A 144,179-nucleotide genomic window follows, 5' to 3' on the forward strand; every position below is an offset into this window, starting at 1 on the left:
GATATGTGTATTAAAGGATCCCCACTATCACCAATATGGCACTAGTGGACTACATCACTTGTCCCTTTCCTTACACACTACCCTACAGTTCTCAAATATCAGTTTGACTCTGCTTTCTCTTTCCTGCTTGAGACTTGACTTTAAAGACTATTTCAAAAGACACAACTGTTTTTCAAGATTGAGATCCTTACTGGGCAAAGTGTCCCATGATCCCTTTAGTTCTATCATCTCTGGGGCATCTAGTCTGCCTTGAAATCTCTGTCTTCAGACTGTCAAATCTTTCAAATCTTCCCCCAGCACTCACAGGCATGATTCTCTTACTGGTTTTCAGAAATTTTTCCTCAAAACCTCCGGGTTTAGGATTTAGTAAAAGAAGTATACTCATGAGATGGCTCAGTGGTTAAGACCACTGTCTGCTCTTCCAGAGGTCCTGAGTTCAATTCCCAGCAACCACATGGTGGCTCACAACCATCTATAATGAGATCGGGTGCCCTCCTCTGGCGTGTGGGCATACATGGAGGCAGAATGTTGTATGCATAATAAATAAATAAATATTTTTTTTTAAAAAAAAGAAGTATACTCATGTCTTTCTGATTGGATGATAAGTTTCTGTAGACTTTTTGGAAAAGCAAAGCTATTTCAAATTAATTGTTAGAGTCTTGAAAAAGTCTTTTATCTTGGCTCTAATGACTTCAGCTTTGTAGTTTTTCTTAAAGAATTATAAATACTTAAGAGTTTAGATAAAGATACATGATTGTACACTATCCATAGTCAAAAGTTCTAAAGAACTAAAACTTATCATAGAGCATGCCAGGTGTCTTCTGTTTGCCTGGCAGCCTCTTGCCCCAACTGCTCTCTGCCCAGAACCCAGTCTTCTTCATGCTCTGTCTATAGCTCTACCACCACTGGCCTTGGATCAGCTGCACAGTGAGCTATTTTAATCAGAAGTTGAGGACGTGGAAAGGAATAAAGTATAGATCATAATTATCCTTCCTCTTCCATGTAGGTGACCTCAGGTTGACTATTACCCTTAAACTACAGTCTTGAGGCAGTATGTCCAAATCTCTCCATACTCAGTCCTCCTGGGGTCTAGTAAGGTATTCTTCTTTTGTCCTGTGAGGCTTAAGGTTGGTACTTCTCCTCTCAACACTTCTACCTATTCCATGGGATATGTGTGCTCATGAACGTCATATTCCTTGAATGTGAAATTTCCTTTATTAGCAAATTCTCTCCAAATTACCCAGTTAATAGACATTTTGTTAAAGAATCTGGTGGAATTAAAGAATACATTTAAATATACAGAGCAACAACATGTTATTTTCTATAGACTTCCATGTAGCATGGAAAGATATTCATAATTATACCCAAAATGGTGAATACAGTCTGAAAGCCACTTTCTACATGTCTTGGTTTGGGCTATGATTGCTATAATTAAACACTATAAACAACAGCAAATTGGGAAGGAAAGGATTTATTTAGTTTACACTTCCATATCCATACTCCATCACTGAAGGAAGTAAGGACAGAAACTCAAGACAAGCAAGAACCTGGAAATGGAAGTTGATGCAAAGGTCAGGTAGGGGTGCTGTTTACAGACTTGATTGTTTAATATTAGCCAGCACCATAAGTAAAGCAAAGGTTTGTAGCATAAAAAATAAAAACAAGACAGATATTGGGGTTCAACCTGAAAATCAGAGAAACAAAGCAGCCAAGTCACTAGAGAGCTCTTACCTCCATGAAATCTTCAACCTGGAAGAGAGCCAGTTCCTGTCTCATCTTGCTTTATACTCCTATCTAGTGTTGGGATTAAAGGCGCGTGCACCACCACCATGCCACCTTTAGTGTGGCTGCTGGGATTAAAGGTGTGTGCCACCACTGCCTGGCCTGTATGGCTGACTAGTGTGGCTGCTTTGTGTTCTTATCTTCAAGCAAGCTTGTATTTGTATTTATTAAAATACAAATGAAATATCACTACAAAGGTTATGAATATGCAATAATTCTCCTAAGCTTTCTATATCATCACATATTATTTAAAATCAAAACAACTTAATAAATTAAATGTGGAAGACATACCAATAGGAGTTCAGACTTCGTAGAAATCATATTATAAATAAAGCCAGGCATGGCTGGGGATGTAGTACAGTGGCAAAATATCTCTCTCTCTCTCTCTCTCTCTCTCTCTCTCTCTCTCACACACACACACACACACACACACACACACACAACACACAATTTTTGACCAGCAAGTGAAACAAAAAAGAGAAAGGGGAAAAACATGTGTGGCTAAGCATGATGCTTACAAAAAGGCAAGTGAAAGCAGCAGCAGAAACCCAGGATCCACGTCTGAGGAGGGCTGGTGCATGAAATGGGAACAGAGCAGGGGAATTTCATAGAAAAGGGCATTGGGAATATGATTTGGGGCTAGAATGTCCAAGGTTTCAATGCTGATGCTAAATGTCCCTTTCATGGCCTGGGAAAGAGACAGGAATCTGATGTCAAATGAATTGTAGAAGAGCATAAGTGGTTCAGATTTGTGTTTCAGAAGGAAGACTTTTAAGCACTGTGGAGAAGAGATGGCTGAAAATTCCAGAGAAGACTGACAAAGTCTTGCCTAAAGGGACTTCCTAAGTACATGCTACTAAACTGTATAGGAAAATAGTGCAAAGAGATCACTTCTCTATGATTTACATTAATTATGGATTAATAATATTTGGAGGTGCCGGGCGGTGGTGGCGCACGCCTTTAATCCCAGCACTCAGGAGGCAGAGGCGGGCAGATCTCTGAGTTCGAGACCAGCCTGGTCTACAAAAGCTAGATCCAGGACAGGCTCTAGAAACTACAGGGAAACCCTGTCTCGAAAAACCAAAAAAAAAATAATAATAATAATAATAATATTTGGAGGTATTTAAAGGAATGACCAATCAAGAGAAACTGACGAAGAAAACAAGACATCCTTCTGATAGCCCATGATCTTCCTTCTGAAAGAGAATGAAAATCCAAGCAAGACTTACCATAGATGATTCAGTTGTGATCATCTTCTGCAAAGAGCTAAGTACAAGGATTGGTCCTGAGAGCCACTGGTAGTTTGACAGACTGCAAACTCCGGCCCTCTCTACTGATATTCATTACCATGTCTTCCCTGGCACCAATCTCTGAAACAATACATTCCTCATTTAGTGTGAATCCCTTGTCACTGTAAAGGGCGCCATGGGAAGCTTGTGTTTTTAAATGATTCCTGCTCCCGTGGAACACCCTTAGGCTTTCCACCAAATGCCTACATCACATTCTATTATAATTCATTTATAAATGAATTTATAAAAGCAAATATCCTGCAATTTAAGGTACACTACATTCACAAAGATTTTTTTCCCTCAAAGGAGACCAAACTTAAGATTTTTGTCTAATGCTCAAGAATAAATTACACACCACTTATGAAGTTAGAGCTTGGGAAGTTAGAGCTGTGCTTGGTGTAAGGGGCTCAATACTAGGTTAAACAAGCTTTCAATTTTCTAGCAACTCAGACATTTGGAAAACAGAAAAAGGACAGACTTAACTATAGAGAAGGAGTCATGGTACTTAGGAGTCCTTACATTGGAAGTGGTAAGTTTGGCATAGGCTGCAAAGAAGGCTGTCTCCCAGGAAACAGCAGGAAGCTCATGGTGAATTCAGGGAATGACAAACAGTACAGACTAAAAAGCAAGGGAGCAGTGGTGTTTGGGATGGCTTATCACCCAAATCCCAAGAAGCAGGCTAATGAATCTGACTGCAAAAGTCCCATCGATTTTTTTTTTTTTACTGGAATTATTGGATTGTGATTTGACTAATTTAAGTAAAGGGAAAAGTTGACTATGATTACATTTTTAAAAAGGGTCCTTTTAAAACCAGTTGGTGGCACCTGGAAGATCTTCACTATAGGACAACAACTGACTAGAGACTAAGAGATAAGGTTATCCAGCATCCACCTATACAATGGAAAAACGAAACAGATGTATCTGAAAACCTGTTCATCTCTTCTGCTGCTGTAGCAAGAAGAGGGTTCTAGTAACCCAAACACTTGTTTTCATCTTGTGTTGTAATTGTGCATTGTTTCATGCTGAAAATCACGCATCTATAAATGAATACCTTATATTTTTGAATCTTTAGAAGTTTCACTCCATATATATGGGGTTAGTGGTTCAAATATTTTGGAGATTTTATTAGATGTCACTGACTGTAAAAAGATATAATTTAAAATTCTACCATTAGCTTTTTTAAATTTCCATCCTCAAATTTTAAGTCATTGGACATTTATTTGTTGCATAAAAATCTCATCTCACATTTAGATTTAATATCATCTATCCTATTTACCAATTTAGCAACTGAGTCATCTTTTTCCCAGATCTGACTGAAATATATCTGAGAAAAAGATTCACTTTCACTAATGTTCCCTTTTTCCATAGGGCCTATCACTTTACAGATAATAAATGTTCAATAGATACTTATATGTTTACTAAACGAATGCTGAAATTGAATATCCTGTGCCTAATTCACCAAGAATTTCCTCAGTATGTTAAAAGGTCACATTCCTCAAGGTGAAACATGAAGTAATATTGAAATTACAGAAGGGGGCTGGTGTTGGCCAAATGCCAAGCCTAAACATTCCATGTGAATTCAATTAGAATACTTGAAATTTTATGATGCCTTCTCTCTCCAGAGGCCATGTGATCATGAGAAAATACTATAGGAGAAAGATGTGGTTCAGGGCTCCTTGACTTACTGAAGCTCAGAAAGGCCTGTAGCTGCGAAATGATGCTGACTCTATCCAAATTCCACAGTGGCTCAGGAAGTGAATTACATCAATGTGAAACACTGTCTTTATAGGAGCTGCAGTACCTCGGTTGGAAGACCCAGCCATGGCATCTAAAATACTACACATTTGAAACAACAGCATGTAGTACTTATCAAACATTCATTTAGTTTCCTAAGTGCATACAAATTTAAACACCTTATATTTGAATTAAAGGGTAACATTATGAACGAATGTGCCTTCAAGAACATATAAGTGAATCTGTCCATCCTGTAGTTGTATATCATACTGGACAGTTGAGGATTTCAGAATGACTTTTTCTGACAAAAAAAGGCATGAAACTAGATTGTTATTAAAGATGTTTGGGTTACAGGTTTCTATATAAAGAAAAGTTTACTGTGCCTGTGACTCTGAGTGAAGAAGTAAATGGACACTAGAAAAGTCAAGCATTCAGCTAATCAATGACATTTGACACTGCTTTTTGTTTTTTTTTTTCACAAAATATAAGTCTGGTAATAATTTTTACATATTTACATGCTATAAAATTAAAAATAATTATAATTACTAACATCTTAAAACCCTCTGGGTTTGATACGTGATAAAATTTTGTTCATGACTGCTCTTAATTTTAACCATTGTCTTACAGGGTAGCTTCATGTGTGGTATGTGAATGAATACATGTGCATGTGATTCTGTGTTTATGAACTATATTTTACAACAGCTTTAGGTTCACACATAGAAAGAACGTCCATATACCCCTGCTCCCACATGTATACTGCCTTGCCAACTACCACCCTCACACCGCAGTGCCATTTTTCCACATGTTGCCTGCAGTCCACAGTTCATACTGGGATTTACTCTTGCTGCTCTCCATCCTGTGGGTTGTGACTAGTGGGCTATGGCATTTATCTACCACTGCACAAGTGATGTAGAGGAAACTTCCACTGAAAGGAAAACTCTTTGCTGTTGCTGTTCATCCTTCTATACCAAACGGCCTCTGCCAACCGCTGGGTGTCATACTGTCGTGACGACCATGCAGATGGAATCACACAACAGAGAGCTTTTGCAGACTGATTTCTTTCACATATCAGATGCACTTAAGTTTCTTTATGTCTTTTGTGGTTTAATAATATACTTTGTTTTAGTGTTGATAAATATTCCATTGTCGGGATATATTATACTTTACTTATCTATTAAGTGATTAGAAGACAACTTTTTAGAAGTGTATTGAATTTATTGTTTGAAAACTCCATGAAAGCAAAGAGCCGACTGCTCTAACCCTCTGATCTTGCGTTTCCCTCTAGTCCTCTTCCCTACAAGTCATGTTTTGTTTGCTTCCATCTGTTTTTCTCTTCTTTTTGTCTTTTCTTTTCTTTGTTTGAGACCCCCTTACTTTAACCAGCCTCATCTGTGTGACCATTGGTTTGGAATTATCCACTGGAGTACTGTGGGATCTTCCAAAGGTTCACAACTAAAGACAATAACTATCCCCCAAGTATCCAGCAGTAGCCAATCACCCACAAGGAGGGGTAGTACCCATGAGTTTCTCCCCAATATATGATTGATTGCTGATAGCTCAAGCTTGTGTAGGCATACTGCAAGCAGCCACATATGCTATGAGCTCATTACTACACTGATTGCATTATATCTAGAAGATAGCATTTCACAGCCTTTGAAGGAAATCCTGAATATTTCCAAGTTTGGGAAATTATGATTAAAGGAGATGAAAATATCCATGTGCTGGTTCTTTGTAGACAAAGCTTTCACCTTATTTGGATAAATAGTAATGAATATAATTACTGGTTCATTTGGTTTATAAAAAAATGCCAGATTGTCCTTAAGAAGTAATCATGGAACTTTGGGTTCTCAACAGCAATGAACGGTAGCAGCTCCTGCTGCTTCCCATCCCCACCAGAATTTGGTGCTGTGTTAGGGATTTTAGCCACCTAGTAGAAATGTAACAATGTATCGTTTTCATTTGCAATTCTGGTAGTTATTTTAATGTCATCATTGCAAAAATGAATAAAATGAGGAATAGGGAAAATATATGACTTGCCCATGACTTAACAGCTGCTAAGAACAGGTTCAAATTAGACTTTTTATAGTCCAAAGTTCTTGTGATTATTTCTTCATGTGGTTCTTTTATAGATAGACAAGAATAAAATTAAAATTTTCATATTTAGGACATCAAAGGTTAGTCTCAATTAGACTCATCACTGAAGTTATTTTTGTTCCCTCTTGAGACAAGGAAATACCAGAGAGCAATGGAGAAATGAGGGAGATAGCTATTGTCATTCATGAATCTACTAGAGTTTATTTTCAGGGGTGGGGAGAGTAGGGAAAATGCACTCAGTGTTATACTCAGTGTTGCTCAAACTGCTGTGATGTGTGTTCCTTCTACTGTTTACGAATTGCCTGAGAGACCCTTCTTTCTGGTTCAGGAAGAACATATAAAGACTGAAAGTTTTCAGAAACTTATATAGCAAATTAATGTTATAGTGACTTCCATTATTCTAATAATTTATCTTATTTTATTAACATTAACCTATGCTAGATAGAAAATTATTTTTGAAAACTATTCCAAAAATACTGTAGAACACAAGGTCTCAAATGATTCCAATTACAGAATAGGGAACTGGAGTATTTATACCTTGCTCATAATCTGCTCAGTTGCAGTTAAGACAATATCCATTCAATGGCAATTCAAGTGATTCTGTTAGCCAGATCAGACAAGAGCCAACCTGATAGCACCTGCTATAGGCTGAGTAAATACAGAATTTCCCAAAATTTTGAAATTAATTCACATTTCTAGAATCCCCATAAAGATTAATTGGAGGTTAAATAAGCATCAGTTTTCTGCATGCAAAAATGAATAAGAGAAAGCTGGAATTACACTATGTACAGATAAAATATTTCAAAACAACTTATATTTTAAACAGAGGAAGAAATGGTAAGAAATTCTTCTTTTCTTCTCCACTCCCAGTGTTCCAGGGCAATGACATATGATACAAATTCCGAATCTTCAGCAAGTGGCTTACAGATGATGGTGTGATTACATATTGAGAGTTTACACACTGTGAGGTGCGGTGGTCTGATGAGTTACACACTGTGAGGTGCGGTGGTCTGGAGGAGTTAACACACTGTGAGGTGCGGTGGTCTGATGAGTTACACGCTGTGAGGTGCAGTGGTCTGATGAGTTACACACTGTGAGGTGCGGTGGTCTGGAAGAGTTACAGTGAGGTGCAGCGGTCTGGAGGAGTTACACACTGTGAGGTGCGGTGGTCTGGAGGAGTTACACACTGTGAGGTGCGGTGGTCTGATGAGGTACGCACTCTGAGGTGCGGTGGTCTGAATGAAAATGCCCCATATGCTCATAGGGAGTGGTACTATTAGGAGCTGTGGCCTTGTTGAGGGAAGTGTGTCACTGGGGGTGGGTTTTGAGGTTTCAGATGCTCATGCCAGGCTCAGTGCCTCACCCTTTCTTCCTGCTGCCATGAAATCCAGATGTCAAACTCTCAGCTGCCTCTTCAGGACCATGTCTACCTGCATGCCATCATGCTCCCCACCATAATGACAATGAACTAAGCCTATTTAAATGTTTTCCTTTATAAAAGTTTCCCTAGTCAAGGTGGCTTTTCATAGCAATAGAAACCCTAGGACACTAGGCCAATGTCTCTTTTGTTCTGTGGCCTTACTAACCCCTGGTCTCCCAGGCTAATGCTAATTCTGTGAGCTCCCAACTTTCTCAATTAAAAAATAATAATGTATAACATTTGCAATATTATTATATTATTTAAAGCCAAAAGTCATCACTGATATATGGTGGTCTAATAAAATTATAACTCTAATTCATGCATGCCCAAGAATTCTCTTAAAGAAATGATGGTGTTCTCTTTGCCTGTTTGGGTCTCAGCTTCTACATTTGTACAAGAACAGCTGAGCAGTACGCACTGTATGATGGTTCTGGAATAAAGAGATTTTCAAAATCGAAAGCATGGTTTTGGGAATTTCTTTAGAAAGAGTTTATCTTTTAACTCAAAGTTTTTCAAGCTTGATCATAGAATCCTGTTTCAAAAAATATTACCAGATCATAGCATCAGTCAGCCATCATCTGCCTTTGTAGGAGACACTGGTTCCATTCTATGCATTCATTTTGTTTATTATACCTTACAGACTTTGTTTCTAAATATTGGTGAAAACGTTGAGAACTCTCTAGTAAGCCATTATCAAGGCTCTTCAGTTGTCATGAGCATATAAAAATATTCTAAGAGCTTACTTGGACAGTTGCTGGAGTGTATACAAGACCCACTAATTCAAAGTCTCCTGGAGCAAAGAAAGAGTAAGAGTTTGTCAATACTCGGTGATGATTATGTGCCAGTCAGTCTTCAGTCCACCAAATAGTCTAGAGAGTAGTATTTCCAGTGATTTATGTGCTTCATGAGAAGAAGCAGCTAGACTTTGTCATCACGACAAGGTCCAATTTTCAGATCACTTTTCATCTCTTATGAGCTGTAGATGAAGGAAGCTTAGAGACAATTTGTGACCATGCACTGAAAAACTACCAAGTAGCTCTAACTCAGCTTCCAAAGACATAATATTGAAGTGTTAATATGGCTGTAGGTTAATCATTTGGGTAAAATCAGTTTTGAGTTTGCATCCTCAATAAAAGCCTCTCAGATGTGCCTGTCACTCCTACTACCCACATAGGTTATTCTTTCTCACCATAAACTGCATTGTCTAGAAACTAGGGTAGAAGCTTATGCCATCTAATTTTATGACTTATTAACTAATGATTCAAAGGTTGGAATGAATAGTTAGAATGTTATTTTAGACTATCTGAATTTCATTTGCTCTCATTACCACAAGTGATGAAAAAATAGCTGTCAGAAATTTCAAAGTGAGACTGAGGGACATGATAGAAAACAGGAATTAGTAATCGTTTTCAACATTTTTCTCTGTTAAAATTCTTCAGGTAACAAAATGGAGATAATACTCTATTTCTTTATAGTATCATGTCCATTTTTTACAAGAGATTATAAATTGTATGGCCAGTGTGACATTTATTGAATACAAGTAAACTTTGCTCCTAAGTCATTTGTTAACTTTATTAGAAGAAAACCAAAGATGAGCTGCAGAATTTCAGGAATAGCTAATTATACATTCATAGCCAAAAATGTTCAGATAATGTCCTCACAAATAACCTGCAGGCTCACAGTCGAATGTCTAGCATATTATCTTAGTCTACTTTGGCAACCAGACTTGTAGCCTCTTCCCAGCTGGAGAGTGGAGGCAAGCAATGCTGTGCTCATATTCAGTAACTCTGTAAAACTTTCTTTGTGGAGTTTTGGGTGTATAACTGTGGTGCCTGTGTAATGTATACACTTGTGTGGTGGTCATGAGTTGACAGCTTCACACAACCTAGATTCAACTGAAAAGGGAGTCATAATGAGGAATTGTCTACATTGGGTGTGCCTATGGCTCTGCCTATGAGTAATTTTCTTAATAGTTCATTGATGTGGGAAAACTCACCCTGGATGTGGGCAGCACCAGATCATGTGCTAAACCTGGGCTGAATGAAAATAGGGTGCACTGTCCTGGATTGCTTCAAGGGTCTGCCATCTTTACTCTTCTTGAAATAAAGGACTGCCACCTGGAATTGAGAGCTTCACAGACCCTTTCTTAAGTGGATTTGTGAGAATATTTTTATCACAGCTACAGAAGAGAGTTGAGATAACTTGTTAGTGTGGGTGCATGCACATGTACCTTGGCATGCATATGCATATGTGTGTGCGTGCCTGTGGAACGTGGATGGAGGTTGACACTGGATGCTTTTCTTAATTTCTCACCATCTTTAAAAAGAAAAAAAGAAAGAAAGAAAGGAAGGAAGGAAGGAAGGAAGGAAGAAAAAAGAAAGAAGGAAAAACCCAAATTCTCTCACTGATCCTGAAGTTTATTGATTCAGCTAAAATGGATGGCCAATGAACTCTGGGGATCTGACTGCACTCCCCTCCCGAGGCTGCAGGGGGAAGGGCTCCATGCCAAGCTTTTTATGTGAGTTTTGGGGATCCAAACTCAGGACCTCATATTGTGTGACATGGATTTTACCTATTGTACATTCTATCCCAAACCCTGGCATTTATGTCCATGGATTTCATGGCCAAAAATGGTTTTCTTTTGAATGACTTTCAAACTTTCCCAAAAGATGTTTCATTGTTTTCATTTTTCCACACAGTTGGTTTGAGTTCACATGTAAAGTATATCAACACCTAGCAAGATGAAGCTATATACCTCAGCAATTTCACAGCATTAAATTCCCTATTATTGTACAAGCTTCTGGCACATTTAATACTGTAACTGCTGTTACTGATTCAGTTTCATCAGTTAGATGTAAAAGCATGTGACTGAAACTTTAATCTATCAGTAACATTACAATGCTGATTGAACACATACGATTGGGACTAATTCATTTTCTTTGTTGGAAGATTGCACTGTCTCACGAGTTGCTGCTTTGAGTAGGTCTGTCACATAATCTCAATAAAATAAACACACTCCCTAGCTTAGTATATAACCATATCTTGACCATGCTAGGTTTGTGTTCTGCCACTTTGTACATAGACACTTCATACACCTTTCAAGTCGTCTAAGAAGAAATTTGAAAACTCAAATGAGAGTTTGAAAATAAAATGAGGCTACAGTGTGTTTTATTTGCTAAGAGAACAATAGCGGTTTAGATTTGTGTTGACAGACATCAGTCATTGAGGTTTGGACTTCCTTTAGTTTCTCAAATTGACCCCTTAACAGATCTAGGACACTTTTTAGCTAGGCTCCTGGCTTTATTGCCAGCCCAACGTGCAGTCCACACCTGAAGAAATGGGAGTTTTCGATGCTGTGGTTTATTAACCAGGTACTTTCCATTCACCGTTAACAATTAGAAAACAGAAAGAAGACATTTTCAAGAAGTGAGGAGCCTCCTACTTGTTTTCTTTACTCCAAATAGGAAGACGGAAACAATTGAATAAGGAGGGAAACTCCCCTATAGTTCACCTTAACCTGGCTGGACCGCTCTGAAGCTTTGTATGCCACTAAAAAGGTCAAAGTTCAAGACGATAAAATTACTTCTGCCCCAGGGGAAACTGAGAGCAACCATCGCCCAGTATCAAACAGGAAAAGGTGCTCTTTCCCAACTAGATATTTGGGTTCCTCCTTCTGCTTAAGGAGGCATGATCGCTGACAGGACTTCCTTGACTGAGCAATGCTCTAGCCTCACACAAAAGCCTGAATAGCAAGCCTGCACAAAGAGCCTCCCATCCATCACCTATTTTAGCTTCTCATTTATTCCTTTGCTGCCATCTGCAACTTCCTGGTTCCCTTTACTGGGAAGGTGATGTTTAAGGTCAAATGATCCACCGTGAAACTTAACCAAAAGGCCAAACAGCTAAATGACCCTGGGAAAAAGTTAAGCAGTCCCTTTCACAGCCGAGGGTCCACAAAAAGGAACTGTGAAACATCTCTGCCACTAGAGTAGGTCTTGTCTAATTCTCCAAGGGGTGGGAAGACCCCTGACAGATTTGGGATCAGACACAAGGCGAGCTCTTAAGGCTGAGGAGAACGTGGGCAGTGCACACTACAAGAGCAGAGTACTGGATGCGGGGAGGGGCCCCTGAACTCCACTTTGTATGCAGCAGCTGCAGGCCAGTGAGTACTACTGAACAAGGAAGTATGCAGAGTGAGGATGAAATGTTGGGGTTCACAGCTGCCATTTGGACTGAGCAAAGTCCCTCACTGCACCGTTATGCCAGCGTTGGGGTTCAGAATTCAGGGCAATGAAGGAAAAGAGGACTCAGCGTGCGATTCCTGTTGCTCCGCTACGCACCAGGAATTCCTTAGAATGATGGGAATGGCAGTTATCAGATTCGAGGGGGAGAAAAAGAGCTGGAGTGAGCAAAACAAAGAGCGAGTGTGGGCCGCAGTGACTTCATGCCTCACCAATGTCCCGCCCACGCTACGGAGCTGGAGCTGCTGCTGCTGCTGCCCCGGGCCGCTGCGGCGCTTGCTGGCTACCAAAGCTAGGAACACTGTAGCGTGGGGCGGTTTCCTAGCAACTCTCAGCTCTGAGAACACCCAGTCACCCGAATTCTTGGATCCCCCCTCATGGGGGACCCAGAGAACTAGAGCACCCCATCCCTGCTCATAGCCTGCCTCGCCTCCCTCTCATTCTCTCCGGGTACAGCCCAGAGAGCATCAGCTGCTCTGGGCGGCCAGACGCCTGAGCCGCTTCAGCCCAAAAGGACAAGGGCACACAACTAACTCCCTCCGAGCAAGGCGAAGTGGAACCTTTCCTCCCAGCCGGGTAGGCAGTGGCTCGTTGCCTGCGGGCACAGACCAGGGCTTCTAGGGCACTCGCGGAGCCATTCCCCCAGCTGCTGGCACCCGAGCCTCCTCTCCCGCCAATCGGGATGCTGACGCCCTTAGCTTGCTAAGCCTAAGTGGAGTTGGCCTCCCTGCCCACCTGTGGAAGAAGCTCGCACCAACAGATGCGCCAGCAACTCCCCCCACCCACTTGGCCTTCTAGCCGTCCCCTCCCACTAAAGCAGCATCACCCTGTGAATTACATTAGGGTGGTTTTCCCCCCAGCCTCGGGCTTTGTTTGGGTTTGATTGTGTTTGGCTCTTTGCTAAGCTGATTTAAGCAGCTGAGCCCCATCCGCTGGAGAGAAACAAAAGGTCTTTTCTTTGTCCGGAGCCGACTGTGGGCCCTTACTCGCTTCGCCGCCGCGGGTCGTCGGCTGTCCGAGGAGGCGCTTTGGTTGAGACCCGCGGGGCCCGCTGTGCGGAGATGGGAGGGCCGCAGGGGCCCTGAGGTGCAGAGAGCTGTTCAGGCCCGCGGACCTGTACCTTCTACTCAGATCCCCTGGGTGGGTCAGACCGGCCTGCGGAAAAGGTCCTAGGGATTCTGGGCCCGCGGGCCCTAAGGTGCGCCCCCAAGTCGCGAGCGCGCGTCAGGAAGCGGCCAGGCAGCCGGCGCGGGGCGGGCTGCTTTGCATTATGTGTGGCTCGGCCCTTGCTTTTCTGACTGCTGCACTGCTCTGCCTGCACAACTGCCAGCGAGGTCCTGTCTTGGTTCTACGGTCAGCCTGGCTGTTTTCACTTGTTATCGGACTGGACCAAAGTGGTAAGTTATTTTGCTTTGTTTTCCTCCCTCTTCCAACGTTTTGGGCTGGCATTGAGAGCTTCTGGCCTGGACATCCCTGACAGGTAAGTGGCGAATGTTGGTCCTCCTCAGTCCTGAGTCTTAAGGAGGACAGGTGTGTGGCAAAGTCCCCCATAGACAAGCCAGGTGTCAAACATTGCTATCCTGGAGTGACAGCAATAGTCCACGGTACTGGAAAAGTAGTTCTTGAGTTAAAATTTGGGAAAGAGAGGGTTGTACTTACAGAAGCCAATTAGGGAGTTCCAATATTTCCTGAGAATATCACTGTACAGACTGTGTTCCCCTTCTTTTCACTAGGGGCAGGAGGCAACATTCACTAATGACATTTGAATCCAGGCTGTGGCTAAGATGATTAATAATAGGATGGAGTCTTCCATGTATTGGTCTATGAAAGAACAACAACATACAAGTTTTTCTTCCACCATAACAATTCAGCCTGGATGAATGAAATGCCCTTGAGAAGTGTCCATTTGTGCTTTAGGCCACTGGAATGGGTGGAGTGGGAGAAGAACACTGTTCTTGATAGACTTTTGTGGCTGATTTATCCCTCACTAAGTTCAGTCTCACTTTACTGTAAAACAAATAAAGGTAACCAACTGCCTTTCCCAAGTCACAAAGGATAGTTTTCATCAAATACCACATGAGAAGAAGTTTGGGACTTCAGCTTGACTGCCATGTATTCTTAGTGAGCCATGAAACAAAATGAGCAATAATAACAATTACCAGTCTACAGGTCAAACAGTAACATAGAAGTCAAATATTTATTTTTACAAATGGAGTCACCATTGACATACTTTAAATTTTCTTTTCACTTTTCTTGTCACTAATTCTTTAAATTTTACTAAAAACTACTACTACTGAAAAGAGTTTTAATTAATAGCCACAATTCTGTTGTAAAACTAAATTTTATATCTGCACTTTGAATTAATGTGCTGGCATTCTGCCGGAAGTTAATTAAAGGTAAAGCTTATATGTAAAAGTTTATAATAGAAAAATTCAGATAACTTCTTTGAATGTTGCATATATAGTTGAGCAACACTTATTTTAGGTGAGATTTGTCTAGTTATCTGAAACAGGGTTAATTAGAGTCAATTTTTATCTTGTGGTTATTTTGAGACTTATTGATTTCAAAATAAGTGAAACTTAATGCAAAGGAAAGTATCACACTCACTATCAAGTGTCTTTTGAATGGAACATGTGCTTGCCACAGCACATTTTCCACTGATCATAATACCATCAGATGTCAGTAAGTAGTAAAGTGTTCTCTGACTAGAGTTGGTAAACATTCATACTAGCAAAATGACCGAAACTTGTGCCAACAGAATATATTTTGTTCCAAAGAAAGTCTCACCTTTAACATTAGCTAATAATAGAGGTTTTAAAAGTTCATTGTGCTTGTAAAGATAAATCAGATTCCTGTATAATAGCAAGATATTTCCATCCAGTGGCTATTATTGATCTGAAGCAAGTATTATGAATGGGCTGCCTTGCACCTGCTGACCTGAAAAGTGAACACTTATCTGAAATCAAAACAGGGCATCCGTTTTCCAGTCTCTGTCAATATACAAAGGCTTCTGACATATACTGACTTGCATAGTAGTTAAAAACATGAAAAAATTTAAATTACAGTCAGTGCCTTTCAGCAAATTAGAGATCAGTATAAACATCTGTACTTTGTGATACATCTACAAGTCTTAAATTACAGGTCTCTACTGTACAAATTAAATGCTTAAAGCAGAATAGAAATTTAAGTATACGTTACAAAAGAAATCTTTTCCCCATGTCCAGTAGTTTACACCAAGAAAATGTTGAGGGCAATAAAGTCATACCTGGCAGACTGAAAACTACATAAGAAACACATCCATCACTTTGGCTTTAATTTTTAAAAGTACAATTTATACAAATGCATTAGACTTTTAGTATCGTGAGTAGAGGGAACTGAGGGTGGCTGAATACAGTAGGTGGGGCATGTTATGAATGAGATCCAAAAATTTCTTACTTAGGAAATATTGCTCCAGTTTCTTTTAAGTTATCTCACAGAAACTAATGAGAATTGAAGACAGAGTTATCAACACCAACACTAAAAAACTGGTTACTAATGGTTTTCTGCTAGATACAAAAATTAGCAAATATTTGAATAGTTATCATAGCAACACTTTATTTCTACATTTGATGATTTTAAAAGATTAAAAATAATCTGTTACTCAATTACATAGAAATAGATAAATGGCACATTTCAAAAGTTATAATTTCTTTATCAAGCGATTACTATTATTGTAATGAGATTTGATCTTCTGTTTCTTGAGCTATCAAGTGCTTGTTCTTTTCCATTACAATCAACCAACAGAATGAACATGGCTTTGTGACAGCAGTGTGACTTTCCCTCAAACAATTAATCATATCAAATATTCTAGGAATTTCCCCATCCCAGGTTTGTGTGTGTGTGTGTGTGTGTGTGTGTATGCACTCATATATGCACAGATGCATAGCCATGTTTTTGCATGTGTGTGGGGTGCACATATGTGTGGGTATGAATGCATGTGGGTGAGCATGCATGTGGAAGCCAGTTATTGCTGTTGGAACCATCCTAAGTAGCTATCTCACCTTAGATATTGAAGCAGAACCTCTCAACCAAACCAAGAATTCACTGATAAGGCTAGTCTTGCTAGCCAGATTGTTTCTGGGAATTTTGTCTCGTCTTCTGAGATTGGAATTACAAGCAGGTCAACATGCCAACTGGACATTTGTATGTGGACTTCTCAGGACCTAAAAGCTTGCAATGCAAGCATGATAACTATTGATTCATCTCATTAGTCCCTAAAATTCTTTAGCTAATTCGGAACAAAAAACTATTTATGGGAACTAGGGCTTCATTTGGAAAAAGTCCAGTCTTCTATTTCACTTCCATAAAATGTGTTCATATTTATTCTATCTTTAGGCAACAGATACTTTTGGGTCTATTTAAAAGTCATCTATGATTATCTTATGTGTGAAAACAAGTAGCTGATATGATTTCAAAAATATCCCTTCTGTTGAAAGAGTTGCCATGCTTGTTTTCTCCAAAGCCTCCTCTCACCCTATTGAGCCTTTGTGGGAAGGCTGTATTCATCATGTTCTGCTAAGCTAAGATCTGGGAGCTGCCCAGGGTTGTTGGAGGTTGTTTGTTTGTTCCTGGTTACTCAGACCTGAAATAATCACACAGAAACTATATAATTTGCAATACTGTTTGGCCATAGCCTATCCATATTTTTAGCTAGCTCTTATATCATAAACTAACCCATCTCCATTATCTGTATATCACCACAAAGTTGTAGTCTACCAGCAAAATTTCAGCAAGCTAGTATTCAGCAGACTTTTGCATGAAGCAGGAAATTTGAAGATCTGTTCTGTCTTATAATGGCAAAGTCCATCAGATGCTTTCTTCTGTGTTCTGCAGAATGTCTGGCAGACTCTTTCAAGAAGCAGGAACCCTGAAGGATCATCTAACCTTTAGGCAAGTTCAGCAGTCATTTTTCTGTGAGTTCTGCATGTCCAGATCATACAGCATAACATCAAGAAGTCCAGGCAGAAGTAGTTTCTTGCCCAATTGGCTAGCACAATCCCTAAGGAGACTCTTTGATGCCCATCTTCCTTTTGAAGTAGATTGGTGCTGCCAAGAACAGACGTATCTTTGTCATGAAAAGTCCTAAATTCTTAAAACATTTTAAATGTCATATTCTGAAGGCCTTTGAAAGGTTTGAACAATAACTATCCATCTGAAATATATCTCTGTACATCTAGAAAACATAACTAACATACTAGAAGCTTGACTATTATAGATGACTATTTATTAACCTATATTTCTTAATTATACATTATGTTTTTTTTACAGAAGCTATTAATTACAACACTGCTTGGCCAATGACTCTAGTGTATTCCTAGCAAGTTCTTACACTTTAACCCATTTCTATTATTTTATATTTTACCATGAGGCTTCTGGTTTACCAGCAAGGTTCTGGTGCATCTGTCTCCTGTGGCAGCCACGTGGCATGTCCCTGACTCCACCTACTCTCCCTATATATATCTTTTCCAGTCTGGCTATATTCTGTTAAGCCTTTGTTCAAAAGCAGATTTATTCATTAACCAATAAAAGAAACATTTACAGAAGGACTTCCCACACCAGTCCAGTTGTCAAATCTGATATCTAACCCTGCTAGGCCTATCATCAATTAAGAAGGTGACACTGTCCATCCACAAGTTGGCTTTTTAGACCTATGATCTCCTGGCTTAACCTCATTCCTCCATCTCTAATTTTGATTCTTGCTTATTCTAAGAACTTCAAAATCAGTAGTGGCTCCAGAATTCTGTCCTCATTTTGCTTAACAATATAAGGATCCCAAGTGAATTGATTCATCTTTGGTATTTTATATTGTGTTTCTATGATGACACCATCCAGATGTCTATTTCCAGTCTTGGACCTCTTACTGGATCTCTGGAGGAGACAGCAACAACATCTAATTTGTCTAAAGACAAATTGATTCTTACATATTCAAACAAGAATACCTAATTTTCTCCCCTAAACTTGCTCCTTTCATGTTCTCTTAATTCAGTCAGTGGTGAGCCAGATTCTTGGGAGTTCAGACTAACACTTAGTAGCATCCTTGATTGTCTATTTTTGTAATGGACTTTGCCATTACAAGACAGAACAGATCTTTGCCCGGTCCATTACAAACTCTATTGCATCTCTATGGTTCATACAACCTTTCCTTGCCTCACACGTTGGGAGTCTAGCACATCTTTTCCTCTTCACATGCATCACACCTCTATTACATAGATACATGTCAGTCAGCTCTTGTCACTCCTCACATGCAACTCTACATAGTTTTCATCTGTCTTGAATTAAAGGCCAGGTTTTAGTTTTAGACTCTGTAAGAGCTGACCATCCATCTGTTCTTCTCAGATTTGATTCTAGAAACACTGATCCTTATTGTTTGTGGAGGCACACGGCATGGTTCTAGTACCTTGCTCTATGCCCTGTCACTGGAATGCTCCTGCCTGAGCAGGATTACTACCTTTTCACTCCCTTTATTCTCTGTGTCTAGAAAACAGCATCCTATCAGAAAGAGTACCTCTGCGATTTCTATGGACCCTGTGTAATCTTGCATCCTGCATCTTTTACTTCTGTAGTCCTTAATACCCTGTGTTATTTATGCATTAGTTTGTTTGTTGTCCTTATCTCTGTCCAATCCCACAACTAGATTACTGCTCATGATGGGAAGCATTTTGTTTTTTTTTTAAACATTACACACACACACACACACACACACACACACACACACACACATATATATATATATATATATATATATATATATATATATCTTCACACACTGCAAATGAGTCAAAGTAGTAAAGCAGAAATATGCTTCTTTTAGACTGAGTCTTCACTGAGTTCTTGTTTATTTCAAGGCAAGATTTCTCTTCATGTAAGAAGTAGACGTACTTCAATGTCAAGTTCTGATATATGTAATAGAGCACAGTGACTTTCTTCCAGAGAAAAAGGTTATTCAACATTTGTAAAAATGGGAAAACAAGCTGTTTTTGATATACAGTTTCTGTTTAGGGAAGGGGTGCTCCGATTAAACAGAATCACTCCCATAGCCTGATTTGTTGTTTTAGAGAACTATAAAATCCATAGGCTATGTTCAGTAATAGAGTCATATGGAGAATCTTAAAAGTAAGGAAAACTGGCCAAGGAGCAGAATTTTTTAAGAATACATTGCCAGCTGATCATTTTTAGATGTATTCTAATTTTTTTTAGACATTATTTATGTGTGACTATATATGTTTCCAAGCTAATTATATCTTCATTGTAAACTGAAAAGTAAATTAGTTGGCATTGAAATAAGCCAAGAACAGTCAACAGATACAGTTCATGAAAGGAAGGAAAGCTTTCAAATAAGATTAGGAGAGGCAATCAAGATAAGTATGATAGTTTCCACTCCAATTGGACATTTTATGAGAATTCAGCATATTATGATGTAAAACACTGTATTAACTTTCCAATTTTTACATATTGCTATTTTAAATAAGACTTTCTTGCAGAAAATAACATGTGAGATAATTTGGTCTCTGTTCTTTGTATTTACAGATTTTTAGATTTCTGGTTGAACCTGGTATAGCTAGGTATAAACAGTCTGGTGCTACATTTCTCACTTTACTCACAGACAAGCTCCCTTGTGTCCTTTTATGGACTACTAAAGTGGAAGGTTTTGTTTTGATCTAAGCATTTTAAACTTTAACAAATAAGTTTTATAGACGTCACCTAGTTTTCGTACAACTCAGTAAACTATTGGCCTTTGGTGAGTCTTTGTCTGTGCTCTCCAAGAAGAGATGCCCACATACCATCTTCTGTGATTGTGCCTTTTCTATGGCATCTGCGGTCACTGCACAGCTTCTCTGTTCCTGTCGTGATAGCTCTACAATGACTGGTATAAAAACTCTTACCTTGCCAAACTGACCTGAGGATATCATCTTTTTGTGAATCCACTGAAATAACCAAACAACTTCTCCCCAATGTTCCTGTATTTGCCCAATCCTTCTTGTTCTCAAAAATCTAGCTTTTGTTGTTGTGCAAGTTGATGCCTGTCAAATGTTGTCAGCAGACAGCTATGAGGTTCCGAGAAGGATCTTCAGTTTTATAATGCATTCTCTGAATTACATACTAACTGTATCATAAAATAAACCACTGGAAAAAACATTTTATCATATTTTATTTGAATGTATGAAGTTAAATATTAAGTAAAGAACTTAAAGGCTACCCAATTAAAATATTTACAAATGATATCTTAAAGTTTGTCACAGGCAATGGTGGCACACACCTTTAATCCCAACACTCGGGAGGCAGAGACAGACAGATCTCTGTGAGTTCAATGCCTGTAGTTCTTGGGCTACAGACAAAGTTCCAGGACAGTCAGGGCTATGCAAAGAAACCCTGTCTCAAACCAAACAAAAAATATATGCTTGCATTTGAGCTCCCATTCTCTGCCATATGTTTTTCTAAGTGATTCAATGCATTCACTTTATCTCAAAACACACTGTGTAAGAAAAGTATGTTTATAATCCCTACTTTTGAAAGGAGAATTGACACAGGAGGGGATGAACAACATATACAACACAACACGCAGCCAGTATGAGGAGAACCAGGATTGAATTCTGGCTTCACAATTTCTTCAGAAAATTTCTGGGTGTTATACAGTCATGTCTGTCCCACGTGCCCCACCTGGTGGGTAAGGCAGGACACTGTTGTGTGTGGAGAATCATCACAGCAAGAGGACTTCCATCTTCGTATCTTCAAAATATGCATCCTAGGGAAGCTCCCAGTAATTTCCAGGTTACCCCAAGTACACCTCACTGTGGAAAGGTTTCTTGTGTGTGAGAGATGAAGGAAGAGAAAACAGGTGACTTAGTTGGGAACACCCTGCAGTAAAGTCAGCTTCCTTGTGGTCCTTTCACTTTCCAGGGTGCCGCTATGTGTAAGAGCTGCTACTGGGAGAAGGAAGAGAATTAGCATCTCAGGTCCAACAAAAATATTTACAGAAAAAAATCTATGACGTAGTCAGATTATTGACTCAGACCTAATCATGCTTCACACTGCTTACAGACAGTGTGTTAGAGCTTCTGAAGTCACATGTCATGTGGTATATGCACGGACGGTGTGTTAGAGCTGCTGAAGTCACATGTCATGTGGTACATGCATGGACGGTGTGTTAGCACTGCTGAAGTCACATATCATGTCATGTATACACGGATGGTGTGTTAGCGCTGCTGATGTCACATGTCATGAATAGTCAGATCATTTTTTTTACTCTATGCATATTCTCTAACTTGGACATTCCATTGAAAATAATGATTTTCATCAATTCTTCAGATCTGGCAAGATGGGTCCCTTAGAGCCTGGCATTTCAGTGTATGTGGGCTCAAGGCACATGTGCTTACTCTCTTCAGATAGCTTCAAAGATGAGAGAACCAGGGTCCTGTTCTGTGAACACAGAGTAGAACAACAGCCTGCTTCATTAGACTTGCCTTACAACTGAGGAAGAAAAGTCCAAGTATGTATATGTATCCGAGAGAGAGAGAGACAGAGAGAGAGAGAGAGAGAGAGAGAGAGAGAGAGAGAGAGAGAGAGAGAGAGAGAGAGAGAGAGGTTTGTAGAGTACACTGCTGTCACACACATACATAACCTGTTCTTACTCTGTAACATTAAGTTTTTTTTATATTTTTTCTAAATATTCGCTTAATATATTCTGCAGTTTAACTTCTTGAGAAAAATGTGAAAGGGAAGATATGTTAGGATTTTCAAGTTGAAAACTATCATAGGATGTTTTTTGGAAAATAACATTTTGAATGAATGAGAGGACAACAAGGCAAAAGATAAGAGGTTAATATCAGATAAGATAAAAATAAAATGAAGATTGATATTGAAAAAATGATTAAATGACAATGTGGATTCCACATTTCTCAACATGGAGAATTTTATCCATAATGACCTTTGAAATGTGGCCCAACCTTCCTCGGTAGGTAGAGCCAGCCTGGAAGGGTCTTCACTACAAGGGTTCCTGAGTGGTCTCGTTCTTTATGACCTTGGTAGACATTTTCTACTCAAAAACTACCATGGCTTTTCATTGCCTTTGGGCTCCTCAGCTGGGTGGCATACAGATCTCCTCCAGAAAACCAAAAGTCCAATGCCCTCTGCCTTGTTTATGTCCCACCTCCAGCCCTACCCATGACCTCCTTGACAAGATACATTGTGCCTGCTGATTCTGTAGCCAGGGCACAGCACACAGTAGGTTCACTAATTCATTTGGAATAAATCACATTGAACAATGTAAGAATACTGAGCAGTTCTGAAGTAAGGCTGCCATACAACTGATTCCCACTCAGTTCCAATCCTGACATGAACCTACAGAATAAGAGTCTCTTCTTTAAGTGGGGCTGCTTGTTCTGCATTCCCAGTCCACCACAGAGAGCAGTCTCTGGGCCTTTGGGACAGATCTCTACCAATATCAAAAGCGAAGACTCTGTATTCTTGACCCTTTACTTAAGTTTGCTCTTCCTCTCTTTGAATGGTGGGTAAGATGAGTACAAAAAGTAGTAAATACACAAGGAGTCTCATCTAGGCGACTAGTCTGCTGGCTTTTATTAATCACTACACTGAGCTTTAGAGTTAAAAGTAAGAATAGCCGGGTGATAGTAATGCAGGCCTTTAATCCCAGCACTTGAGAGGCAGAGGCAGGCAGATCTCTGTGAGTTTGAGGCCAGTCTGGTCTACAAGAGCTAGTTCCAGGACAGGCTCTAAAGCTACAGAGAAACTCTGACTTAAAAAGAAAGGTAAGAGTAGTTAAGATTTGTGAAGGATTTCTACAGGTCAGGAGGCCTCCTATGCATGTGATGTGAAAATGTACTATCTCCTTAAGGTTTCAGCTCTCTGAGCTGGGGGAAGTTACTGGATAACGTCTGAAAGCTCTTTTAGCTGATAAGTAATGGAAACAGAATTTAGAGCTGATTTTGACTCAGCACTCTGAATTGCCATTATAGACTGCCATCTAGAGGGTAGCAGAGTTCCTCCCTGACCTTCTGAGACCTAATTCTATCCTCTTCTGGTTACTTCCCAAGCAGGCATGGAGAGTGTCCTTCTGTCTGTTAGTCACTTCTAGATTATTCCTAAAATTCTTGACCTAATACCCACAAGCTGCTTTCCGGGCCTTCTTTCTGTCCATAACTTCTGTGCCAAGCTCAAGACAAACATAACCACATGTGACCACTGCCAGAGGAACCACAAAGAACTTAGATACACAGGCTGCAGTTACCATGCAGATAAATGGCTGCCTCTTTGTATTGAAGAATGATTCTAGGGCTGGGAGGGAAAAAGATGGATCCTGGACTGGAGGTTTAAGAACTGCATACACTGCCAAGTTTCCAACCAGAAGGCAAAATTCCATCTTAACTTTGCATCACTTTGATAAAACACCTTGGAGCAAGGAGGAAAGATGCAATCTTCCTTGGGGCTCCAGAGGTTTGAATTGGGAGTTGGCTGTCTTCAACTCTTTAGATAACTGAGGCACGCTATCATAGCAATGAAAAAATGCCGTAGGGGAGTGTACTCACCTCGTGGTTGCCATGTCCGCAGGGTGAGAGGGGAAGAGAGGACATGAGAGGGGGGGGGGGATGAGAAGGAATGCTCTTGAACAGGGCAAGAACAAGATCTACTTTTCTGCAAGGGCATGTGACCTACTTTCTTCAAATACTTCAATGGATTAGCCCATTAATAAGATTAAAATCCTCATGAGCCAATCATTACTCATTAACTCACCTCTGAATTGTTGCATTAAGGACCAAGCCTTTAACACGTGAGTCTTAAAAGAACATTTTAAATCCAAACCACAATGAACTTCTTTGATTTAATTATTTCTTATTCTAGTTTGCAACTATTAAATACTTGGCCATGTTATGCCCACTGCTATTTGTACTCTGGCCTCGGCCTTGAAAAGTCACAGCAGACTTGGCTAATGGTTTAAATATTATTGGAGAGTGGGGCAGATGAGAATAGCACCAGAGTAAAGTGCAAAAGGACTCCTTCCCATCAAAGGGATTTTATATTTTCCTATGTTCAGTAAACTTCAAGATGTGAACTGAGTTCTACTCTCTTGCAAATACTATGTCTGAGCTATGAATATTCTTAAATGAGTTTTACATTTTCTTTCCTATTATTAATTTAAAACATCAAAAAGATCTTTTCACTCACATGAATAAGCTAAATTATCCAGCTGCATATAGTTAATATCAATAAGGAAATGAATATGTAGTAAATGCTATACTACTTTTTTTTTAAACATGGAATAGAGGAACTATTTTCCACTTCAAAAATCAGCATTGATTGTCACCTTATTGTGAAGCTCACAGACAGGACATCAGCAGAATTTACAGCCAAACAAAACTAGTGAAAGTAAACATGGCATCCAGTGGGATTTTATACATTCGTTAAAGTGATACACCTTTCAGTAACAGCAAGAATAGTTCTTGCTAGGAAACTATGATAAAGACAGACATTTCAAATTATCTCACTCAGTTATTTTTAAAGGCCCCCAATTAACTTAAGAACTAAAATGAAAATCATTAAAAGAAAAATACAAAATAAATTATAATGGTCTTATCATGTTTATTTTTCATTTTTATTGAATTTAAAGAAGATTTGCACTTATTTATTGTGGGTCTATATGCATATGTGGGCACTCACCTATTCCTGGGTGTTAGTGTGCAGGTCAGAGGACCACTTGAGCAAGTCCACTCTCCCCTTCCACTATGTGGGCCCCAAGTATTAACTCAGGTTATCAGACTTCCCTCCATATATGCATATGTATATATATGTATATATATATATATATATATATATATATATATATATTCTCAAGATAACCTTAAACAACGTTTTATTTTGGTTTTTTTTTTGTTTTGTTTTGTTTTTTTTTTTTTTTGGTTTTTCGAGACAGGGTTTCTCTGTGGCTTTGGAGCCTGTCCTGGAACTAGCTCTTGTAGACCAGGCTGGTCTCGAACTCACAGAGATCCGCCTGCCTCTGCCTCCCGAGTGCTGGGATTAAAGGTGTGTGCCACCGCCGCCCGGCCACAACGTTTTATTTTGAATGGTACATTTTGATGTATTTAAATTTCTCATTTTAGAACAGAATATAAGCTTTTAAGAAGTAGCCTTTCATTCTGATCTTAGCAATGAGCTACCCATCGTTATTGTAAGTAGTTTAGAAATGTTGCCTCTTTTTACATGGTGTTTCATTATTATTTTGTTTTGCTTGGGAAATATTCCTGAATTTGTCAGAGTCTGCTGTCATTGATGCAGTATGATTGGCCTAGGGTGTGAACAAATACATCCCATGCCCAATTATGAACTATGAGGCAGAAGTAGCTGGGGAGCTTAAACAAAAGGTCCTATAAGCCTGGGAGTGTGAGGAGAAAGGATAATAGTAAAGACGGAAGGATAGGACATTAGGCACAGTTCAACATGTATAGAAGATGGACACTGGAATATTTTCATGTTTTGAATAATTTTGGACACTTTAGATTTACAGTGGTATTTCAACATATACTGATGCAAAAGGAAGCCAACCAATCGGTGTTTATGTGCCTAGTTCCAAGGTCCTTACCTTGGAATTAAATGGCAAATATCTTTTCATTTTGCCTGAATCACTCTTCAGTAACTCTGGCAGGTATTGAGTACTAGGGGAAGGGGAGCTTCTTGCAGAATGACCTTTATCCTATGGGTGGGGGTAGGGTGGAGTGGGGTTGAATATTTAGAGATTTTAAAGGAAAGTAATTAAAACAAAAACTCTAGTTTCTCTGAAAGAAGGTTTACAGAATGTACCTTGCGGAGTGCCAAGCTGGGTGGGGGGGAGCTTTCTCAAGTGCGTGCTAGAGAGAAGCTAGGAAGCTAGGTTGGCTTTGCCTAGTCATTTAAGGTATTCATTGTTTTTGGAGGACAAAGAATAGAAGAAAGTAGTAGGATGGGCAGGGATTGCTGTAGAACTGGCTGTTCTAGTTAGAAACAAAGAAATCATTGTAGCAAACTTTATTGTTGGCAGAGAAAAGATGGAGCAAATCTCTCTTAGTACAAGGCATGGAATTTCTTTGCTATCTTTTTGTACATTTAGTTTGAATTTTTGTAATGAATTTAAAACAAGATTATAATTTGAAAAAGGAAACCCTGTAGAAATGATGACCACTCAAGAAGAACTTCATCTGGAAGGTTAACACTAAAAACAACAAAGTAGCCCAACAAACACTCAAGATAGACTTCAGCTCCAGGAGTCCTGAGTTTGGTTTTTTAAAGTTACTTCACAGGCATGTTAGTGCTTATCTTTAACCCCAGCACTCAGAAAGCAGAGGGAGGAGTTAGGTCTATATAGCAAGCTCAAGGTTGGCCAAGCCTAAACAGTGAGTCCTTGTCTCATAAAATGCTAGTATGCCAACCAAACAAACAACGAAAAGGTTCCTTTCAATGGACATTTCAATCCCAGCCAGCCCTAATGACAGTCCAGATGTAAGGTCTAGTATATATGGTCACAAAACCAGACATCTGAGTTGGTAATAGAAATATAAGGATTAAATATTGGAATGTTCAATATATGATGTTTTTGAAGAACTAAGACCACACAGGACTTAGTGCCATCTGATGAAACTGCCAAGTTGTTGGAGAAGATGAAGGTTGTATATGCTTTGCTGAAATCAGGGTAGGGTATCTGGAGGATAAATTCTAGCATTGCCTGGCTAAGTTCCCAAATGGCAATATACCAGTTCAAGACTGATTTAGTCCTTTTGGAGGACAGCACAACACCAATACCAGAGTCCACTGCTCTTTGAGACCAAATTATCTGTGACAGACTTGGTGAGACAAAGGTAATGTATGAATATCATGAAAAAAAAAAGCGCATACCAGGGCTTTGGAGGGAAATTCTGCATCCCAGAGATGAGTTTGGCTTTGAAGAATAAATAGATAAGTGTTGCTTCTGATGGAGCAGATGGGTTGTCTGGCCAGAGCTATCTCTGAACGTCACATTCTTCCTCACAGATAGACAGCTTAACTATTGTCTAGAGGCCACAAATTGTTTGCCTTTCACACTACAAAATTATAATTCTTTTAGGCTTAATTTTTTAAACACAGTTCCCCGGCACAGAACACAGGTATCCTCAATCCTTTGTGGTTACTAGGTATTTCTGTGCTATGGTAAGGAACATTTAGCAACAATTTACAGAAGATTATATGAAGCTGCTATAATCTTGGAGAACCTATAGACTATCAGTCTGTGTGAGAATCTTTATTAAAGATTGTTATTGGCAAACAGGGAATGGAATGTCCTGAAAAATCACAAGAAATACAGAAGTATTTCATTTTTTAGACGCCTTCCTCTAGCCAAATTTCATTCTTATACATGGCTGTCCTAGTAAGAGTCTGGGTCACAATAATTTCACCTTTGATAGTGCATACTCACTTTCATAGAGCTTTGACAATGCTGATAAGTCATCCAGAATGGTGCAAATAAGTTGGTCATAGAATTCCAGGTTCCTGGATGCTGCAAATGACTTTTACAGGTGATGAAGCATCAGCACTGGGAGACTGGCAAGAAATCCAAAACTGAGGAGAGTTTATCAGTCATATGCAAACTCATGTCATAAGAAGCCTTTATCCATTTCCTCTCTGAATTGTTTTCATACCAAAGTAAAATGTCATAAAGTTCAAGATGTCTCTGATTGCCCATGATGAAAAGATTAAATGGCTTTAGGCATTGTCAATATAAGTGTGGGAATATAGAATCTTTTTTATTGATTTTTATTTATCTCTACATTTTTCTCTGCTTCCCTCCCTGCCTGTCTCCTCCCCTTCAACCTTCCCCAAGGTTCCCATGCTCCCAATTTACTCTGGAAATCTTATCTTTTTCTACTACCCCTGTAGATTAGATCTATGTATGTCTCTCTTAGGGTCCTCATTGTTGTCTAGGTTCTCTGGGATTGTGATTTGTGGGCTGGTTTTCTTTGCTTTATGTTTAAAAAAACACTTATGAGTGAGTACATTTAATAATTGTCTTTCTGGGTCCGAGTTATTTCACTCAAAATGATGTTTTCCATTTGCCTGCAAAATTCAATATGTCATCATTTTTTTTCTGCTGTGTGGTATTCCATTGTGTTAATGTACTACATTTTCCTTATCCATTCTTTGGTCGAGGGGCATTTAGGTTGTTTCCAGGTTCTGGTTTTGACAAACAATGCTGCTATGAACATAGTTGAGCACATGTCCTTGTGGCAAAATTGAGCATCCTCTGGATATATACCCAAAAGTGGTATTACTGGGTCTTGAGGAAGGTCGATTCCTAATTTTCTGAGAAATCTCCACACTGACATCCAAAGGGGCTGTACCAGCTTGCATTCCCACCAGCAATGCAGAAGTGTTCCCTTTACCTCACAACCTCTCCAGCATAAGTTGTCATCAGTGTTTTTGATCTTGGCTATTCTTACAGGTGTGTAAGATGGAATCTCAGAGTTGTTTTGATTTGCATTTCTCTGATGACTAAGAATGTTGACCATTTCCTTAAGTGTCTTTCAGCCATTTTAGATTCATCCTTTGAGAGTTCTCTGTTTATATCTGTACTCCATTTTTATTGGATTATTTGTTCTTTGGATGACCAATTTATTGAGTTCTTTGTATATTTTGGAGATCAGACCTCTGTCTGATGTGGAGTTAGTGAAGATCTTTTCCAATTCTGTAGGCTGTTGTTTTGTCTTGTCTGTGTCCTTTGATTTACAGAAGCTTTTCAGTGTCAGGAAGTCGCATTTTTAATTGTTTCTCTCAGTGTCTGTGCTGCTGGGGTTATTTTTAGAAAGTGGTCTCCTGTGCCAATGTGTTCAAGTGTACTTTCCACTTTCTCTTCTACAAGGTTCAGTGTGACTGGCTTTATGTTGAGGTGTTTGATCCATTTGGACTTGAGTTTTGTGCATGGTGATAGATATGGGTCTATTTTCATTCTTCTACATGTTGATATCCAGTTATGCCAGCACCATTTGTTAAATATGCTTTCTTTTTTCCATTTGATATTTTTTGCTTCTTTGTCAAAAATCAGGTGTTTGAAGGTGTGTGTATTAATACAGGGGAATATAGAATCTTATAAACTCCAAATTTCCATTTTGTGTGTAATTTATTTGGTAATATAGCAGAGTCTTCCAGACCAAAAAAGTAAAAAAAGAAAACAGTTTTATCTGCATGGACCTATGAGTCTGAATAAATGGGGAGATAATCTATCACCTTGTCATAGTGAGCAAGTAACTGCTATATTGCCCACTCAAACATGAGTTTGTTGTAGTGTTATAGTAAGTTTGGAACCTTTAGCAGAAGCATTTCATCTGAACACTAAAAGAGGCCAGTTGGTGTTCAAAAACAGAAACACCTGAGGTTTGAGAGGAAGTTGAATAGGAACTATGGGACTCAGCAATCAGAGATTAAATGTGAGGTTTTGGATATGGGGAATCATCTCACATCTCTGAACAGGCTGCTTCTGTTGTGTTATCAATCCTGGCCCAGCCCTAGAAATAGGGTGTGATTTTTCACAGGCAGCTTATAGTTGGAAACCAGACAGTATAGATGTGCAATCAGGCAGTAAAAGAACATAGGAACTTCCTCAAGGAAGTGTGCTTTGTCCCTCTCTGTCTCCATTTGAAGTGACAGGGTCCTGTTATCTGATGCCACTGCACCCTGCCTGGTGCTTTTTGTGATATGCTTGTAAACATTCTGTTTTATGTCAGGTTTGGCTGTGATGCTGTAACTTTACACAGTGAGTACTATAGCTTTAAAATACTCCTCCACCCCGTAGCAGGTATTACTAATAAATTCATAGATGAAGAAATGCATCAACGCCATTACTACTCCAAAATCCTCAACTGGACTCTTCTCCCTCTATACCCCAATGATATGATGGTCTTCTTTGAGCTAAATCCCTAATCACTTCATTCCAAGGAACCAGCTTTGACTAATACTAGCAGAGTTCTCATGAGGTGAAAGAGGAGTAAATTGATTCCATGTGCTACATGTAGAAGGTGTTTTAACCAAATTCCATGGTTGTTCATATCTTGACTCCTTTTTAAACTATTTAAGATGTATGTATATGCTTTCCCTGTTGGCAAGGGTCTTATTTAAATATTCTTTGTTAAGAGGAGAAAGCCTTACAGTTATCATTTTGTCTGATTCACAAACTCACAGTTAGAGCTGAGTCATAAAACATCACTTACCCAGGAAGTGTATGGGCCCTTGGTCTGGCTGCTGAAGACTTAGCCTTCAGACACAGTGACTGCATTTGAATATTGAAGTGAGGACATAAGGCAATGGTATGGAGTTACAGAAGACTCCCATCCCTCTTGATACCTTGCAGTTGAAGACAGGATACAGGGCAAATGTGTTCTGATAAAAGACAGAGCCTCAGTGTCTTTATAAATATTAAGGCTTGGTTTTAGTTTTCCTCCCCTTAACTGAGTGTAAGAATGAGCAGCTCTGGTTAATGGAAGAAATCAAGGATTTTCATTTCTCAGTACACATGTGTGCAGCATGTATATCCAAGATTATCATGAAATGAGTCATCAGAGAGCACTATGCATCCAGATTGTGTATGCTGTACCCCAAGAGCATAGTTGCTTTCACTGCTTGAACTGTGAAACATGTGTGTAAAATGGGAAACATGAGGATTAACTAAGCAAATGAGTAGGCTTAGTTAGGGATATGAAAGAGCTCAAGTTCAGGGATGGCTCCTGGAGGGAAATATTAGTGTATGTGTGCTGGGAAGTAGTACAGAACATAACAGACAAGACAGGCTAAACTCCTCCAAGATGGGTATGCTGAGTTCCTGGGAGGATTGAGAAAGGGGAAGCAGATGGGGGAAAGCTACATGAATGATACAGAAATAAACACAAGTCAAAGAAGTGAGACGGGGAGAGAGAAGACACGCAGGGCATTTTGATCAATGAAGAAAAGATGCCCATTTATCCACTCAGTCCACAAATACGTACTGTTTAGAGAGTGTCTGGTCTTTCTCTAAACCCTGAGGAGATGGCAGAGAACAGAGTGAATAAAATTACCAGTCCCATCAGAGATCACATTCATATGGCAAGAGAACAATATCAGACAAAAGAAAGGAATGGAGGGATGGAACCCATGGGTAAAGTGTTTCAGTGCAAGGTTCAGCACCTGAATTCCATCCTCCCGCACCAATATAAAAGCCAAGCATGGTGGCATATACCTGTAGCCCAGTGGTGGAAGGACAAAGACAGGCAGATCCTGAGGATCTGTCAACCAGTTGCTGAAATGGTGAGGTCTAGGTTGTGAAAGGTTATTTCGTACCAAGGTGGAGACAGACAGAGGAGGACACCAGGCATCGATCTCTTGCCTGCACACCTGCACACAGGAATAATGTATAGAAAAACACATACAAAGCTCTCTCTCTCTCTCTCTCTCTCTCTCTCTCTCTCTCTCTCTCTTTCTCTCTCTCTCTCTCTCTCACACACACACACACACACACACATGCACACACTTTTTTTCCTCATGAGTTTATAACTTTGTTAGCAGAAAACAGAATAAACAATAAATGACTGTGTTCTACAAAGCTCCAATGATACACCTACCTTGGGTGGTGAGGAAATGAAGGAGGAAAGGACAGGCACACAGACACAGAAAAGCTGGGATCCAATGAGCTTGTCTATCTGGTGGAAACGCCATCACAGTAGACGCACCATAGGCTATTTATATACAGTTGAAGGAGAAGCAGGGTTATTGCATACAGCTGAACAAGAAGCGACGTTATTACATTCAGTTTTTTTTTTATTTTTTTTTAAGAAGGAGGCCAGGTAATTAATACAGCTGGACAAGGAGGCAGGTTTGGCTAATCTTGGTAGGTGAACTCTGTGTAGGGGAATAGACTTCTGGTCATAAACATTCAAGAGGGCAAGGCTATGGTGCTTTTCTGCACATCTTGTCAGCATTCACACTCAAACCTAAGAAAGGCTTTGCCATCTCTCTGAGCCTCACCAGGGAATCTGTACCACCACCATAGGGCTTAGACATTTGTCCTCAACATGGCTTGCCCACATCATACATTCACTCAGAACTTCACTCATTCTGTGTAATAAACATATATAAATATAATTTTAGTAATTATCTAGCATAAAAGATTGTATATGCAATTGTGAAAAAATAGAGAGGGAAGGCAGCTGGAAATTTCCATCTTGAGAGCACTAGCAGGGCCCATGGTATTGAAGAAAGGAGACATTTGAAAAAGAATTGAAAGGCGATGAAAACATTAACTGATTTGCTGAAGGACAGGGAAAAGAGGGCATAACAAGCAGTGTGAGAGATAGGTAATATCTCAGTAATCAGATTCAAGAATAGGTCGCTCATTGTCACCATCCAGAACTTAGAAAGACTAAGGATTAAAAGGAGGGAGGCTGTGCTCAGAGAAGATATGTGGCATCAAGATGTCATGTCTACTAATGATACTGATACTATGACCATAGGAGAGAGTGGCAAAATTAGGGCAGTGATTGAAATAATTGGTGAAAATAACAGGCAGCTTGAATATGCAGGCTTTGCAGAAATGGCCTGTACATATTAAACGGAAGGATTGTCTGACAGCCTGGTCCATTGGTTGTAATCCAGCAGTCACATCTTTCTAGAGATGAGATGGGAATTCAACCTGGAGTCAGTAAATGGCATTAAATACCTGACCATTCCTACTGAAAGACCTCTGGTTATTAGGGTCAAAGAGAGTGAGACATTTAGGGAGAACTCCGGAAATGATAATGAGGAAGGCATGCTGTCCATCTCCAGGTTATCCATGAGGGCTAGGAGGGGAAAATCATCGCCTCTCATAAGTCAGTAGTGGAAGCACAGCCCTTGGAGAAGCACTCAGTGAGCACTGGAAGAGACCGAGATACAAGCACCTCTTCTGTAATACACCATGGATTGAATGGGAGCCAGCAGGGATGTGATGGCTGGGAGGATGAAGATGAAGGGAGGACAGATCCCACAGAGCCTTAGGGTGATCAGAGTGAGGGGTGGGTGGGGGGAAACTTGACAGTTTGAGCATCATCTTATAGTGATTCGTTTAACCAAGGAAAAGTGAGATTAGTCTTAAGGAACTCAAGGTAAATCACTCTGTACTTGATTCTGTGGGTACTGTGTGTAAAGGGGATGGGGGTTCAGGGCTCTCTTGCATTTGATTGTTGTAGAAGAAAAGGAAGAGGACCAAGGAAGTCTGTAGTCTGTTCTCACTTGAGTATGAGAGGTTTACTCTACCTCCTCTCCTCCCTGGTGGTAGATGGGTTTTTTTTTTTTTTTTTGCGAGCCTAGAATACTCTTGCGTACATTCTGAGCCTAGAGTGTTTTGTCAGCAGGAAGTGACTGAGCTGATTGTTTGACAGGCTTTGCTAGTGGAAGTATCAAAGCAAGCTTTTCCAATTGGACTAAGAGCAACTCCTTCCTGGAGGACTTTGGTTCTTGGTAAGTGTGTTTACTAGTGTAATATATAAATTCCAGACCCAGACATAATATGTAAATATCTGAATAAAAACACAAGTAGCAGATAATGTGCAGAAAAAATAGCCCTGCATAGTGTAAGAATTACAATACAATTGTGGAAACAATCATTAGTCAAGCGGTTAACTATGCCTGAAGGAAAGAGAGAGGGTACTTTGGTGACAGAGACACGAGATAAATGACATGGGTCTAAACTTGAAGCTGAAGGACTGGCTGAATTGTACAGATGGAAGGGCACAGGCTGGCACTACATTGGTGGGAGAAATACTGACCTAGAGCTAAGGAGAGAAGTGAGAGAAGAGGCTATAGAGTTAGCAATAGATTTTGGGTGCTTCCAAAAAATAAATATTTAAATCAAATCTTAGACGTGTCAGTGTTAAAAGGCAGGACCTTGGGAAAATGACTAACTAGGCGATAAAGGCATTGCAGTCCCCAAGAAAGAAGCCGTATGTAGCTATCAGAAAGGGACCACACAGCCTGTTAGTACTTCATTGCCCCACCGTTCTCCAAAACAGTTTGCAGTCAATTTTGCTGCTAACAAGTTACTAAGTCTAAGGTATTTCACTCTAGCAATTTAAATATACTAATAACACTTCACTACTTCTCAGGAGGAAGGAATTTATAAAGGATTAGGGGGGTTGTTGATTTTGACTTTTGAAATGTTTTGTTCATGGGAAAGTAATATGATCACACTGTATCAAGAAGTAAAGCTGGAAGAAATGGTCTGTTGACTTTTTATATGTACGTACATGTCTGTTGAGGCTAGAGATCAGCACTGAGAATTATCCTCAATTAGTCACCACTTTAATTTTTGAGGCAGGTTCTCTCACTGACCCTGGAGCTTACTGATCTGACTCAGCTTGCTGTCCAGAAAGCCTTAGGGATCCTCTTGTTTCTGCCTCCTTACAGCGGGGTCACAGATGCTCTGAAGCATGCCTGATGTTTTACAAGGGTGCTGAAAATCCAAAGAACTCAGGTAGTCATTTTTGCATGACAAATGTTTTACTGACTGAGCCAGCCCAGAAGCTGTAAAATGGCTCTTAGAACTGTGACACTATTAATCCCTCCTAAGGATGCCAAGTACCTTGGATACTTATATTTTGCTGCTGAAATGGAAAATGCCAGAGCCATTTGCAACACAGATTGTTTGTATCTCACATAGTGACATTTATGCTTACCATCTGCCCTATGGCCCTACTCCTAGGCCCTTATAGGAACACAACTCTGTCCGTAGAGATGTTGATGAATGTGAAGAGCACTTTTATAGTCACCTCAGACAAAGATCCCTCAAATACAATTACCCAGAAGTGCATAAACAAACCTTAGAGTGTCCAGAAAGTAGGATTCTGGAACTCAGAAATCGAAAAAGGAGCAGCATATAGGGGCAAGCATGTATACACGCCATGCCTGGCTTTTCATGTGGGTTCTGCGAATCTGCAGGGTTTTCTGTGGCAAATCAAAAAGTCAGCTGAACATCTCCCCAGTCCTTGTTTAATAACTTTTTGTGCCAAGCACTGACTGAAGGAGACTATAAGAAAGTTATGACAGAGTAAATGGCAAAGAGCCTAAGCCAGGATAGATCAGAGGGAATGGGGAGACAGAGGCTAAATGCTAAGAACTCTGAAGTAAGAGCAGAGTCCTGGGGACTGGTAGGCTCTTGGGAACTGGGTTTAAAGATTTAAATTGAAATAAATCGGAAAATAAGGTTATTAATGGAAACCCATTTGGCTGAGAAGAGGAACACTTGTGGATTTTGAGGATGTGTCAGGGATCTAAATAGATGTCTGGCAGGTTGTTGGAAATCCAAAACAAAAACTTAGGAAAGAAATTGAAAATTAAGGGAAAACATTTGTGTTTATGTTTGAGGAGGGGAATCTGAAAGTTTTATTAGCTCATGGAGGCTCCAGGTGTGGAACCTACTGAGAAATATGAAAATAGCCAGACATAAGAAGAGAAGTTGTCAGAAGGGGAAAGGCAGTAGAGTAATGCTCATTGTTGAAGGCACAGAACAATCAATCATCACTGAATATCAGTTGTTAAATGTAATCAGGAAATAGCCACTTGCCTTTGAATGAACCATTCACTGAGCAGACAGAGGAGGTGATCTTGTATGGGAAAGCTTGTCCTACAGGTAGAGAATACAAGGAATACAAGAAGGAAGACAAGGTGGGGGCAGGAAAGGCAAGCCACACCCATGTTCTCTGCCATATAAAGGTAGGTGCAGGGAAGGCAAGCCACACCCATGTTCTCTTCCATATAAAGGTGGGGGCAGGGAAGGCGAGCCACACCCATGGTCTCTGCCATATAAAGGATACAATACAGTCATGTCTTGGTGGGAAGACTTAGAAAAAAAAGTGTAAGTTTAAGAAGAAAGAATCACAAATGGCAAGTTTAAAAAGAAGCTCTAATGGAAATTAACCAGTCATGAACAAAAGCCAGGTGCAGGAGCCAGGTACAAGAGCAAGAACTGTGGAGGGGCTGCCTAACAACTCATGACTATCACCAGCAGCTCTGGAGCAATGCCAGACACTAAGAATCAAGCTGTTGCTTGATTCCTCACATGCTGGTGTTGGCCTGTTCTGTCCACTTTCAACTCCATGCTTTAACATCCTTGGCTTAGCGGGCAGCTTTCTGTTCTATCTTCTGGCTTATCTTGAATGTTTCCTTTATTCAACTTCTCTTTGGTTTTAAAATATCCCCATCAAATGGACCTAAGAAACCAGTGGGTATAGTTATCATAATATCTAACAAAATAGACTTCAAGCTAAAATCAGTCCAAAGAGACAAAGAAGGCCATTTCATATTAGTCACAGGAAAAATCCATCAAAAATCTAAGAACCATTCCATGTTTACTGGGCAGTGCTCTTAGAACCTAAGAGGGTTCCTACCCTATCACAGTCAGCTTCTTCAGGGAGTCCTAATGGCTCTGTCTATGGTGGCAGGGCAAGGCCTGTAAGTACTTGAGCAAAGTGATGAACATACTGTCAAATTTAGAATGTGTTTCTGTAATGAGGACAGTGGGACTTGGCACAATCTAGTACTTGTATGATGATGGCACTGGGGCCTAGTGCAGTCTTGTATGTATGTAATAATGAACACGGGGCCTGGTGCTGTCTGCTATGTCAGAACTGATCAATTAGGAAGGACTGATAAGAAGTGTTGGGAGATGGTGCTGGGACATAATCCTGCAAGAATAATATTAAAACCCTGTTGGGAAACTTTTCCAGGGAATAATGAACTTTGGGAAAACTGAATTATAATGAAGGGAAAGTAACATGTAAGAAATACAGAGCAAAAATTTCAAAGAATTTCAAGGCAAAGAATTACAACAGCTCATTACTTAACATTAATATTAACTTCTCTGAATATACCAACTCCATTGTAATATGCATGTATTTCAAATTGTGGCCAATGAAATTGGATAAATACTGATTTTTTAAAAGTTTAAGACAATTTAGTTATTATAGAAGAGTATATGTCTACATGTCTATTGTACAAGATACACTTCATCTGATTGTAACAGGATTTTCTGTTGTATGGCCATGTAAATAAAATGAACTTTAGAAAAGACAAAAACACATCTGGAACTATCATTAGTGTTGAGTATAGAAAAGAATTTAATATATAGAATAAAATATATGATATATTATTAACATGGAGTTCAAACTGCATTAGTATACTGTGAGTAGTAACAATATTAACTAATAAAGAACCTCTAGACTGATATCAATGTCCTGCCTATTTCTTAACAAGTTGAGATGCTAATGTAGTGATCTGAATGAGAATGGTTCCTATAGGCTCACATGTTTAAATTCTTTTTTTTTTTTTTTGGTTTTTCGAGACAGGGTTTCTCTGCAGCTTTTTTAGAGCCTGTCCTGGAACTAGCTCTTGTAGACCAGGCTGGCCTCGAACTCACAGAGATCCGCCTGCCTCTGCCTCCCGAGTGCTGGGATTAAAGGCGTGCGCCACCACCGCCTGGCTACATGTTTAAATTCTTGATTTCAGTTAGTGGAACTGTTTAGGAAGGATTAGGAGGTATAACCTTAATGGAATGTATCTTAGGGTTTCTATTGCTGTGAAGGGAGAAGAAAACATTTAACTGGGAATGGATCAGTTTCAGAGGCTTAGTCCACCATCTTCATGGTGGTCTCAGGCAGACATGATACTGGAGAAGGAGGTGAGATTGCTGACTCTTGATCCACAGGAAAAAGGAGATGAACTGTGTCACTGGGCATAGCTTGAGCATAGGAGATCTCACAACCCACCTCCACAGTGAAACACTTACTGCAACAAGTCCACAGCTCCTAATAGTACCAATCCCTATGGGTCAAGCATTCAAACACAGGAGTCTATGGGGATTATACCTATTCAAACTCCACAGAGAGGCTGTGGCCTTTTGGAATAGGTGTGTCACTCAGTCTTCCAAAGCTCTCATCAGGCTGACCACAGATTAACCCTTTAAAACTGTAAACAAGTTCCAAGATAAATGCTATAAAATTATCCTTGGTCATGGTATATTTCACCAATCTCAACTGATATGAAGGGCATTCGAATAATTTACCTCTTAATTTGAACTGAAGAAGGTATACAAATTAACCAAATGCCATATAGGCTTTAAAAAACCTAAGTTGGTCACCAAGGGAGCTGAATCCAAAACTGTTTATAAAGTGCCATTAGTTTACTTTTTAAAAGCTATATCATGTAATTTCATGTTTTTCTGTAAACTGTTAGGAGAAAAAATACTTTTTACTCTGCTCTGGTTGTTCTCTTCACAAATAATATTCTAATTTACAATGTTAACTGTAAATTTTATTAATAGAACATTTAGCATGTGAGAGCGTGGGTTCTGACAGGTCTGTGGAGGCAGTGCTGTGTCAACATGCAGTCCTCCCACTATCTGCAAGGGCTGCTGCTCCCTTCCAACAATATTAAAACAGGAAGCTCAGTGTGAATGCTCACCCAACATTATGTGCAGGTGTTGTAGTTGAAACAAGAGGATTTTGTTGGCTTTCAAATAAATCTTGCTTGTTAGAAACTGTGTCTTAAACAGCCCCATAGGCTAAGAGACCTGTATAGCTAGATGCACGGTCTTTACTGCTCTTGTCCTATTAACTCATAGCCTGTGACGTGGGAAGTAGCAAACCTCATCTGCCAGCAAGCAGAACCACATCGGAGTTCAGTAACAGCTAAAGTCAGAGGAGGGATGGTGACACAAGACCAACCCTGGTCTCTTTCCTGGTCCAGATTTGGCTACAAGGGCAGAACTGGAAGTTAGCAAGTGAAAGGCCACTGTGAACAGCACTTTATGCTTCTGCCTAATTAGTAAGCTGCTCAGAGAATCTTCTGGCAAGAGGCTGGGGAAACAGTTGAAAAGAAAATCCTGCCCTCCCCTACACTGAGCACTGGCCGGCAGACCTGATTCCTGCCTCTGCAGGAGGCTCAGGCCAAATCTTTCAAGATAAACCTCAAAGTTACCTTGGGCATAGAAAGAAAATGAATCTTGCAAAGGGGTGAAACATTTAGGGGGTTCTTTGACACTGTGAACACTAAACACTGCTGTGTTAGAGAGGGATAATGAGCCAACCTTAGGGCAGGAGACAGCAGAAGCAGGGATAGATTGCTTGTGCTTAAGTCATGGCTGTGGGTACACAGGGTTACTGGGTCACCACTTAAGGACTACATTAGTAACTTTAATACCCAGGAGCTTTCAGTGCTACATTGGGCAAATTGTCTTTCTGTTGTTCTCAACTACATGTGGGACAGTCTTCACCAGGAAGTGCTCTGTAGTCACCACTGCCCACAATGCCTGTCCCCAGGCATACTAGCTAGATGACTTTGGATGGACACTTAATTTCTCTAGACTTGAGTTTACCATCCAAAACAGAGGGACAATAGTGCTGCCCTCAAAGGATTTTTATGCTAGCAGTGAGACTCAATACAGGGCCCACCATGGGGTAATTGCGGGATGAGTCATTACTGTTTCATTTCCCATAATTGTATCTGATGATGAATATAGATTTGAGCTTTCGAGTGGCAGTATCCAGAACTGTGAAATGCAGTATGAAGAAAGCCAATTTCTAACTGGGCTTCATCCACATAGGCTTTTAATCATGTGCTCATTTATTTTACTTAAAACTAAATTCCTAGACTGAGAAAGGGAGGCATGACTGCATAAGCATGAAGACCGGAGCTCAGATCCTCAGAAGTCACAAAACGTCACGAATGGGAATGTGTGTCCATTATCTCACTGTGCTGGTGGCAAGAGACAAGAAAATGCCCAGAAGTTCACTAGCATTTAGCTTTAGTGAGTATTGGCTGTGGTGAACAAGAGATTTTTAAAAAACCATGCAGGTAGGAGTCATCATACACAGAGACAGACAAACACACAAAGTTTTCAGAAAAGAAACTGAATTCCTTACCATTTAGGTGTTGCCCTGTGGTTTTAGTCATGTACACACCTGCAATATGACTCCAGGTCAAGATTCCATGCAGACAAGGCATTCCTCTTACCAGAGGGCATTTTTCTTTTGCCTCTTTGACTAAGTCATTTTTCTGGCATGAAAAACAGTATGTTTGGCATTTTGGTTTTGTTTGTTTTGTTTTATTTTTAAGTAGGAGAATGGAAATTCGTACGTACCGAGAATTGGAAAGGAAAATAGGAAGAGCCTCTGGACTCATTTGATGCAGTATGTTAAGTTCAAAACTTGTATGGTGAAAAGTTGGTGCATATCTGGCTTTTCTAGAAAGGGGGTGTGCCTCATTAACAGGATAGCTGGAATGTATGGAAAGGTTCCAGTGAAAACAAGACGCAAAGCACATGCCTTTCCAAGTCAGACAAATACAGCCTTAACGAGAATTTACCTCAGAGGGGCCTCTGGAACCTTCCTTGAGTCCTGAGCTGTTGATGGTTTGGGAAGTTCGGGGGCTTTGGTGGAAAGGAGATGAGTGGCTTTGACCCCACCTTTCCAGAGTTCATCTCACTTTCCTACCAGGTGAGTGTCTGAAGACACACTAACTTGTCAGAGGAACAACCAAATTGGATCCTGTCTGGAGCTACTCTTGCTGTTTGTTGAGTGACAACTTGGCCTACTCAGGAAATTTCATGGCCTAGGGATAAACAGGAACAGCAATCATCAAGCAAACAAATATTTGTTTTGTGTGCTCATCTGCTTCACACATCAAAAAATATATATCAAGGAGTACATGGAATGTGACCTAAACATAATCTACTTTTAATCTGATTTCTGCATTTACCCGGCCTTCAATCCCCACTCCAGGACAGCCCATGAGGAGAGGGGGATGTTGTAATCTTCTGGCCTGGTCTGTTACCTGGATACCCTATTTCTTTAAGAGACAAGCTCTTCCCACTCCCAATCTCCCCCCTCCTCACTTCCACCAAGGCAAGTCTATCTTCTACCTCCTCTCCAGACATCTCTCCCTCCCTCTCCCCCCTCTCTTTCTGCCTTTCTTCAGGAGAGGTAGCTTCTGCCTCTCTCTCTTCTCTCTGCCTTTCCCCCTTCTTTCCCCTTCTCCCCTTCCCTCTTTTCTTTTCCCTCCATAAGCCAGTAAATAAACTCTATACACAAACTCTCATTCTGCATGGTGTATCTGTCTCCTTCCCCTCCCCTAGGCCTCAGGCTACCTGCCAGAGGACCCACTGAAGCCTTCAGTGACCCCTCCACCACTGCTCCTAGGACCAGTCCCCCACTACCTCTTTATAAGTGATTTAGGAGGGGTCCTTTATCATCGACAGCTGGGGGAATAGACATTCACACATCTTTCAACTACTATCTAATTGTTTTGTTATTGTTACTTCTGAGTACTCACCACTGAAACAGCATTTAAAACCAGTGGTTCTCAATCTTCCTAATGCTACAACCTTTAATACAGTTCCTCATGTTGTGGTGACCCCCAACCATAAAATTATTTTTACTGCTACTTCATACCTATAATTTTGTTACTGAGTCATGTGTCAGTTACTAAGATCACCAGAAATATGTGTTTTCCAAAAGTTGTGACCCATGGGTTGAAAACTGCTAATTAAGACTGATCTTGACCTTCAGCCTCCCTAGGAAGTTCCAGATTATAGCAATGACATAACTGTAATTGTAATTAATTATACCAGTGCCATGTTCAATGTAAAAAGTGACTGAAGATGAAGCATAAATTACAGTCACCCAATGGGTGTACCAGTTAGAGCCTTTCAAGCTGATTATTATGTATAAAAATAAATTAAAATGAAAATTTCTGCTATGTGATCATCCCCTCTGAACAGGCCTTTGGTGACCATCAGTTTTAACACAAATGAAGGTTACTTGTAGCTACATACTGGCTCTTCTTGTAAACTGGCATTCAGACTTATGTCATCCTAGCCCAATGCAACTGCCTCACTCTGCACTGCCTCATGATCAGTGGTGAGAATGCGCAATGTCACTGCAACATTCAGGAACCTGCCCAGAGGTGAAATGGCCTTCGCCACTTTGCTTGTCTAATATCATCACATGAAATATTTTCTAAATAATGAGGAGGTTGAGTCTTGTCACTGAAGCATAAGGTAACATACACCCCAAAGTTCTGTTCGAACACTCCTAAAAAATTTCTGAGGGATTAGTCCAACGTAGGAAGGAACAGTGATCAAAGACCACAAATGGATTTAATGATTTTGCATCTGATGAGAGGAAGTAAAAAGTGCAATTTTAGTTGGATCATCTCATCATAGAGTCAGAGTTCTTTGGAAACAAATTTAATTTTCAAAATAAATTATACTTTAAATGGCTTTCAAAATAAAAGTTGTATTTTCAAAATAAATAATGTCACTAGGATATGTTTGTTTTCATGAATTTGGAGATTTGTGCTTTATCCAGATGTGGATCTAGAAGCAAACACAGTTATGCTGCCTTTTAAAATAAATACATTTGGGAAATGAGAGCTATTTTAAAATGTAAATATTCAAGAGCTATTGTAAACCCTAGGAATTGAATTTCCAAATTAAGCTTAACATAGAATTATGTTTCCTCATTATGCATTTACTGAGTGTGACCCAGGTACTGGACTCCTATATTAGGGATATAAAGAAAATACATTATAGGCATGCAAGAGAGCTCAGAGGGTCAGAGCACTTGCCACAGCCTGAGTCGGGTCACTGGAAAGCACAGAAAGGTAGGAGAGAACCAACTCTATAGAGTTGTCCTCACACCTCAATGCTCACCATGACGTGTGCAGTGACATACACACAGAACACACATAAATACAAAATACTAATATAATAAATTAATTAATCTTTAAAAAGAAACAAAATATGTTTAACAGGTTTAGTCATCTTCTCCAAGGGAAAGCAAACAAAATATGGGGGAAAATCTTCAATGTGGTGAGAAAGGTTTCACAGTTCTTTTTAAACCATATCCTTAAACTGGAGACAGACAAGGGGCATGTCAACTGGGGTGTGGCTTCAGGGTTGAGGCGTCTAGCAGTGACCTTGACAATAAGCACCAGGCAAAAGTTAATTGCAGGGCCTTATGTTCCTCAGGATGGAATGACTGGAGACCCTTGTTTAACTAAATGCCTGACCTTGGGGAAAGGACTTGTGGGAAGCATTTACACTAAGGTTTCTTAGTCTTACTACAGGACCTGTTCCCAGAACCCTGAAAGGGAAAGTCATGACTTCATACTCTTTTCTCAGAATACCATACCATTCTGATAGTTTTATATTGATTAACTGAACCCTTGCCTTTAATGGCCTCAGTCTCTGCATCAGAATCGTAGGCATTTCATCCTTGTGTCTGTTATGTACAGATCCACGAAGTCTCCCAAAAAACAATGAGGAGACCGAGTCTTGTATGTAAAAGCAAAGAGCCTTTATTCTATATAAGTTTGCAAACTTGGTCTCTGCGCATGTCCAACATATTGGAATAATCAGAGCCCAGAGCTCAGTTAGAGTTCGGTTTCTATAGTAGTAAATATGGGGGTGAGGGATTTTTAAGGTTCAGGACCCCTGATTGGCTAATATTTGTCTAGGGGTGTCCTGGTGAATGTGTGCTATCTACAACGGTTGGAACGTTAGACTTTTCCTTTGAATGAATAGTTTGTTCTTGGGTGGTACTAGGGTAATCTCAGTTTGTGGTTTTTCCTGCAATCAGGTATTGCTTCAGAGTAAACTACTGAGACTTAGGATGGCAGAGTCCTACACTGGCAGGTGATAATACTTGGAAGTAAAGGACTTCCTTTGGGTGGTCTGTTTCTATTTAGCTTATCATGGCTGGCTCCTACAGAGTCAGTAAATTGTTACCATTCCTGTTCTTGGTGTAATTAGGAGGAATTACACAGTGAATTTCCTGGTTCCCATGGTGTCGGAGATTTTTTCCTTCAAAGAATTAATTATTTTGTTGAGGGAGACAACTGTTATACACATTTTTATCCTCTACTAAAAGCCCACCCCCCACAAGATTTCCCCGAGGGAAAGGCATTAACACTGAGGCTCATTAGAAATGAAATGAAAAGGTGCTGGAGAAGTGTGGTCTGCAATGTTGAAATGCTAGAAAGTTGTCAGAAAGCAATGGTCACCATGTGGTCCATGCCCCATCCCTGCCTCTTGACCTACAGGCCCTCTTCCACTGCATACTCAACAAAATAAACAAATACATGAATGGAAAACAAACAAAAAACTTGTACTTGAGGTTTTTTTTCTCTCTCCTTTACTAATTTTTTTTTTTTTCGAGACAGGGTTTCTCTGTAGCTTTGGAGCCTGTCCTGGAACTAGCTCTTGTAGACCAGGCTGGTCTCGAACTCACAGAGATCCGCCTGCCTCTGCCTCCCGAGTGCTGGGATTAAAGGCGTGCGCCACCGCCGCCCGGCTACTAATTTTTTTTAAACTTTCAGACAAAAATTTGTTAGTTAAACTAGCTGTGTTAGGATAGTAGTGACAGGGTTCCTAAAAGCAGTGAATTAGGTTTATCTATTCTCATCCTCAGATGCAGCTCTGAGTGTCACATACAGACAGACTCAGACACAAACGCACGGGCCCTTTCACTCTTAATCTAAGACAAGTTGCCTCCTCTGGACTGAAGATGTTGGTGGACACTTGAGACACCATATCAGTGTGGCAGAAAGAAAGAAGCAGAATGGGCAAGGGACAGAAAACTCCTTCTTGAGAATCTTTCACAAAAGAACCTTTAAGCAACTTTGGGATAATTCTCTGTCATCAGAACAATTCATTCAATCACCATCATTGCAAGAGAGGCTGGGAAATTCCAGTTCCTCTCAAAGTTCTTTAAAAATCCTGGGGATGGTAATTAAATAGGAAGAAGTAGGCTGCTAGCCTCAGTACTCAAACGGTTTATCACAAATTGGGGTAGAACACTGGGGACGTTGGTGGCACTCCACCTAGATTTCTTTCATCGGGCTTCTGTTTGAGTTCTGTTGTTTAAGGTTCAATAGCTGCTCTCTTCTCAGAAGAATAGCTCTCCTTCTGAGGAGCCATGTTTCAGTGTCATGGTCAAGCCATTGCAACTCAACTGTACGCAACACTGACCTGCCTACAACCTCTGCCTCTCTAATCTGAGTTTAAAGTTAGGTCTTGCTTCAATGTGGGACAGGATTGTGGTACTACTATGCCTTCCCTGACCATCTTTCTCAAAAAAAAAAAATCATTTGCTAGGAATCTCCATATTTCTTTTCTTCAACTACTACTAAGAATTAAACATTCTCATACCACTTTCTCTTCTTCTAAAACCCCTCCAAACCTCAAGAAGCAAGCCAAGAAGGCAAACATGAATACAATTTGCACTCTTAGTAAATGTATTTTGGTATGTGATTTTCTACAAACACACACACACACACAGAGATACACACAGACACAGACCACAGACGCAGATGAATTCTTTAGACAACACTCTAAAGGGTTTCCCTAAAAACATGCTTATCTTTGTTGCTTTGAGTTGAATGCTTATTTACTACAAGTTTGAAAGAAATTACACAGTGTGGTAGAGGATAACAAGAGGAATTTGCTAGCTGGTAACTATTTACTATATCTGTTAGAGACCAGTAGCTTTTGATTATAATGACTGAACTATAAGTACTGTTTTTTGTTTCTATTTGTATCTGAGATAGTAGTACATATTGCATCTCTGAATTAAAAAAGCTTCAGTAATCAGGTTCAGTGTCATCAGGGTAATTGTAATAAGACAGGATGAGATGAATATCAAGAAGACTCTGAAGTGCCCTGGAAAATTATATCTGGTTTGACTGTTATCAAAATACAATGTCTACTTTTATTTAAAGAAGTAGTTTTATGCAATTATTCAAGCATAGTTTGATTTGTATAATAAATAAAAGAAGGAAAGGGATAGTGCCTAGAAAAAAAATCCACTTTCTTACAAATTTTTCTATCTAGAAGTAATAGGAGAATCAAGTATTCCTAACTATCAGGGTCTACATATAATGCCTGTCAATCTTATTTTATAAGCCAGCTAATAACAATAGATATCATGTAAATCACATCAAAATATTATTGCACAGTTCTCACAGCAAGAAAAGAACATCAAAAGTCTTGTTTTGAGTCTTCACTTAGCCTGATCATTTGATTTGGGTAAAGCTTTAAGTCTAAACATCAAAGCATTTTTGTCTTCTTTGGTTGGGAAGGGTATTGTGGTATGCTTATTATATTTTGTTTGGGGTTCTTGTCATCTGTTTGAGTTTCCTAACTTCTACTGACTAATTAGTCTCAAAATAATTAGTAAGTGATAGCATCTAAACAGAGGACTGAGCTGAGCATCATGAACGTGTAATTTACTGGTCTGTCCTCTGTAACTGATAGATCTTATTATTCTATCTATGGATGGGCACAGACATCATCTCACATGTACCACAGTAAAAAAGTGAATGGAATGACTATGTTCTCAGAGAGCTTCTGTAATTTGGTCCCCAGCTGGGCCTGGCTTTTGCTCACAGTACTGCATTGGTACATGTTAAATATTTTTAACTTCCTTGTTCTTCATAATCATTTCAAACAACTAAGCTGAGTGCATTGACTTTTTATTTACTTATATTTCTATATTAGCTACAGCTTGAATTTTTGTCTTTTAACTCAAGAGACTTTCGTGTTAAGGACAGACAGCAAGGTACATTTACTACAGATTTAAAAACACACCCATCATCCTTTTCGGTAACCTAGAGCTAAACACATAAATGCACCTATATATAAAAGTGTATGTGTACACATGTCACTATGGATATTTCTATATGATTAGTAATGTCAATTATTATAACATTATTACAGGTGTCCTACTATGTGCATACTATGTGTGCATGCTTTTCCATACAGTATCATTGTAGAAACTTAGGTACTCATTAGAGGGAAGAAATGAAGTCCCAGTGATTTTAGGCACATGTTAGTAAGTAGAAGCTGCATGGAAATATTTTTTATTTTTCTTTTTGTTTTTTTTTTGTTGTTGTTGTTTTTTTTCCGAGACAGGGTATCTCTGCAGCTTTGGAGCCTGCCCTGGAACTAGCTCTTGTAGTCCAGGCTGGCCTTGAACTCACAAAGATCTGCCTGCCTTTGCTTCCTGAATGCTAGGATTAAAGGCGTGTGCCACCACTGCCCGGCTGCTGCATGGGAATTTGGTGTTTTCTTCCTGTAATCTTTTAACAATGCGGTCCCAACACATCGGCCCTTTCAGTCTCATAACACAATGTGAAAACTCATAGGTCAGGGAATAAAATTATTTAGAAAGATATAAGCCATTAAATCCTTTGATTTTTGTCACAGAAAAATGATACAGAGTACAAGACAACTAAAAAGGCACAAAAGTTGAATTTGGAATTGTGTGGTTCACAACACTGTCACCATACTTTCTGTGGTTTAAGAGTTAAGAGTACTTGTTTTTGTTTTTTTTGGTTTTTTTTTTTTTTTTTTTTTTTTTGAGACAGGGTTTCTCTGTAGCTTTGGAGCCTGTCCTAGAACTAGCTCTTGTAGACCAGGCTGGCCTCAAACTCACAGAGATCTGCCTGCCTTTGCCTCCTGAGGGCTGGGATTAAAGGTTTACACCACCACTGCCCAGGTAAAAGTACTTGTTATGATCAACATAAATTATCTTTCCTAGGAATGTGAGCCTAGAATATAAAGAGTAGTGTGTGTAAGGCAACAGCAGTAGACAAAAGACTGAGCAGGTAGACAGTGAAATCGCTGATGGTGAAAGAACTACTTAAGCCCACACTCTAATGAGGTGTCAGGGCAGGGCCCTGGGCTGCTAGGAAACCACCTCATTCTTGCATTAGGAATAAGAAAGCCAATGAGCCAAGCAGATTGAGAGGCTGATGACAGTTGCCAGAATCTACAAACAGAACTTGTGCATTGATGTGTGAGCCTTGTAAGGGTTTCTCCTCTCACAAAAAAAGTGTGTGTGTGTCTGTATGAGTGTGTGTGCATGTCAGATAGAAAGAGAATTTATTATGCTAAAAGTTCTTACACTAATTGTCCATTCAGTGACAACAATCGCCATAATTAACATGTTGTTAAAACGTTAGGCATTTTTCTAACTTGTATAATTTTCAACAAAGAACACTCTCTTAAAATTCAATCTGTCAAAGCATTTCTGTGAAGTGTAACCATGACACTATCCAGAAATAAAGTTTGACACTGTTCCCATGGAGTTGAGTTCCTCACCATCTCTCAGGTCTGGAACCATCATTCCTATCTCTTCTAAATCTACTTCTGGGCTCTTTCATTGTCTGTAGTTATGGAGAGTCTGAGCAATGTCAGCCCTGGAATCTGTGACGCATTGACAAAGTCCCCATCCATCTTTACTACATCTTTAGGTTTTTGAAGTTGGAGAATAGAGGTTGCCCCTAGAAATTTTTGTTTTAATAAGAGAATGCTAAGAAAACTTTTGCAGCTCTTCATGGCCACTCATTTGGATAGTCTAGTACATGGGCTGGAAGATGGCTGCTACTTTAAGACCAGTCTGGGCTATACAGTTCCAGGCAAGACAAAAAAGGAAAGAAAAAAATTGCTTTTAAATTTGCTGTGCTTCCTATATACTGTGGAAGTAGGAGCCTAACATAAGCTTTAACTTGGGAAAACTTAGGTTAGAATTGGACAAACGTAAGAGATAAAAATCAGAGCCCTAGGCTCTGCATCTGTCCTCCCAAGACTCTGCAATCTTGACTGGCAATACAAAGTTCTACCTGTTGAATCAGAGGTCTCTTCAAGTCTAATCTGAAATAGATGTCACTCCATGTTCCAGTAAGGTTAAAGCCAGCTCTGGTAAAGGTCAAGTCATGTCTGTACCATACTTATTTCTTATTGATATAATAGTATATCTGATATTAAATAATTTATAAGAAATTTGTTTCTCATAGCTCTGGAGACTGGCAAATCTACCATAAAGGGCAGACATTTTATGCCCAGTGATAGTCCTCTACCTTCACATGACAGAGATGGAAAAGGCAAAAGGAGGCAACAAAGAAAAACCTCTTTTATAAGGGCTATTTTCCCGCTCACAGGGGAGGAACCTCAGTCATGGTCATGTCTTCAAGGCCCAACCTCAAGTACTGCATTGGAGATGAATACATAAACTCAGACCACAGGAGTTTGCCAGGATGCCTGATTTCTAGACCAGTTTGGTTTCCTTTCTGGAAATAAAACTGAAAAGGTCACTCTGCCTTCTGAATATTTTAAGAATAAGGAAGTTATTTTTTCTTTTTACATTTTGCAGACTAAGCCAGATGGATGACTTGGAACAGGGAGTCTCCATATTTAGATGGCCAAGCTGGCTGGCTGGTAGTGAAGGGAGCCCAAAACATAAGTTGTTTTTAGTTTTTGAAATTCTAGACTAAATCTGGGAAGAACAATAAAGAATTCTCGGAATATCACACACACACACACACACACACACACACACACACACACACACACTAAAAGTTGCTCTAAAGCCAAAGCTGAAGGGTAGGAGGAACCACAGAGAGTAAATAATAGACCATGAAGACAGTGTTAGGGAAATGTGATTGAGGGAGGGGTACACACTAGCCTGGGACTCTGCTATAGTTAGTGCCTCTCTACTGCAGTTACCACCCTCGCTCTGCCCACTCCAACACCTGTACTATGACACACTCAAGTCAGAATTGTTTCACCCTGGATTCCAGAACATTTAGGAAACTTGAAAGAGAAAAGAAAAATTGCAGTGAGAGTTTGATGGACCATGTTCTTGTAAACTCTTATGTTCATGAGTGATTATGTCTATTGGTACACACATTTTAATGCTAAATGCACTTTTAAGGAGAGAACTACAGATTAAAATAAGTGAACTAAAATAACAAAGGGAAAACTGGAGAACAGTCTCTATGGAGCAATGATTAAAGAGCCCCATGCTTGCTGCTTCCCAATGCTCTAAAGTAGAGAGATGCTTACCATATTGTAACAATTGGTGAACTCTCCTGTGTTTGTTACATAATCTGCATATTCTCTCCAACCTGGAATATAAGTGACTTGTAGACTTCATGTCCACTTCGTTCACTGTGTGCCTATGAGGAAGGCAGGAGATACAGTATCTCCAGGGCCTGGAGGCCAACTCAGAATAAAGGATAAAATATAGGAAGACTGATCCACAAAAGACAAGAAAAAGAATGATACAGTCTCATTCTTTATTATATTAGAGTTGATGTGCCTATGTTTATATATGAACATTGTTATCCTTAAGAACTGAGTACATGGAGGAAGGAAGGCACAGCTATGTATTCAAATAGGGCCCAGCACAGGAATCAGTGGTCTTAACGTAATCCAGTTTGAAAAACCACATTGAATCAGCTAAAGGGACTCACTCACTCACTTTTACCACTCTGTGTCTACTGATCATGCCACAGTGTCCAGAACTGTATTACACGAAATAATCAATATCAGCGTAATCAGACCTTCTGCTGGAACAAATTTAAGGGCACAGCAAGATTATTTCTCAGAAATTTCCCTCACTGTGACTCAGCATGGCTTCACATGGTGATATGCTAATTTTTACAGGAAGACTATCAGAAGGAAAAGCACCTGCTTGGTTCAGAGATTATGATCTATGACTTCAGTAGCCTAAAACTTTAAAGGGCTCCTGGCAGTGCAGCATAACCTACAATAAAGCTAATGCCCCAGATATGACCAAGATCACATTTCTACCCTCTTTTCTCCTGACCTCAGAAAATTAAATGCTAGCTATCCAGGTGCCTGTTAATGGCAGTGAACATGTTAAAGATTCCTATAGAAACCATAAATTATCTGATGCCATCTGTTTTGAACAAACGATGACCTTATTTCACTTTTCCAACTGCATTTCAACTTGTATACAGTTTCACCTTGAAAGGAAGCCTAATGGTTGCTCTTAACTTGAATTTCAGAACACAATAGATGTGGCTCTTCAAACGTGGTCTCCTGTGCCAGGTGCCTCCAGCTGGGTCCAGAATGCGGATGGTGTGCTCAAGAGGTATGCCTTTCAGTTGGTTTTTGTTTGTTTGTTGTTCCTGCTACCTTTGAGTTTTTCTCATGCTTACCTTTCTCGCTAGCCTGGCTTCATCCCCCCCCCCCCAATATTCTGTACTTTAAAGATGCATCAAGAAGAAAGATAACCCTGAACAGCAGAAAAGTTTTATTCGTTTTTCTGTGGAAAAGCAGCGTAACTGGTTGAATATAAAATCAAGCATAACATTTTTATTAGAAAAAGTGTGGTAATTTTGACATGAAATGAAAACCATTTTATGTTTTCCATCTGTTCATAGAAAAAGTTGGCAAATACCTATATAACTTTTTATAGTACAGTAGACTTTGATCTAGGATTCTTGCTGCAACTCACAGCACAAATATACATACCAAAGTTTGATTGCTTTCTTAATACTTGCTTATAATCAAAAAACAGGATGATTGCTTGGTCCTTTTTAGTTGTTTTTATATGAAATAGTAGAAGTTAAGTGATTTCCTAACATTGTACGGCAATTTTTGTTTTTTTATGGAAAATGTGACACCTTTATTCTTACACTGGAACTGTTCCTAAAGTATTGTGTGTATTTAATGTTTTGTTAAAAGTTAATGTTTTTCATTCTGTGTGGAGAAACAAATTCAAACAAAATGTATAGTAAAAATAATAATGACTTCTTGTTTGACTCTAAAGTAGTTTTTTGAAGTTTTAAAATTAATAATCTTAACTCAGGGGTACCTACATATAATGTTTTCCGAAGGTGTCATCTGCTAAATTGGAATCTCTTTGTGAAATTGCCTGGGTATTTACTTAGGCAACTCCTGGGAATTGCAACCAACAAGCCTTCAGAGACTTCTGTCTGACATGGACATGAATCTCTAGTTTTACTTCCTCTAATTTAGCTCAATAATTAAACTCCCATCATACTGTTACCCCATCTTCTTACTCCCCCTTGTCATGCATGAAGCAGGAAGACAAAAACAGTTGAAAAGTAGCAAGGCTGATGGGTATCGCTCTCTGCTACAACAAATCAGGACACAAGCACAGACAGGATTCAAGTACAGGAGCCATAATCTGAAATTACACTTCTGCTGACAGTCTCATGTTCTCCTGGGTGTTCTGAGCCAACATGGGAAAAATCAGATGTCACTGCTTAACAAGGAAGTATTTTGTCACAACTCAAGTCAGACAATGACACAAAAAAGATTTCAGACTTCCTAGTTCAAGCTCTATCATCTAAAGACTAGACAGACTTCTTACCATTCTCTCAACGATCCTTTCCTCACTCATCTCTACAGTCTTGAATGTGGAGCTGAGTGTAGGGTTCTCTCTCAGGAATGTTTTGTGGCCTGGTGTTCCTGATCAATTCTAGGCCCTGCTGTTTGTGCCAAGCCAACTTCAGCTGCTGAGAGCTTCAGTTGGAGCTGTGGGTGAAGCTTTCAGAAATATGCTTCAAAGCCTAGTTGTCAGTCAAGTGTGACATTGGGTCCCAGAGATCACACTTCCTCACAGCTGTGATTGGCACAAAAGTGGAGAAAAATGGCAACTCTGAAAACCCATCTGTCTGGTCACAGCAGCAGGGGTTTCGGGGTGTGCCACGGGATGAGAATTCAGAAGGAAGAAAGTCACTGCAGAGGAGGTGCTGAAGGGACAGAGGAAACCTGTGTCAACTGCTGAACTTGCAAACAGGGACCGTGGGGAAATACTGAAAATTTGCAAGGTTATTCTTGTCTACAAACTGCAGTGTAAGGTAGTATGTATAGATTAGAAAGATCAGGTTCTGCAGAAACACCATGTTGCATTTAAACCTAGTTCCAACAGTTTCTAACTATAAACTGTGTAACGTATGTGCACTGTGGAAACAGCTAAGTAAACTATGCTGCTTCATCCCTTTAAATCACTTCTGGACCTCTACAATGGCAATGCTGATTGTGTCCACTCCACATTTTAACCAATGTATAATGAAGTAAGATATTATGTGATCTTTTACTCTTTTGGCTTTTGGTGGGGGTGGGGGGCTCGCCATCCTGTTCCCAGGTAAACCACAGATGGAGGCTTATTCTTAGTTATAAACGCCTTAGCTTGACTCGTAGCTAGCCAGCCAGATTTTCTTAAATCAACCCATCCACCTTTTGCCTCTGGGCTTTTATCTTTCCTAACTTCAGTATACCTTTAGAAACTTCTGTATACCTTTCTTCATGGCTTGCTGTGTAGCTGGTAGCTGGCCCCTGACATCCCCACTTTTTTTGTTCTCTTGCTCCTCTTTCTGCTTGTTTCTCCTTCTGTTTATCCTCTCTCCCTGCCAGCCCCACCTATCCTTGCTCCTGTCTTGCTATTGGCCATTCATCTTTTCATTAGGATGATCAGGTGTTTTAGACAGGCAGGCACAGTAGCACAGCTTCACAGAGTTAAACTAAGGCAGCATAAACAAAAGTAACATACCTGAAAGTAATATTCCCCAACACAGCATAGGAAATTGCTTGAGATATAGAAGTGGTGACTAGGGATGCTTTCCTTGTATTTATGAAGGTGGGACTGCCTAGGGAGATGGCTCAATGGGGAAAGCACATGATTTCAGTTAGGACCCTCATGACCCATATTAAAGCTAGGTGTGGTGGCATGCATATGAAACCCATACTAGGAGGTGAAGACAGGCATATTCCTAGGACTTGATGGCAAGATAGTCTAGTTGAAATGGCAGATACCAGATTCAGTAAAAAGGAGCATATCTCAAAAACTAAAGTGGAGAGGTAATGGGAAAAGACATCGAAACCTCATCTTGCCCACATGTACTTGTGTGGGCAAGCAAAGCTGCATACACATGCATATTCCACATGCACAAACAAAAATAATAATAAAATGAGGTAAAAAAAACCAGTCTCTGAGGGTACAGTCTTTGCCATTGTCCGCTAAGAGAATGAACAGGCAGTCCCTGTAGGCTGGTCCCATATCATCAAGAGGTAAGATCGCCCATCTGTAGACACAGATACCCTGATTTCTCAGTCATAAACAATGGGCGGAAAGAGAAAGAAAAAAGGTATTTCCTTATCATGATAAGGGAAGAAAAATACCTTAACAAACCTGGCTTGTATAATTTTCAAAGCTGGTCAAAATACTGCCTTCTGCAAGGCTCTGGGAACACTCCAGAAGAAAAAGATGTAAGAGCTGGAAGGGAAGCCTGAGGAATGCTGCCTACTGGGAATGGCAAAGCCATTGCGCTCTGAAACTCAACAGCACAGGCCACCTGCACTGGCAACAACTGATGATGGATGGGGTCCTTCCCTCCCTACCAAAATATTAGCAACTGAAAGATCACGGAAGTGGAGTCATTGTCTTTAGTTGTGAACTGAACGGTGAGCCCCCTAGGCTTTAGCAGATAATTCAAACTCCAGTTCACAAAGACAGCCCTGAGTAAACAGTAGATGACAATATAAAATAAAACAAAACAGAGTTGAATGTGGGACAAAGCTTCATAAGGAAGAGGAGGCATTACTGGTTGAGAGAAAGAAATGGGCAATAATAGTAATCAGAAAGTATTATGTGCATGTATGAAACTGTCAAAATATTAATAAAAATCCTGTATCAAAAGTCACTATGAATGTAGACACTATATACTCAATATGCTTGCGTTTTTAAATGGCATTTTAATCTGTCATTCCACAATCTGTTTTCCCTTCCTTCCATGATTAATAAAACTATTAGAAAAATAATTGAGATAGAAAGGACTTTATTAATATCACCTAGTTAACACTCATGTTTCTAATTAACATCCTTAAGAGCCACATTGTTTTAACAATTGTCTTCTGCCTTGGCTGACACAACATAGTGTCACAGTGTGGACCTGACATAAGAGTACAGTTGTCAGAGGATAGAGTGTGAAGTGCGCTTGCTGTCTGGAGGGAGATGATAAGACCCTTCCATCTATAAACAGATTGCTAGTTCTGAAGGACCAAAGGACTCAGACATTAGTAGGGGAATCTACTTTGTTTCTATTTCCAGAATATTCTGCTCATGCACAGAAGAGGCAGCTGGTAAAAGGCAGTGACGTCAGCCTGAGACTCTCATTCTTTTTTTTTTTTTTTTTTTTTTTTTTTGGTTTTTTGAGACAGGGTTTCTCTGTGGCTTTGGAGCCTATCTTGGAACTAGCTCTTGTAGACCAGGCTGGCCTCGAACTCACAGAGATCCGTCTGCCTCTGCCTCCCGAGTGCTGGGATTAAAGGCGTGCACCACCAGAGACTCTCATTCTTAACATATCTTAGCTACAAAAGTGTGGAGTCTGATTTCCCCAGTATTTTTCTTGAAGAAAAAGTAAAACATGGGGGTTAGAAGAAATCAAATGACATAATCTGCCAAGAAATTAAAAGGGTGTGGATTCAAATTGCTTTTCATTCAAATGGAAAGTAAGCCACAATGGGCAAGAGCCTTTCTTCTCTTTTCAAGCCTAATTTGCCAATTGGCAATGCTTTTCTGACTTAGTGCTTATAGTGAGCTAAAACAGCCTTTCTGATTCAGACATTGCAAAATAATTGAGAAGATTTTGCTATTTTAGCAAAACTATTTGACATTTAAAGATCACACAGCATATAGCTTGATGTATACTTATAGGAAAGTAGCTGCCCTTTCTTTTTCCATTCTGTAAAGCAGAGTTCAGAAACTCTAGTAGGCTGAGACGGTAGATTAGAGCTGTCTATACTCTTATTTCCATCGCATAATCTGAAATCTTGTGGATTTTATATCCAAAAAACACATATGGCCCTTCACATGTAATGTGAGCTGGGAAGGCAATAAGTACCAAGCCTCTCCCTGTCCCCTGGATGGTAGAAACAGAGTTCTCCACTAACATAGCACATAGTTCTCCACTAACACATGCTATGGCAGTTACTGGCTACCATTTTCTGAAGATCTCCAAGCAGTTTATTAACTACATCTGGCTGATAGCTGTAGGTGTTACCAGCTGATATGATAAATTTAGATATCAGTAAAGGCTCTGACTTTTAAACTTCTGTTTAAAATCCAGGTGAATGTCAAATGCTAGGCAATTTTAAATGTCTGTTTCCAAGATGTCACTTAGCAAATACCCGGAAAGTTCAATTAGAAAGAAAGGCACATTGCCTTTTTTCCTTTTCATTGTGTTAGGATCACCGGTCAGAGCCATACATTAATTAGGGATAAACACTGTGAAGACCAGACAGGAAAGCACTGTCACCTGCAGCCACACAGTCTCTGCAGCACATTCTCCTTGCCTTGTTCTATTGCCATCTTCTAAAAATGGGACATTGTGATATACAAACCACATAAAAACAGACAAAATGTCACATTTGTCCTATGACTTTAATTTTCCAAGTTTTGCTCTAAATTGACAAAGAACAAAATTGATTTTGAATGTTTTATATTGCCCGCTTTGACTCTACCTAATCATTTCCTGATGCTGGCGATCTCGTTCTTCATAATTAATGACCTCACGCTCAGCATGCCATTTAAACTTTATAATTTGCTTTCTCATACCTAAGATTTACTCTTGTCCCTAAGATTTACTCCCATAACATTTATATTTTCCTGCTTCACGTCTAAATTCCCCCATGGTCTGTTGATTTCAGTAGTGAAGACTCTAGCCTTGATCTGTATTCTGAACACTTTGAAAACTGTAATCCTGCACTCAGCAGTCTTTCACCAAATGATTAATTAAGTAGACATCAGAGTCTCTGAATCATATGAATTAAAGGCAAAATGACTGAATGCTGAACCAAAATAGCCCTGCCAGGAAGATTGCTGAGCAAATATTTAACTCACATGCAACTATTTCAAATAATCTACACCAATACTGTCCATATTAAAGTGTTTCCAGACTTTTAATGTAATACCTGATCATTTGAAATATAGAAGTATCATTTTTTTTTGCTCTCAGCCATAACAAATTAACTTTTAATCATATTCCATTAATCCTAAGCATCTGGGATGACTTTTAAACAACTAGCTACCTTTTTCTGCTGAATGGGAAGGGTTTAGTTTCAGACACCAAGTCAGAAGAGTCTGAACTAGAGTCTTCTAACACTGTGTCACCACAAGCATCTTCCTTGGTTTCTCCAGTTCTTCAAAGGCTGATTTGTATATGGGAAGTTGTAGAGGCCGTTGGTCTGAGAGCTAGAATTCCGGCTCCTTCCTATTTAAGCTGTCAGCACTGTCAGGCATGTGATTTTGAGGAATTATCTCATCTCCTGAGCACAACAGCACAACACACGGGAGACATGCCAGCTGTTGTCCTTGAAACATGAGGCATGACATGTGGAAACAATAAATTGTCTCCTTTGATGAATTCTTTCTTAGGTCTGCCTTTCCAAAATCAAATGTTTAGAAAGAATGAAAGTGGTGTACTATTACAGTGTTCAGTCAACAACAATTAAAGTGCTTGATTAACTTCTCCACATTATTAAATTGTTTTCTTATTTTTTTAAATGAAATGTAGAGGTGAACCTTTTATTCCTGACAAATTTGCCCATACCTTTATTAGGAGAATGCCGGTAATTTATGCAGTGACCTAATATGTTCCACAGAGGAAATGTCTCCTCGTAATATTTGTAATATACAGGTTTCTTAAGTTGTTACTGTGATGATTTGCTAAAAACATTAGTGATTTCCCTTTCTTTAAACAGGACTTTGTTTCAGGTGGATCAAGAAGTGAACGGTGTGATACTGTTTCCAATTTGATAAGCAAAGGCTGTCCAGTTGATTCGGTAGAATCCCTGGCTGTGCCTGTGGCTACACCAAGTGAGAAGGAAATCAATACCCAAGTGACACCAGGAGAAGTCTCAATCCAGCTGCACCCAGGTTTGGTGGTTTTCAAAGGAACCTGTGATGACTGTTAATTTGCAGTGACAGCTCATAGTGACTTGCTCACAGTTAATATGTTGCAGCAGAAAACATTGTAGTTGAAATCTCAGTGAGTTCAGATGAAGGGACGACGGTTCTAGTTCCTGTCATGTTTGTAGCTAAGCTGTGTGGCCTGGGCCACACTATAAGCCTTACTACATCCTGTTATCACTCTGCTCTGATTGTGCAGGCCAGTCACACTGGGATGTAATTGTGTTCTGGTTTTTTGTTTGTTTGTTTGTTTGTTTTGTTTTTGTTGTTACATTTAGCTATGAAGCTGGTAGAGGGTAAAGAGGCACACATACCACAGTGCACATAGAGGTCAGAGAGCATCTTGCAGGAATCCATTCTCTCTATCTGTTATGTCTGTTCCAATGATTGCATGACCATTGTCAAGCCTAGTAGCAACTGTTCATACCTGCTAAGCCCAGAAAGGAAACAAACTTTTTGTTTTCTTTCTCCACTCAGAGTGTTGGAATAGAGTAAATTCTCCATAAGTACTTACATGATGCATTGATTCTTTAGCTAGTAGGAAATACAAATTTGTTAAATACTTTGAACTTTTGCCATGAACTTTTAAACACAGAACTACCATTTATTATTACCATAATTACCTTTAACAGTTTTGTACTAGCATCTGAGATTAGTGTGTTCTTTTCCTCAAGCATTTCTCTGATATCTCCCCTTCTATAGCAGTGTGTTCCACAGGAATCTGACACATGTTGTAGCACTGGAAAACATCCATTCCCCCAGGTACATAGAATTCCAATATGTGAACTATATACAAGATGTCGAAGTACACAGATATGTACCACAGAGCTAAAAGACTGGTTTAAAAAAATAAGAAATTGCTTTCAACTCTTCATTAGTTCACTGTGGTAGCATGTCAGTTTTTGCTTTTAATAATAATAATAACAAATTCCTGTTACACTTCTCATCTCACTCTAAATGCTGAACTATTTTTTCCAGACTAATTAGCTATTAGCAAAGCAAAGTCTTTCTTTCCTTGGATATGTTTTTAGCTCCTAGGTTCTTCACCATATAAAATAATGATACATTACAGCTCAATATGGAAGTATATAAGCACAAGCAGGAAAAAGATGCATAGCCAGTAAAAAAAAAATTAATTCCGTTGGTAAAGATTTTGGTTCTTGCCATATACTATTGAAAAAAAAAGGCAATATTGACTCAATCCAGTGTATTCACTAAAATCTGCCCTTAACATTCCAATAATTACATGTCTCACCTCTAAAGTTATAATTGTCTGATCACTTCTAATGACTTTTCTCTCTACCTGGTTTTACAACAGGTTCAGGGCCTCTAGTTTTCTAATCTCTCCTAGTCCAGCTGTGGGAGTTAGAAGAATTACTCTGAGGGGACCCTGCCATTTAGGGGAAAGGGGTGAGGGGCATGGACCTGGGGGAGAAAATAGTACCTGTTCTCCCATCTTAATCGGTGGTGGACATGGATTAGCACATGGTTGAGGTAATGAGTGATCAGTGAAATCCCACAGTAGTGAGCATAAGTGGGTTAGTAATGGCGTGAGCAGGTGATCAGAGGGGAGGTTTTAGGTGGAAGGCCAGGGGTTAGAACCGGCCGTCCATACATGAGTTCAAAGGGTGAAATAAACAGCGGGCTCTTTGGTAGGGCCCTGAGTCTAAGAAGGGCCAAAGGTAAGAGCTTTACCCAGTCGAGATGAAGTTCCTGTGACAACTTAAGAAGGGTGTCCTTTAAAGAGCGTTTGGCGGGCTCTACCTTACCTGAAGACTGAGGATGGTACGGGATATGAAAATGCCAAGGAATGTCGAGAGCCTTGGACAGGTTTTGAGAAATCTGGGAGGTGAATTCAGGACCGTTGTCTGATTGGAGAGAGTTTGGAATCCCAAACCGGGGAATGATTTCTCGGAGAAGAATATCGGAGACTGTCTGGGCTCTCTTGTTAGTAGTGGGGAAGGCTTCAACCCACCCGGACATTGTATCCACCAAAACCAGAAGATATTTAACTCTTTTGACTGTAGGCATATGAGTAAAGTCCAGCTGCCAGTCAGTTCCTGGAAGAGAGCCCCTAGCCTGATGGGTAGGAAAAGGGAAGCTACGGTATTTAGTCTTAGGATCTGACTTTTGACAGATCTGACAGGAGGTAGTAATGGCCTTTAGAAACCTTATATCCTCAGGAGTAGGTTGGAGATGAGCCTTAACAAAATGGAGTAGGGCTTTATTATTAGGGTGAAAGAGCTGGTGTAGGTAGGACAGGATCTGCTGGGTGTCGGGTGTCTGTGGGAGTGTGGGCTGTACTGTAAGGACTCCCTAGGGATACGGAAGTAGATCTTGGCTCTGGAGTGTTGCTGTCTTAGCTGCCCTGTCAGCCTGATTGTTTCCCTTGGAAACAGTAGAACTGTGGACTGATGAGACCGGCAGTGAATAATTCCTATAGCTTTAGGGAGATGAGAGGCTTTTAATAAGTCTATGATATGATCTGAATTAGTTATGGATCCACCTTTTGTTGTAAGAAGCCCACGCTCCTTCCAGATAGCTGCATGGGATAAGAGGGACGAGTTAAATCCAGAAGATGAAGAGCTGGGCCTTGAATGAGAGCCCGTTGGGGTCTCTGGAAGGGTTTTATGATTGAATGTAGTAAGGGCTCATTCAGGGAGCCCAGAGCTGCTTCGTACAGGGGACGAGCTAAAAGGGAAAAGGAAGGGATCCAGGACCGCAGGAAACTGGCCACTCCCAGGAATGATAAGACCTCCTCTTTGGTCGAAGGAACTGTAAGAGATTGAATTAGTTTTTTTTCTGTCTAGAGTAATAGCCTTTTGGGTTGGGGTTATGGTTAAACCCAGATATGTTACCTCAGTAGTGGACAGCTGGGCCTTAGAGGATGAGACTCTATAGCCCCTTTTGGACAGGAAGTTTAATAGGGCGGCAGTGTCCGTCTTGCTGATCTCCAAAGACGGGCTGCATAGGAGAATATCATCTACATATTGAATTATTTTTGATTTATGGAGGGACAGTGAAAGCAGATCAGAGGCTAAAGCCTGGCCAAAGAGGTGTGGGCTGTCCCGGAATCCCTGGGGAAGGATGGTCCAGGTGAGCTGGGTGGAGAAATTAGTGTCTGGGTCAGTCCAGGTGAAGGCAAAGATGTTTTGAGATTGAGGGCTAAGGGGAATGGAGAAAAAGGCATCCTTAAGGTCTAGAACTGAAAAGTGGGAGGTTCCTGGAGGAATATTGGATAAAAGTGTAAAGGGATTAGCAACTACTGGGTGATGAGGAACAACAGCTGAGTTAATAAGCCGGAGATCCTGGACCAAGCAATAAGTCCCGTTAGGGTTTTTAACAGCCAATATAGGGGTGTTGAAAGGGGAGGAGGTGGTACGGAGCAGTCTTTTCCTCAAAAGGTCAGAGATAATAGGTTTAAGTCCTCTACGGCTCCGGGAAGAGAGAGGGTACTGAGCTTGAGTAATGTATCTTGTGGGCTCCTGTAATTGAATGACCACAGCGGAATGGTGTTTAGCAACAGCAGGATTTTGAGTGTCCCATACCAGAGGATCCACCAGGGAGGCTGGAAGAGGAAGAGAGGCGTTAGTGTCAGAAGGCTAGGGAGCCAGGAGCAGCAGCAACTGTGTCATCAACGAATCTGGAACAAAGCGGGTGGAGGGAGCGAAAGATCCATGGTGGGAATAGCTGGTTTTGAATTAGCAGCAGGTGGCATAGCTAGAAACATGTGGGCAGACGAACAACGAGAAAGGGCTGAAGGATCTGTCTTGAGAGCTAGGTAAAAGAAAGCACAGACGTATATTAGCTCCTTACATTTGCCTGTACGGTAGCAGTGGTTGGCTAACTCCCGTAAAATATTAGGGTCGCAGGTGCCGTTAGGCGGCCATTTGCAATTTCCCTCTAAGGAATACATGGGCCATTTCTTTGACCATAGACGTATTAGCTTTGTTTGGCGAACGCTTGGCATTAAAGCCTTTAGCGTGGGGCTTGAGTGTTTCTAAAAGCTGCCCCAGTGGGGATGAGGGAGGAATTGGTTTGGACGGCTTGGTTCCCATAGCTAGACCGTGAACACGCCCACAAAAAAACTGTGGCACTTCAAACCTTACAAGGACCGTACCTGTTAGGCGAAATGCATGAAGATGGAACGAACATTCACACATGTGACCCAGCATCCCAGCGCCATGTGCGGAATGTTATGCTTGGCTGGCTGAACCCTCAAGCCTACTACAAGGACTGTTCCTCAGACAGGAGGGGTGCAGCAAGACCAAGCTTCCGTCCTGGATGAGAGATCACACCTTAGTGATCACATGGAGAGTCAGAAGCAGGGAAGGAAGAAAAGAGAGAAAAAAAGCCGGGGACCCTGGGCCCTCGGTCACGGGCGAAGTAAGAGGCTTTTGCCGTCTCAGGTACGGGCAAATCCAGGAACGCAAGCTGGATTGAATGCTGGCGAAGGGGACCAGAGAAGTCCCCCCCCACCCTAGAAACAACCAACAGGCCGCAGAGCGCTCAGCGATGACTAGTGGGTAGGCCAGGGTCCTTTGGCCAGCTGGAAGGGGATAAACTCATGATTGAAGCCGATGTTGCTCGCAGAGCTGCGTACAGGCAGATGTTGAGATGTTGAGCACGTGGCCTTAGTCTGTAGGGTCTCCGGTCCTCAGGTCTTAGATCTCTAGGTTCTCAGCCGGTCCTGGCCCAGTCTGGGGGAACCAGGCTGGCGCCTAGCCCGGAGCCCCAGTCCCGAAATCTGGGGGACGCAGTCGTCAGGTTCAGCACCAATGTTGTTCTTTCTGGCTGGTGTGTACCACAGAGTCAGAGGAAGGAGGCCTGGGATGCTCGACCACGTGCGTGGGAGGGTTGTTTATTAAGGGAAGGGAGTGTTCCACAGTGCGGGAGGGGTGGGCGGAGGGAGGAAGGAAAAAGGGAGAGAAAGAGAAACAGAAGAGAGAAAAGAGAGCACGTGACGGGGTTTTTTAACTTTTAAAGGGGCGCGGTGTTCCTGGGAAATGTAGTTTTCCGGTCCGGCAGGGTGAAACTGATCCTTCTGGGAGGTGTGGTCCTCATCCCATGAGAATCACAACCTCATAGTCAAAGCCTTAACAAAAACTATAGCAATTCAAATTAGAGCACATCTACAAAGAACCACTGTGTCCAGACAAACAAAAGAATATGATGTTCCCACACAAGATGTTACTGTGACAATTACAGGTCTCCATCACCACTGTTAAATTAAAGATATTCAGCAAAGGTGAGATAATTTCAATTATGTTCAAATGCAGTGTTTCTAAACAAAGCTGCTAACTTTATTTGCTAGGTGACTCAGTTTTCTGTTGTCATGACAGAACATCTCAGAGAAGGAAATGTTTGTTTTGGTCCATAATATCAGTTTAGACTCAGAATTCCTGGGCCCCAGAGATGGCCCATAATGGCAAGAAGATGAGTCCTGTTTAGTTCATGATGGTCAGGGGCAAAGAGAGAGAGACGAGGGGTCCCAATATCTTTCCAAAGGCACACCTCCAATGACTAACTTCATCCAACTAGGCTCTTCTTTCTTAAATGTTCTTAAATGTTCTACCAACAGCCTTGGAGCCTGGATCAGACATTTAACATATGGGACCCTTGCAAACATACAAGTTTCAAATTGTAGCTTAGTGTTAAAGAAAGAAGTTTAAATATTTAATGTGCAGACATTCCCACATGCTTCATAAAGAACTTGAGATTCAGTTAGATTTACATGAGTCAAGTTTCCTGTCTTATTCGTTTTAATGTCTTTAGGGTTTTAATCAAATTTTTTATTGCATTTGTGTGTGTGTGTGTGTGTGCGTGTGCACACATGTGTGTTTACAGTCATCCATGATGCAGCTCATGATGGGAGAACAAGGGACAATTTGTAGGAATCAGTTCTTTCTTTCCATCATGTGAATAACAGGGATATAACTTAGGTCATCAGTAGGAGGCACCTTTATAGGTTGAGCCATTAGCCCAGTCTTCAGTGTTTTCAGTTTAGTCCATGAGCTATCTGCTCTTGCCCTTTCCCCAACTAGTACTAGGATGCTTGAACATCTTTTGTAAGCTTACTATTACTAACCATCCTTAACTCTAGGATTTGGGTGTGATTTGCTTTTCCATGTAAATAAGGCAATGACCCTATTTTTATAATGAAATACTAATGTACAGCAGGTCATCCTATTTTATATCTTATTTATCACTAATAACTGTGACTATATCCTTTATATTCCCTGCTCTTTAGGAAATATTTGCAGTGTAAGTAACTATAAATTGTACCTTTCCGTTTATGTGTTCATGCAATTCACATATGCCATAATTACAGTTTTCCCCTTTTGTAAAAGCTATATTAATGATTTAGGTCTTCTGAAATTATAAGCAGCCACCAGAGGCTTCAGAGAAGAAAAGCAGTCCTTACCCTAAGGTTATTTAGAATCCAGTGAAAATATCGATGATAATTACTAACATATATGTATTTACTATGTGCCAAATATGGAACCAAATATTCTGTGTAAAGATATCTCATAGTAACTTTTAGAAATTGAAAGAAGATATAGATACCATGTCTGAGACCTCATAATTATTTGGTGAACATTAAAATGATGGTATGATTTAGTTGTTAGGGAAACAAGACACAGAAGCTCAGTCTGGTCCAAGGAGGAGTAGCTTAGTGAAGAGTGTCTTAAAGCAATAATTACATGAAGAAAGGGAGGTTAGTTTACTGCAAGCAAAAGGAACATATACAGAGCATGGAAGTGTGTGCTTGTAGAGTACTTCTGGAGGCTTACAAACAGTTTTATCTTGTTAGACATTAAGATGCAGATGGAATCAAGATGATGAGATGCTTCAATCTGCCACTTGATTAGCTACTTGAGTACATTAAGCAGGCAGTGACATATACAACTATGAGTTTTAAAAAGAGAGCATCTCGCTGGGCGGTGGTGGCGCACGCCTTTAATTCCAGCACTCGGGAGGCAGAGGCAGGCGGATCTCTGTGAGTTCGAGGCCAGCCTGGTCTACAAGAGCTAGTTCCAGGACAGGCTCTAAAAAAAAAAAAAAAAAAAAAAAAGCTGCAGAGAAACCCTGTCACCCTGTCTCGAAAAACCAAAAAAAAAAAAAAAAAAGACAGCATCTCCTTTGGGTATATACCCAAAAGTGGTATTACTGGGTCTTGAGGAAGGTTGTTTCCTAATTTTTTGAGAAATTGCCACACTGACATCAAAAGGGGTTGTACCAGCTTGCATTCTTACCAGCAATGCAGAAGTATTCCCTTCTCCCCACAACCTCTCCAGCATAAGTTGTCATCATTGTTTTTGATCTTGGCCATTCTAGGAAGCTCAATCATACCACAAGGACATGTGTTCAACTATGTTCAAGCAGCTTTGTTTGTCATAGCCAGAACCTGGAAACAACATAAATGCACCTTGATCAAAGATTGAATAATGAAAATGTCGTACATTTACACAATGGAATACTACAAAGCAGAAAAAAAATAATGACATCTTGAATTTTGCAGGAAAATGGATGGAGCTAGAAAACATTATTTTGAGTGAGGTAACCCAGACACAGAAAGATAATTATCATATGTACTCACTCATAGGTGGTTTTTAAACATAAATCAAAGAAAACCAGCCCACAAATCACAATTCCAGAGAACCTAGACAACAATGAGAACCCTAAGAGAGACATATATAGATTTAATCTAAATGGGAAGTAGAAAAAGACAAGATTTCCTGAGTAAATTGGGAGCATGGGAACCTTGTGGGAAGGTTGAAGTGGGGAGGGGAGAGGCAGGGAGGGAAGAAGAGAAAAATGTAGAGCTCAATAAAAATCAATAAAAAAATCAATAAGATAAAAATCAATAAATAAATCAATAAAATAAAAATCAATAAATAAATCAATAAAAAAGAAATAAAAAAGACAGGGTTCATGGTATAGTGACTATGGAAAAGCAGCACAGCAAAGGACAGTGACCTGAGAAAGCAAAATGCAGGCAAAAGCCAAGAGAGAGAGGGTAGAGTCAGGAAGAGTTGAGCTTGAGGCCAACATGAGCTACATAGTGAGCTGTCTGTTAAAAGGAAAAGCTGGTAGAAAATGAGATAAGACAGGAGGGGAGGGGAGAGATTCATAAAGGAAAGAAAATACCAAGGAGGAAATGTTATGGTCAACCCCAGATTGCAATCAGTTATAAACATTTTCCACAATAATCTTGACTATCAACTATATTTAGTGGTTTGACTGTTTAATGTGGGAGATGGGGTCTAAAGTTAGCTAGAAAATGTGATTTAAATCATACATACACACACACACACACACACACACACAAAAAGGGGGGCCATCTGACAATATTTTAAGGATACTTACATAAACACCCACCCCAGGATATTCTTCATATTCACCTGCCCTCCACAAAAAGAAGCTGATGAAGACAAACAAGAGTATGTGCCATGGCCACAGGGACTTGAACAAAACTGAGCATAGTCAGAAACTAACTTCTCATTGCCTAAGATTTCTTTTTTGTGAGACTGGTAAAGAAAGAAATAATCAGTCATTGTCCTTTATCCTCAACACTCAAAGCAGAGTGGCTTTAGTGGCTATGATCAACTACAAAGCCCACTCCCAGTGACATATCTTCTCCAGCAAGGCCATACTGTTCAATCCTTCCCAAGCAGTTCTACTGACTAGACATATTCAAACATATGCACTATGGGGGTTATTCTCATTCAAACCACTCTACCCCTGAGAAGATAATATTATTTAGATACAATTACCTTGCAAATCATTTTGTCACTAATTAGAAATGTGTTGCCATACACAAGAGTTCCACACTAGCCCAGAATGGAGAATATCAGAAGTTTATTTATTAGGTGGTAGACTCATAGAAAGAATAGTGATCCACAGTCTTTTTGCATGTACAGGGAACTGGAACTGAATCCAGCAGCAAAGGGGTTCTGTGCATACCTTTTGTCTGCATTTGTAGTACATGATACCACACCCAAAGTGGGCCAGTATATTACAGGCTATTAACTGAAGGAGTTCCCATAGCACCACACCCTTTTGTCTAAATAAGAGAGTTCTAAGCCTAATACAAAACTATATACAGTAAGAACAAATATCAAGTTTAAAATTTAGAATTACAACCATCATGAACAACATCAAGGAAGAAGCATACGCTAAATGTTTCAATAGTTATCCTATCCTAAGGAGTCTAAATCTAATATTAAAAATGGCTTGGCTAAGTCATGAGAGGAAAGTAACTATGACCATCTAGTCTTCAACCCTATCAGAGACCTGAGAAAAGAAATAATATTACTTGAGTAAAAAGGAAGTGCAATGAAGCAACTTTCAAAAGGTGCAAGAAATGACTGAGACAACTGGCTACCTTGGCAATCACTCAAAGTCTCATTTACAACTTTGGGACAACCATCTTTGGCTAAGGCCTAGAGTAACTGACAGATCATTTTTCAAAAGCAGGAAAAATTTCAAAACCATCTTCTCCTGTCTTGCTAAAGTTTGGAAGTTTTTTTAAACCTATATCCTGCTCCATTCTGAACATCATGTATTTTTGTTAGTGGTCAAGGCAGGGGCAGTTCTTTGCCTAAAGAACTATTTTGCCAAGAAGAAAACAAGCTTCAAGTGGAGTGTCTTTGGTACCCAACATTCTCTTGGGAATAGATCAGTGCTGCCAGGAGCAATTGTGTCTCACTTAAACATAACCCTAAGTTATTTAAATGTTATATTCTACAGTTCTTTGAAGCGTCTGAAGATTACCTATCTATGCAAAATACAGTTGCTATGCATCTAAAGAACATTATTAGTCTAACTATAAGCATCACAAACATGGATGACTATTGACCTGTAATTCTTAATACCTATATAGCTTAAAGAATAAGGTTTCATATTAAAAGATTAAACAATCTTTAAACAAATGTGCAGCAAATGAGGACAATGACCTCAAAATACAAACAATGTATAAATATCTTGATCAGAGGTAGAAATGTATAGTGTAATATGATAAATATATCCTAAAGTTATATCAATATACAAAATATCTTAAGCAGAGGTAGAAACATGCTTGCATATAATATGAGAAAATAACTTTGAAAAAGTGCACAAATATTGTACACAGAAATAGGAGCATATTCACTATAACAAATATAACTTGAATTTTGTATATATATATATATATATATATTCAAATATATATATCAATATACAAGAATCTGTACCAATGTAAACTGTCTATAAATAATAACTCACAAGTATTCTCACTATTACTCACTATTATTATTAGTGTGAACATGTTCACACTAATCTACATATTATCCCATCCAATCCCCTTTCTTTTCAAAAGAGATTCCTGTGTCTACTTAATTTCCACCCCAACCCTATACAATTTATAACCGATGCCTAATATATGTCTTTAACTCTGAGGACAAACTTTGTTGGGAGAGGGGACGTTGTCTTCTAAAATTACTTCTAGCTGTCATGGGGGAAATGTTATTTATATGGGATCCTGTAAAAACTAAAATGATAATTAAGTTCCAAGACTCATGTCTGGTATAATTGCAAATAGTGTCTGAATAATTGGTAGGGTTTTCCTGAAGTTCTTATTTGAAGTTCTGGCCAGAATGTTGTAAGAATGTGAACCATCTCAGCTAACTAAGTTGGAATTATCTTGAGCAGTTTGTAACACAAAACTTATCTTAAAGTGGTGCTGTCAGCATCATGATGGCATATCAACCAGGTGGAATTGTGGCAGAACCCCATCTTCTTCCTGGAAACTTCAAAGATTATTGCAGAAAAATGTATTGTTCATTGGGGGAAAACTTAAATATTCATATATTAATATTCATATAGACATATTCAATGAAAGGTACCTTAGAGACAAAAATACATATGGGGAGAAGTAAAATTATTTGAAAGCAGAGTTTTGATAATAGTTGTCCCTAAATTTTATCTTGCTTCTGTTCCATACCAAGTGGCTCCGAATATGAGACAGAAACTCTAAATTTTTCTTTTAACAACATGCTTGGATTTATAGAAGGACAGAGCCATTGTCCAACTCCAAAGCCAGCTTTGATTTTGAAGTGAGCCACAATTATCATCATACTGAGAAGTAGGGAAATATGTATGTTTAGGTAGTGAAATTTTACCCTGCAGAGAATATTCTCTTTGCTTGGTGATTCTTTCTGGATATTTATCTTTTTTTTATTTAAGCTTCTAGATGTCTGAGGTCTCTCAACTTTTTGAAGATGGGTATCTTCCTGCAATGACAAGAACAGAATCCTGCCCCAACATTTATGATATTTCTTTTTTTTTTTTTTTTTTTTTTTTTTGGTTTTTCGAGACAGGGTTTCTCTGTAGCTTTGGAGCCTGTCCTGGAACTAGCTCTTGTAGACCAGGCTGGTCTCGAACTCACAGAGATCCGCCTGCCTCTGCCTCCCGAGTGCTGGGATTAAAGGCGTGAGCCACCGCCGCCCGGCCATTTATGATATTTCTACACCACTTGTAGGATTGTCATCTCTGTGGGTGAACTGTCATTTTTCTTTATAAGAGGTTTTTGTTGTTGTTGTTGTTGTTTTGTTTTTTCAAACTTAATCTTTGTTTTTGGTATCCATAGCTTTTCTTCTCCTGTGGAAACAAAAAAGAAATCTCTTTCCCAACATAGCACATCTCCTGCTTTTCATTCTTAGGTCAAGACATCTGGCTATCAATAATAGCCAGACGGGTAATTAAGCTGTGGAAGGGTAGATCAGGTGTATGGGGTGGGAGAAGGACTCAGTACTTCTGGGCAAGGCCTGGCAATGGCGTGAACTTTGGCCACTGGGTTCCAAACTGTTGCTGTACAAAAGAGTTCCACACTAGCCCAGAATAGAGTGTAACAAAGGTTTATTTATTAGGGGGGTAAACTCACAGAAAGAGTAGTCATCTGTAGGCCTCTGTGTGTGGGGAAACTGGAACTGAATCTAGCAGCCAAGCCCCACCCCCATCCCCATGCTCATGATTTTTGTCTGCATTTATAGTACATGCGACCACACCCAAAGTGGACAAGTATCTTAAAGGCTATTATCTAAAGGACTTCCCACAGTAGAAATGCATGAAGTTATTATTTTTCATTTAATTATTGTTATGTTAGTGGATATTTTGCCTGCATATATGTTTGTGTACCATTGTGCACAGTACCCTCAGTGACCAGAAGAGGGCTTTGGATACCCTGGGACTGGAGTTACAGATGGTTGTGAGCAACACATAGTTCTGGAAATCAAATCCGAGTCCTCTGGAAAAGCAGCTGATGCTCTTTACCATGTTAATGGTCTTAGCCATGTTTTTGACTCAGGAGGCTCTTTTTGTAGGTGGAAAAATCAAGCGTGGTAAGTTCTTGCTTTCTTTCCTTAGCCGCTACTGTTCGTAAAACCACTGGCTAGAACCAGCAAATCCTTGATGAACCTGGTGTTGCTACTTCATACTGGAGTTCCATGGTGCACCGGCTCAGTTCTCCTGTTACTCTCATAGCTCCTTTGATAGCAATCTTGGGAAGCAAGACAAGCTGAGTACACCAAGCTAGGCTGTGGCCACTCTATAATTAAATAGGACATTTTGAAATCTTATTATTTGGATATCCTAAAGTTTCCAGGTCATCTTGTTAAAGAACCACTTATAATTTCACAAAGGACATAGGCTGGGCCGAGTGTGAATAATGGACTTAAGAGTGACTTTGGCAACATTTAATTATAGAATGGTTTGATCAGCTAATATGTACCATTTATGTAGAGTATATGAATGTAGTATATCTATCTCATCATAGCTCATCTCACATAGTTCCTCTAACATCAAGAGATTGCTGCTTGTGTTAACAACCAGATCGTAAGCCATGTACCTCTATACATTTCTCTCTGAGCCAGCTTAAGCAAGCCTTTTTAAATGTCATCTTGTTATTGGTCTGTGTTGACTATACTCTAATATAAACAAAGTGGAGGTTCTAGAGAGGAACACAGTGTTTACAAAGCCACGAGACAGTGTCTCTACTGCCTTTACCCATGGAATATTACAAAACCCATATCTAATTCATTTCTCCCACATATATAATTATCTAATACAAAGACAACCTGAGAGTACATTGCTGATAATATCTCAAGCTCACAGGCAAGGAAGGCATGAAAAATCAAGCTTGATTCTATCTTAACAAGCCGTGAGATTTGGGATCAGCCTGTCTAGGGCTATCTACCCTGAACTGGCAAAACCTCACTGGAAATTCAGGGATCTTGAAATGTAAAAATAACTATTACTGTTCTCTTGTGCAATGACTAAAATGGCCAAGTATAGAAATATTTATTTATTTATTTATTTATTTATTTATTTATTTATTTTTGGTTTTTTCAAGACAGGGTTTCCCTGTAGCTTCTAGAGCCTGTCCTGGAACTAGCTCTTGTAGACCAGGCTGGCCTCGAACTCAGAGATCCGCCTGCCTCTGCCTCCCGAGTGCTGGGATTAAAGGCGTGCGCCACCACCGCCCGGCCAGAAATATTTATTTTTAAACAACAACTTGTGCTATTGAGGTCTTAGCCCATGCTGAGGGCTCACCCATGTACCTGTGCTAAGGCCAGCATCTAGGTAAGCCAAGATTCTGTCATAGTAGACTCCAGGGCTTTCTCACCACTGCTCTTCTGCTGAGGCAGTGAAAGAGTTTGCTGGCTAGGCTCTTAACAAGTGTTGTCAGCACAGGTCCCCTGTGTGGCTGACATTTTCTGGAGTGCCTTCAGTAGTTTAGGCCCCTAAAGATGCCTTTGCAGATGCTGCAAAAACTGTGTCTTTCACTGAGGTCAGCACCCCATACTTTTGCTGAGTTCCTTTCACAATCTGCTAAATAACTGCTCCATCTAGCATCATCTGTAAAAACACAGTCATTCAATGTCAGCCGGAGTCACCATAAACTGCAATGATTCACCAAGAGAAAAATATCTTGTAACTAATGCATAGGGCCTTTAGCAATATGCCCAAGTCAGTTGTCAGAAAAAAAACCCAACTACACAATTTATATACTTCTTAACTGTTGACCCATGTGTCAAGCCCTTCTGTATGAAGCACACTCTCCAGTTGTGCTCTTTTCTCTCTCTATAAGCCCTGTGTACTATTTTCTCCCACATTTAATTCTCCACTTAAATTAGTATTGATACTTGTCAGTACAGACCCAAAAGCTGAAGAGTAAATGCTCCCTGGAGGCAGCCCAGCTCCTAAAGAGGAGCAGAGAATGGGTTAGGCTGGGAATCACTTACCCCACTTTTCCTTCCAAACTTCTGGGATGCAGAACACAGAGCATTTCACTCACAGGGCTCCCTACTCAGGCAGGAAATCGGAAATGAATGAACACCTTTCCTTTTCTATATTTGTTCTTATCTGCCAGTAAAGCATTTTGATAGGATGGATAGTTCAGCTTGAATAACATTGGAATTGTAAAAGAATTTAAAGGAAAATAAGGAGTAATTCACTGATTAGGTAAATATTTTATTAAGTGTATCATTCTACTGACTATGTGGATATACAAATTGTAATTTATTTTATAAAATATTTCGCAGTTGAAACGTTCCCCATGGATGAACAGTTAATGATTTGGAATGATTTGAGTTATTTTGAATGGAGAAATTCACAAATTTTAAGTGGGTGACTTTTCCCAGGATATCTTAAATGCACTCCTAAAATCTGAAGGGTCTAGGTGAATGACCCAAGTTCTGTATCAAATCATAATGTGGCCAAGAACTAAATAACCTGAACTATAAACAGTAAAGGTGCCTTTGGGATACTCTTTGTTATGGGGGTGACTGTCTCTTCCAATACTGTTACTTTGCTAAAGGCCAAAACCCGGCCTCTGTGATTTAATATATTTATACATTTACTGAACCCCACCATGTGTTGAACTAATAATCTACACACCTTCAACACAGCATGGTTCTCTGTTCTATCCCACTGTTGCCCCCACTAACCAAAAGGGAGGAGTTCATTAGCTGATTCACAATGTGTACTCATCATCTCAAAGAGCTTCATGTACTATCAACTACCAAAGGATTCACATTCCATAGATAAAGTCACCATACCTCAAAAGAGCGAATTAACATCTACATTTAATAAAATGTTATTTTTAAAAGACATCTTTCACATTTGCCTCAGACCATTCCCTGAACACAGCCACTTGAACCTTTTTTCAGATAGAATGATACTTATTGTTTTGTAGTGTGCTTTTCTGTCTCTGAAGTGATGGACAATTCATGTTATATAAGTGATTCCTCCTACATTTGTATTGAGTTGGCCTATTTTTTGTTTGTATATTGTCTCTAGAATTAACAGAAATGTATTGTTATAGCTTAGCTCTGAAATGTCCCTCATGGGTCCTGTGTTTGAACACTTGGCCCCCAACTTCTGACATTGTTTTGGAAGGATATGGCTGGGGGAGTTGTGTACAATTATAGGCCTTTGAGAGCTGGATACAACCTTGATTCCTGCTGTAGCACTCTGCTTCCTGATCTGTTGAAGGGAGAGAAGGCCTGCATTTGTTACAAAGAGCGGGACCCTTTGTTGGACCCAAACCACCCGGCTAGCTTACACATGAAATAATCACACAGAAACTGTATTCATTAAATTACTGCCTGGCCTATTATCTCTAGCCTCTTATTTGCTATCTCTCACCTCTTGATTTAACCCATTTCTACCAATCTTTGTAACACCACGAGGTTTTGGCTTACTGGGAAAGATTCTAACCAGCGTCAGTCTCAGGCAGGGGCTTCATGGTGTCTGCCTTTCTGTCCTTCCCAGCATTCAGTTCTGTCTACTCTGCCTACCTAATTTCTGACCTAGCAAAAGGCCAAGGCAGTTTCTTTATTCAACCAGTGAAAGCATCACATAGAAGAATCTCTTACACCACTGATCTACAAAGATGAGAAAATGTGAGTCATCAAGCTACTGCCACCCCAACTACCATGGTGTATCCTCTGATCTGTGAGCCCAGACAACTCTATTTTGCTTAAGTTGAGTCTATCTAGTACTGGATCGTAGAGGTAAGATAAGTAACTTGAGGATGTGTAAACTTAGGATAACTGTGCTGCAAACTAAAGTATCATTGCAAGTCACAAAGATGGCTCAGTGGCTACAGGGGTTTGTCACACCTGACCATCCTAGACTTCAATCTCTGGGGTCCACAGGGGAAAAGCACAGAACTGATTCTGATTTCTGCAAGACATCATCTGACCTCAACACATATGTTGTCGTAAGTGTGCTCATACACACACACAAACACACACTTCTATACACACACACACACACACATGCATACATTCACATGCCAAATGCAATTGAAAATGTCACTTACTTATTGACATCTAAGATGTAGAAATGAAGAATATATGATGTTTTTCTTTTTTGAATTAGGAGCTGAAGCTAATTTTATGCTAAAAATTCGTCCTCTGAAGAAATATCCCGTGGATCTTTATTATCTGGTTGATGTGTCAGCATCAATGCACAATAATATAGAAAAATTGAATTCCATTGGAAATGATTTATCTAGAAAAATGGCTTTTTTCTCCCGTGACTTCCGTCTTGGTTTTGGCTCCTATGTGGATAAAACTGTCTCACCTTACATTAGCATCCACCCAGAGAGGATCCACAATCAGTGCAGGTAGCTGATGTTTCCTGTGGAGAATATTAAAAGAATCATTTGTCTAAAAATCTTATGTTGATTGTTCTTATAAACTTAACCATGTTTCAAAATATTGTCTTATTAAATAAAAGTTAAAAGTATTTGAGGAGGATCCTATTTCTCTATGGAAAAGTTTGCTTGTAGCTTTGTTTTTTAGTTATATTTCTTCAAATATTGTTCATTCACTTTTTATCAAACAAAAAAACCCTTTCCTATTATTGGTAACCCTGGGTGAATTTCCAACAATGAGGCTGATGTGCATATAAATACCTCTGGAAATTCGATATGCCTCTTTTGTAATTGCTCCAGATTTATTGAATTTGGATTTGACACATTTTAGAGTATTATCACTGCAATGCTACACTGACACCTTACTGTATTGGGATGGTATATATTTATGTTGTTAATGATATAACCAACTGCCGCAAAGACCAGGGATCAACAAATAAGAATTTGTTTCTAAACAGCACTTGCCTCCTCAAGGGGAAAAAAAAAAAAACTGACTTTAAGCATGTGAGTTTTGATTTATTGTCACCTGATAAGTTTTCAGAGAATAACTTTTTAGATCTTTTTTTCCATAAATCATTTTCTTTAAAGATATTCTCTGCTTCTCTAAACTGTTCCAATCATTTCACTCTACATGTTTCAACAAAAGTGGTTACTATTAATCACACAAAGTAGGATTGGTTTATCTTTTACAAGACTTTGAAAAATCTTCTAATTGCTATATTTACCATCCATTGTGGTTTTCTGAGGTCAGGTGTTACTTTGTTTCTCAGACTGACCCTGAAATCATGAATCCTACTGCCTCTGCCTCCTGAGTACTTGGGCTACATTATGCCCAGTTTAAATAATCTTAGAGGAGAGCTTGCCTGAAGACTGGGACTCTTTCTGAGATACAGGAGGGTTTATCAAAGTAATTCTCATACACTTTACTGTCCACTAATAATTCCACAACAAACATCATTTTCAAAATTAGTTTGGTATCTTTTTAAAAATAAAAAAAATTAAAACATTATTTCAGCTGAATTCACAAACTATCTTCCTGGATGTGTTTATCATCTGCTCCAGGGCCAACTGTGACAGGAAATTACTACAAATCCTTAAGTTCCTTTTTAAAAATTTAGGGTTTATTAGCATACTGAAGTGTTTCATTGTCCTGTAATTATGAAACACATGAATCTTCTTTATTTTTGAACATCAAATTTACAATTCTATTTTCTGCTCACAAACATGTTTCACCAACATTGAACTCCTTAACCTTAAAAATTTTTATGTTGTAAAAATTTCTCTACACCTCCAAGAAAATCCCCTTCCTTTTATATAACAACATAATCTGACTGTGAGTAGCAGTTTGAAAAATTTAAGGAAGCAGAGAAAATTAGATTTTTCACTTTTTTACCCACACAGTGATTACAATTTAGACTGTATGCCTCCCCATGGATACATCCATGTGCTATCCCTGACAGAAAACATCACTGAATTTGAAAAAGCAGTCCACAGACAAAAGATCTCTGGGAACATAGATACTCCCGAAGGAGGTTTTGATGCCATGCTTCAAGCTGCTGTCTGTGAGGTAAGAAGTTTTGCATGCTGAAATGTAGCAGAAGCTATAAGAGTTTTATGTTCTAGTTGGTTCATGAAGTAGAAACAGCAAGGACAAATACATTTTTTTAAAAAATCTCATTTACCACCACTATTAGGATTCATTTTGGTATATGCTTGGGTAGAAGGGGCCAATCAGGAGATACTATTTGCTTCTACAAGCCTCAAGAAAATGCCAGAAAGAGCCTGTTATCCCATTCCCATCATGTTATCTGGATCTGGTTTATTTGTCCTCTAGTGAGGGAGTAAACAAATACATGGGCATGCTATTTTAGAGCCTTACTAATGTTTGTAACTGGCAAGAGCACATTGAGATCCATGTCATTGTACAAGATCTAATTACATGTTTATTTTAAGAGTCATATTGGATGGCGAAAAGAAGCTAAAAGATTGCTGTTGGTGATGACAGACCAGACATCGCATCTTGCTCTTGATAGCAAATTGGCAGGCATAGTGGTGCCAAATGACGGAAACTGCCATTTGAAAAACAATGTCTACATCAAATCGACAATCATGGTAATGTAGCAACAGCTTCTTCCTAGCTATGTTGACTCCTTGGGCTAAAATCTAAGTTTAAATTGCCAATTCAGACATTCTAGTTCCAGGAAGTTGCCAGATATAGATATAGACATAGACATAGACATAGACATAGACATAGACATAGACATAGACATAGACATAGAACTAAGACGGACCAGGAATCAACACCTATGGAGCAGTACAGTACAATTACTGATCAAGAAAGTTGATGACTAAAAGACATTTCCATCGTCTAGTAGCTCATTCTTTGACAGGCTACTAGGAATGGTAGAATTTTTGAAATAAGGTGATACAAGAGCTTATTTTCATGTGATTCAAAGACCTTGAAAAGAAAGAAAAACATGACTTTGTTTTGTAAAAATAAGCTAGTTCTTTGAGGTTGGTATCTATAAATAGAATAAGAAGTGTTAAAAATGGAATTGATCTAAGGAATCTTCAGAATACAGTACTAAATAAGCTAAACGAAGGTCATGGGGAAAGTGTAAACAAGGCAGGCTTTGTGTACTCACCCCACTCATCCTCCCTCTGCAGCACATCTCTGTGTAAGACTGCTCCTTAGGCGAAGCCTGTCGGAATTGCTTCCTAGAGGTTAGCATCATATTTGAATCATGTATTTAAATACAAACTGTTATTACTACATCTTCCGAGGCATTCGCTAATTGTAGATATTTTTTAAAGTGAACAACAAAGTATCATTTGTGTCTGATGTTGACAGCTATTTACTTTCAAATATTTTGAACAAAACTGGCAAATTTCTCATTGCCTAGTACCACATAAATCAGACATGGTACTTGAAAGTCCAGCATTCATGAGGTGGGGACAAGAGGATCAGAAATTCAATATTATCCTCAGCTATACAGCAAGTTTAAGACCAACCTGGGCACATCAGACTCTCTTTCAAATAATATAATAAAACGAAATAATAAACTATAATAAATTAATTCAATCTTTAGCACATTTGAAATTCAGGCTTTGGAATAACTCCAGGGGCATCTTTCTCTTTGCTAATCCTATCCCATGCAGCTCTATTCACTTCTTGTTACTCATGTCTTATCTAGCTTTCTTTCTACTTGACTTCATTTAATCTAGGATAGAGGACTAATGTGCTCCTTTAAAATGGAAGAGGAGACAGGAGGAGCTACTTTATTTTGAGACAGAGGGAAGTTTTTAAAAGGAGAAATGAGAATGGTATGATTCCCAAGTCCTGTTATTCTTTTGAAGTCTTGCCAAGTAACTGACATCATCTCTTCATTAGTAAATTTGAAAGGATGTTGTGGCTCATCCAGAGATGAATCTTTGAGCAAAATAAAATGCTGTCACGATATTAGACCTAGGTTATATTTTTAAAAACTTGTAGGGATAAGTTATAATTTTGAATATAATTTTTGTAGGATTTTAAGCCCCAATTGAGTTGTTGTGATATGGGGGAAACAGGCAATGCATCATGCCCTTCTTTTGTGTTCCTGGCCATTATTCCAGTTGTGTAGAGGAATGACTTTTATACATGTCATTCCTGTGATTTATTGGGTATATAAAAGAGAAGTGCATTTGATAATAATTCATTGGCTGAAAACCTTTGCAAACACTTTGCACACAGCATGGAATTTGTCATTACAAGTCTGTATGATAGTAACCATTATTGTTCTTTTACTAGCAAAAATACCACAGTTGGAAATGCTAAGCTAAATCTGTATGGGTTAAATCTTCATGGCTGGAAGCTACTAAAGTAAAGGACTGTGGATCTGGGACCCAGTGCATTTCAATCTGTATTCCTGACCACCTTGTCAATGTATCTCAACCAAAAGAAGAAATAGGGAAATGGTTTTCTTGGTATTTACACTGTGGTCTTTACCTACAGAATGAACCTAGATACCTTCGTTTTATCTGAATTATAAAAGAAGATTTGGGTAATTTCTCTCTAGGCTGTTGGCACTGATGGTACACTATTAAGTAAATCTACTTTCTAATGTTTTTTTTTTCCCATTACACTAAATGCCATAATAAAACCTGAGTACTAACCTACTGTTTCAGTCTGCCCAACAATAATGTCAACTTAAAGTATGCCATTCTCTCCAAAAGGACAGAGGTTCATACACTGTTGATGATGGAAAAGATACATTAATACTTAAGGCATAGAAGTCCATTCTGTTTCCCCACCCAGCTTTTCCAAATTACTCGACCTCATTCGGAGCCTTCCCAATGATCCCACCCTTTGCAAGGGCCAAGCATTATACAAAGATCTTCCAGCAAAATGAAAGTAGATCAAGGAGCACGTATGTGAGACACTGAGTGAACCTGGCCAATGGGCAGTTCTGATGCTGGTGTAACTCTCAGCCCTGAACACACAAATGCAAATAAATTCACTCGTGTCTTCTGTGCACACTTGTTGTCCCACGCTCCGCACAGTTTTCATGCACCCCACCATTAGCCAGTGATTCTTCACTTTCGCATGCCTCTTCGGAACTTTCTACCACTGGTTCCAGCTGCCATTCCTCTTGCTGAAGGCACAGCAGGAGAGAGTATCTGCTCACTGGGTCAGAATATTAGATGGCTGATGTAGAACTGCTGACGGCCATTCACGTTTACTGCAGACTTAGGCTTCTCTTCCTAGAAGTATATTCAACTCTCTCTTTTTCCTCTCACTCAACTTTGCTTTACATGTACTGCACTTGTAGTCTGCCATCTGTGAAGATTTTTTCTCGTCAGGAAGTACATTTAAAGTTGTTTTATAATTGCCAATGAGGAAAGCAAGGGTAAGAACATACTTGATTATTTTAATTTATAGCTTCGCTACATGAGTTACCAGGCTTTTATGAATTACTGATTTGGGAGGTGATGTATGCTGTGAATATGTTATGCTGCCATTGGTTAATTAAAAAGCTGCTTCTGTCAATGACTTAACAGAATATAGCCAGGCTTGAAGAGACAGACTCAACAGAACCTTGCCAGTAAGTCACAGCCACACGGTGATACACAGATTAATAGAAATACATTAATTTAAGATGTAAGAGCTTGCTAGAAATATGCTAGAGTCATTGGCCCAGCAGTGTTGTAATTAGTACAGTTTCTGTGTGAATATTTCTGGTGAAGGCAGCCAAGAATGAACAAACAGCCTCCAACAACAAATTACTACATTTACTTCAGTGCTCTTTTTTATTGAAATAGATTTTCTCTAGTAGTTTTAAAGTCTAGAAAGATATTTATTGACATCAGACAATTCCATTTGAGCACTGATTTGTAATCTTTCAGTAAAGATATTTGTTAGTTATTTTTTCTGCTCTTGATTAAGAAATGGGCTCTTCAGTGTCAGGTGTTCAGCATCCTTTCACTTATCGCTGTGTGTCCTGAATGCACTCATAACAATACTTATTCTCTAGCACTCTTAAATACTTCTAGAAGGCTGGGAGCCTGTGTGTAGTTCTAACAAATATTGTTGCATCTTGGGTTTTTTTTTTTTTAATTAAAAAAACACTTGGTAGCAGTTGACTATACTATTTGCTTTAAACTGCAAGCATGCTGAGAATATATCTGCAGTTATTTTATGAAACCAAATTTGAATGTTCTACATGTTCTCAGAAAAGTACCCAGGAAATAATCTCTGCAAATAATACCTAACCGAACTTACTCTTAACTGAAAGCAAATGGCACATGCAGAAATCACCTACCCCAGGATCACAGGAACCTGGTTCTGTTTCTGTAGAAACTCTGGAAAGGAATTCAACTAATGTCTAAAAATTCATCTCAAGAACATTTCAATTTCATTTACAATTTGATGAAACAAACTATATTGCTTAAATTAAATATTTGGGTTAAAACATTTAAGCAGGAACACTTCTGCTTCCATTCTCTTTGAAAAGCTTACAAAGATTGTGAGTCCTTGCCTTTCTTCACCAAGTAGAGCTTAGTGACTACAGTCTACACCATCTGGGGCAGAGGAGACAGATTCAAGCACTCCAGGAGCCAGGGAAACAGAGTTAGTGAGTGAGGCAGACCCACCAAAGCACAGGGAGAGCATGCCTACAGTTGACTGATAGCAGTCTTTTATTTAAAATGTCTTTTACTAAGTAGTCCTTTTGTGCATGACCCTTTACTTTTTGGAAGCACAACCTCACAGCCCAGAACTAGGGATAATGCTTTTCTTCTCTTGGGTAAATAAGATCACAGTCAGAAGCTGAACATAATCCTACTCTACTCCAAGGAAGATCCTACAGTAGATGCCAGTCAGTGAGACATCAAGACCTAGGCGACTTCTCACATTGGCATGGGCTTAGTAATTACAAGATCCTGAAGAAAACCTTTTTACTCAGTAGTCCATTTATGTGAAAGGGTATCAATGTAATTCTCAGAAATATTAATTAGTGTTTATATATGACTTAATCACATAGAAACAGGACCCCAGATAGCGTAAAACTGTGTCCTGGTCACATAGTGTGTTAATCACCATCCCTTCTCTATGATATCTATCTCAGATGATCTGCTTGTAAAGAGGTAGGATTTAATTTGAATCACAGTTTGGAAGGTTGTGGTCCATGAAACTCTGTTCCCATTGCATTGGGACCATAGAGGTACAGCTGCTTACCTTGTGCCCAGTGAGCAAAAGAGGCCAAGAGTCTCCTCCCAGGGCATGCCTCTGTGGCCTGAATAATTTGAATAAACCCCACCAGTCAATTGTTCCACTGTCACCTCCTAGATTCACAGTGTGTGGACCAGGCTTCCACCGTGTGGGCTGCTGAGGTCCATCAAAGGTCCACACTGAGTGCAGGGTTGGGAGATGTAGCCCCAACATCATTGCTCTGTCCAGACCACTGGTCCTGGACTCTTTCTGGGATATTTCACTTTTAAGAGGACATTTCCATGCCAAAGACATTTTAGCTATCATGGCAGGGGAAAAAGGTGTCACCCTTTAGTGAGTAGCCAGACACTATGCTCACATCTTCTATTGCATAGGGCACTCTGTACAGAAATATATATATATATATATATATATATATATATATATATATATATTCTGCCCAACCTGCCCTAGGCCATTACTAGGATCTACCAAGTTCTTCAAACCCAGGCTGTTGAGACAGAAGCAGACAAACATATCTTTCAAGTTTTTATCCAAGTACATTTTCAATATCACCCTGTTTCTGCTTCATTCCTCTCAAACATAAACTCACTAAAAAGTAAAGTTTTCAATACCTTATTACAGTTCTAGATACTACAAACTCTAACTTATCATAACCTCTTAATTTTACTTAGAAGAAGAGACTCTTTAGCAATTTCTTTGTCTCCCTGGATGTGCATATTTTTATAATTCAACTGTACTTCCTGAATCTTTGACTGAAAGTGTTCCCATCAATTTCTCTTCTATCCTGACCATTATAAATCAGTTCCCACAGACTGAATCACTTCTGATAGTGATGCTTCTGGCATGTTCCTTCCCTTCTCTCCTTTGCCTCTGAACTATACCTTATCTCCATTAATTATTTTCAGAGTTTAGAGAAGCAATATAATAATGGGTTAGTTAGAGGGAGGAGGGATATGTGCTAGAGCTGAGGAGTCATGACATCACCAAGACAGGGCACCTGGCTAGAGAAGGAGTGCATTCTCCTGCTAGCTGGAAAAAGAACATAGAAGATAAAATGCTCAAAAGATAGTGTGCTTCATGGAGGAGAGGTGAGAAAGCTTCAGGAATGGCCATTAATCCACAGCCACTTGTCAACAGTGGTTTATTTAAACACGTGTTAGAAATTTATAATCTAAAAAAAAAATCTGCCTCAAGGTACTTGGGATTTTTCTTTTAAAATGGATTTCTCTCTAGAGGCAAAAAATGTTCTTTTAAACTTAGTCCGATGAAAGTTCTCAGTGATCGTCTGACTAGCTAAAGTGAATGTTCTAGATTTGAATTTTGTTTAAATTCGGCTAACATGACTTCCTCTTTGTAGATGAGAAAAGAAATTTCAAAGGCTCTTAAAGCTGCTCATATTTTTGACTGTTCTTTAAATATTGACTTTGTGTGGATTAAGTATAAACTGGTTAAAAACATATGGGCTAATTTTTCTTATTTTAAATGAAATGTTTTAAAGGTAAGAAGAGTGAGTGTTTGGCAAGCTGTTACTATTTTTGTCAAAGAAAAATATTTTAAAAGTAACTGTTGCTATTAAAATAATATTCCCAATGTATCTGCGTTTTCTTTACTTCTTAATTACTCCCTGTAACTTAACTGGTGTTACACAAACTGCCACAAATCTATTTTAAGGTCATGTATTTTATTTAAGGAACAAGAATTGGGATTTGGCTTGAAGAATTTATACTTAGGGAATAGTTTTGTATTACTTCAAAATTACATTCCTAAAAATTGCTCTGGGCACAATGTTTTACATGCAAACTCATGTATTAATACTTTTCAGGCGTTTTCATGAATTGGGCTCATATCACATTTAATGCAACTAATAAATGCAGGTTGAGTCCAGGACCTCATATGCATATGCTCTAACCCTGAGCACATCTACTGCCTAGCAGAATTTTTAAAAACAAGGCTGTATCTGTCCAGATGCATACATTTAAAATACAGGCTGCAGAACATTGGCTGTAAATAAGACTAGTTAATTCAGGTTTATTACTAGTTTCACATAGTTTTCATATTACAGAGATGTTAACTAAGTTAGATTAGCATTGTTAGGTGCAAATTTGTATGGTGATTTGAAGGAAAATGGCCTGCAAAAGGAATGGCGCTATTAGGAGATGTGGCCTTGTAGTAGGTGTGGTTTTGGTGGAAGAAGTGTGTCACTGTGGAAATGGACTTTGAGGTCTCACATATGCTCGAACTATGCCCCGTGTGACAGCCTACTTCCTTTTGCCTGCAAGTCAAAATGTAGGACACTCAGCTACTTCTATAGTACCAGTGTCTGCCTGGATGCCACCATGTCACACCATGATAATGGACTAAACCTTTGAAAATGTAAGTCACCCCAATTGAATGTTTTTCCTTTTTAAGAGTTGCTGTGGTCATGGTGTCTCTTCACAACAATAGAAACTCTAATTAAGATACCTGGTAAACTATAGAACAACTTGATCTTGACCTACATGAAGCTAGGTAGACTCAGTCACACAACCCTTTTACTCCTACAATTAGGCACCAATGAATAGTCAGAGGCCACAACAAGTAGAGTCTGACATCATCCCTCTGGGGATGTTTAATTATGATTCTGTTGCTTGAAACCATCAATTTAACTCCTAGATAAACATTTATGGAAAGAAATAACCCCAGCACTGCACCTTACTATGTAACAGTGAATAGAAGCTTTTGTAGCTGTTAACAAGGAGGACAAGGTGGAGGGCATTGCTGAGAATCTTTTGTGCTCTAGGCAAGAACCCGACCACTGCATTGCATTCCCATCCTTGCACTAAGCTGTATTTCCTTTCCTCACTCATCACTACCTTTCTGGGTTTTCTTCTCTTTGTTTCTTTCTTTCTTTTCTTTTTTTCTTTCTTTCTTTTTTTTTTTTTTTTGGTTTTTCAAAACAGGGTTTCTCTGTAGCTTTGGAGCCTTTCCTGGAACTCACTCTTGTAGAACTCAAACTCACAGAAATCTGCCTGCTTCTGCCTCCCGAATGCTGGGATTAAAGGAGTGTGCCACTACTGCCCAGCATTCCTAGCTTTCTAACAACCACCACACACAAAAAAGCTACATTTAGCTTTTCACATTCTATTTACCAAAGTAAAATGGCTCCTAGTATATTGTACAACCAAAAAAAAGCATAACAATAAATTAAAAATTATTAATATTCATTGTACATAAGAAGTAAAAGTAGAAATCCTGCAGTGTCATTAACTTTGAATCCCTTTAGAATACCACTTTCTAATTTCATGTACTATTGTCATCTTTCTAATTACCCGCATATGTTAGAGGATAGAACCGAGAGTTTCTGTTATCCCAGTGAAAGCCACAGGGTTTTCAACATCTAAAGTGTTTATATATTCTATGTCAAATGTCAAATCAAATGTTCATATGCACACACATATATATACAAATGTGTGTATACACGACATATATGTGCATACACAATTAATCTGTATAAAGAAATATATATTTTTATTGTTCTGCACTTCAAAACTTTCTGAGTTTCACCTCAGAATTCACTGTCACTTGCATGGCTCTACTTGTGAGTATTGTACTCTTTCAGCTACATGATTTTCATTTCAACATTAACTTAACAAGGTTCTGATTCTCAATTTATTGTGTGAATTTGACTATCCTTACTTTTTTTAAGTTGTAGATTTTGATGGAGCTCTGCTTGCAAGACACCCTGACTTCATGAATATTGGTGTTGCATTTGCAAAGAGTTTAAATGTTCCGTGACTGACATAAGCAAGAACATATGCTGTTGTTATTCTAAGTCACTTGCTTTCTCTGTACTCAAAGTCTGGAGATGTGTGAGGCTTTGTTGCTGAACTTCACTCCCTTGTTTCATTGTCCATTACAGGAACATCCGTCACTAGGCCAACTTTCTGAAAAGTTAATAGACAACAACATCAATGTCATTTTTGCAGTTCAAGGAAAGCAGTTTCATTGGTACAAGGTATGTTCTTGCCTGCAACATCAAAGTTAAAATGCTTGGGTTGGTGGTTGTAGTGAGGCAGTTTTCAGAAGCAGGGATGGAGGTTCTGGAATTCTGATACACTCTGTAAATTTAATAATGTCTCAAGATAAACTTTATAATATCTTATCTTAGTGTTCAGGGGCAAATTCCATCTAAGTCTGTGACACTCTGAGACCATCGCCTGTGGGCTTTGAAAGCTGTATGTAAACTATACTCAATACACAAGGACATGGCCAGACAACTAAGCTAGTACTGAGATAACAATAATGGAAAACCTCCATCAGATGAGGAGTATTTCATTCTCCAACTCTTTCCCTTCCATGGCTGAAGTCCTGTTTGCACCATGGCTCATGGCCACGTCTTTAAAATATGCTAAGACTACACTACACCAACTGTCTGCTTTTTATAATTTTTTTGGAGAACTTCATACATAATCACTGTATTTATATTATTTCTTCCCCCTCCCTTTCCCTCTTCAACTCCCCACATGCCCCCAACTCCTCCTCAAATTAATAGCATCTTATTAATGCTAAATATATACATATATATATGAATATATACTTAATAGATACATATATACAAAATAGATGCCTATATCCAGAATATATATATTCTGTTTGAGCGTTACTTTTACGTACAAGTGTTCAGGTCTGACGTGGGTTTAGATAATTTACTAAAACCTGTCAGGGACTCATCCCTAGAGAAAAATGATTCTTCTTCTTTCTGTAGCCTTTGATTGCCTTGTAACTTTTCATCTAAGGGTGGGGCCTTGTGAAATTGCTTCCATCATGCTGTTATGTTGACTGGTATCATCATCATACAGATCTTGTTGAGACAGTCAGACAGTTGAGATTTCATGGGTGAAGCTTCACAGTCATGCCTGGCATGATTGAAGCAGGCATCCTGGTCCCCCTTCCTTGTAATCTCTTTGTCCCTTCTTCCATGACTTTCCAGAGGAGCCATGGGTGTAGGAATTGTATTTAGTTGTACTGATTTTTCAACAGCACCTAGCTTTGGTCTAGATAATATAGCAAAGAACCAGCAGAAGCCATGGAAGTGGCTAGGCTAGCCAAAGCTTGTACATAACAATTATCTCTGTGATTCCCAGAGCCCTTCGGTGTATGTGAGACTCACAAGCAAAGCAAACATTGTACAGCAATACTAATCTGGAGTGCCACGTAGCTTCCAAAGGATAAATGGGCTGTACCTGTTGCAGTACTTTTCTTTCCCAGTCTTCTTAGGGCGGCTCTTCCAGGATACTCTGTTACTGGTTTCCATGAAACCATTATACCTCACTCAGCTGTTCTCTCCTCACTCAGCCTTCATCTTTTTTTTACAAGATTTGCTTTTTCCTTCTGTTCTCTATTCTAAACCTCTTGCAGTATCCCATTTGCTTTGCCTTTATTTATTTACCTATTTATTTATTTGTTTTCAACCTTCAAGTGACCACATTTTCTTTTGACTTAAAAAAAAATGCTGAAACTGATTTCCATCTTCTACAAAGCTTGTGTTTCCTTCACTAGTTAACCTCATTTCTAATGACAATGCCATCATCTGATAATGCAACTTTATGTGTATTGCTATTCTCTTTGAAATTTATGATGAGACTTTAATTCCTTGATTCCCCAAATGTATATATACACCATGGAATCATCTTTTAACATAATAGCAAATCAAAATTCACAAGAGTTGGTTTTGGTCCAAACTGAATGGTGCAAACCACAAACAGCTTCTATTTGCTGAGTCCCTATCAATTTTCAGACTTGGAGCATAGAGACAGCCATTCTTGCAGTTCTCTTAGCTATACCAAACAAGCATGGCATTGTGAAAATGCTCATTTCAAGAAGAGCAAACATTTAGAGAGGTTAAAAACTTGCCTGGTTTTCTAACGAGTCAAGTCCTGGGCTTTTAACCTTTAACAGCTGACCTTTAATTTCTATGCAGTCAGTCCACAACCCCAGAGAAGCTAGGTAACAAGGAGAACCCTAAGAGAAACATTTTTTGCCCCATGTATCTCTACTGTTGATTGTTTCGTCATGTGTTACTGGTTACTGACACCAGGGTTTCCCTCTCTTTGTAAATATGCCATTGACTGATAAAATACAAAACCAAGTTTCTGATCAACTGAATTGTGTGCAAGGTAAGAATTACTGTGCTCTCCAAGCCCAATGAGCTCTGTGCAGCGTTCCAAGTACCGCTACTATTGGTTTTCTGACAGGTGCCATTTTTAAATTAATTATTCTTTAAGGAAACACATAACAATCTTAGCTCCCACTCCCTACACCTTCACCCTAACCCCATCTCCATCCACTCCTAAGAGAGGGGTAAGGCTTCCCATGGGAAGTCAACAAAGTCTTAACACATTGCTTTTGAGGCAGGACCAAGGCCCTCCACACTATATCTAGGCTGAACAAGGTATTCCTCCAGGTACAATGGGTTCCAAAAAGTAGGTACAACCAGTAGGAATAAATCCTGGTATCACTGTCAGTGGCCCTACAGACTGCACCTACCATACAACAGTCACCACATTCCAAAGGACAAGCTTGATCCAATGCTGGTTCCCCTACTGTTGGGCCTGAGTGGGTGAGCTTCCATTAACTCCAGTAAGCTGTTTCAATGGGGATTCCAATCATGGTCCTGACCCCTCTGCTCATATTATCACTCTTCTCTGTCTTCAACTGGGCTTGGGGAGCTCAGCTCAGTGTTCTGCTGTGGATCTCTGCATCTGCTTCCATCAGATGCTGGATGAAGGTTCTATGATGACAATTAAAGTAGTCATCACTCTGTCTACAGGGCAAGGCCAATTCAGGCACCCTCTCCATAATTGCTTAGGGTTCATCCTTGTGGATTTCTGGGAATTTCTCTAGTGCCAGGTTTCTTGTTAGCCCCATAATGCCTCCCTCAGTCAAGTTATCTCTTTCCTTGTCCTCCCTCTCTGTCCTTCCCCCATCTCAGCCATCCTGTTCCATTAAGTTATCTCCCCTCCTCTTCTTCTTCCTTCCTCCTTTCCTTCTGCCCTCCTTTAACCCCTGACCCCCAGAATTCTAATTTTTTCAGGAGATCTTGTCTATTTCCCCTTCCCATGGGGAAATCGATGTATGTTTCTCTTAGGGTTCTCCTTATTACCTAGCTTCTCTGGGGTTGTGGACTGTAGGCTTGTTACACTTTGCTTTACATCTAATATTCACTTATGAGTGAGTACATACCATGTTCTCCTTTCTGGGTCTGGGTGACCTCACTCAGGATGTTTTTCTCTAGTTCCATCCATTCACACAGAAATTTCAATGTCATTGTTTTTTACAACTGAGTAGTCCTCTATTGTGTAAATGTTCTACATTTTCTTTATCCATTCTTCAGTTGAGGGGCATCTAGGTTGTTTCCAGGTTCTGGCTCTTACAAATAATGCTGCTATGAACATAGTTGAGAAAATGTCCTTGTGGAATGATTGAGGATTATTTGGGTATATGTCCAAGAGTAGTATTTCTGGGTTTGAGGTAGGTTGATTCCCAATTTTCTGAGAAACCACCATACTGATTTCCAAGTGGCTATACGACTTTACACTCACACCAGCAATGGAGGAGTGTTCCCCTTACTCCACATCTTCTCCAGCATAAGAAGCTATCCTTGGTGGTTTTGATCTTAGCCATTGTGAGTGGTATAGAATGGTATCCCAGAGTAATTTTGATTTGCATTTCCCTGATGGCTAAAAATGTTGTACACTTCCTTAAGTATCTTTTTTGACACTTTTTGTCTATTTTGACAAGAATTTGAGATTCTTGTGCTGAGAATTCTGTTTAGATCTGTACCCCAATTTTTGATTGGATTATTTGTATTTTGATGTCTAGTTTCTTGAGTTCATTACATATTTTGGAGATCAGTCATCTGTCTGATGTGGGGTTAGTGAAGATCTTTTCCCATTCTGTAGGCTGCTGTTTTGTTTTGTTTACTGTGTCCTTTGCTTTACAGAAACCTCTCAGTTTCAAGAGGTCCTATTTATTTACTGTTGCTCCCAGTGTCTGTGCTACTCATGCTATCTTCAGGAAGTGGTCTCCTGTGCTTATGCACCGAAGGCTAATTCCCACTGTTTTTTCTATGAGGTTAAGTGTAGCTGGATTTATATTGAGGTCTTTGATACATTTGGACTTGAGATTTGTGCAGGTGGAGAGATATGGATCTATTTTCATTCTTCTACATGCTAACATCTATTTATGCCAGCATCAGTTTTTGAAGATACTTCCTTTTTTCCATTGTAGAATTTTAGTTTCTATGTCAAAAATCAGGTGTTCATACGTGTGTGGATTAATATCCAGGTCTTCTATTTGATTCCATTGGTCCACCTGTCTGTTTTTATGCCAATACCAAGCAGTTTTCATTACTGTAGCTCTATAGAGCTTGATGTCAAGGATGGTAATGCTTCCAGAAGTCCCTTTATTGTAGAAGATTGTTTTGGCTATCCTGGATTTTCTGTTTTTCCATATGAAGTTGAATATTATTATTTTGAGGTCTGTAAAGAATTGTGTTGGCATTTTGATGGGGATTGTATTGAATATGTAGATTGCATTTGGTAGGACTGCCATTTTATTATGTTGAACCTACCTATCCAAGAGCATGGGAGATCTTTCCATTTTATGATCTTCTTCAATGACTTAAAATTCTTGTCATACACGTCTTTTGGTGCTGGAAATCCTTCTGTATATATGTTGCTTTTGTTGGTTAATGAATAAAGTTGCTTTCAGCTAATTGCTTAGCAGAGTAAAGTCAGGCAGAACAGAGATGTAGAGAAAGAGTAGATGGATTTGGGGAGATGCCATGTAGATGTTGCCCAAGGAAACAGACACCTGGGAACTTTACTGGTAAACCAGAAGCCTCATGGTAAAATATAAAATAATGGAAATGGGTTAATTTAATGTATAAGAGCTAGCTAGCAATATGATTAAACTATTGACCAAGCCGTGTTTAAAATAATATTGTTTCTGAGCAATTATTTTATGTCTGGGCAGTCAGGAACAAATGGACAAGCCCAGACTATAGTCTTTCACTCCTTTGGCTAGTGTTTCCTCAAGATATTTTGTGTTATTTGATGCTATTGTTAATGGTGATATTTCTCTGATTTCTTTCTCAGCCAGTTTATCATTTGTATATAGGAGGGCTATTGATTTTTTTTTTAGTTGAATTTGTATCCTGCCACTTTACTGAAGGTGTTTATCTTCCCTGGTAGGAATTCCTGACAGAATTTTTGGGGTCACTTATGTATAACATCGTATCATCTGCAAATAGTCAAAGTTTGACTTTTCCTTTCTGATTTGTATCTCTTTGGTCTCCTTTGTAGTCTTATTGCTGTAGCTAGAACTTTGAGTACTATGTGGAATAGATATGAAGAGAATGGACAGCCTTGTCTTGTCCCTGATTTTAGTGGAATCACTTTAAGCTTCTCTCCATTTATTTTAATGTTGAATGTCAGTTTGCTGTATCTTGCTTTTATTATGCTTATCTGTGATCTCTTCAAGACCTTTATCATGAAGGGCTATTGGATTTTGTTGAATGCTTTTTCAGCATCCAGTGAGATGATCATGTTTTCTTTTTTTTAAGTTTATTTATATGGTGAATTACATGGATAAATTTTCACATGTAGAACCATCCCTGCATCTTTAGGGGTGAAGCTGTGGTTTTTTATTGTCTGCAACAATCTCTCCAGGACCTCTAGCTTTCAGGGTTTTCATTGAGAAGTTAAGTATAATTCTATTAAGTCTGCCTTTATGTATTACTTGGCCTTTTTCCTTTGTAGCTCTTAATATTCTTTCTTTACTCTGTATGTTTAGTGTTTTGATTATTATATGGCAAATGGACTTTTGTTTGTTCCATCTATTTGGTGTTCTGTAGGCTTCTTGTACCTTCATAGGCATATCCTTCTTTAGGTTAGGAACATTTCTTCTATGATTTTGTTGAATATATTTTCTGTGCCTTTGAGCTGGAGTTCTTCTCCTTCCTCTATTCATATTATTATTAGGTTTGGTCTTTCCATGGTGTCCCATATTTCCTTGATGTTTTGTGTTAACAATTTGTTGGATTTAACATATTCTTTGACAGATAAATCTATTTCTTGTATGGTATCTTCAATACCTGAGATTGTCTTATTTGTCTCTTGTATTCTATAGTTCCTATTTGTTTACCAAGATTTTCCATTTCCAGAATTCCCTCAGTTAGTTTTTTTATTGCTTTTATTTCAGTTTTCAAGTCTTGAACTGTTTGCTTCAACTGTTTGATTGCTTTTTCTTGGGTTTCTTTAAGAGATTTACTGACTTCTTCCAACTTTTTGTTTGTCTTTTCTTCCATTTCTTTAAGGGAATTTTTAATTTCCTTTTTAATGTTGTCTATCATCTTCATAAAGTTATGTTTAATTTCATTTTTTTTCTGCTTTTCCTGGGTTAGGGTGATCGGGTTTTCTTGTTGTATGACTACTGGGTTCTGGTGTTACCATTTTGCTTTTTAGGTTGTTGAATGAATTCTTGCATTGGTACCTACCCATCTCTTCCTCCAGTTGGAGCAAGCAGTGTCTTTTCCTCTTGATCCAATCCTTGCTGTCAGTGTCTGTGTCTCAGGGAGTCACTGGGGTCTCCAGGGATGGGTGGTTATGGGGTAGAGTAGAATTCTCTGATCAGTGGCTGGAGAGCTGATCACTCACCTCTTGGCTAGCTCTGTGCAATTACAGACTGTGCATCAGAGTTTCTCTGAGGTTTGCGGAGGATGGGTGGGCTTGGGGGTGAAGTGGAACTTGAGCTTACAGGGTCCAATCAATGTGTGTCGGGGGAGGGGTTGGAGCAGCCTACCTGACAGGCGTCATTTTTATAAACCAGGTTTATGTGGGTTAAATGGCACTGGTAATTGTCTCCTAGGTCCATTCTCTACCGGTCTACCTAGACAATTCACTGAAACCACAGGTATATCAAAGATATTCTCTAAAGCAGAACGTTCTGTTGAAATCATCTTTTGCTTTCAACAGATAGGTCTCTCAGGACAAAGAAAACCATTTGACCTTGTCTATCTCTCTAGCTTCATTCCCTAAACTGTTTCCTGCCTTGTACTTGTCTCTTCAGCTATGCTTTTAACTGTGTGTGTGTGCATATGCTCATCAGGCTGTGCCCTTCCTGGGTGCATGGTTCTTACTCTCTTCCCATCCCATAGAACCTATTCTCCCTTCTTGCTAAGCTCTCACTTATCCTTTAGACAAAGCTTTAAAGTCACTTTCTTGGGGAAATGGTCCATGACAATATTCCTCAGATTGAAATGCTGGCTGGTGTCTCTCCTCACAGCACCCGGGTGCATCTCCATTGTGTCACGTGTATGGTGCTTTGTGAAATTGCTCCCTAAGGATTGAAACTGTCTCAGAACAGTTTATTATAGTGTTCAGTGAGAGTTCTTTGCTGAGACATTAAAATTACTAAGTGATATATTTCCCCATGACTTGAGATTACAAATCCATTCTGTCTAAGCCTGGCTGACACACACAACTTGGTGATGTTTATGAGTAGAAAAAGAATAATAAAAGTGAACTCTGATGCTTTCATAATCTGCTTTCCTCATCATAACTCTGCACAGTAGACTGGGAAGCTGTTGCTCATTCTCATATCCTCTCAAGAGACACCCAGAGTTTTACTCATCAGCTCCATGAAGCTCAAACCTTAACCTTCCACCTGGCCCAGCCTGTCCTGACGTGTCATTCCACAGAAGAGTATTTACATTAAATATGTTCCTATGTCGCATGGGAACAGAGTTTAGGAACTAAAAGAGAACTGGGAATACCAACTATAAATATTAAAGTATTTGCAAATTGCAGTTCTAGAGTAAATCATTTTCAAGTGTACATTTTGAATCTCTAAGTGGAGAAAGCAACCACAGAGCTTTATCAACTTACTTGCCCACAGAGCTCTGTTCATGTTAAAAATAGTTTAGGAAACGCTGAGCTAACTTTAATTGGGGTTGAGGTCATGTAATTCAGGACATACAGCAAATACTCACACACAAGACCACACACACTGACATTCTAAGTTCTCTGAACTGGCAACCCTCTTAGCTTGCTTGTGGTTTTTGTCATTTTTTTCATTCACATAATGACTTGCGTTTCAGAGAGCTACAAAATGTTTAATGTCTTGATTGTTCACTGTTCCCATGCTACTATTATATCATGTACCTGTGACTCACATGTTTGACAGGACCTTCTGCCCCTTTTGCCTGGTGCCATTGCTGGAGAGATAGAATCCAAAGCTGCAAATCTCAACAATTTAGTAGTAGAAGCCTACAAGGTATGTACCGCCCATGCAGTTTTCTCCAAGTCAACTTTTACTACCATTTTTGTGACAAGGTACAAAGCAATACTGCTGCATCTTGCAAGGAGTGACAGAAAGAATGTTAGACTGGGAACTTAGAGCCGGGGTTATCCCTAAATGAACCACAAACCAGCAATGCTGTCTTATGCTTGGAAGAGTCTGTTCTTTTCTCTGTGCCTCCCTTGTCCCAAGGATAGGTGAACCAAGATTGGTCCAGCCATCTAAGTTTCCTTCCAAATTGAAAGTTCAGTGAGTCACCAGCTTGTCACAAAAGTTTGGATAGTTTCCTACATCATAAATTTAGCAACAAGAAAGCAGGTCAGAATTGTCCTTTTTAGAATTCAAAGTGTATTCCTAAATTACACGACTGTGTCCTACAACTTATGAGACAATACCAGCTGAAATATTTCCTCAGATAACACGGATTCTATTACACAGTATATGAAGCCTTTACAAAAAAGCATAAGGCACATGGAAAATACTAATATTAATATAATTCTTCTATTATATTATATTGTGTGTATGTTAGAGAATTGGAACAATTTAATTAAAGAAATCAATGATCTATTAAACACATCTTCACAGTGACAGATACAACATATTTAAATATGATCATGACCTTTAGCAATAACCTCAATAAGTATGTAATTTCAATAACTTACCAAAATAAATATTTAATCAAATTCTTCTAAGATGTTACTTTTATTTGACGATATAAGAAGTGTATGATAAAGTAGCCCTCTTGTAATTTAATATATTTGATAATAGATGGGCACAGGAAAGAAAAAGTGAGTGAAATATATTCTGTATTAAGTATGAAAACATAAATTATTTACTTGAACTGCCTTAACATCTGCATTTCTATACATTGACCTAAGCTTTAATTGTTATCCCCTTTACCTCACCATGTTTTCTTTTATGTAAATGAATATTGTAACCATCATAGGCTAACTTCTCAGATCAAGAACAGCAAATGTAAGAAAATATTCCCATCTACCAATGTTACAGTATTGTATTTCCTTAGAAGGAACTATTTTCATAATTTAAATAAAATGCTAGCTATTAAGATCAGTTACTGCACAAGAAAATATTTACATGATAAAATTTTCACACAGAAATTACATCACATTGCCGGGCGGTGGTGGCGCACGCCTTTAATCCCAGCACTCGGGAGGCAGAGGCAGACGGATCTCTGTGAGTTCGAGACCAGCCTGGTCTACAAGAGCTAGCTCCAGGACAGGCTCCAAAGCCACAGAGAAACTCTGTCTCGAAAAACCAAAAAAAAAAAAAAAAAAAAAAAAAAAAAAAAAAAAAAAAAAGAAATTACATCACACAATGATAAGCTGTGTCCCTAAAAGTTTATATAATTACCACCAAAGATATATTAAAACTGCGTTAGTATGAAAAACAGAAACTTTTTCCAACAATGTGAAAATGTACCTATTAAAAATTTTACATGATAATAAAAAAATAAAAAATAAATAAATTTAGCAACAAAATAAAACAAAAACCATGCTGTTATTTAAAGAACAATATTTAGTGGTAAATGGACTCTTGAAGATGCAGCGATCACTGAAGGGCTTTGGAAGGGTCTCCATGATCAGTCATTGTAGTGTTCCATCAATTATCATTTTCACTGAAGCAGGCAAGAGTTCCTTTCGCAGTTCTCCTTTGGGGTCATTAGCTGTGTGCCGTCATTAGTCCTGGGAAGAAGAGATGCATGAAGTTTTAAGGAAACATCTGGTCTCCCAAACTGGATATTTTCTCATTAGAAAGCTCTATAAAACTGCTACCACTAACTTTTCTTTTCATGTCATAACTTTCTATACATGAATGACTTCATTTAATTCACACACCTGACCTATCAGGCAACAATTTGTAGTCCCATTGTATAGTTGTAGAAACAAAGAAGTAAGCAAATTAACCATAGTGCACACAGCCAATAAGCAGAGGTATCAGGATAAAATTCCGGGTGTTACTCCTTTTCGCAACTGCTTCCAGCTGTGTGATATGGTTTGTTTATCTTTCTTTCTTTGATTTTTTTTAAACAGGGCAGCAAAAACTATGGTTTATTCTTCCATGGATTTATGGGCCAGTTATAAAGTCTTACTTTTCCAGATTTTCTGCCTGCCTGCTTGCCTGCCACGGAGAATTAAAGTGTCAAGAGAGCCACAGAGCTGGGAAAATCGCTCTGGCTGCTTTGCTAATTGTCTTCAGGCAGCACCTGCTTGCAACTTGGGTTTAAAGCAGGGAGGCAGAGGTGGGAAGCAGACGTAGGGCAGAAAATGAAGAAACTGTTTAAACATATTCTTCTTTAAAGAAATAAATCTTGCTAGGTTTGTTTTTGCAGAGGATTTCTTTACTGTCTGAAAACTGCATAGAATGAAGTGAACTTAGGTATCTTGAATTACATTTCTCACTATCATATAAAAAATGTTAGATCTTAGAGCTGAAGAGACGGCTTAGTGGTTAAGAACACTTGCTTCTCTTCCAAAGGATAAAGGTTCAGTTCCCAGCACCCACATGGTAGCTCACAACAGTTTCTAACTACAGTCCCAGAAGATCCATCATTACCCCTTCCTGGCCTCCATCAGCACTGCACACACTTACATACATGCAGGCAAATCATTCTTACACATTTCTTAAAACATTAGATTCATGGAATTTTGTATTAAGATAAGCAAAACATATCCATACATCATTCCTATTAGTAGTTTGTTCTTAAGAAGTCATCCAGATGAAAAGGGAGTTTATACAATCAGTCTTTTCAGTTACTACAGTGCATCTCCATTATATTATCCCAACATACATAAGCTGGTTTCTTTTCTGTTTCTTTGTTTGGTAAGCACAGTATAGACTTGGGCTCCTAATTCTGCTGCCTCAGCCTCTTCCTGAGTCCCTAAGGTTATAAGCACATACCACCACATCTAACTTTTTAAACCTTTGTGTCAGACTTAGGAAAAATGAGACAGGAAACTAGGAGTAAGACATTGTCTCAAGCAGTAAAAGCAGACAGCACTGTTTGACCTTACATTCTTTGCCTTGTGCAGATGTGTGGCTACCTTATCCCACTGCGCTTCTGTATAACCTTGCTGTGGAAGAATATTAATGAACTTAAAAAAAAAACTGACTTTGACTAAGCTAATCTCCTTAAGAGTCTATTATTTTTAAGTGCGCATATCTTCAAAATTCTTTTAGAATTTTGTTTTCAAAGCTAAAGAGAAACAATTCACAATTCATTGAAGTATTAGGAATCAGAAAATAAATAGCGTCTCTCCCAACACCTCTTAGCTATAAAACAGCATTTTGTAGGCTTCTACAAGACCTTTTAGACAAGAATGATTTAAGTTTAACATTTCACCAGAACCTTGATTTCCAAAGCACAAGGTTGAAAAAATATTGTAGAAATTTGACTTCACATTATATTTCAAAAACATTGGCTCAAGTGGTTTGAGATCTTATAGGAACAGAAAGCATGGCATGGGAGGCATGTCTTGACCCGACAGCCAATACATATCCGCATTGTTTCACACCATTGAAAGCTTCTTCTGATTTACCAGAATTCTCTGAATATGCAGAGCTTGGCAAGAGAAAATTGTGCATGTTTGTGTGTATGTGTCTGAAGTAGTCTTGGCTATACAAATAATATTCATGAACTTGAGAAAAACAAACAAAAAATATTTTATCAGAATTCCATGATGAGAGATACTGTTGAAGAAGTAAAATTACTTCACTAAAGAATTAGAAGCCATTGGAAGCTTTCCCTTCACATGCTACAACCCATTCTCCTTACGTATCTACATAGTCCACATTTCGGTTATTTTTGTTTACAAGTAGAAATTCAGGATTTTTCCATCTACCAGGCTCAGATTTATGTGACCACATGCATGCACATCTAAATGATATATTTAAAGTAGCTGTATCCTTTGGAACTGAAAGTTTGTGATGGAAGAAATTAGTGTGTGCCCAATATATGACATCATGCAGTAGACGTTTTCTGACTGAACCTATGAATGATGGTGTAAATATATGCATGGTTTTGTACCCTCTGAAAAGTCCTGCTTTAGAATTAAGGATTGGAGAAAAGCATTATGGATCAAGGACATGCAGATTTGGTAAAACCCTAAGCCCTTCTTCGAGAACCTTGTATGATGGTGTTTCACTAGGGATTCCTGTTCATAGCCACAGTTTAGAAATGCTATCCCCACAAAACTATATGTTTCAACTTTATATTTATAAAACACTAGCTTTTCATGATAATTAAAGTGCTTAAAATTCAAGTTTCTTTTTTGTCAAAATCTTGTTTCCTGTTGTAAATTGTTAAAATTCACTTCTGAGAATGTTTCTTTAAATTTCCTCATTAAATATCATCAGTATGATTTTGAAAGATTATCATTTCAACATTTGATAAGAGAAATATTTCTAAAGTTATTAAAATGTGTAATCATAGACGTGGAAGATCAAGCCATTTCAACAAGCTGATCACTCAGTATTTCCTACATGTTTTAAATATAATTGGGTTATTAAAAGGAACCATCATTTTATTCATTTTTTCACAGATCAGCTTTGATTAAGTTAAATATTAAATCTAGAATGACATAATATGTATGAGTCTGCTTTGTTGCTTATACTATTAACTACTGCTATATGTAATTAAAAACCAATGTTTCTGCAGAAACTCATTTCAGAAGTAAAAGTGCAAATGGAAAATCAGATACATGGTGTCTATTTTAACATCACTGCCATCTGTCCGGATGGGACCAGAAAGCCAGGTGCAATTGGATGTGGAAATGTGACAAGCAATGATGAAGTATGTAGTGTGTGTTTTTCTTGTTTTAAGAAAAATTGTTTGGTATGCTTTCTCATGAAAAAGATCAAACTACTATAAAAAATGCTACTAACTACAAGTGTCTTATTTGAACTTTAAAATAGCCTTCTTGTCTCTTCTCAAAGTTTCTTCTTAATGTAATTGACTATTCTCTCAAATGTCCAAGTTAACATAAGTATGTATTGTCTTAAGTACTTAGTAAATATTAGTAGCAATACATTTTGTGGCACAGTTGGTCTAATGAGGAAATCACATCCTTTCTAGCAAGGAGTATTTGTAGTTATACTAGGGACAAAGTATTTTTAATTTCAAATCTTCTCATTCTCAGAGTATGGGATTGAAAGTAGCCATAGGAAAGAATGGGACAGTTGATAAAAGCAAAGAATTCCAAAATCTTTCATTTTTGATGGCCTCAAGAATAAGATAAAAGAAATTTGTTAAAAGCAGTCTTATCAGAAGGATGACACCATTTATCCAATAACTAGAAAGGGTGTGGGATGCCAAGGGAGAACTCCAGTTTCAGCATTATCAAGATGCAGGAGCAAATGAGAAGTTCACAGCAGAGCACAGCAGGCAGGGTACTCTCTGTGGGGTGCTGGGGTTGGGGTGTCAGCTCTCCAGCATCATTTACTTCTGCTGCATCTGAATGACCTAGGTGAGAAAATTCCAAATTTTTCTTACTTCTCACTCTAAGGTTCAGTAATTTTATTACTTTAATTACATCCTGTGTTAGGAAGGAGGAATTTTTGAAGTCCTAAAGATCTAAGATTAAGTCAAAGAGAGTACGTTTTCCTCTTCAGTCAGAATAAATTTTTCCTCATGGGAACGTTATAAGCTGTGGGTAGTGTGATTGTGCCATAAGGCGTGTATCTTTAATTAATTATTCCAAGCTTCTAATGCTGTAGTTTCCTCTCTATTTATCACTTGGATATTGTTCAAAAGACATCATATACTAGTTTGTATAATACACATTTGATTTCTGCTAGAGAAAAGCTTTTTGTAGCAGTGTAACACTAAGTTAATTGCTGAAAACAAATCCAAGACTCTTGAATTTACAACAGTGATTTGCCTTCTTTCTTACATGGCTTCTTGCTTTGAATATATCCTCTTCAACTAAGTTGTATAAACAGTTTGACTCCCAGGAGTAGGTTATTCTACTACTTATAATAGCAGTGACCACATCATTTTACACATCTGTGAATCCTTAAAATTCTTAGAGGTAGAGACAACCTGAGTACAAAGCGACACCAACCGCACTGATTTTGATGTGATAAATCCAATGCAAGTACCTTGCACAGAAAAGCCTAAGTGTAGGCCTTTTATTTCCTGCTACATAATTTCTAATTGAAAAGCCCAGAATACTTTATTTTAATCTTGGAATTTAATTATTGCAATGAATGTCAGTTCAATACTCATACACACATATAAATATGTGTATATATACATACATATAATGTATATATACACATATGTATATATGTATGTATGTATAAACTTTCTGATTTACCCAAAGCACCTGAAGAAAATATAGATATTAAATCAGTCATGTTATGGATAAACAAGGAATTAGAAAACAAGGAAGAAAACTGTCAGAAAAATAAACTGTAGTTCTAGGAGAAAAAAAATTCTTAATTCTTGCCAAAACATTGTTAGTTCTGGAATGGCTTCTGCAGGGTGACAACAAAGTGATTCTGTATTAAGGTCTTGAAATTGGAGAAAAAGTCCTAAGCCTCTTTCTCCTGAGTCACATCAGAGACAGCATTGTATTTTCCTTCATGAACAACCTGTATATGCTAAAGATCAACTCTGGGCCTTTACTTTGGCCTCTAGAAAATAGAATATAAATAGATAATATTGTCCATATGAATACCTTAGGATTCGGAGCCAGAAGAATAGAGACATGTTACTTTGGTTCACTGGCTCCTAATACCAAATGTTTACTAACCCTAAATTTCCAATTCAGAAAATAAACCATAGTTTCACCAGTTTTCTGTGAAACCAGTTATCTAAGGGGGCATAGACACTTGAGGGCATATGGTGATTTACAGGCCATTTAGCAATTGTTGCTTCCTTTAATTCTAATTGATCAGTGAAGTAAAAATGGAATTAAATGTTGGTTCTGTACCTACATGTGAAAAAGATTGAATGTGTGATTTGTAAATATTGTATCTCTAAGATATTCGTTGTTGATTCAATTATTACTGAATATAGTGTTCTAAAGATGTGAATATATTTACTTTTTCCTTTGAAATTTAGGTTCTTTTCAATGTAACAGTTGTGATGAAAATATGTGATGTCATGGGAGGAAAAAACTACGCAATAATTAAACCTATTGGTTTTAATGAGAGCACCACGGTCCACATACACAAAAGCTGCACCTGCCAGTGTGAGGACTGCAAAGGGTGCGAAGGACCGTGTGCCGAGGCAGCCCTGGATCCCACGTGTCCACAGTGTGATGACAGCAGATGTCACTTTGATGAAGACCAGCTTCCCTCTGAAACTTGCAAGTTGCAGGAGGATCAACCTGTCTGTAGTGGCCGAGGAATCTGTGTCTGTGGGAAATGTTTATGTGACAAAACCAAGCTTGGAAGAGTGTATGGCAGATACTGTGAAAAGGATGACTTTTCCTGTCCATATCACCATGGAAACGTGTGTGCTGGTGAGTTCATACACACAGGCAGTTGGAATTAATTACAACTATATTGATGTATACATGTGTGTATCCTTAAATCTGATGTGATGAAATGTTGTCACTCAACCCTAAATTTAAGTTCAAAACCTCATAGTCTATGAAATTAGGTCAAGGCAAGATCATATTTATATATTTTTTTTGATTTGCAAATAATATTCTTTATTTAAATAGTCCTGGGTTTGCTTTATCTGTGGATGACAAGAATCCATACTGTGTGAAAACAAACCATCATTTTACTGATGGAAGGCTTCTAATCTTATATGTGCTGGATCTTCTGGATGTCTCAAAGCAATTCCATTACGCAGAAGCAGCTCAATATATGGTGGCCAAAATGAATCATTAATTTTAACATATGGATCATGTGGAGCATCAAACATTCTATTTATAAGCATCTCTGTTATTTCATGCAGTGTTATCAGTTGTGCATTTGATGTTTGTATGTATTTCTTTTGCTTTTTACTATTCCCATCAGGCAGAGGATTTATATTTTTAGTCTGAGTACAGCAACTATTTTCTAAAATCAAAAGCTAAAATTAAATGTGAATTTCATGTATCCCTTGATCTTGGAAGGACTTACGCCAGCAAGGGAAGTTACGGGTGATGGCTGACACATTTCCTCGAAGAAAGAGGGTATTCTTCTCTCAAGGTCTGACTCATTCTGAAAAGTGGTACCCGTCCTGCTTGCTCAGAGGGTTTTATTTCTGTCAGGATGAGGGGAAGTGAGCTATAAAAATATAATTCCATTCACTGGAAAATCCTTAAAGCATCACTGTCTATGATATTGTAAGTTTGCAGCCACACCAACCTCGCCAATTGATTTTTAGAGAGCCACCACCAACAGAACAAAAGACACGCTTTTTAGAAAGCGCTTGATTGCTCAGTAACCCAAGAGTTTCCTCTGGCCACACACAGACCAGCTTTGGCAATGAAATACGATAAGATATAAATATCAAGATTATTTTTTGACTAATTCAGTTCACTGCCACCTACTGGTAAAAGTCCTGAAAAACCTATGCAGCATTTGAAAATTAAAATAAAATATATTTAAAATAAACTACCTTTTATTTTAATTCCTTGATTGGTTTTTCTCCAAAAAGGTAAGTTTACTTATCATAAAAATCCCTCTTTTGTATGTGCACATTAGTAAGGAAATATATGTTGAATTATTGGAAAATAAAGATCAAAAACTGTAAAATTTAATTCTCCTTTCTTGTATAGGCAGAAATCTTGTAAAGTACAGAAACACACTATTACAAACCGTCTTCTTATTCTATTATATACACAAAATGCTCTGTACTCTAGACATTTCTTCAGCTGTGACTAGAACTGTGGATAGAAAGGAGGAGAACTTCAGAATAAACAAGCAGTTGTCTATTATATTTTGTAGGGAAAAGAAATATTTTACAACGATGAAGAGAATGAAGTTTCTAGCATCAGTCAATAGAATTGTCTCTCTTAGCAATTTCATATACAACTAAAACCTGAGGTTCTGCTGTGTAATCTCAAACATCAATGTATTGACCCTGTCTATATGATTGTGACCACACACCTCACACACACAGAGGCAACTGAAAATCTGCTTTGAATTGCTTGTGTGAGCACAAGCTACAAGGCTCACATGCATTTTCCCTACCACATTCCCTTGGGGATGAAAACTCATGTTCACAGGTCAGCTGGCTAGGATTCAGCATGCTAGCTATATCAGGGAATGAGATATAGTGGGTGTTTCTTTGCCCGGCCTTCATTGGTTTTACACTTAGCAAATTGAGCTGATCCAGCAGTAGGCTTTAGGAACAATTAGCCTGTGAGGTACTCAGGAGTAAGAGAAGGGAGAGAGAGAAGAGAAAAGAAGGCAGAAAATATAGGGAAGAAAGAGAGGAAGGACATGGAGATAAAAAAAGGTGAAAAGGAAGTGTGTTTTTAGTAAAGATTTACTATATACTTAAAGTAAAGCAAGCTTGAGACATACTATATAAAACAAAATATACCACCTTTGGAGACTTCTATTTCACATTAACGTATTAAATTTTGGACACTTTCTATAGTCTAAAATCCACTTAATAATGTGTAGCCAAGATTTTATCAAGAAGTTAATTGTCTGTATAAATGCTTCCAGCCACACAAACACACACACACACACACACACACACACACACACACACACACACCTTTTTCTTTCTCATTGTATCACCTAGTAACAGCTCTTAGCACAGTTTAAGCCTGTCCTGCTAATCCCCTGCATTCTGTTCTGAGGATAAAGGAGATTATTTCAGCTTCTCGGAAGACCCATTTTTAACCACACCTGAGTCCACAGAAGCAGTAGCATGGCTGCCCTGTCATTCTGCAAAGCTTTCCTGGGGCCTAGTAACTGTGATGAGGGTAACCTGCAATCCACTGACCAAATATTTTCTTGCTGATTTCAAGTCAGCTCTTATGGCTTCATTATATTTATGTGCTTTTAATTTAAAATTTGAAAGCATAATGCCATTTAAGAAGTTAGGCAGCCACCAAAGTAGGGGCTTTCTTCATATATGTTAGCATAATATATTGGTAGAAGAAAATTATCTCCAATAGAACAGCTTTGAAAACAAACACTCATAAATATTGGCACTGCTTTGTCAAAACATGTAGAAACTGGTGCTGTTTCCATTCATAGGACTATTAAATGTTCCCATGGCAATGAAGTTACAAAGTTAGGGAGCCTGCTGACCCTGATCCTGCTGTGTCTCTGTTCTAGGGCACGGGGAGTGTGAAGGTGGCAGATGCCAGTGCTTCAGTGGCTGGGAAGGAGATCGGTGCCAGTGCCCATCAGCCTTAGCACAACACTGTGTCAATTCCAAGGGCCAAGTTTGCAGCGGAAGAGGCACCTGTGTGTGTGGCAGGTGTGAGTGCACTGACCCTAGGAGCATTGGCCGCCTCTGCGAGCACTGCCCAACCTGCCATCTTTCTTGCAATGAAAACTGGTATGTTTTGTCTCCAACATGAACAAAGCAATCTTTGCTGAAAGCTGTTTTTATTCTTTGTTCTGCCTTTTTAAATCTTAGTTGCTGGATCCTTAGTTACTATTATTCTAAAATAATGATGATGATGATGATTTAAAAAAAAAAAACTGAGTGGGACATTCTAAGAATTAGGATACTGAAGTTCCCATCTTTGGCTAGTAAGTTTCTTTGGAAAAATTAGAACAAATCTACATAAACTACTTTGTTTGGTTGGTTTTTAAAAATAGTTTTCTGAAAATGGAGGCTGTCAGCTAGCCTACTAATTGCTATTTAGCTGTGTGATGTACAATAAGCTGTTAAAACTCTGTGTCTTTGGTTAAAAATTGATGTGGGATTTAGGGTCTGGGCACCCCGGAAATGAATGATCAGTCTCCACTTACAAGATATAAGACTAATAACAATACCTTTGTGGAAGAATTGAAGTTGCTACGAAGCACTTAGGATGCACAAGTGGAAAGCCCTGTGTTACGTGACAGTGACGCTATAAACATATTTTCCAATGGCAATCTGAGACCTGCTAAAAAAGCACCTGTGTAAATGTCACTGTGTCTACAGTTTGCTTGTTTAAGTTTTTAAAACATGTACTTTCTCAGATCGGTAATGCAAATAAGAATTTTAGAAATAAGCATAGTAATTTATTTAAATCATTCAGAAATGTAATGTTTTACTATAATGAAGTTTATTCATTTGCTACTGGGTATTTAATGCAGGTCTCACATGTGTTGGGCAAGTTCTCTAGTAAGCGACATAGCCTGTCTTTTTTCTGTTTTAACTTTTGAGACAGTGTTTCACCCTGGCTGCTCCTGGATTTCCTCTACAGCTCAAGCAGCCCTAGAACATATAATCTTCCTGCCTCAGCCTTTCGTGTAGCTGGGATTCCTGGGCCACCAGGCCTTGTTGCTGGGATTAGTTCCCATTGGACCTAATCCCAATGTGTCCACTAGTTGCTGTTTTGTTGTTTTAATTTTCACAGGATGTATCAGTATGCAGTAACCCTTTTTGAAGCAGTAACCCTTTTCCCTTCCTGCACAGGAGCTGTGTGCAGTGTCTGCACTCGCACAATCTGTCTCAGGCTCTACTTGACCAATGCAAAACCTCCTGTGCTGTCATGGAAGAGCGTCGCATGGAGCAAGCATCAGGTAAGTGTGTGGAGGTTCCTGGGGCTGGAGGGCCTGCTGAGCATGACTTACTTCCTCAAGGAAGGAGCGGTGACTTCTTACTATTCCCTTATAAACACTTTGAAAGCAACTTTTACCACTCTGCCTCAGATACGTTTTAAAAAGTGTACTTCTTTGTATACACAATATTTCCTTGATGGTGCTCCATTTTTTAATCTCCCATAGATGGAATAGCAAAGTGGCCGGAGTCACCTCTCATCCTCACAGCTCTCTTCCTGTGCCACCTGCCTCCACCAAAGAGCAGGCAAATTATCCAGACAGACTTCCAGAAGCCAAAGCATAGGTGCCCCGTGGAGAGTAATTTCTCTAGGAGCTCAGGAGCCATGGCTTTTCTTTATAACCTACATCTGCTGCTGACCCTGCTGACCCTCCTCATATCTATCAACACTTTATTCTCCTGTTTCAAGTCAAACCCTAAGATTTGAAGTAATAATCTGCTGTGGCAACATAGCCAACTTCAAAAGGTTATGAGGCTGGACATGTAGTCTGTTGGGAGAGCACTTGCCTGACATGGGTAAAACCCCATGTTCAAGGCCCAGTAGCACATAAAACTGGGCATCATGGCACTTAACAGAACTTGAAATGTGGGGCCCAGGGGATCATAAGTTCAAGGTCAGCCTCAGATACATAGGGAAATCAAGGCTAGCCTGGGCCATGCGATACCTGCCTGTTACACTTAAAAGAAAAGAAAAAGAAAACTGAAAGAAAAAAAGATAAAACTTCAAGGTGAATATTCTAAATCTGACAAAATAGAATGTGTTAGTTTTAGGCTCATGACCTTAGCCTAAAGCATAGTAAGTGAAGGAACATCAGCCCATTTGTAAAGCTTCCTGAGACAACACCTTATCTATAAAACAGGGGGCAAGAACGGCATTGAAAAATTAAATGACACTAAATAAGCCAATGAACATTAAAGAAGTGCCTCAAGTCAGAGACTGAAGAGATGGCTTGGAGGTTAAGAGCACTGGCTGTTCTTTCAGAGGTCCTGAGTTCAATTCCCAGCAACCACATAGTGGCTCACAGTCATTGATAGTGACATCTGATGCCTTCTTTTTGCATGTAAGCATACACAGAGGTAGAATGTTATATACATAATAAAAAATCTTTAAATAAAATAAGAGGTTCCTCCAGTCAAAGGTGACATATAAATGGGAAAGAGTTATGTTCAAAAACTGCTTTGAAAAAAGTTTATTTGGGTACTCCCCCCCGCCCAGAAAAAAAACCCACCAAAGTTCCTTTGGCACAGGTCCAAGGTGTACATAGAAGTTATACTTGCAGTCAGGTCTTTAGAGACCAACCTATTGCACCCACTATTTCAAGAACTGAAAAGCCAGTCTTCAGAGGAACAGCAGAGTAGCAATATCCTGCACATCTGAGTTTCCTGTATTTCATTCTTGTCATGCTGATCTTAGCCCATGGTGAATTTGAAAAGAGTCCCATGTGCTGCCAGCTGAGGCTGCAGCAATCTCACTAGAAAGCCTAGTGACTTCTAATAAAGAAGGGCCCTACATGTCATTAATTATGTTAAGTAAACACTACTCTGACTTAAGGGTTATTGCACACAGTATTTCCTTAAATCTCTTTAGAAAAAGGCCCAGCCTGACCTCAGCTATGTAAAGCATGACCAGGGTCAAATGTTGGACCATCTATAACAACATGGGGAAAATGCATGCAGATTTGAACCCTCAAAGGGTCCTCTGATTAATACATTAGTAATATTTCTGAAATGAATCAGTAGCCACAGGGCTTCCCTACCCTTTACAACTATTTTACAAGGAGAGGAAAAGGGCATTTGTTAGGCACATCAATTACACTTAATCACACTTTCAGGGTCTCCTCTCACTCTCACGGCTAAGCTCCCACCAGGCAAATAGCCAGGAGTGGGATCAAGCCATGTGTCCCTCTGAGGATGGGTTCAGCCGATAGAGTAGACTAGGTCAACTAAGGGACATCAGTCTGTCAGGACATAAGCCATGAGGGTCACTAACCTGAAGGGAGCTATAGAAGATCAATTAGCACCACCTTTGTACACACATTTTGTATTCTGTCCCGATGACATCGTTAACAAGGAAACATTATGCTGCACTGGCTTCTATTGTTTCTATTCCGATACATAGGAGTGGGTGTGTCTTTGACCTTCTCAAGGTCTTTTGTCACTAATTGTTAGCAATGGTCTCTATTAAGTCTAACCTAGTTAGAAAAGACCTCTTGTCTTTTCTAAGCATTACTGAATCTTTGCCTTGTTCAAGAGGCATACTGAGTAATCATTGGACATTCAGGCCAGAATCAACAATACTTAGATGCTCGCTGCTCTGCTTATGGCCTTGGCACATCCCCTCCCTAGAGGCTTTTTCAGAGGCAACTGAAGCCTGCCGAATGGGTGGAGAAACATATGCTTCAGTCCCGGAAGTGATTTTATGAATCTGGGGCAGCTTGTGAGCTCTGTGGAATACCCATTATTGCGAAACCATGTTCCTCAAGGATGAGAGTAGACTTTGGGTAAGCATAGAGCCTGCAACTTTTCCAAGGACAGTTTGCCAGAGACCTGGTGCTAAAACAAAGGTCGAGCATGTTCCCCCTCCTAGTACAGCTTTTCTTTCTTTAGCCAGTGATTATTTGTTCTTGGAGGAACACTTAATGAATCTGTGCAAGCAAACAGACTAGATTAGTTAACTATCAAAGAGTGAGACACGATATTTGGGTATTATCCAAGATTTGACACTCCCACTTCTCGGAGTCATGATGTGTAATAGCACTGAAATCTTACACCAGGATTTAGAGGAAATATTTACTTGCCTATTAGAGACATACTGAGTCTAGCTTCTGCAGATGTTTACTTTATTTTCCATTATGCTGAGCAACAAAGTTGGAAAAGCATAAAAACACATGTTAAATGCTTAGGGCTGTTCAATATTTTTTTAATTATGTTTTCCACATAGTGTTGAGCATTACACACCGCTACAGTTCTTTCTGTGACTATTGTAAAGAAACAAAGTCTCTTGCATGCAGGTAAGAGATTTGTGGATAGCAAACTATAAATATTATATATATATATATATAATATGTATGTATTTTTAATTGTAGATATTCTCGAAGAGGGGTTTACTTTTTTTATTAAACAATAGTGCTTTATTGAAAAAGGGTTAGTTTAAATGGCTACAAAGTTGAAGTGTAAAAAGTGTACATTTCTACAGGTACAAGTTAACTTCTTAGTGAGAAAGCAGATATTTATTAGCAAAAGTGTATGTTTAGATTTGGATGGAAAAACAGAAGGGGGATTTAGGATTGTGGCTGTAAGATCTTCCAGCACACGTTCACACTGTCGTCCTTCGATGTCAGCTGGCTCTCAGTGGCACCCTTAACTCACAAACACAGGGCTCACACTGAATTTTTGAAAATGCTTTTGTTTAAAAAACAAACAAAAACTTTCTCCAATCAAATTAATGTTAAAATAACCCAAACAGGATTCCACGGTTGCACTCCATAGTCATCAACACTTTTCTTGGTAGAAACTTTACACAATTAACCCCTAACCATTCACAGTGACGCAACAGTGAAAGGGCAAAAGGAGCAAACGTATTATTTTCTGTAATTTATAACAATTTTTAAGTCTCATTTTATTAGTACTATTGATTTTTGGCCTGAATTATACTTTTTTGAGCAGGCACTAATGCCAGCCTCCTGATTTAAAAATACAGATTTGTAAATAACATTGTTTCTGTTATAGGAATGTCAACATCATTTATTTGACAAGAAACTTTGGTTTACTTTTCTAAACTTTTTTTAACCCATCAATTTGTTGTCTTTCTTGCAGAATGTTTACCTGGCCCAAGCTACCTGCGAATATTTTTCATCATATTCATAGTTACATTCTTGATTGGGTTGCTTAAGGTCCTCATCATCAGACAGGTGATTCTGCAATGGAGTAGTAACAGGATAAAATCTTCCTCAGACTACAGGCTGTCCGCTTCCACAAAGGTTGGTGAATTCAGAGAATAGTTGTCAGAATGTCGCTTCTTCTTCTAACACTCAGCTTCTTCACTAACACTGATATTTCTTCTCCACCAAGAATAAACTGATTCTGCAAAGTGTTTGCACAAGAGCTGTAACCTACCGACGAGAAAAGCCCGAGGAAATAAAAATGGATATCAGCAAACTCGATGCTCATGAGGCTTTCAGGTGCAGCTTCTAAAGGAACGTTTAAAAAGCAGTAACAATCAAACAACGCTGCTGGAAACTGGGTGATTTTTCACACAACTGCTCCGAAAAAGTACAACACAAAACACCACAAGAGGAGACAAATCATTGAAGAGTGTGTCATGAAGACTGGCAAGTGTCTTCACAACCATGTGGCTCACCCAGCTGCTGAACTTTTCAGAGAACGATGTGTCTTACTACTGTTGGATACTAGTGTCATAGCACTTTACTGTGATATAGAACTTATTTAGATCAGCATAGAATGTAGGTCATCTGGAAAGCACTGGTTACACTTTACAGGTTCCCGCCAGCCCTGCACTTCCCAGACTCAGTGCTGGGACACAGGTTGGAATGATGTTGCTCCCACGGTGCAGTGATTCTTGTACATAACCTGCTGATGGAAAAGATCCAGGAGTCACTGAAAGCAGTCAGTCGCACCATTTGGCATTGCCTGGATGTGCACAAGCAGCTGAATAGTGGTTAGTATTTCCCTTCAGTTGGAGGTGAACAGATAAAACCTTAACCCTAAGGGGTGTTGCTTTTAAAACTGTGGTTTGGTGCATGTGCATTTCTGTTTTCTTCTCTTTTGCAAAATGGATATCTACTCTAACATTTTCTCTTTCTTTCATTTATATTCTGTTTTTCTTCCTTCTGGAATCAGTTTATAATGTCATAGACGACTGGATTACATAAGTGCTAAGTTACTACTGCCGTTGAAATCTATATGACAATGTCACTTTATTAGAACTGGTTTTGAAAGCTGAATGTTAATAAGGGTCACTGTAAAGTGTCATCTAAGCCCACAGCTTCTTTGTCAGAAGACACAGAATTTTATATTTTCTTACCTGTCAAACTGGATGTGCTGTTTCCCTCTCTCACTGACCTCACAATAACCTGAAATCCACAAGGTGTCTACAGAGCTGCCTCAACTGGACGGCCCTCTTTTCTGAGTATGCTCTCTTGATTTTCTCTCCAGTTGGATATCAACATTTTCCAAATGGAAAGCTGTACTGCTTTTGCCTTCCTATGCCATCTAAGGGCATTCTTTGAGTCATCCCAACCCTACTCATGAGATCCACAACAGCATGAAATTGGAGAAGGGTGGGTGATATCCTGGAAATAAGCTAATCCCGCCCCCTTTTGTTACTCATGAAACTGAGGCTCGGAAAATTTAAATGATTTCACAAAAACACAAAGCAATGAAGTGGCAGTGTTAGAGATCTGCCTTGCAATTACATGCCAGCATTGCACAATAGCACACTACCTCTTGAATCTGCAAAACACCCATGGTAAAAGTTAAAATTTGATTCATTGGTGTCTTGAGTATATTTTCATGACACTATTTCTAAGCAAAGTAGAATAGGGTACTTTAAATGGATTTGTGTAGAAGCAGCTTCTTGTTTTTCTCATTAGCCACCTTCTGATAAGGCTTTGGTGCCCTTCCCTATACACAATGGCTGTAAGAACAAACCTCTAGAGCTGTTCGTGGCTCAGTTTAAGCCTTCTTGTAGAGGCTTGGTACTTAAATTCTAACTTCTAACTATCCTATTTGTAATACGTGTTTTACCTGTGACAACAGAAGAATCTAAAGAAATGTCTCTCCCAGATTCGCTGCTTCCCAGCACTTGAAAGTTCTAGATATTTACATTTGGTGAAGACTAACTTCCATTAGATATTGCACTCTAGGGCCTGGAAAGCCTTTAAGTTATTGTCAGCCAGCAGACATGACAAGTCCTTTAGAAGTGTAGTGGTGATGCTGCTGACTTGAACTGTCTCTTCTTTCTCCATGGGGGATGGGCATCGTCAAAACACTGCATACTATGACTGTGTGTCAGGAAACTGTGATCACTGAAAGCTGGTGTGAAAAGCACACTTTGCTGCTCATGACATACCGTATCCGTTTATAAATATATAAATTACTGGATGCTTTGCAGTCCCCCCCCCCCCAAAAATGGATGATATCCACTAATTAAATACTGACAACTTAAAAGTGAGCAGTGTTTATGAACTATAGGTTATCCAGGATGAATGGGCAAAAGAGTATACATAAAGGGAATCCTTTAAAAGCAAGGATTTGTACTCTTTTATCCCTTCACTAGTTTGCACTAATTTTAAGATGGAGCAAGGTTGTTGCCACAAGAAACACAAACTTCCTTCCCAGGAATTCAGTGCCAGATGATAATATGTACTTAACACATGGGATGCCTTGTGGTTTCTCTTTCTCTTCTTTTGTGTTAAGAGCTAATTCTTAAAGATTGTAGGGCTCATATTTTACTTGAAATATTCTATTTAATAGTTTGTGAAAGGAGAATTAATATTTTATTAGATAGAATTAATTAACAGGTAAGGGGAAACAGTATTCTTAGATTAAATAATTTATGTAGATAGAGACTGTTTTCTAATGCTATATAACTGCAAGAGTCTTTTGAGAGTTGTTGAAAGTAAATGCAATTAATTGAATTTTAAATTGTTAGAAAAATTATTAACTTGAATGATTTTTTTTGACATGGCAGCATTTTGTTCCCTGGTGTGTAATTATTCAGAAATGTCCCATACATACACTCCATATGCAAGTTGTTTCTTCTGAGATATTTTTACACTGCAGTATACATTTATTTATAGACATTTGATACAATTTTTAAATATTTTCTACTATTTATTAAGCCATATTATTCTCTAAAAGACCTAAAAATTTACTGAAAATCCAGTTATGTCCCCAATGTTTAATTTATCTTAGTTTATAAAAAGAACTAAAAATACATGCCTCTAGAGGCAAATCTTTCAAAACTCAAATATTAAAATTGTTTATACATTAAATGCAAAACTTTATCAAAGAATAAATTTCAAGTATTTTAATATTTACTTACTCTCTATTGAATATATTCTTGTATATATCAACAGACATCCATGAGACACTGAAATCATTTAATATTGTTAGATTATGAATATTTTTCTCCATAGAATATTTCTTCTGGTACTTAGTAGAATAGATTATACCCAATGGATTTTCCTTACTTTTCTGGCTCCTTTTTGTCCCATTTACACTTCTCTAGAAATTGGCCATAAGCTTCAAACTATTATGTTCAATTGTAAAAAATAACTATCTAATAATACAACTAAGTTCTTCATTTCCAAAGATCTATGAATTTAAACATTCATTTGGACAAAGACAGCCCCACTGAAAACAAAGAATTTAAAAATTTTCACAACTAGTAATTTATGTTTTTATAAAGGTAGCAACTCACTAGGAAGTTCAACTATATGAATATTGTATTCTCTTTGTTTACTCTTAATACTTAGTTTACAGTTATCCTTATGTCCTTAAAACATCATTTCATTTCATGTGATGAAAACACCTTCAAAGGAATATAGAACTAATTAATATTCCTTTAAATTCTTCTTTTTTCACAATCCATAATCCCTGCATGGCCAATTAGTTATGGTAACTGATTAAACATATTTAGCGTGTGTGTTGCTGATTCTAGGACACACACTTTTACAATTTAGAATCTCCTAAATTGTGATATCTTTTGAAATTATCATCTACCATGCAGTGCTTGAAGTTGTGTAGGAATAAACACTATACTACTTCAACTTAATTAAATATTCATGGGTACACAGTTCTTCCTTTCCTTATACACGCTTATGAATTCATTTGTGATAACATGTAAAGCCAGTTTTCAATACAACTGAACCACACGCTGACCTAACTGGCTATCAGCTTGTATCCTTGCATCTCCAAGTTACAAAAGCTCTTTCAGGCTCCCATTTATGTGTTATAATAGCAGTGATCCAGGCAAACCTAAGTTAACTATAAAAATACAGAGGCTTCTCAAGCTTCCTGTAAGGATCTTCAGTCTTTCCACTTTTTTGAAGGAATTGTTTGAAATGATCATCTCACTTAAATAAGTTAACTGGAAAAAAAAGATTATATGAAAATATCATAGTTAGATTTAATGGCAATTGTATGCAAGAGAATAAATGATGCAACAAGTTGGTCTTGTGGAAAAGATTTCCTCTCAGGTCCCCTAACTTTCTTATTTTTCCTTATCCCTTCTGTTCTTTCTCTGTTTTCTTTGCCTCTAATAGTTTGCCTCTCCAGGCCATGTGATGACGGTTATAAAACTGTATAGTTAAAACATAGTACTTATGAGAAACAATTGTTCAACTCTCTGGGCAGCTTTTAATCAAATATGTGAGAGTAATAACACTACTCTGTGTCTACCTGAAGTACCCCCCTGCATAAAATGTGTCCTTGTAGGCTAAGACTTTCAACCAGGTGTTTGTTCTTCACAGCCAATTTTAGTCCAATTGTCAAACACAACGCCATAAAAGAGAAGAACACTGCATTCATCAAGGATGGGATCATGTGATTCGTGTAAAGAACTTTAACTGACTTTACACCGACAAATGTGATTTTATAGCAAGTCTGCACAATGCCAACTATGGTACATAGATTTTTTGAAATATTGAATAAAATTATTTTTGTTCTAAATTATAAGAAAGTATAAATTTGCACATTAATATAGAAATTCATTTTGTGTATATTTAACATACCTTTAAAGCTATTTTACATGTACTAGCTACTTAATAAAGGTTTGTAAATCTCTGCAAAGATGATTAGACATTTTTAAATTATCAATAACATAATCTTACTTTGTTTCACTTAACAAATATTGCTTTCTAAAAAGATATTTAATATAGACTGTATTTTTAAATCAAAATATTTGAATATAAAATAGCTCAAAGATCAAAGAAAAACAAATTCTTCATGAACACATTTTGTATTGTTTCTGGCTTTGAATTATATGAAAGATGAAATTGCCTTAATTGATACAGAAGATTGATAAATATTACAGTTTCACATACTATACTATGAATTTCTTCACATAACTGGTTGACTACTAACTTCTCCTTTATGTATTTATTAAAAGCTGACACTGTAGATTGTTGTGAGATGTTTATTTTTCTAACAGAGCTTATAAGAGTTGTGACAAGGCATTGAATTGATAAACCAATCTGTTTAAATGTAGGTGTTAACATGAAATTTTAAGTTTTAAAATAAAACTTCAAGGCTCTAATAAAAATATAAAGTATATTGTGCTTCATTTTCCATGTGCTTCACAACCCTCTAACCCTTGGGAAACAATACTGACAGAGGAGAGAATGTGGCAACAGTCACATGCTGTCACTGACGAAGGACATGGAATAATGTTTAAAAGCTACTATTTTTAGGCTATAAAAAGAGCTGTTACGTCCTAAACTTCTCTTGCCTCTTTAGGTGGTGCCTAATTATGGAAACAGAAAAATATCCTAATGAAAGAGTATTAAAAAAATTATTCCATTTTAAAACTGACATTCTCAGAATTTCCATTTCCAAACTGACATTCTTTGCCTTTAAGAGATTTCTACCATCAGATAAAGAACAATTGGATACAAACATTATTAATATTCAATTGTGCATTCCAGAATGTCACGACTAAGCAATGAATATTTGTTAAAAGTTTTAGAGGCTTCTTTCATTTAACCTAAGGGAAAGAATAAAATAGCAAGGTAGAGGATGTACTAAACACTGAATAAGACAGACTTTATCTTTAAGGAGCTCTTGATGATTTGAAGCTGTTGTACAATACGCCATTAGATAGAGGACACACTGGAAAGTCCATAGGAAAGTTACTAGAAAGTCAATCTCACGGGACTTCATTCTGAAAACTCACCCCAGTTGTTTTTTGACTACACCCAGTCTTTGAGGATCTGAGTTCTTCCACCCTGTTCTAATCATGGAATCTTCCTTCCGAGTTTCCATAGAGTACACTACAATTTCCAGACTCCTTTGCAGTGGTAGGAAAGAGGATGTGTTCAAATATGGCTTCACTTTCTCTTTTCCCCTTTCCATTGTCTGGGACAACTAGAGAAATTGCATTAGCAAAGGAAACTCTGTCCTGAGACTCATAGAAAGCTTCCTTTTCACCAAATAGTGCTCACCTCAAAACTGGTCCCAAGCATGTAAACAGTGTAATTGCACCATTTGACACAACAGCACATAACCTGCATTCTACTAATTCTGACTCATATAATTGCCTCAATGAATATTCACAAACATAAATACCTTTTCTCCTAATTGTTCAAAGAAGGTTAATGAGTTACAGAGAGCTTGAGGAACTAACAAAAATGTATCAAACCAATAAATGGCCAGGCCAGTGTCCACTTTTCTTTTCACAAACTGTTGTATGAGCCCACTTGTTTGTTCCTCACTGCTCAGCCCCAAAATAATCACACTGAAACTATATTATTTGCAATACTGTTTAGCCAATAGCTTAAACATATTTCTGGCTAACTCATATCTTAAATTAACCCATGTCCATTAATCTGTGTATTGCCACGAGGCTGTGGCTTACTGGGTAAAGTTCCGGTGTCTGTCTCTGGAGGAGCTACATGGCTTCTCACTGACTCTGCCTTCTTTCTCCCAGCATTCAGTTTAGTTTTCCCCACCTAGACTACTCTACCCTATCACAGATTATATATTAACCAATGGTATTCACAGAAAACAGAAGGGAATCCCACATCAACCAAACACATGTATTTTGAGGATAATTAAACCAGTTCAGTTACCAGAGTCTACCGGGTCCCCATGCCCCAGAAGACATGTGCAGTGAAGAAAGTAGAGAGCTGATACATGTGCACAAATGCTACATGGAAATAAATGGCAACTGAAATGCTCTGTACGTTAAGATGCCTCAATAAGGGAGGACAGAAGACGCAGAAATTAGCATTGGTCTCACAGGAAAAGTATGTGTGGCCATGGAAAAGGGAGCATCAAGAGGGTCCTAGGAAATTTTAAAGCATGATCACAAGGAAGAGAGAGTGATAACTGCATTCAGAGATGACATAAGATAATGAAAGTCAGTGACCTAAAGAACACGGAGTCAAGGACAGGCATGCTATCCTATTGGTGTTCCAGTGGTATTACTGGAAGAAACATGGTTAGAATATAACTCCATAAACTCCACTTCTAAACATTAATTTTATACTCTCAAATACTAAATGTAAAAATTTATTATTCAGTACTATCAAGTATTTAATAAATTCCCTTTGCTATTAAATTCAAATGGTATTTAATACTAATGTTTAAAAAAGCATACAAGATAAAAAAGAATTCAAATTCTGACCTCTGAGTGGCACTCACTTTCATATGTAAGCATATTTATATTTTTGCTTTATTTTCTATGTGATTAATAATTATTATTATGCAAGCATGAAAATAAATTCTCCAAACCAACCACACAGTTGATTATTGCCCTTTTTATTCAGAAAAAAATCACATCAATAAGAAACACAGTATAAATACTAAGTGCTTACTGTTTTTCTGGGGTTTTATGTATTAAGAAACATTTTTTTTCAAAAATATATCAAATATTTTGTGTGTAAAGATTTAAAACTAAATTTGAGGTAGCTTTTACTGGTGTGTATGCACATGTGTGCACACATGTATTTATGAAGACCAGAGGACAACTTCAGATGTCTTATGTGTCATTTACTTTTTGAGACAGGGCCTTGCACTGGCCTGGAACTCACCAAATAAGCTAGGTAGGCAAGCCTCCGGGATTTGCTTATGTCTACCTTCCCAGTCTGGTGCTTATACAGTGCATGGGACCACACCAACTTTTCCTTAAGTTGCATTCTGGGAGTTGGATTCAGATCCTCATGTTTGCAGGACAAACACTTTACTGAGTGACCTATATTGCTCCCAGCCTAAAAATGCTACTTAAGAGACCAACTGTGTTCTATTCATAAGTTTGCCATAGTCATGTTAATCAAGGAAAAAATAAACAGGATAAGATAGCAAATATAAAAAATATATAAAATAACATTGTTATCCTCAGATTTCAGGGGAAAAACTTTTTTAAAAAAATAGGGAAGACTTGTCCATTTTTAACAAAAATGAAAAGAAGCCAGAGTGAAACATTCCTATTGGGAAGGTTTGGGTGAATTGAGATATAATCTAATGGTGGCCATTTCAATCTATGACAAAGTACAGTCCATGAAAAAGAGCACAGAATTTTTCCATGAGAAAGTAAAGATCCAAATAAAAGTACAAAGAGAGGGACTATTGGTTTCTGCCTAAAGAATCTCAAGGCAGCTTGGGAACTGACTTGATGTAAGCGATAAAAGTTATTCCAAGAGAATTTAATGCCAGGCACAATAGTTACTTCTGGCATCTGTCCAAACTGGATCAAACTTCCAGACTGGTTTCACAAGCCACATTATTCTTGCCAGCCCTTGACTTGTAGACTAAATTCTCACATTATCAAAATATTTTGCCAGACCAAACTAAAGCAGGGAATTTTAAAACCATGTCAATGATCATACTTTCAATGATTCATAAAATAAATCTAATTGAAAGAGCAGCTATATGTGTTTTAGCATGAATATTGTGGCCATATTTATGGGCCATTATACATTGCATGAGAAAAGCAGATGGCTCTGTATCCCCTGCAGCACACTGAAATTCATGCACTAGGGCCCAATGCCATTCAGACTTCTGGTATTAGTCAGACAAGCTCTCAGACCAGACTGGTAAGAGGGAAATTCTTTCATTACTAGGTTTTTAAAAATATTACATGCTATAATATTGTTATGATTATAAAATTCACTGTAAATACCACTAAAATAATGAGAATAACCCACTTAAGAAAAATTCTTAATTTGTCAATATTTTTGATATTAAATGCATTGTTGTCTATGAGCCCCTGGATTTCACAGATGAGCCCTTGAGCCAGTCGTAGCCATCACTAAGAAACCCTGCTGACAAGGCAATTTTTTTTTGATATCTAGCTGTCTCAGTCAGTGTTCTATTGCTGTGAAGAGACTGGCTAATCTTATAAATGAAAACATTTAGCTGGGGCTGGCTTACAATTCCAGACGTTTAGTCCATTATAGTCACAGTTGGAACCATAGAGGCACACAGGCAGACATGGTGCTGGAGAGACAAACATAAAGTCCATCTCAGTGGTACACTTCCACTTTAACAAAGCCACACCTACTCCAACAAGGCCACAGTTCCTAATCCCTCTCAAGTAGAGTCATTCCTTAAAGACCAAGCATTCACATATATGAGCTTATGGGTACCATTGTTACTTAAACCACCACACTAACCCAAATTTTCTGCAATAAAAACTCTAGAAATGGGGCCAAGAAATGTGCATTCAGAAGCTCTCTACATGGTTCCAACAACTTCCAACACTTAAAGCTCACTCCATAAGGGCTGGGAATTGGCAGCAGCAGACCATAAGGTATGGACAGTTTTATCTGATTTTAATGAGAGCACAGTTGTGCTACAAGCATGTGCTCAAATTTGTTTCTATTCTGTGACATTTTCTCTTATTTTGGTAGTATTTCTACTTTATTACAGGCTTGACAGAGAAAAGTTCTCCAGGGGAAATGAGTAATAGCTGAAGAAGGAGGAGAGTGCTGGACTGATTGGAAGTATAAATGGAAAAAGTATAAATGTTCCCAACTTAATTTTCAGTAATACTCTAGCTCCAAAATAGAGTATTATTTACTTACCTAGGCATTTACTGGTATTTCATGTATCCATTTCTCTAACATATTAAATGGAATTGGGTTCTAGCATAACTGAGAATATGCATTGCTTTAGAAAAAACTATTTTCTCTTACAAGTCTTTACCAATTATCTAGAGTGGGAAGGACCCTCATGTTAGTCAGAAATCTACTAGAAGAGGAACAGAGAACATTATTAGGGAAAAAACAGGAGCCTTGCAATACCTTCTATATACTATGATTAAATGTCACAGATTGTTACACATTAGGCACTATCTTAGTCAATATTCTACTGCTGTACAGAGACACCATGTCATGGAAACTCTTACAGAGGAAAACATTTAATTGGGAACAGATTACAGGTTCAGAGCTTTAGTCCATTATCATCATGGCAGGAAGCATGCTGGCACACAGGCAGACATAGTGTTGAAGAGGTAGCTACATCTGGATCAGCAAGCAGAAGGAAGAGAGAGAGACACTGGGCCTGGCTTGGGCCCTTGAAACCTCAAAGTTCTCCGCCCGTGACACACTTCTAATAAGGCCACACCTACTCCAACAAGGTCACATATCTTAATCCTGTCAAATATTGCTACTCCCTATGAGTTTATAGGAGCCATTTTCTATTCAAACTACCACATCACACTCCCTGGCCCCCTAAGGCTTGTAGCCATATCATAATTCAAAACTGTATTCAGTACAACTTCAAAAGTCTTCATAGTCTATAAAGAGTCTCAGCAGTATTTTAAAGTCCAAAGTTCAAGGTCTCTTTATCCATTTATTTATTTATTTTAGAAATTCACCTCTATTGCTATCTGTGGATTAAATAGGATATATCACTACAAACATCAAGCTCCATATGGATCTTCAGTAGATTCCTAACATTTAGAGTTAAGAGGGTATAAATCGAGGCCTGAGGCAAGGAACTCCACTTTGGGCTGGAGTCAGATTGAGGAATCAAATTCCATAGAAGTGGGACTGAACCAGCTACCTAGGCTGGAGTGGGCCTGAGAAATCAAGCTCTATAGGAGCAAGAGCCAATGCAGTACTGGGACATCAGTGGACCAGGACTGAGCCAGCAACCTTGTCCAGAGCAGACCTGAGACAGCAAACTCCGCTGGAAGAGGTACAGGGGAATAACCGCTGCAAGTGAGCCAGAGCCTGTGACTACTGAGGGACCAGACATGAATTTGGGACCTTCAAGGAAATAGACCTAAGCCAGGACCCCTGTGTGTCTGGGTGTGAGTCTAGGACCTCCTAGGAACTAGGCCTGAACCAGGACCTCTGCCCATCTGGGTATGAATCTGGAACCTCTGAGGGAGTAGGCAGGAACCAGAGATCTCTGTGGGTCCAGGCATGAGTCTGGGACCTCAGAGAGAGTAAGACTAAGCCAGGACCACTGTGGGTCCAGGAGGCGGTCTGAGACATTAACGGGAACAGGCAGGAGCCAGAAACCTCTGCAGCTCTGAGCATGAGTCTGGAAACACCAAGGCAGTAAGCCTGAGCCAGACCCTCCATGGGTTTGGGTGTACCCAAGTCTGGGAACTCCAAGGGAGTAGACAAACAAGAGCCAGAGACTTTTGCAGGACCAACTCCAAGCCAGACACTTCTGTAGGAGGGGATCCAGACCAGGATTTACAAAAACAGGTCAAAGCTGGTAACTTAGACCAAAGTAGGACTGAGACAGCAAACTCCAAGAAAGTTGAGCAAAGATCAAAAGCAATGAGTGATCTCCAGGAAAATGGAGTGACCCATGGCACTGACTGTATACCACAAGGAATCTGAGCTTTGAATACACTGGCACCTAGAAGACTAATCAACAGAATCACAGACAGCCCCAACCATACCTATTAGAGGAAAAGGTGAGTAGAAAAGGTAAGAACACATGCAACACCACACCAACACACGCAACACAACACCAGTAAAACCTAAAGACCCTATAAGAGCAAGACTTGAACAACCAAATATAGATGAGGCAGAAAAAAATGACCTAAAAATTAACTTCAGGATAATATGTGAAACCCTTAAAAGAGGAAATGAGAAATTCCCTCAAAGAAATGGAGGAAAAGACAACCAAAAAATTGGAAGAATTCAGGAAATCCCTTAAAGAAAACCAAGAAAAAGCAATCAAATATATGAAAGAAACTAATGCTTGAAAACTGATGGAGGAGTGTCTATGTGTTACTTTCATTATTAATAAAGATACTGCCTTGGCCCTTTAAGAGAACAGAAAATTAGGTAGGCGGAATAGACAGAACAGAATTCTGGGAGAGTTGGGGAGACGCTTCAGGCAGTCGCCATAGTGAGTCTCCATGCTTCTCCTCTCCTAAATGGACACAGGTTAAGATCTTTCCTGGTAAGCCACACCTCGTGGTGCTATACAGATTACTAAATATGGGTTAAAGGAAGATGTGAGAATTAGCCAATAAGAGGCTGAAACTATGGGCCAGGCAGTGTTTTAAAAGAATACAGTTTGGGTATAATTATTTCGGGGGTAAAGCTAGCCGGCGGCCGGGTGGCGGGATGCAGCCCCGCTGCTTCCTTCAACAGAAAACTGAACTAGAGACAATAAAGAAAACACAAGCCAAGTTAATTATAGAAAGAGAAATCATGAGAAAATGACCAGGAGCCACAAATGCAAGCACAAACATGGAGAATATAAAAGTGGAAAGAGAGAATCTCAAGCGCTGAAGATACAATAGAGGAAATAGACTCATCAGTCAAAGAAAACATTAAATCTAGCAAAGCTTAACTCAAAATATGCAGGAAATATGGGACATGATGAAAAGGCCAGACCTAAAATTAATAGGTATAGAAGAAAGAGAAAAAGTCCAACTCAAAAGCACAAAAAATGCATTTAACAAAATTATAGTAGAGAACTTTCCCAATCTACAGAAAGATATACCTATGAAGATACAAGAAGCTTACAGAATACCAAGTAAACTGGATTCAAAAAAAGTCTCCTCTCCACACAATAATCAAAACACTAAACATAAAAAGTAAAGAAAGAATATTAAGAGCTGCAAAGGAAAAAGGCCAAGTAACATATAATGGCAGACCTATCGGATTAACACCTGACTTCTCATTGGAGACAATGAAAACGTTATGCAGACACTAACACACCATGGATGCCAGCCCAGACTACTAAACCCAGCAAAACTTTCAATCAACATAGAAGAACAAAACAAGATACTCCATGAAGAAACCAGATTTAACCAATACCTAGCCACAAACCCAGATCTTCACAAAATACTAGAAGGAAAACTCCAACCCAAGGAAGTTGCCTACACCAACAAAAACACAGGCCATCAATTGATGGTCTTATAGCAGCAAATCCCAAAGAATGGAAAAACACACAAATTAACATCACCAACAATAAAACTAAATTAACAGGAGAGAGCAATCACCAGTTATTAATATCCCTTAATATAAATGGACTCAACTCAACTATAAAAAGGCAGAGGCTACCAGGTTGGATATGAAAACAGAATCCATCCTTCCGCATACAAGAAACACACCTCAACCTCAAAGACAGACATTGTCTCAGAGTAAGGGTTGGGAAAAGTATTCCAATCAAATGGACCTAAGAAACAAGTCAGTGTAGCTATCCCAATTTCTAACAAAATAGACTTTAAACTAAAATCAATCAATAGAGACAAAGACGTACATTTCATATTAGTCACAGTAAAAATCCATCAAGAGGAAATTTCAATACTGAACATTTATGCCCCAAATACAAGGGCACTCTCATATGTAAAAGAAATACTTCTAAAGCTTAAATCAAACATTAAACCCCACACACTAATAGTGGGAAACTTCAACACTTCCCTCTTACCACTGAACAGGTCAGTTAGACAAAAAAAAAAAAAATGAACAGAGAAATAAGAGAACTAACAAATGTTATGACTCAAATGGACTTAACAGACATATGTAAAATATTCCATCCAAAAAGAAAATAATATACCTTCGAAGCACCTCATGGAAACCTCTCAAAAATTTACCACATACTCAGTAACAAAACAAGCTTCAACAAAAACAAAAAATTGAAATAACCCCATGTATCTTATCAGATCACCATGGTTTAAAACTAGAAGTTAACAGCAATATTAATACCAGGAAGCCCACAGACACATGGAAATTAAACAATTCTCACTTGAATAATCAATGGGTCAAGAAAGAAATAAAGGGAAAAATTGAAGACTTCCTAAAATTCAGTGAAAATGACCACACATCATATCTAAATTTATGGTATACAATAAAAGCAGTATTAAGAGGAAAATTCATAGCACTAAATGCCTACATAAGAAGCTGGAAAGATCCTATGCTAGTGAATTAACAGAACATTTGAAAACCTTAGAACAAAAAAAAGCAAACTCAATCAAGAGAACTAGACAGCAGGAAATAATCAAATTGAGATATGAAATCAACAAAATAGAAACAAAGAAAACAGTACAAAGAATCAATGAGACAAAGAGTTGGTTCTCCAAGAAAATCAACAAAATAGACAAATCTTTATACAAACTAACAAAATGGCAGAGAGAGAATATCCAAATTATCAAAATCAGAAATGAAAAAGGGACATAACAACAGACATGAAGGAAATACAGAGAATCATAAGGTCATATTTTGAAAACCTTTACTCCACAAAATTGAAAAACGTAAAGGAAATGGACAACTTTCTGGATAAATATCACTTGCCTAAATTAAATGAAGACCAGATAAACAAATTATACAGACCTATAACTGCTGAAGAAATAGAAACAGTTATCAAAAGTCTCCCAGCCAAAGAAAGCCCAGGGCCAAATGTTTTCAACTCAGAATTCTATGAGATTTTCAAAGAAGAACTAATACCAATACTCCTACAATTATTCCATACAATAGAAACAGGAGGAACACTGCCAAACTCTTTATGAGGCTACAGTGTCCACTCTCTCTATATCTATTCAATACAGTCTTGAGGTCCTAGATAGACCAATTATATACCAAAAGGGGATCAAGGGGATTCAAATCAGAAAAAAGGTCAAACTTTCACTTTTTGATGAGGATATGATAGTTTACATAAGCAACCCCAATAATTCTACCAAGGAACTTTTACAACTTATAAACACTTTCAGTAATGTAGCAGGATACTAGATTAACTCAAAAAATTGTAGCCCTCTTGTACACAGATGATAAAATGACTGGGAAAGAAATCAGAAAAACAAGACCCTTCACAATAGCCACAAATAACATAAAATATCTTGGAGTAACTCTAACCAAACAAGTAGAATACTTGTATGACAAGAACTTTAAATCTTTAAAGAAAGGAATTGAAGAAGACTCCAGAAAGTAAAGATCTTCCATGCTCTTGGGTAGGTAGAATTAACATAGTAAAAATGGAAATCTTACCAAAAGCAACCTACAGATTCAGTACAATGCCCATCAAAATCCCAGCAGAATTCTTCACAGACCTCGAAAGAAATGTACTCAACTTCATATGAAAAAGAAAAAGAAAATACAGGATAACCAAAACAATCCTGCACAATAAAAGAACTTCTGGAGGCATCACAATCCCTGTCTTCAAACTCTACTACTGAGCTATAATACTGAAAACAGCCTGGTATTGACATAAGAACAGATAGGAGGATAAATGGAACCGAATTGAAGACCCAGATATTAATCCACACTCCTTCCAACACCTGATTTTTGACAAAGAAGCAAAAAAATATCAAATGGAAAAAAGAAAGCATATTTAACAAATGGTCTGGCATAACTGGATATCAACCTGTAGAAGAATGAAAATAGATTCATATCTATAACCATGCACAAAACTCAAATCCAAATGGATCAAAAACCTCAACATAAAGGCAGTCACACTAAACCTCATAGAAGAGAAAGTGGGAAGTATACTTGAACACATTGGCACAAGAGACCACTTCCTAAATATAACCCCAGCAACACAGACACTGAGAGAAACAATTAATAAGTGGTACTTCCTGAATCTGAAAAGCTTCTGTAAAGCAAAGGACATGGTCAACAAGACAAAATGACAGCCTACAGAATGGGAAAAGATCTTCACTTACCCCACAAAAGAGGTCTGATCTCCAAAATATACAAAGAATTCAAGAAATTGGTCATCAAAAGAACAAATAATCCAATGAAAAATAGAGTACAGACCTAAGCAGAGAACTCTCAACAGAGGAATCTAAAATGGCTGAAAAACATTTAAGGAAATGTTCAACATCCTTAGTCATCAGAGAAATGCAAATCAAAACAACCCTGAGATTCCATCTTACACACCTGTAAGAATGGCTAAGATCAAAACGACTGATGACAAATTATGCTGGAGAGGTTGTGGGATAAAGGGAACATTCCTGCATTGTTGGTAGGAATGAAAGCTGGTACTGCCTTTGGAAGTCAGTGTGATGATTTCTCAGAAAATTAGGAAACAACCTTCCTCAAGACCCAGTAATACCACTTTTGAGTATATATTCAAAGGATGCTCAGTTGTGTCACGAGAACATATGCTCAGCTATGTTCATAGCAGCATTGTTTGTCATAGCCAGAACCTGGAAACAACCTAAATGCCTCTTGACCAATGAATGGATAAGGAAAATGTGGTACATTAACACAATGGATTACTACACAGCAGAAAAAATAACAACATCTTGAATTTTGCAGGCAAATGATGGAGCTAGAAAACATCATTTTGAGTAAGGTTACCCTGACACAGAAAGACAATTATGACATGTACTTACTTCTAGGTGGTTTTTAAACTTAAAGCACAGAAAACCGGCCCACAAATCACAATCCTAGAGAACTTAGAAAACAATGAGGACACTAAGAGAGACTTATGTGGATCTAATTTACATGGGAAGTAGAAAAAAAACAAGATCTCCTGAATAAATTGGGAGCATGGGGATCTTGGGAGAAGGTGGAAGGAGAAGGGGAGAGGCAGGGAAGGGAGCCGAGAAAAATGTAGAGCTCAATAAAAATCAATAAAAAAGAGTGTAGAAATCCTAATATTTAGGATTAAGATTCATGCAGAACAAGTCTTAGCCCTAGATTAGTTCTAATGACATATAAAGCTATTATAGTCTAAATTCTTTCTCTACCCATGCAAACAAAATGGGAAAAAGTTGAGCATGTTCTTCCTAACTCTGCTACGTTCACTGTAGAGTTTGCTATATAATGTGAAATAAAAATAAGAATCTTCTTAAGAATAATTTGGACATGACTCACAACCCTCTGTTACCTGACCAAAAATATTGGAAAATTTTTTTAATAAATTTATCCTCTGTACTTAATTAGAATTTTTATTTTTGCACATTTCAATTTACATTACTTTGCAAACAAAAATATTTGCCTTGATTTAGAAATTGATTTTTCAAATACCAGATGTTTTTCACTTGATATTTCTTACATTCTGTTTATTTGACTAAGTATTTTAATATTTTAAGACAACTTCAATGCTTTCAATATTTAAAATAAACACCATGCTATGTATTTGTCTTTGGGTAAACTGTGAAAAGACAAGTTAATAAGCTGAAAGATGCTATTGCTTTGTCCTCCAATGACACGAATTTCATCGGGAAAAATGATGTGGAACTCTGAGTCACTAGATGACTAGAATAACGCCTTACATGCCTTCCTTTCTATTGCCTTTGTTAATGAAAGATAAATATGCCATTTACAGTTCTTCCTACCTCTTATTCTCTTAGTAAGACAGATCATACATTTATGCCCCTCTATTTTGGTAAGGGGAGCAATGATGATTTAATTAGTAATTTGAAAAGGAGAGCATAATAGAAGAAACCCACATACTTCCAAAGAATTGCAGGAAATAAAATGGGTTCTTAGAAGCGATGGTGACTAAAGGTGGCTTCAAGTGTTAGATATTGGTGTGGGTGACTCAAGAACAGGGGAGAGAAACATGGAGAAAAACAACTCAAGTGAAATCATCATCACTTATAACCAATCCCACCACCACACAGACACATGCATACATGCTAACATGCACACAAATGTATACATACACATGCACACTGAGATATATGAACACATAGACACATACTAACACACATGCACACAAATGTATGCATACACATGCACACACAGGCAAATGCATTCATACACTCTCTGTATAGGTAAGCTATCATATTAGTCTTATGACAGCTTCCCAGAGCATCTTCTGGATTTAAAAATAAGTTTATATCATTAATTTATCACAGTTTTCAGAAGTGAAATTTTCCTGTGATTGTTTTGAGAAATATCTACACCCAGAACAGTGCCATCCCAACTCATGTTCAGAACATTTCTGGTCCTTTAGACTTTTAATCCCTTCCCCAGTCTATCTGTGCCCTCCTGTGATGGTTATACATATGGTAACTGGTCAGGGTTCCAGCACCCACATCTCTGGCCAAAGATTATGGTGGATACTTCTGTAAGGGTGCTTTAGGGTGACAATTTTGTTTGGATTTAGGGACATGTAGTAAAGCAGATTGTTCTCCTTAATGTAAACAAGCCTCATTCAGTGAACTGAAGGCCTGACCAGGTCAAAAGTGTAACTTCATAAAGGTCCAAAGTGATCTTAAAACGCTGCCTTCTGCAGGGCTCATCCTGTTTCTGCCAACAACTGCCTTCGGACTTTGGCTACATGTTTCTTCCTATCAGATTTTTTTACTTGTCAGACCTCATATTAGCTGCATTTTAAGTAACTGGCTTTCAAAAAGCACATACCATAGGTTCTGTTTCTCTGAAGAACCCGTCCCTCCCATCCTACAAGCTCTGGTTTATCTAACCGACCACTGCCAAGTAGCTTTCTTATTATACTTTCCCTTAAAACAGTATCTCATCTCTCCTCATAGGAAAATGTAAGTGTCTCAAGAAAGACACCGGAATACTGAATTTGTTGTAATATTGAAATTCTCTTTGCTTTCTTTAAACTCAAGTTTATGAGAGTACTCTACAGAAAAAAAACCCACTAACTTCAGGGGTTTGGTTAGACAGATCTTAGTAAAACATGGTTATAGTAGGAGACTCCTTACCATGAGCAATATGAAAGCATCTCCAGCAGCTCCAAGGGGTTTCTGAAGGACTTTGTACTCAGTCCTCTCTTCCTACTGATCTCAGTCCCTGACAACCATCAATAATCCTATAGTCTCTTTTCCAGAATGTAATAAGCATGGAATTGTGCCCTGTATTGTTTGCAGAATATTCTTTTAAAATGTGTTACATTTGTTTATGCTCTGGAAGATTTGTTTAATGATGTTAAGATGTATTACTTTTGTTTATGTTTATTTCTTTACCTCAATGAAGTCAGACCCTTTGCCTGTCTAAATGGTCTTTACTTATTAGAGCTGAATAGTAGGCAGGAGCAATGGTAGGCAAGACTGGCAGGCCGAGTATAAACAGAAGGAGCAAAAATAAGGAACAGCAAGAAAAAAAGGAGGACATCAGGGGCAGTCACCCAGCTACACAGCCAACCACAGAGAAAGAAGTGAAGAAAGGCTTTCAGAAATAGACAAAGTAAAAGCCCAGAGGCAAAAGAGAGATGAGATAATTTAAGATAAAAAAAAAAAAGCTGGCTAGAAACAAGCAAAGCTAAGGCTGGGCATTCATAAGTGATAATAAGCCTCCGTGTGTGACTTATTTGGGAACTGGGTGGAGGGTTCCCCAAGAGCAAAAGAACAAAGGGCCCCTCAAAAATCCAAAAGAGTGAAACAGCAACATTTTGGCTTTCCAACATGGGGCTAGAGTAGAAGAAAATACAGCAACATTATGTGGCCCTTTCCATTGACTTTCTTTTTTAAAAAAATAAAAGTCATAATTTAGAATTTATTAAAATTTGAAATCTCTGCTGTTTTAAAATAATGTGAAGAAAATGGAAACTGAAAAATATATATTCAAAACACATTTGGTAAATGGGTTGTATCCAGAACTCTACATACAAGAGCTCCTATAATACAATAAAAAATTGAAATCAACCAAATAAAAAACAGGCAAACTATTAGAGTAGCTCATCAAAGCCAAGATACAGATGCCAAACAAACATGTGAATGAATATATAACATCACTAACCTTCCCATATACTTTTCTTTGTAATTTTATAAGTTAATGGCTGTGCTTTTCATTAATTGTTGTTACATACATATATATGTATGGATATATGTGTGTGTATGTGTATGTACCCCTACATATGTAAGTACTACCTGCTCAGCCTTATATAAGGTTACTTGCTTGCATGTTTTCAGGGTTAAACATTTAGTATTGGACAAGCAATTCACGTTCTTTTCCCTGTGGAAGACTATTGCTCCCACTCTCAGCATTCTTTAGTTGCTTCATTAGTTCATGGTGTAGGGTTGAGGCAGCCTGGGTTTATGTCTATTGCCATCTTTGTTTAGCTCAAGTTTAGATAGCTGTGTTGGTGAAACTCTATGAGTGCATCTGATATCTCCAGGAGACACAACCTCACAGAAAACTCCCTTCCTCATATCTTCCTCATATCTTCCTCATATCTGTGGGTATGAGGGCAAATATTTGGAATATAGTTAGGGATTATGCTGGTTTAGTAAAGAGGTAATTGTACGTTCTTGTTTAAGATCTTTGACTTTACTAGCTTTAGGTCATTGGTGAGGTTTTTAGTGGCAGGCATGATTTCCTTCATGTTGAGTAGATCGTAAGTCCAATTAGAGACCTATTGGTTACCAATAAGGCACGTATGCCACTACTGCATTCTTAGTGTAGTACAAGGCTGCTAGTTTATTTCTTTACCGAATTTGGTTTTCTTCTATTTTCTTTTCTTTGTTCTGTTTTTTTCCTCACCTAGCTTAATGATTTTGAAATTCAACTGTGATCATATGTATCCACAGCTCATTTCAATTTATTAGCTGCCAAATTCCACCTTATAGATACACCAGTATGATTTTCCACTTGTGCTAATATCTTGTTTTATTTTGTTTCACTTTAAAAAAAATGTTTTACTTACTACAAGGGGAGATTTCCAGGGTCTATGCATGGAGGAGAGAGGACAACTTGGAGAAGTTAGTTCTCCCTTCCAGTATGTAGATCCTGGGGCTTAAACTCAAGTAGTCAGGCTTACTAGCCGAGTTATTCCACTGACCCTGCCTAACAATTTTGAAGTATTTCTGTCTAGAGTAGTTAATGATGAATGAAAGTGCCATCCTCATTCACATACAGCTCTTTCTACAGAACTGTGTTTTTGTCTGTTTTGTTTAATTGCCTAGGAGTAGTGAAACAGGGCACATGGTAAGTAAGCATAAACATCACTGTGTAAGACATGATCAAAGTATATGCAAAGGGCTCTGCCATTTTCCATTTGCAGCAGCAAAATATGAGTGTCCCAGGTGCTTGGCATCCTCAGTAGAGACAAGTTGTATCACAGTTTTAAGAGCCATTCTGCAGTTTCTGGGCTGGCTCAGTCAGTAAAGCATTTCTCATGCAAAAATGACTACCTGAGTTCTTTGGGTTCCCAGCAGCCTTGAAAAACATCAGGCATGCTACAGTGCATCTGTGACCCCAGTTGTGAGAATACAGAAACAGGAGGATGCCTGGGGCTTTCTTGACAGCAAGTCTTGTCAGATCAGTAAGCTCCAGGGTCAGTGAGAGACCCTGCCTCAAAAATAAGGTGGATAGCAACTGAGGAAAACCCTTGATATCAACCACTGACTTCAGTATGCACACACAGTTGCACATGCACACACACACACATACACTCATTCACACATACACATGCACTAATCTACAGGATACATTCAGCTAAGACATTGAGGTCTTTTCCATATATTTTCTGATAGCTCTATGGCTAGTCTCCAAGATAAACCCCAAGTAGTGATCCCAAGATACTGATGTTCACACCCCTGTGTGGTTCTTTCCTAGACTGTAACTATTAGGACACCATAGAAAATGTCTGAGATTACATCATAAATCTATTATTGTTGTCCCCTTAATCTCTCTTGGCTTGTTCATTTTGATGGAAACCAGCTGCCATGTTATGAAGACATTCCCAAAACCCCATAAAGAGAGCTACATGATGAAGAATGTCGGCTTCCTGACATTAGCCAATACTGACTTGTGCAGGCATGTGATTGAACAATCTGGATGTCAAATCCTCAAGTGCCAGCGAACAGTTCGGAGTCTTCAGCTTTAGCCAACATCTTGACTACATCTTCAACGAAAACCAGGACTACTCAACTAATCTGCTCTTGAGTCCTGAACTATGAATACTATGTGATAATACATGCTTGTAGTTATAGTTACCTGTACAAATTTGTTTAGATTGCTATGCAATAATAGACAACACAAATTTATTCCCCTCTGGAAACTACAAATAAATCTTGTCAACGAGACCTGACTGAGAATCACTATGGAAACAAAATTCTGAGTGTGTTTATGAAGGTGTTTCTGAAAAGATTTAACTGAGGAGGAAGATCCACTTTGAGTATCCCATGTCCTCCTCACAATGAACTGTATCTTTGAATCATCAGACAAAATAAGCTCTTCATCCCTTAAGCTGTTTTTTTCAAGTATTTTTGTTAGTCAGAAAAACTTACTAGCAGCCAGACAGTTGTGGTGCATGCCTTTAACCCCAGCACTCAGAAGGCAGAGGCAGGCGGTTCTCTGTGAGTTTAAGTCCCGCCTGGTCTAAAAGGGCTAGTTCCAGGACAGACTCCAAAAGTACAGAGAAACCCTGTCTCGAAAAAGCAAAATGAGAGAGAGAGGTGGGGAAGGAGGGAGGGAGGAAGGAAGAGAGGAAGGGAGGGAAGGAGGAGAGAGAGAGAGAGAGAGAGAGAGAGAGAGAGAGAGAGAGAGAGAGAGAGAGAGAGAGAGAGAGAGAGAGAGAAACCTACTAGCAGTTTTAAAGGCCACGGTGTGAACACCTGCCTCATATTTGGCTTTAGAACCCACCTTATTTCCCTAAAAAGGGAAACCTCACAATTCACCCTACTTAGGATTTAAAATACTATATGAAAAAGTAAAGGTACTGGAGCTTTGGGAGGCCCATTAAGGGAAATGTACTTCCTTCTGGAATCTGAACTAAATGGAGACAGGACATTCTGATATGCACTGTCTTAAGTTTCTATTGCTGTGAAGAGACACCATGACCACAGTAACTCTTATAAAGGAAAGAATTTAATTGGGGCTGGCTTACAGTTCAGAGATTTAGTCCATTATCATCATGGTAGGAAGCATGGTGGCATGCAGGCAGGCGTGGTGCTGGAGAGGTAGTTAAGAGCTGTACATGTGAATCAGCAAACCACAGGAAGAGAGAAGGAACTGGGCCTGACTTTTGAAGCCCTAAAGCCCCATCCCCAGTGATACTCTTCAATGAACAAGGTTACACCTTTTTCAACAAGGCCACATGTCCAATAGTGCCACTCCCTTTGAGCCTATGGGACGATTTTCATTCAAACCACTATATACTCCAAAAGTTTGAATGTTACATACTATTGTCTCCTCCGTTAAGAGTTAATGCAAATGGGCCTCTCAATCTCCCATCTAGGAGCCAATCCCACAGGAACTATGATTCACCTGAAAACAGGCTAAGGAGTTAGGAGAATTAATATCTCCTTAAAGAGACAATGTGCTTACTCCTCCAAGCAGTCTCCCTGTGCAGTTGTTTGACAGTTTTCTGAGTTTCAGCACAAAAGTGTAATTTTCATCTTCTTTCTGTGTTCTTGATTTTCTGTTCCATTTTGGTTGTTGCTTTATTTCTGAAGTGTCATCCGTTGCGCAGCAGCCAGGACAGAGTTAAAGCAAATGTTACACACAAATGTCATGTATTGTCTCTATCGTCACTGCAGGCATCAGACAGCGACCACTAAGTTTTTAGCTGCAGGCTCTCCACAAATTTCCTATGGTGAGTTGAGGAAATTCCTTTCTGTTCCTAATTTATTTAGCACTTCTTCAGGACGAATACTCAATTTTATTAAATTCCTTTACTGAATGTAATCACGGAATTGTATTCTGATTGTATTTAGTGCTCTGATGTGGGACGTGCATTGGTTTTGTTTGTTTGGACTCTGTCCCCACCAACCTGTTTTGAAACTTCTCCACAGCAGAATTTCACTATCCATTTCCAGCCATATTTGGGAAGAGGTGCAGTAAACATGAAACCTGGTTCTGCACTCTTCCTCTGGCTGATGCTTGTCCTCTCAAGCGCAATGCTCTTTGGCAGTCTCTTCCTGAGAGCCACTCTCCTTTTGAGGTCCGGTTTACTCCCATCTCCTCTATGGAGTGTCTCATCTTCATAGCCCAATATGGACAGAAATGGTCTTCTAATCCACTTTTTAATTGCAAGAAGGCATCCCATCCTACCAAGGGAGAAATTGCCAGAGTGTGGGTTAAAATAAATACATAAATAAACCTGGAGTCCAAGAGGAGAGCACTAGGAAGGCAGGGTAGAATGTCTGCTGCCACAGCACACATTTTCTCCTAGCACAGTCGTATAGGGACAGCTCTCTGCAGCTGCGAGGATATTGCAGACACCTCATTTATAATCCCAGATGAGCCTGCTCCCATCGTTCCTGTCCAAGGAACAATTCTGGAACATTGTCACCTTTATTTTCTTTCTGTTGAACTGGGAAGATAAAAAGAATCTCTTGTTCCAAAACCTTTTATAAAATACATCAAAATGTTACAATTATTTATTAAAATACTCTGCAGCATCTTGTATGGGACTATTTGCTAAGCATAAGCAAGATGAAAAAATAAAATCTATTTATTCTCTGAATTTCAGTTATTTACATTGTTCCAAATACCTTTTTTTTCCTTCTGGGTTTTTTTTTTTTTTTTGAGACAGGGTTTCTCTATGTTACAGTTCTAGCTGTCCTGGAACTAGCTCTACAGACTAGGCTAGCCTCGAATTCACAGAGATCCTCCTGCCTCTGCCTCCCAAGTGCTGGGATTAAAAGCATGCGCCACCACCGCGTGGCTTCCAAGCACTTTTATATTTGTGTTGGACCCACTCCTGTGTAGCCTTCTGCTCCAAAACCCCATTTGCTCTGTCTACTCATGGAAAATGTGCCATTCAGTTAAATACTAAATTATATATACTACTTCAGCATTGTTTTATATAACCAATTTATTTTTAATCATGAAATAAAACCTACAATTTGCTAAAATCATTCTGCACATGTTCTCCTTATGTTTGTTGAGAATATCCCCTTAAAATACAGCAATCTTGTTTTCATTAAAACTTAAAACTAAAAAGCACCTTGGTCAAGCAAGCTCTGAGAATTAAAACAATACTCAAGCCTGAATAAGACAGTTGTGACATTACAGGGCTCCCTGTGGCAGAGCTGGCAGTGCTCGGGAGGTGTCTTGCCACCTATGCTTGTGGGCTTTTGCCTTAATAACAGCCTCCAGATGGTTACTAAATCACCTGGACATAGAACTTCAAGTTTCTAGTAGCTCCTTTCAATATGTTTGTCGTGTGTGTACACACTAGAGTAACTTCCTGGGACAGCAGGACTGCCCAATGTTGGATCAGAGCTATCTCAATCTTCCAATCAGCATCGTAAGTCACAGTGGCAAAACTTTGGTGATTTCCATGATCCAAGATGAAAAACAAAGAATAAAGTTGCATACTGTAACTAAGATTGGGGATTTTTCTCTCTTATTATAGAACTCAGCAAATTCAAGTTCAGCTGGAATTTAACAACACTGAACACCAGAACCAAGTGTACAGCTTGAATAGAAAATGTCAGTTAGTTGTAACAGAGGCTACAGGATAGGATACATTATAAATCCCAATTTTATACTACTTGCAATCAAAACTTTTGTGAGTTTTAGTTATACCTTGAGAGATTCTGTAGCCATCTGCCCTAAGGAAAACAAACCTGTGTATTCCCCTATCCTTGGCCCTCTGAGTGTCTGAATTTTGGCATGTTTTCCTAGTTTCGCCTTGTCAACATTAAGTAAATAATTTATCAGTCCTGAGGAAGCTATGGTAGTAGAAGAATAAACATTGTTATACAATTTACAATGGGATGCTTTTAAAGCCTACAGCTGTGTAGAGAGCTTCCTTCAGTGACCACTTACAAATCACCCCTAAGAACCAGTAAGAGCAATCCACAGCACTGGAGCCAATAGGCTCTGTGGGGAAACCCTATGGAAAAAAGAGCCTTGCCACCTCTGCTAGTCCCCTTGTTTAGCACAAGCTCCATCACACACAGAAGGCTAGCCTCTGCATGTTCTTTGTTTCTATCCTCTTCTTTCGAGGTGTGTTTGTTATATTATCTGAGAGGATTCTGTAGTGGCATCATCTGCATTTTAGTAGATAAAGCTTGCCTGGGATGTGGTAGGTAAAAGAGCTGTACCGTCTGCCTGTACTACATGTACTATGGTACTATGCCTGTCTCCTGCACTATGAGATGGTTTGCGTTCACAAGCCGGGCAAGGGCCTGGAGATTTAAACACACAAACACTCAGAGACAAAGACACTGGTCATCATTGAAACAAGAATGCCCCCTTGATTGTGCTCAGGGGCAGCTTATATAATGCTCTGGCCATGCCTCAGCTCTCCGGATCTTTCAGCTGCAGACCCATTAGAACCCACTCCCCTGCCAACAGGGTCTCCTGCTCAGAGCAGCTACAGGCCTAACAAGCTGTTTACTCTGGCAGGAAAGGGAGTCACAGGAAATTCAGGGTCTGGGGGTCCACAGTCCCCTAGCTACACTGTCAGCCTTACCACTGTAATACACACACACACACACACACACACACCAGTTGCCATAGAAACCAGGCGGTGCATGCCTTTAGTCCCAATCCTAGGGAGGATTATAAAATGGGAGAAGACAGCTCTCAGACTCAGCCTCATTCTGAGATTATTGAAGGTACGATCATCATTTTCAGACTGAGGTGGAGGTAGGAGCCAGTGGCTGACTGTTTTGCTTTTTGGAATTTCAGGTTGAACCCCAATTTATCTCTCTGAGTTTTTACTAATCATGCATCAGGATTCAGTTCTCAACATAAAAACAGGGAGAACAAATAAACTTGAAAACACTCATGATAAACATCAAGTATAAATAATAAGTATGAAGTAAGTATGTGAGACACAGGAGAAACCAGTGTCAGACACAGATGCAAGTCAGTGGCCCGTAGGATATGTCAAACGTAAGTTCTAAACAGTGATGGGGATGGACAGTGCACATGTTAATGAGACATGAGATACCAAGGAAAGTATTTCTGAAAAACAGCATTTGGGAGATACTAGATTGCTTCCACCTACATGTTACATTCATAGATAGAATCCAAAGCTTCTCAGTAAGCTAGCAGGCAGATTTCAGCCTGATCTTGTGTTTCTCCCAAAGTCGCCAAATTTATTGTACTGATGCCTTCCATATTTTTGAGTCACTTGGTCACCTTCAGTTCTATCTTCATAATCATACAGACAAGGGGAACAGGTAAAAGGCAGAGAAAGAAGTAAGGCATAGAAACATGTGTGAGAGGATTCTCATAGTATGCCCCTGCTCACCCCACATTCTGTCTTGATCCATTCTCTGGATTCATCGTAATTTCACTGGTTTACATTGGCTCAGTGCACTAGAAAGATTTTAGTTTACTCTCTGCATTGTACTGCTCTGTGGCTTTAGGGATAGCTCATCTAGTTGTATACTTGGAGGCTACCTTTACATCAAGGTCATGTCTGCATGTTTCCCCTATACATCCCAAGTGTCAACTCAGCCTTGCTGCCATTGTAGAGGCAGAAAAATAGCAGGAGGGGGGAGTCCTACAAGTTCCAGATACCCCTACTGAATGTCACACTGTTTTAGTTGGGGTTTCTTTTTTTATTATTAAAAATTTCCACCTCCTCCCCGCCTCCTTCCAGCCTCCTCTTTTCCTTTCTCTCCCCCAACTCTCGTCTTCTTCTCTCTCCAGTCCGAAGACCAGCAAGGATTTGCTGTCCTGTGGGAAGTGCATGGTCCTCCCCGCTCCATTCAGGTCTAGGAAGGTGAGCATCCAAACAGGCTAGGCCCCTCCAAAGCCAGTACATGCAGTAGGATCAAAACCTAGTGCCATTGTCCTTGGTTTCTCAACAGCCCTCATTGTCTGCCATGTTCAGTGAGTCCAGTTTTATCCCATGCTTTTTCAGTCCTGGTCCAGCTGGCCTTGGTGAATTCCCATTAGATCAGCTCCACCATCTCAGTGGGTGGGTGCACCTTTCACGGTCCTGACTTCCTTGCTCATGTTCTCCCTCCTTCTGCTCCTCATTTGGACCTTCGGAGCTCAGACCGATGCTCCAATGTGGGGCTATGTCTCTATCTCCATACATTGCCAGATGAAGGTTCTATGGTGATGTGTAAGATATTCATCATTATGGCTATAGGATCGGGCCATTTCAGGCTCCCTCTCCTCAGCTGCCCAAGGAACTAGCTGGGGATATCACCCTGGACACCTGGGAACCCCTCTAGAGTCAAGTCTCTTGCCAACTCTAAAATGGCTCCCTTAATTAAGATATAAACTTCCCTGCTCCCATATCCACCCTTCCTTTATCCCAACCATCCCATTCCCCCAAGTTCTCCCCATCCTCCCCTTCACACTTTTCTCTCCCCATCTCCCCTTACCTCCATCCCACCCCACCACCAAGTTCCCTATTTTTGCCCGGCAATCTTGTCTCCTTCCAATATCCAGGAGGATAACTATATGTTTTTCTTTGGGTTCACCTTCTTATTTAGCTTCTCTAAGATCATGAATTATAGGCTCAATGTCCTTTATTTATGGCTAGAGACCAATTATGAGTGAGTACATCCCATGTTCATCTTTTAAGGTCTGGGTTGTCTCACAAGGGATAGTGCTTTCTTTCTGTTTCCATCCATTTGCATGCAAAATTAAAGATGTCATTGTTTTTTACCACTGAGTAGTACTCTAATATGTATATATTCCACACTTTCTTCATCCATTCTTTCATTGAAGGACATCTGGGTTGTTTCCAGGTTCTGGCTATTACAAATAATGCTGCTATAAACATAGTTGAACAAATTCTCTTGTAATATGGTGGGGCATCTCTTGGATATATTCCCAAGAGTGGTATTGCTGGGTCCTGGGGTAGGTTGATCCCGAATTTCCCGAGAAACTGCCACACAGTTTCTCTCTCCATCTCTCCAGCCCTGCCAAATTCCTTTTATGAAGCTACAGTTATCCTGATACCAAAACCACACAAGGACTCAACCAAGAAAGAGAATTACAGGCCAATCTCACTCATGAACATCATCGCAAAAATTCTCAATAAAATACTGGCAAACCGAATCCAAGAACACATTAGAAAAATTATCCATTATGATCAAGTAGGCTTCATCCCAGGGATGCAGGGCTGGTTCAACATACAAAAATCTATCAATGTAATCCATCATATAAATAAACTTGCAGGTCTTCTAGAACATTGACTATATTCCACAGTGTTACAGTCCTCCAAAATGTACCCTATAGTAGTGAGGTTCCCGAAGGTCTCCAGCATAACATCTTTGTAGAGATTCTTCTGGGAAGGATTCAGCAAATCCCACTCTTCCTGAGTGGAGTTTATATGTATATCATCATAGGTCACTGCCATGTTGTGGTTCTCCATTTTGCCAAAGTTCTCAGCTCATCATCTCCCTGCAACAACAACCGCACCAGAGAACAGGAATACACTGGCGCCAGCTCCTCTACAAAGCCAAGACTCTTAGTTAGGGCTTCTATTGCTGTGAAGAGACACCATGATCATGGCAACTCTTATAAAGGAAAACATTTAATTGTGGTGGCTTGCTTACAGTTCAGAGGTTTAGCCCAGTATTGCCATGGCCAGAAGCAAGGGAGCATGCAAGCAGACATGCTAGAGAAGGGACTGAGAGCCCTTACATCTTGATTCACAGGCAACAGGAAGTGATCTGAGTCTCAAACTAAGCAAAGGTTGAGAAAATGAGACCTCAATGTCCACCTCCAAGTGACACACTTCCTTCAACAAGGCCACACCTACTCCAACAAAATCACACCTCCTAATAATGATATTCCCTTTGGGAGGCATTTTCTTTCAAACTACTATACACTCTTGGGACCTCTCATTCACTCAAAACCTAAGCCACAAACTACCCCCAGACATGAGGCTTCTTTTTATAAGCAAGTCAATTTTCTCACACAGTCTCTCATGTTTTGAAGCTCTTTGGTTGTGAACCTTCCATTTTACTATTTTGCTTTTGCATGATTATTTAGCCACACTTTTTAGGCTTGATTTACATCTATAAAACTATTACATTACAATGAATTAATACAACAAAAAATGCCTAATTATCTTTGTTCTATATTTTAGTCAATGTCACTTGTTGGCTATAAGAAGTTTATCAGAAGGAAATGCATGAATTCAACAAAGGGAAGCCACAGTAAGCAAGTGAATCTGGAGTACCTAATTTTCTAAGGAAACCACAAATGAGAAAAATATTTTCCTCTGTTAGGAAAGAGAGAAAATCACAATCACATGCAGGCTCATTTTGCAGTTTGTTGTTTGCTTTTCTGTTGTTCATATTTAAGACATAAACACTAGACATATAGCAACAGTTTTCAAGCTGTTGGTTGCAATTCTGTTAGGGGGCACAGGTCTAACAACCCCTTCATAGGGGTCACATATCAGATATACTGTATATCAGATATATTATTCACAACAGTAGCAAAATTACAGCTACAAAGTAGCAATAAAAATTTATGGTTGGGGCCAACAGCATAAGGAACATTATTAAAGGGTCACAGCATTAGGCTGAGAACCACTGGCTTAGAAGAAGTAAATGCTCTGTTGATCTGAACAATAAATGTAACTGCACAGTGATGTGGAATTCCCCTCTGTATGCTGTGAAGATGTTTTATCACCTCTGGTAACTAAAGAATCTGCTTTGTCCAATGGCAGGGCAAAAAAGAATTACGTGGGGAACTAAACTGAAGGCAGGGAGAAAAAAGGCAGAGTCAGAGAGATGCCATGTAGCTGCCAAAGGAAAATGACGCTGGAATCTTATGAGTAGGCCACATCCTCATGGTGATACACAGATTAATAAGAAAGGAGTTAATTTAAGATGTAAGAGCTAGCTAGAAGTACACCTAAGTCACTGGCCAAACAGTGTTGTAATTAATATAGTTTTGTGTGATTATTCAGATCTGGGAAGTCAGGAAACCAATGTGCAGCCTCTGCTTATAGCACTGAGTTCTTGCTGTGTACACAAATTAAAAAGTGGGTAATAAACTTGCAATGGATTCCAAAAGATTTTCTTCTTTACTAATAACCTACTACTTTATCATAAATAATTCTACTCTGTTAGCCCATGCACCAGTCACTCAGATGCCTTCTTCATAAACAACGTTTATTTATAGTTTCTTGATAATACAGAAATCAGATAAAACAGGATGACTCAATTCAGTGACCAAAGTTCACTTGTACATTATTACTAAGTATAGAAAAGCATAAAAATTAAGTCATCATTTTACATTAAAATCATATTAACACTTTATTATTAACATAAAGTGATCATAAAGGTTTAAATGCTTTTGGTGCTTAGTCACACAAAGTAATTTTCGAAATATATTTTGTTGCTCACTGGAACTCCTTGGGAACAAATATAACAGTACTCGTGCTATTATTATAAAATCCGGAGTTTCTCTGTGCATCTATTTCCTCATCACATAGAAATTAAAATAAGATATACATTTTATTTAGTAATTGAAATATTTAACATTACAGTTGTATAGGAGGTATCTATACTAAATGCCAGGCACTTAATCATTTGTCTCTCTTCACTTGGACCTTATTCAAGATTTCTTTTTTTTTTCTATGACATGTTCAAGCTTTAGAGAGTAATGATGCTGGGAGTAAAGAGATGGTTTTGTAATTGAGAGCATTTGTTGTTCTTACAAAGGAACCAGCACCCACATGGTGGTTTACAATCATCGATAACTCCAGTTCCACAGAATCTTGTTCCCTCTTGTAACCTCCCTGGGTATCTTGTATGCACATGTTGCATATTCATTAATGCAGGGGAAATACTCACACACATAAAATAAAATAAGTAAATCTAAACCAAAATAATAATGTTAAAAGCACTCACCACCTACAAAAACTAGACTAAGTTAGGATTTGAAGTAACAATGCCTGAGATTATATTTTATGAAACATTTCTGCATCTCAGACATTCTGCAAGGTACTTAACCTATATAATCTTATTTAATACTTCAAATAACCTCACAAATATATCATGTAACAGATAAGGAATGAAGACTTATCATGAATAATTGATTTTCCCTAAGAAAATCTAGAGAATAAAGTCAGATCATAATTTAATGAGCTCATGAAGTTTGTCTGAAAGTCAAAAGTATTTTTCTTTGTGTACTTAGGTCAAAATGTTTGAAAACATTTCTCCTCCTTATAATTAACTTTTGATTTTCTTATATTAACAACAACACTAAGTTTTAATACCAAAGAAAGATAACTGGGACTCCTGCCTGCTAGGAACTCCGCTATCATCATGGACCTGACTCTTCACAGTATTCATCAAAGAAGTGGCGACTTCAGGAAGCAACTCCCATCAAGAAGAACCAAGATAGGAGGTGCCTGCTGTACAAGAGGAACCTCGCAGTGTGGGAATTGATAAAAGGAAATGCCCTTGAGAATAATCGTGAATGAATTTCTGGGTTATGGGAAGTCTTTGGAATAAGTAAAATTGTTGTGTATGTTGTGTATGTAATGTCAGCACTTGCTGGAATGATCTCTGTTGTTCCCTCCAGGGTAGCCTCTCTGACATGTTCCTCTTTCAGTCTACTCTCACACAATTGTGGCATTTCAATCATGGTGGTTAAGACACATCTCTTCATTTTTCCTCAATATGTGCTTAATTGTCCTCATTTTTCAAGGTGAAATTCAGAGTTATATAACAAGTGTAAAGTCCTACTACAGAGCTGGAAAGGTGATTCAGTATACAAAAGTGTATTGTTGTGTAAGTGTAGGATCCTGAGTTCAGATCCCCAACACCCAGGTTATACAATGAACATCTGTAATCCCAGGACTGGAAGGTAAAGAAAAGCAGATTCTGGAGGCTCACTGGGCAACCCCAGTGGGGAGCGATCCTAGCTCAAAACAGAAACAAACAGAACAGTAAAGGAAGATATCTGCCTGTTCTCCACATGTGCAGACCAGCTCATCCACAATTATAGATCTTCATTGCATAACAGGCAAGTTTGCATGTGTGTGTGTGTGTGTGTGTGTGTGTGCAGTCCAGTTGGCAATATATCAGGATTTTAAAAAATGATTTAGCAACAACTGATCTCTGAAGAAGTGAGTGTTTTCCTGCAGGAGTTACTGCTCAATGCTTCCTTTGCGCTTTCTCTGCATGCTGCCGAAATCTGATCCATACGAGGTCTTAAGCATTATTCTTTAGGCAGAAAGCGAAAATTCATAAACTATAAAGCTGCAGTACATATTCCTTAACTGAAGCCAAGTGAGCACCATGATTTTCTCTGAAGCATGATTAATAAAAATTCAGGGAGAGAAACTGGGGTCCAACCTGAAGGTCTGAAAAACAAAGCAGCCAGTCACTGGCTCTTACTTCAACTTCAGTCCAATCCTGCTTCCAGGAGTCTCAGAATGAGCCTGAGCCTGAGAGTTGTCTCCTTCCATTTTATAAACCTCTCTAGTGCTTGGATTAAAGGCAGGAATTGCCTGGTTTCTATGGCAAACCGGTGTGGCTACTGGGATTAAAGGTGTGTGTTATTGCTGCCTGGTCAGTTTTATTTATTAAATAAAAATGAAATGCCACTACATCTCCTCTTCTCCCTCCTTCCTTTCCTCCCTGCCCCCTCCTCTCTTTCTAAAAGAAGTCTCACTGTATAGTTCAGGTTATACTGTCAGCTGTCTTTTTGGCTATTCAACCAAAACTATATATACTGGATGAGAAGACAGAATTGAATAAGCCATTCTGTGACCAGGAGCTCGACCTAATACTTTTAGCCTATCTTCTATCTAGCTATAATATGGATTTAAGAAACTAATTAATTTTTATGATTTATTATGACCAATTTATATTTTTAGAAGTCTAACCATAATCATCTTTTCTTGTGCTGACTATAATATAATTGAATCATCTTCGGAAATTATGCTTATCCCTTCAGCTTTCATAAAATCCTATCATTAAGCATTTATTCCTTGGAACCAAGCTATCTCCTCAATATCCTTTGAGGGCAGGGGCAGATGTGTGCATACTTGATTCTATTGGCCATTCTTAGCTTATCAATGAGAATTCACACATCATTTTTTGAAAGATATTCAATTAAGATAATGATACACCATGAAATGGAAAAGCAAGACTCTAAGAAGGAAAAGGCTCAGGCTTCTCCCTGGGCTCAGAAGCCAGGACAGAAACCAAACTGCTTAGCTTGCTGGGGAGCTGCCGAAACATAGTATCCTCTGTGAGTAGTGGAAATGCGTCAAGGCCCTGATCTCAAGCGAACTTTCCCTTTATCTAGTATCTGGCTACCACTGCATGTGATGACAAGCCAGAATGGAGGATGACATTCTTTGACCAGGAACTTGGCTCAGCACTCACTTTTCCTGA

At 38.8% G+C, this 144,179-nt stretch overlaps 1 protein-coding gene across 1 annotated transcript; it reads left to right on the top strand.

Annotated features, from left to right (window-relative positions):
* The first annotated feature begins 13,830 nt into the window (after nucleotides 1-13,830).
* On the top strand, nucleotides 13,831-110,056 carry Itgb8 (integrin subunit beta 8). Its single transcript, XM_038337934.1, has 14 exons — nucleotides 13,831-13,957; nucleotides 51,480-51,565; nucleotides 58,204-58,378; nucleotides 74,837-75,083; nucleotides 76,515-76,680; nucleotides 77,067-77,225; nucleotides 85,724-85,819; nucleotides 94,051-94,140; nucleotides 98,840-98,974; nucleotides 101,249-101,651; nucleotides 104,422-104,647; nucleotides 105,719-105,825; nucleotides 109,679-109,842; nucleotides 109,934-110,056. Exons 1-14 carry the CDS (start codon nucleotides 13,831-13,833, stop codon nucleotides 110,054-110,056), a joined length of 2,304 nt encoding a protein of 767 aa, XP_038193862.1.
* The last annotated feature ends 34,123 nt before the right edge of the window (nucleotides 110,057-144,179 follow it).

Source organism: Arvicola amphibius, chromosome 7, assembly GCF_903992535.2.
Source record: "Arvicola amphibius chromosome 7, mArvAmp1.2, whole genome shotgun sequence".
In the NCBI taxonomy this organism is placed as follows: domain Eukaryota; kingdom Metazoa; phylum Chordata; class Mammalia; order Rodentia; family Cricetidae; genus Arvicola; species Arvicola amphibius.

Coding starts and splice junctions, on each gene's coding strand:
- Itgb8 (XM_038337934.1), top strand. CDS start 13,831: ATGTGTGGCTCGGCCCTTGCTTTTCTGACTGCTGCACTGCTCTGCCTG. Junction 51,566..58,203: donor GCGGATGGTGTGCTCAAGAG/GTATGCCTTTCA, acceptor TTCTTTAAACAG/GACTTTGTTTCAGGTGGATC. Junction 104,648..105,718: donor CTTTCTTGCAATGAAAACTG/GTATGTTTTGTC, acceptor CTTCCTGCACAG/GAGCTGTGTGCAGTGTCTGC.